At 49.5% G+C, this 142,836-nt stretch overlaps 5 protein-coding genes and 1 long non-coding RNA gene across 9 annotated transcripts in view; 2 read left to right on the top strand and 4 right to left on the bottom strand.

The window, feature by feature from the left end:
- The window catches only part of atp2a3 (ATPase sarcoplasmic/endoplasmic reticulum Ca2+ transporting 3), a 31,381-nt gene extending 28,865 nt beyond the window's left edge, over window positions 1-2,516 (bottom strand). Inside the window, 4 exon segments of the mRNA XM_042338433.1 lie at window positions 319-457; window positions 1,377-1,478; window positions 1,835-1,917; window positions 2,501-2,516. Of these exon segments, the coding sequence (XP_042194367.1) occupies window positions 319-457; window positions 1,377-1,415 (178 nt within the window). The 5' untranslated portion in view covers window positions 1,416-1,478; window positions 1,835-1,917; window positions 2,501-2,516.
- A 15,931-nt stretch (window positions 2,517-18,447) lies between these two features.
- Window positions 18,448-100,585, bottom strand: zzef1 (zinc finger, ZZ-type with EF hand domain 1). The gene is made up of 57 exons (XM_042338431.1): window positions 100,423-100,585; window positions 88,220-88,364; window positions 87,235-87,429; window positions 86,954-87,137; window positions 86,389-86,588; window positions 85,308-85,518; window positions 83,978-84,094; window positions 83,184-83,362; window positions 82,651-82,752; window positions 81,871-81,962; window positions 81,616-81,764; window positions 81,409-81,520; window positions 80,676-80,882; window positions 78,697-78,797; window positions 78,445-78,611; window positions 77,825-77,958; window positions 77,269-77,339; window positions 76,439-76,553; window positions 75,354-75,398; window positions 68,243-68,402; window positions 67,018-67,139; window positions 65,040-65,162; window positions 64,467-64,636; window positions 62,120-62,201; window positions 61,054-61,255; window positions 59,528-59,685; window positions 59,066-59,309; window positions 58,383-58,462; window positions 57,895-57,979; window positions 56,905-57,415; window positions 55,966-56,130; window positions 53,682-53,801; window positions 53,118-53,279; window positions 52,419-52,551; window positions 51,749-51,887; window positions 50,332-50,497; window positions 49,607-49,869; window positions 45,727-45,899; window positions 43,601-44,072; window positions 42,985-43,151; window positions 42,204-42,481; window positions 41,210-41,384; window positions 40,355-40,487; window positions 39,204-39,409; window positions 38,550-38,669; window positions 36,954-37,145; window positions 36,329-36,429; window positions 35,026-35,161; window positions 33,968-33,997; window positions 31,859-32,218; window positions 30,706-30,849; window positions 30,030-30,198; window positions 29,475-29,573; window positions 28,341-28,506; window positions 26,073-26,223; window positions 21,699-21,770; window positions 18,448-19,923 (listed from the first exon to the last, which is right to left on the bottom strand). Exons 1-57 carry the CDS (start codon window positions 100,507-100,509, stop codon window positions 19,837-19,839), a joined length of 9,129 nt encoding a protein of 3,042 aa, XP_042194365.1. The 5' UTR covers window positions 100,510-100,585; the 3' UTR covers window positions 18,448-19,836.
- Window positions 71,683-72,608, top strand: LOC103190367. The gene is made up of 2 exons (XR_489149.2): window positions 71,683-72,069; window positions 72,398-72,608. It is a non-coding gene; the product is annotated as an uncharacterized LOC103190367 (long non-coding RNA).
- Window positions 100,586-102,196: 1,611 nt separating the features above from the next.
- Window positions 102,197-105,472, top strand: LOC103190366 (neuferricin). The gene is made up of 4 exons (XM_007911113.2): window positions 102,197-102,800; window positions 103,892-104,032; window positions 104,334-104,520; window positions 104,960-105,472. The coding sequence occupies exons 1-4, from the start codon at window positions 102,539-102,541 to the stop codon at window positions 105,177-105,179; spliced, it is 810 nt and encodes a 269-aa protein (XP_007909304.2). The 5' UTR covers window positions 102,197-102,538; the 3' UTR covers window positions 105,180-105,472.
- A 3,339-nt stretch (window positions 105,473-108,811) lies between these two features.
- Window positions 108,812-132,520, bottom strand: ankfy1 (ankyrin repeat and FYVE domain containing 1). The gene is made up of 25 exons (XM_042338432.1): window positions 132,446-132,520; window positions 125,903-126,095; window positions 124,635-124,753; window positions 123,847-123,982; window positions 123,541-123,664; window positions 122,743-122,892; window positions 122,071-122,236; window positions 121,202-121,406; window positions 120,343-120,411; window positions 119,975-120,171; window positions 119,763-119,860; window positions 119,255-119,477; window positions 117,806-117,904; window positions 116,652-116,805; window positions 116,089-116,257; window positions 115,261-115,379; window positions 114,577-114,733; window positions 113,782-113,982; window positions 113,179-113,355; window positions 112,349-112,496; window positions 111,731-111,821; window positions 110,695-110,819; window positions 110,027-110,173; window positions 109,291-109,381; window positions 108,812-108,969 (listed from the first exon to the last, which is right to left on the bottom strand). Exons 1-25 carry the CDS (start codon window positions 132,453-132,455, stop codon window positions 108,837-108,839), a joined length of 3,501 nt encoding a protein of 1,166 aa, XP_042194366.1. The 5' UTR covers window positions 132,456-132,520; the 3' UTR covers window positions 108,812-108,836.
- Window positions 132,521-136,992: 4,472 nt separating this feature from the next.
- ube2g1a (ubiquitin-conjugating enzyme E2G 1a (UBC7 homolog, yeast)) overlaps window positions 136,993-142,836 on the bottom strand; it is a 9,918-nt gene continuing 4,074 nt past the window's right edge. The window contains exons 3-7 of one of the 4 annotated variants that reach the window (XR_006085316.1): window positions 142,760-142,836; window positions 141,458-141,636; window positions 140,321-140,439; window positions 139,602-139,704; window positions 136,993-137,967 (exon numbers count right to left, since the gene is read on the bottom strand). The exon at window positions 142,760-142,836 is cut by the window's right edge and continues 21 nt beyond it. Coding sequence is in view for 3 of the 4 variants with exons in the window: in XM_042338437.1 (XP_042194371.1) it covers window positions 140,353-140,439; window positions 141,458-141,636; window positions 142,760-142,836 (343 nt within the window). In the remaining variant the exon portion in view is untranslated. The other 3 variants (XM_042338437.1, XM_042338439.1, XM_042338438.1) reach the window with 3 other exon arrangements.

The following is a 142,836-nucleotide window of genomic DNA, read 5'->3' on the forward strand; positions in this document are numbered from 1 at the left end:
TATTCTTATTATTGTTTTACACAGCGATCCACAGCACACGCAGGACACAGTCCCTGTGCACGCCCACAGCGCAAACGCACACGCATACACCCAGCACAGCCTCCCCCCACACAGCGCACAGCACAGCCCCCGCACCGCCCAACACACACAGCACAGCCCTCCCACCCCCCCACACAGCACAGCCCCCACTCCCACACACACACACAGTACAGCCCCCGCACCGCCCAACACACACATATACGCACACACAGCACAGCCCCCACCGCCCCCTGCCCCCCCCCCCACACACAGCACAGGCGCAGACGCTGTGTCACGTACCCGCGATCTCCACGATGTCTCCGGGTACGATGTTGCGGGCTTTGATCCTCTGCACAGCCTTCCTGTCCAGACGATACACTTTGCCCATTTCCGGCTCATATTCCTTTAGAGCCTCGATCGCGTTCTCTGCGTTTCTCTCCTACAACAACCAATGTGGGCAATGAGGCACGGGGTGGGGGGGCAGGGGCTGGGGGCTAGGGCTGGGGAGCTGGGGGTGAGGTGGGGGGAGGGGGGCGGGAGAGCTCAGGACACAAGTTTACTCTGAGCATCAACAGGGAAGTCTCTGACCCCCTCACGCTGACATTGGTGGCTTGCATCATCATCATCATCATCAGTGACCGGGCTTTCAGCCTCTCTGCCCCCACACTCTGGAACTCCATCCCACGGTCCCTTGGCCTCGCTTCCTCCCTCGCATCCTTCAAGGCCGGTCTCAAGACCCTTCTCTTCAACCGTGCCTTTGGTCTCCCTCCCACCTCTCTACCTTCCCTCACCCTTACACCACCCCTCCCCCACGTGGGTTATGGCCGGATCCATTCACGTTGTCCAGACTGAGGTGGACAGATGTTTGTGAGGTCAGGGTGTCAAGGGATACCGGGCAAAGGTGGGTAATTGGGCTCGAGGTACAGATCACCATCTCACTGCGATCAGAAACCCTACTCCTCCCCTGGCCCCCCCCTCACCTGCCCCGGCCCCCCCTCACCTGCCCCGGCCCCCCCCTCACCTGCCCCCCCTCACCTGCCCCGGCCCCGCCCTCACCTGCCCCGGCCCCACCCTCACCTGCCCCGGCCCCCCCCTCACCTGCCCCGGCCCCCCCCTCACCTGTCCCGGCCCTCCCTCACCTGCCCCGGCCCCTCCCTCACCTGCCCCGGCCCCGCCCACACCTGCCCTGGCCCTGCCCTCACCTGCCCCGGCCCCGCCCTCACCTGCCCGGCCCGGCCTCACCTGCCCCAGCCCACCTTCACCTGCCCCGGCCCCACCCTCACTCACCTGCCCCGGCCGCACCCTCACTCACCTGCCCCGGCCCCACCCTCACCTGCCCCGGCCCCACCCTCACTCACCTGCCACACCCCCACCAGAGCGTTGAGGATCAGGATCATCAGAATCACCAGAGGCTCCACAAAGGACGTCAAAGTCTGTTCCTCCTCAAACCAGGCCAGGACCTGAGACAAGAGAGGCCGTCAGCGCCGGGGGAACAACCACCCCCACCTCCCCCGCCCCCCACACACGCTCAGCACTGGCTCAGGAGGCTGTGGGTTTGAGCCCCCACCTTGAGGATTATGAGCTCACAGTCCTGGCTGGTGCCCCACCATGGTGCTGGTTGGGTGGGGGTGGTGGCGGAGGGTGGGGGGAACCGCATTGTCAGAGATGACGTTGGGGAGGGATGTTTGTTGACCCGAGCTCCCCAGTGGGTTCCTGTCTCTGTCCCCCCTCCCCCCCCGGAGCTCTGCCCCCCCTTCCCCCACACCGCGCTGCCCCTGCGCTTTGCGCCCCCCCAACTACGCCAATGGGTACTTACGAACGAGACGCAGGCGGCGAGCACCAGGATGCGCACCAACAGCTCCTTGAACTGCTCCAACACCAGTTCCCAGAGAGACTTCCCTGTAACCACACACACAGGTCACAGCGGCACGTGGACCCCCCCCACACTGACAGGAGCCCCTCCCCCCACACTGACAGGAGCCCCTCCCCCCACACTGACAGGAGCCCCTCCCCCCACACTGACAGGAGCCCTCCCCCACACTGACAGGAGCCCCTCCCCCACACTGACGGGAGCCCTCCCCCACACTGACAGGAGCCCCTCCCCCACACTGACAGGAGCCCTCCCCCACACTGACAGGAGCCCCTCCCCCACACTGACAGGAGCCCCTCCCCCCACACTGACAGGAGCCCCTCCCCCCACACTGACAGGAGCCCCTCCCCCCACAGTGACAAGAGCCCCTCCCCCCACACTGACAGGAGCCCCTCCCCCCAGCGCCCCGCATGTGGGGTGGCGTCTCAGAGCGCTTGACAGGAGTGGCTGACAGCGGTGAGAGCTACTGTCGGACCCCGGGAGGGCGGTGGGGGGGGGGGGGGGGTAACCCCTGAGCCGGGGCTCTGTGTTGATATTTATCTCTTCATTATGTGATAATAAAAGTCCTGGATCGCTGGGAAACGATCAGAAATACAAACTGTCAGCACTCACCCTCCTCGGCGGGGAGCTCTGTTTGTGGCGGTTCACCGGAGAGAGAGAGAGAGAGAGAGAGAGTAATGAGCAAATCAATAAACATCGGTCACCCGAATCACAACCACTTCATCACCAGGCGATCGGGGACACAATATGAGCGTTGCAGACAGTCAAATCATTCAGTGCACACACACACGCACTCACACGTGCACGCACAACCACACGCGTGTACACCCGCACGCGCGCGCACACACACACACTTACATGCGCGTGCACACATGTACACGCACGCGCACACACACACGTGCATGCACACACACGTACGCAGACAGGACCCCCAGGGCACACACGCACACACATGTACGTGTCCATGCGCTGGGGGAAGGAGGGGCCGGGCTGAGGGTAGGAAGTAGGGCCGGGGTTGGGAGGGAGGGGACGGGCCAAGAGTGGGGGGGCTGGGCTGGGAGGGGGGGGCAGGCTGGGGGAGGGAGGGGCCAGGCTGGGGGAGGGAGGGGCCAGGCTGGGGAGGGGAGGACTGGACTGGGGAGGAGGGGCCAAGCTGGGGAGGGAGGGGCCAGGCTGGGGAGGGAGGGGCCAGGCTGGGGGAGGGAGGGGCCAGGCTGGGGGAGGAGGGGCCAGGCTGGGGAGGGAGGGGCTGGGATCACCATAACAACGACATCAACAACAACAACAACACCCGCCAGCACCTACAGTTATACAGCGCCTGTTACACACGGACAGGGTCTCGGAGTGTGGCACTGAGCGGTCGGGGGGTGGGGGGCGGGGGGGGTGGGGGTGGGGGGGTGGGGTGGGGGGGTGGGGTGGGGGGGGGGGGTAACAATAGGTGTGGGAAGCACACACTGAGAGATGGAGAGGGAGATGGGGGAGAGAGAGAGAGACAGAATGAGAGCGAGGAGGGCAATTCACAACACGTGTTGGAAAGACAAGTTGTTTCTGGGTACAGAGTGACGTTATTAGTTTCCATGTTTAGTTTCAATGCAACGTGAAAAATAAATTAGAAATAAGTAGGCTAGATTACTCCCCTCCCTCCCTCCCGAAATAACATCGTGTGTCACGCTCTCTCTCTCTCCCAGCTCTTGGTGACCCACTCTAACGACAAACGGGCACAGACAGGACAATGCAATCTCTCGGCAGCTCGGGGAGGGGTAGTTGGGGGGGCGCGGGGGGAGTTGGGGGGGCACGGGGCGAGAGGGGGACCACTTTAACTATGAAACGTGGCAGGACTGAAAGGTTTCAGTGTATGCAGCCCGGAGTAATCGAAGGCAACGCTCCTTAAACAAAAGGGGTTTCAGTCAACCGGTGACAATCCCGGGGAGCCATGAGCAGAGGGGCTCGAGGCTATCACCATTGCTCTCCTCCGCCCTGCCTGCTCCCTCTCTCTACCCTCCCTCCAACCCCTTTCCTGGGATTGCGGGACAGGTACAGGGAAGAGACGGATTAGACACCACGTGACGCAGAAATAGCAACAGACTCGGCACAGAGTGGGATTAGCTGGGACACGGCGAGGGAGAGAGAGACATTCCCTGTCTGTTTTGCCAGAGCGCTCCAGGATAATAATCAAATAAATAATAATCCTTGCGTTTGATATAGCGCCGCATCACGTCTTCGAGACGTCTCAAAGCGCTTCACAGAATAGACTGTAAAGTGAATTGACTATATTTGTGGGTGAAACGCGGCAGCCAATTGCACGCAGCAGCGTCCCCACAGACAGCCGTGGATTGAAGTGACCGATTTATCATTGTCTTTTTCTCTTGAGGGATTATTATCAGGCGTGTGTGTGGAGTAAGGAAACTTGCCCAAGGTTTTGTCCTGCCGGGAATCAAACCCAGGTCTCTCGCTTGCGAGGCGAGTGCTCTAACCGCTGAGCTACAGGACTCCTGGAGGGATGTTTAACATCCACACAAACAGCTGAAGGATGCACCAACCCCCCCTCCACCACCGGCCAGAGGTCTGAGCTCAAATCTCGACGTGATGTGTTGAGTTGTCTGCAAAAGGCAAGGATGACCTTGTCACCAACAAGGAGTTGACAATAAACAGTGACTGACTGCCTACACACCCACACGCGCACACACACACGCTCACACCCACCCGCTCACACCCACCCGCTCACACACACCCGCTCACACCCACCCGCTCACACCCACCCGCTCACACCCACCCACTCACACACACCCGCTCACACACACCCGCTCACACCCACCCGCTCACACACAAGGTACTGTCACAGTATAAACCCCGGGAATGGATATTCTGTCCTTTGGATGAGATGTTCAACTGAGGTCCCATCTGCCTGTTGAAGTTAATGATCTCCCGCGGCGCTATTTGAAAAGAAAAGGGAGTTTCTCTCTCTCTCCCGGTGTCCTGGCCGACAATGCCCCAAATAAAATTGGTCGCTCCCTCCACGGCTGTTTGTGGGACACTGCCAAGCACAATTGGCTGCCATGTTTCACCCACAAAGTCACTGTACTTTACAATATACTCTGTGAAGGGCTTTGAGACGTCTGAATGACATGATAAGGCGCTATATCAAATGTAATATAGCCTTCAGCCGCCCTCCTTCCTCTCTGCCCTCCCTTATCCCACCCTGCCCCTCTCCCCCCCCCCCCCCCCCCACGCTCTGGTCCTGATCTCTGACTGCTCAGCGCCTCGGGACATCCTCCAAAAATGCTCTACAGATGTAATTTTGTTGTTGCTGTAAGGATTATCATCATCATTATTATTCTGAGCTGCTCTGCGCTGTGCGGTGTCTGAGGTTAGAGTCCCGCTGGCCGCCGGGCTCCTGCTCTCCCGCCTCGACACCTGGGATCAAAAGTGAACATGATTGTGTGTCCCGAGGCAACAAGTGGCCACAGTGCAGTCACCACGTCTCAGTTCCGAGAGAGCAGCCACACGGAGCCCGAGGGCGTGGGGTGGGGGAGAGTAGCTTTCACAAAGGAGGGGAGCGGACTGGGAGGGGGGCGGACTGGGAGGGGGGGCGGACTGGGAGGGGGGCGGACTGGGAGGGGGCGGACTGGGAGGGGGCGGACTGGAGGGGGCGGACTGGGAGGGGGCGGACTGGGAGGGGGTCGGACTGGGAGGGGGGGCGGACGAGAGACACAACACACACACTGATCCATAAAATGTAGGCACTTAAATGAGCTCCCATTATCTGTGTGTGTGTGTGTGTCCCTGTGGTCTGAGACGCTACCCTGTGTGGAGGGCGCTATATATGTGCAAGTTGTTGTTGTGTCCCTGTGTGCGTCTCTATGTGTATCCCCTGTGTGTGTGTGTGTGTGTGGTGTGTGTGGGAGGGAGGTGAGTCATTAGAATCATTATAAAGAGGAAGTTCAGTTAGCTAGTGGCCTTGGCGTGTCTCCTGCACTTCACATGTATGTGAGTAAGTTGCGTACGCAGGGAGCTGGCTGTTGGGCACACAGTGAATCACCACTGAACCCGTGTACACGACGCACTCCCCCCTCCCCTTCTCGCCCCCCACACTCGCTTAGTGACCTTTCAAACTAAAAGTTTCACACCCCGGATTAGCACCAAAAAGACACTCAGTGCTTGTCACCCGAGACACTGGATTGTTTCCTTACTCCACACGCCTCTGTTTACCGAGGAACCTGCTTGTTAATGGATTGGCAGATCGCTTTCCGGGGGGTAATAATCCCTCCAAGGTAAAGGTAATTTGGTCATTCAATCCACGGCTGATTGTGGGACACTGCTGTGAGTAATTGGCTGCTGCGTTTTGCCCACAAAATACACAGTCGATTCATAAGAACAGAAGAGCAGCAAGAAGACGGAAAAAAGTTCCAAGGTCCATCTGGTTCCCCTTCCACCTTCCTGGCGGTTGGCTGCACAAGTTCACTTTGCAGTATATTCTGTGAAGCGCTTTGAGACGTCTCGAAGAAGTGATAATACAAAGCGCTGTGTCAAATACAAGCATTATTATCATCATCATCGCCTGCACATTAGATCAGGCTGAGGGCATGGCTGAGGACCGCCAGCTGAGGAGGGGGCCGTTCAGTGACATTCCTCAAAGTGAATGATAGGATGTGGGGGGGTAGTGAGCCTGTGTCCAATTACACCCTCACCATCAGAGTATAAAGAGACCTTCCCTTCCCCCCCCCCACCCCCACCCACCCCCGCGGACCCTCAATAAAAGCCTCGCCCTTGTCCAAACACGAGCTGCAGAAACTGGTCTCCAAATACACACCGGATCCTCGACCATTACAGACAACCCAGGGCATCACCACAAGTCAGTCAGTCATTCAGTGACAGAGCAAACTTTGAGCAACATCTTCGCGCACAGAGGCCGGAGAGAATGTGGAACTCTGCCGGAAGCTGTGGTTGAAGCAAATAGCACCAACGTGTTGAAGAGGAAACTTGATGTACAAAATGAGGGAAATAGAGGTGGGGGTTGGTGGGGGGTGGGGGTAGGGGGTGGGGGGTGGGGTTGGGGGGTGCTTGTGTGGAGTATAAACACCGACACCGACCAGTTGGGCCAGGTGGCTGTTTCCGTGCTGTTTTGCTCTGCGCAGCTCTATATAAATTGTAAGACAACAGTCTCAGGCTAAGACCGCCAGGAATTCCGGGTGTTGGACCTCTCGCGGCAGCACCATGTGACTGCGAGGGGGCGGCAGTGAAAAAGGGCGAAAGCAGTGGCCAGGATGGGGGAGGGGAGCCGTGGGCACATTAACATGAGGAAGTAAAGCCACTGAACACGGAACCTGATTACAGGGGAAGCCACACACATCAGCCATCACACACACAGCTCGTGAGATTACACACTGAGCCCAGAGCGAGCGAGAGAGAGAGAGAGGGAGGGAGGGAGGGAGAGAGAGAGAGAACTCCCAACACAGCGTAACCTCAAGTTCAACAACAACAACAACATTACACTTAGAGAGCGCCTTTCACGTTGGGAGGACGTCCCGAAGCGCGTTCATCCCGGCTTCTCTATAACAACAACAATCTTCACATTTGATACAACGCCTTATCACGTCTTCGAGAGCGTCTCAAAGCGCTTCACAGGATACACTGTAAAGAGAATCGACTGTATAATTTTGTGGGCGAAACGCGGCGGCCGATTGCGCACAGCAGCGTCTGTCCCACAAACGGCCGTGGGTTGAAGTGACCAATTTTTTTTTGTTAGGAATTTATTACCCCCGGGAAAGCGATCCGCCAATCATCCGACAACCGGGTTCCTACTAACTGCTGGGTGAACAGGGGCGCGTGGAGTAAGGAAACTTGCCCAACATTTCGCCCCGCCCACCCGGGAATCAAATCCAGGTCTCTTCGCTTGCGAGGCGAGTGCTCTACTTACAGGGCTCCTGTGAAACTCGTTTCACACCAACTGCTGACGTTCACTAAATGCGGCCGCTCCACTTTATCGTTATTATTATGACTTATTATTATTTACAATCAATCCTGTGAGGCACTTTGAGACGTCGTGAAAGGCGCTATCCCTGTGTAATCTTGTTGTTGTTGTTGTTGTTCTTGTCTTTCCAACATAAAATCTAATGTGAGGATTATTATTATTCTGTTAGTGACCGTGTACTTTGCGGGCGAAACGCGGCAGCCAATTTGTACCCAGCAATGTCCCCTCGATGGTGATTTTATGTGGGGGGGGCGGTGGGGGCAATTGTCAGCCAGGACACAAACTGCGATGCTTCTCCTTTATTGTGCAATGTCCAAATAACGGGGACAAGGGTTCACACAGAGAGAGAGAGAGAGAGAGAGAGAAAGTTCACGATGGGGATCAGTTTTTACAGGGAAATCCTGGGGAGGTAGAAGCACACAAGTTGCTCGTTAATGACTGCGCTGCTGTCAGTGTGACAGTCCTGGTAAGTCAGGTCAGACCTGTGTTACTGGCTCTCAATCCGACACTCAGGAGGCGCCACTCAGGAATGTCGCCGATTGTTAACATTTCTCCTACTGCCAATAAACCTCTCCCCTCAACCCCGATGCGCTGACCACACAATATCTGGGCAGGCACTTGGCAACACAATACACTTGACAACAAGTTCTCGCTTCCCCAGCACTGCGCTGGGGCGTCAGCTTGGACTGCGAGAACACACGGCCTCTAACTACGTCAGGGGGCTTTGAGCTCACAGCTCCGGGCTGGCGTTCCAGTGGGGGGGGGGAGAGGACACCACACATCGTCGGAGGCCTCTCGCTTTCTATATAGAGCATTGCAGCTTATGCGGATGAGAAGTTAACAGTCTGTCTGAGCCCTGTTCAGGTGGACACAAAAAATCCTCGAACAGAGAGGGGAGTTTCTCTCTCCAACCCTCCCCCAGATAAAACACTTTGTGGCTGTGTGCACATTGGTGGTCTCGTTCTCCCACAAAACACACACTCACTACACCATCCAGTGAAATCCCGGGAAGCGCTTTGAGTCGTCCTGACAACGTGGTGAGCCGCTGCATCAAATGTGAAGGATTATTAATGTGACTCAGTGTGAACCTTGTGTTCACCTGTTCCACACCTGAGCTCACACAGCGGCACTCACGTGGGGAGCCAGTCATTGGGTTGAAGCTACAATCACCAGGAACCTAGGTTCTTCCCACCCCCGCGTTTACAGCTGTATAATAATAATAATCCTTGCCTCATCACGTCGAGATGTCTCAAAGCTTCACAGGATATACTGTAAAGTGAATTGCCTGAATACTTTGTTTCGCCCACAAAATATGCAGTCAATTCACTTTACAGAATATTCTGTGAAGCGTTTTGAGACGTTATAAGGCGGTATAACAAATGCAAGGATTTTTATTATTTTTATATTTCTCTGGGGTTGATACACTGGTGCTACCCCAGGCAAGCGGGTTAATAATTAATAGTATTTATGTAATGTAAATATCATAAATAAAGTGGGCGACAGGGAAGTCAAGATATAACAGGAGAGGCTGGATTTACAGCTGTTAATCTGGTCACTGGAAACAGCTGGTGAGGGATGAGGGAGGGAGGGAGACAGAGGAAAGAAAAAACAGTGAGAGAGTGTGATGGAGAAATAGGAGAGAAAATGAGTGAGACATGAGTGAGAGAGTGCGCTGGAGAGAGATTGAGAGATAGAGAGAGAGAGGTGCAGAGGAGAAATTGATGGAGACATTTACAAGTTGTACACGCAAGTGCGAGATAAATGACCAATTCAATTGGGGGATTGTTGGCCAGGACACCACGCAACTGAACAGGACAGCTTCAACTCATCTCAAACACGGCTGATGATCTCTCTCTCTCTCTCTCTCCCTAATTAGCACATCACATGTGGCAATTTTCACCTAATTAATTGAGGGCAAGTGAATGTGTGTGTGTGGGGGTTGGGGGTGGGGGAGAGAGAGATGGGACTCTATTTTGAGGAAATATATTTTAGGCAGTAATTCCGAGCTTCAGGAAGTGCGTTTCCAATAGATATGGGATAAGCTGCTGTTTCCACTCTCCCGAAGAGAAATAAATGTAGTCACTCGATCCACTACCATTGGTGGGACACCGCTGTATGCAATTGGCTGCTGCTTTTCACTCACAAAATACACAGTCACTACACTTTCCAATATGTTCTGTGAAGCGCTTTGAGGTGTCGAGAAGACGTGATAAGGCGCGATATGACAGGCAAGGATTATTATTGTTATTGCTGTTGTAAAACGCTCAGGGACACTATAATAATAATAATAATAATAATCCTTGCATTTGATATAGCGCTTTTCACGTCAGGAGGACGTCCCAAAGCGCTTCACATAACACACTGTAAAGTGAATTGACTGTATATTTGTGGGCAAACGCGGCAGCCAATTGCGCACAGCAATGTCCCACAAACAGTCGTAGATTGAAAATGACCAATTTAATTATTGTTTTTGGTTTTTGGAGGGATTATTATTAGGCTCTGTGTGGAGTAAGGAAACTTGCCCAAGGTTTCGCCCTCTGCCTGGAATTGAACTCAGGTCTCTCGCTTGCAAAGCGAGTGCTCTAACCACTGAGCTACAGGACTCCACACATGGGGGGGAGGCTATATAAATGCAAGTTGTTGTTGTTGTTACATCAACACCCCCTCCTCCCCACTGCCAAACCCAGCGAGGCCGGCCGGCCGGCGATCAGCCACTCGCTCTCACTCTCTCTCACTTTCCACATCAGAAGCTGAGAGCTTGGCAGCTCGGTGGGGATTCCCTGCAGCTGTGCTGTGCCGTGTTGTGTTGTCTTGTGCAACGCCAGACTCTTTAATGTGTGACAAGAGGCTCTGAGCTCCGCGTGAAGGCAAACTGGAGCTTGGGCTGGAGGCTGTGCTGAGCGCTGGGAGGAAACCAGCATCAACACTGCAGGGCTATTAATAGCTACAGCGCAGCAAACCGGGGATTCCTATCTGGCTGAGATAAACAGTCTGACTTTAAATGCCTCTTAGAGACAGGGATGCCGAGGGGGAGAGAGTGTCACTGGGGGGGAATACCCTGGCTGTAGCTGTACGTTAGGGTTGGGGTTATCTATGGCTCAGTTGCCACACAAGAGAAAGTGCTCCGTAACTCTCTCAACTGAATCAGAAAGCAGGTCAGAGCGTTGGGGAACCAGCACCTGCTCACAAACGGTGAAATAAGAGGATTATTGAATTCTTATTTACCCTCCATCCTCTCCTCTCCCCCCCCCCCTCCCCACACAAGGGAAGGGTCAATAATAATAATAATAATTCTTGCATTTGATACAGCGCCTCATCAGGTCTTCAAGACGTCTCAAAGCGCTTCACAGGAAAACGCTGTAAAGTGTAGTGATGGTATGTTTTACAGGCGACAACAACTTGCATTTACACAACGCCCTTCGTGGGGTGGGGGTCTCTGCTGAACTGCATTCAAAAGGCAACTCCTATCTGCCCACACAGCTTCGTACAGACCTCTCCCTCCCTAATGGCTGTGGTTAGAGACCAGCGTAACATCAGGAACGTTTCAGGCGCAGCGAGCGGGGGAGGGAGAGGAGGGGAGGTGGGGGGAGAGGGTTTATTGGGGGTGGGGGTGGGTGAGGCTGAGGGAGAGGAGCAGTGAGGAGGTGCTTTGTCTCCCCGCTGCCTGTCAGTGCTGTGCAGTAACTTGCCCTCGGGCTGTTTGGCCGTGTTTTGGCCGCCTGTTTAAACAACACAGTGACACATTCAGGGTTCTGCCCTGCTGTGGAATGTGAGCTAACCTCGGCAACCAGCTGAACGCGAGCCTGTGAGCCCACCCCCGACAGCCCTCGGCAGCCCCCGGCAGCCCCCGGCAGCCCCCGGCAGCCCTCGGCAGCCCTCGGCAGCCCTCGGCAGCCCTCGGCAGCCCTCGGCAGCGTGCTCACTGGGGGCAGGGGCGCATCGCTGGCAACACGCTTCGCCCAGTAAACACACATTCAGAACCCAGGTTACAATACATCCTGTGAGGCGCTTTGAGACGTCCCGACAATGTGGTAAGCGCTGCATCAAATGCACGGATTAGCGTGCACAAGTTCAAACACACACACACACACACAGCAACACCTTATCCACGAGAAGCAACAAACAACTGGTTAAATTGGCTCAGGCCCACTCCTTCAAGCAGTGGAAAGCTTGGCCGACAGTAATATCAATGGCAAACTGCAGTGTTAGCCGGTTAGACTGCAGCAGTCACCCGAACGCACATTCTGGGCTTCCCCCCCAAGCCTCAGCTCTGGCGAGCCTGCGCCTAACACTCGCTGGAATCAGGTAAGCAATGTGCGTCCTCCAAGGGAGAGGCTGTGGAATCCATTCCAATACTCGGGAATTTTCACGTGTAGATGGGAAGCATGGAATTCTCAGTTTAGTTTGGATACTCTTAATCACGGTGATGGGTTTCCACAAGTGTCAGACACTCGGCTGACACCCCCCCACCCCCACCCCCTCAAAAAGATCCTTCAAAGCTCACATTAGTTACAGTATATTACTGCCCACATTCTAATACACAACCTTCACGCAACAACATCTCAGAGCGCTGCACAGTGACAAAATAAGAACGTGTGTGTAGGTGTGCGCGTGTGTGTGTGTATAGATGTCCTGCAGCTCAGTGGTTAGAGCACTCGCCTCGCAAGCGAGAGACCTGGGTTCGATTCCTAGCAGAGTGAAACCTTGAGCAAGTTTTCTTACTCCACATACACGCCTGAGAATAATGTGTGTGTAGGGGTGTGTGTGTAGGTGGGGTATAAACAACACAATAAATCCGTCAAAGTGAACGTCTGCAACTGAGATGAACATGTTGCTGGGTTGGGTTCAGGTTAATAGAGGGATTAGGAGGATTCCTCTGTATCTCACAGGATTCTAACTTTCCACTTTTCCATTACTTTGTTCAGTGGAAAAGCACTTTCCATTAGCCTCAGTGACGGTGTGTGGAAACTTCCTCCCTCCCCCACCTCTCCGTCCCTCCTCATCCCTCCTCCCCGCTCATTCCCTCCCTCCCTCCCTCCCTCCCTCCCTCCGTCTCTCCCAGCTCATTCACTCCCCATCCCCCCCGCTCTCCCCCTCCCTTCCTTCCCAGTCGCTCTCCCCCTCCCCATCCCTCCCCTCCGCTCACTCCCTTCCCGTCCGTCCCCCACCTCCCCCCAACCCGCTCACTCCCTCCCGTCCCTCCGCGCCTGAGAATTGAACCCGGGTCCTCTCGCAATGCTCTAAGCACAACACTAAGGGACTGCACCACTCCGAAGAGTTCCACGCGTCTCAGTTCCGCGCGGAAATCCCACGTGTATTGGAATGCGCTCACTCTCCAGGAGGGACACACCCAGATTACTTAAAAAACCATCAACAGGACAAAAATAAATTACTCCGTAAGCGGGAGCCGGAGATTTGGGCTCATCAAAGCCCACGCCTTTCAGACGATCGACAGACAAACTGAGCACCAGCCCAGCGCTCCGAGACACCAGCCTGTGTGAAAGGCGCTGAACCGAATGTGAGCTTTATTATTTACAAATGCAAGTTGTTGTTGTTGTTTCTCCAGGCAATCACTCACTCACTCTCTCTCGCCTCTCGCACCTCAGGCATTTCACAGGACCTATTCTGTCCCTGACCGGATAATTAATAACAATAATAATAATCCTTGCATTCGATGTAGCGCCTCATCACGTCTTCGAGACGTCTCAAAGCGCTTCACAGGATATACTGTAAAGTGAATTGACTGTGTGTTTTGTGGGCGAAATTGGCCGAGTTTGTCATATAAGTTAGAGATGTTAATTCGCGACGTTAACCTGGGCGTTGATTTCCCCGACAACTCCAGGTGGTGATGGTGGGGGTGGGGAACCCTTTTATATTCGAGCCTTGAAGCGAAGCAGAAAAGAATGTAAATAACCATTAGAGAACGCGAGAGCTCTCTTATCAGCTCAGTGATGCACCAACACCACCGACTGAGCCAAGAGACAAGAGTTCAGCCAACTGAAGCCACTGAAAGCTAGAGGGGAAACTTTCTCTGTATAACAGAGCTTCTCTATATCGTAGAATCATAGAATTATACAGCACAGGAGGCCATTCGGCCCATCGTGTCTGTGCCAGCTCTTTGCAAAGAGCTTCCAAATCAAACCCACTCCCCCACTCTCTCCCCACAGCCCTGCAAACTTGTCCTCCCCAAATAATTATCTCCTTCAGGACATGACAAGTGCAAGCGACTGCTAGGATGGTGGAAGGCGTGGGGACTGGATGGACCTTGGTCTTCTTTTGTCCAGCGTTTCCTATGTTCAACAAATTGCTCGCCTCTCAAAATATTCAAGAGGCTGCACCTGTTTACACAGCGAGGACTCCAGCCCCCGCAAGGCAGCGGACAGCCAAGGAGTGACAAAGGCATGAGAAAAGCAAACAGGTGTGCCCGACACGAGAGAGATGAGAGGCGGAGGTGTTGAGCGGCAGCTGGCACTGGCACTGGTCAACACCCCACAAAAAAACTCTTCCTTCTATTCAAACCAAGCCACGTGTCCAATTCTCAACAAGTCACCATTCACAATCTGCCCCCCCACACCGCACCCCCACCCTGGGGGCTGCTCACGTTACCCCAGTGGTTGGGGAGAGTTTCTACAAGCAACAACAACAGATGACATTTACACAGCGCCTTTCACATCGGGAGGACATCCCAAGGTGTTGGATAGTCAGGGATTTGGACATGAGCTGGTGGTTGGGATCAGGAGGGGTGGAGGGCAGGGAGGGTATGGGTAGGAGGCTGAACGAAGGTGCGGTTGAAGAGGAAGGTCTCGAGACAGGCCCTGAAGGAGGCAAGGGAGGGGATGAGGTGCAGGGACTGTGGGATGGAGATCCAGAGAGGAAAAAAAGAGAGGGGTGGAGGGGGGGCACTGGAGGAGAATTCCCACACCATGAATCTCTCATTAAAACCATTCAGGTTGGAATGGCAGGTACCAGCCCCCAATATTTCCCCATCTCCACTCCATCATAAAACCATCCACTGTATCAGTAGCACACATCCCGGCACCTGTACATCACCAGAAACATGCCCCGAACCCCCCACCACCCCACTCCCCTCCCTCAAGTCTGGCGGAATTACGTCACCTTTAGTAATAATAATCATCTTTGCATTTGATATACTGTAAGATCATATTTGTGATGTTTAATGGTTTTTAAGGCTTTTCATTAATCTCTAATTACGTTTAGAATGTAACCCCTCTCCCCATAATCCTTTAACAAGGTTTGTTTGATTTAATGACTAGTTTAGCAGGGGTTACAAGTAGCTTTGCTGGAGCTTTTCCTGTTGAAGTCAGCTTCTGATTACCACCTCAACGGCTACAGCCTCAACATCTGCCTATCTCAAGACTGATAAACCAGCCGGGTGTGGACAGCAGCCTGTGAAGGGTGGGGGCTGAGTCGTTAAACCCCACGCTCATCCCTGCAAAGCAACCTGTGAAGAGTGAGGCTGTCTCTGTGACAAGTGGAGGCGAAGTTAGAAACACACAAAAGATATAACTTTGAAATAGTTGGGAGTTAGTTGTGTGAGGGTCAGCACACTTCCCAGGGGAATCCATATCGATTCTACCGTATCTATGGTCTCAGTTATAAGAGTAGTGAGGTCTGTAAGGATGGCTTTCTCCAGTCGCAGTCTGGTGTTATTGCTGATAATACACATTCCGATTGTTACTCTGGATAAACCTGTACACTGATGTGATAATATATCAACGTTAATGCAGAGACTGTCGCTGCTTGTGTGTGAATAAAGACCTTTTCTTTGAATCTTTGTGTCAACTCCTACTCAGTAAACTGGGGCTCCGGCAAACCTTACAATAGCGCCCTATCACGTCTTCGAGACGTATCAAAGCGCTTCCCAGAATAAAGTGTAAAGTGTCTATTTTGTGGGCGAAACCCTTTACTTTTAATCGAAGCCATCGCTAAATCAATTCAGAGCATCAATTCAGAGTTTTGTACCGAGAGAGAGAGAGCGTTCTCAGAGGCTGTGCAATGGTTCAGACCGTTTGACAAAACACTGCAGGCTTCTCATCTGGCTTTGTGACTCACTCACCACTTTGAATATTAGGCATTAGTGGGAGATGTTGAGCTACGCTTTTCACTCCCATCCCCCCCACACCCCACCTCCTCACTGCCTGCAGTGTTTAGGATCTAAATGTACCATTAGTCCTCGTGAAGGTCGCTTTGAATCGGAGTTAGTTTTGTGCATCAATGTGAGACAGAAAGCCGAGGCTGCTGCCAACCTGGGAAGGCACCGCAATAGAAATTGTGTTTCTGGTCACCAACCCGTTAGCTCACAGAAATAGCGCAGACTCGCTGTCTTGACTGCTATTTGCTGACTCACCCAAGGCTCTTCGCCTGTCGTTTGTGCAGTCTCATTTCGTGCTATTCATATAATAATAATCCTTGCATTTGATAAAGAACGACCTTATCATGTCATTGAGACGTCTCAAAGCGCTTCACAGGATGTTTTGTAAAGTGGAGTGACTGACTGTACACGTTGTGGGCGAAACGCAGCAGCCAATTGCGCACAGTGGTGTCCCACAAACAGTCGTGGATTGAGTGACCGAATTATTATATATTATTAATTATTAATTCTGGGGGATTGGGAAGCCCTGTGCCCTGGCACAAAACACACAGTCACTACACCATACAGTTGCCATATGGAAGCGGGTTTTGGAGTTAACATTTAGCAAAGACTCAGGCCAGCCGGCCTGCTCCCCCCACCCCAAGCCCCCAATCTTCCCTACCCTATTGCCACTGGCTACAGGCTTCTAAGGCCTTTTAGAAACAAAAGTAAAATCGAGTGTGACAGATGAAAAGAGTTTCATTTTTTAATATCACCTTTATACACCGCCTCCCACCCCCGGCGCCCACTTCACTCCCCACCAAAAAAATCACCCAAAACACAAAAGTTTCAGTTCCTGGAAGCACTTATAGAACTACAGAAGTTTTCAGGAACTGTAAAGGGTTTCACAAAAAAGGCTTTCGTAGAAATGAAAAGGATTCCGGGTTATTAATCGATATCCCGGCTGTGAGACACATAGTATTCATCCGGCATTCTTTCAGGTACTGCGTCATGGTGTATCCTGGGAAGCGCTTTGACTTGCCTCAATGACACGATAAGGTCCTGTACTAAATGCAAGGATTATTGTTATTACTATTAAATTGCCCAAAAATATAACCCACATATAAGCAACACCCCCCGGCACACACACACACACACAACCCTCTCTCACACACACACACCCTCTCACACACACACACACACACAACCCTCTCTCACACACACACCCTCACACACACACACACACAACCCTCTCTCACACACACACCCTCACACACACACCCACACACCCTCTCACACACACACCAACACATACTCTCTCACCCCCACCACACACTGATTCACACACACACCCTCACAACAACAACAACAAGATTCCATTTATAGAGCGCCTTTCACGTCAGGAGGACGTCTCAAGCCCTTACACACCCACTTGCTCACTCACACAAAAACCTTGGATGTCTACGTTTGGTGTCGGTGTTCGGTACTCAGTAACTAAACGAATAATTTGCGTTTTGCACCAGATGTGACTCCAAAAAAAACCACAACTTTTCTTTAAGCTCCGTCGGTGCTCCCTCACCCGCGAGTCACTAACAGCTCGGCACGGTGACTCACTCCCTGATCCTGACTCACACTCTGGCATAACCGAGGACTCACCACTGACAAAGCCAATTATTGGATGACGCTGTTCATTGCCTGCTCAGCCTCACCAGGAGAGACCGACCGGGGGCCTTACACCCACCACAAGAACTGGGGGGGAGGGCTCGGGGTGAAGACCCCAAAGTACACCGGTTGCAGGGAGCGAGCGGGAGAGCGGATCAGGGTCAAGATGCGGAAAAACACCAGTGGTGGTGGGGTGTGGTGGGGTGGGCGGAGAGGAGAGGGCTCCAGGAAAAACAACCCCATTTGTGTGCTGGATTATTCTACGTTTCAAGCCCAGGTGGAGAAAGGATGATGTATACAGAGATTTTTTTTTGTGAGGCGGGGAGCGGGGGAGGGAAGGTAGTGGGGGAAAATGACACGCAAGGGAGGGGAGGGGAAGGGGGGTGGCCAATTGCACACAGCAGCGACCCACAAACAGTCCTGGCATTGATTGATCATTTGGAAGGATTGTTACCAAGGAAACAGATCTAATAACTGGGTTCCTGCTTACTGCTGGATAAACCGAGGCGTGAGGAGTAAGGAAACTTGCCTAAGGTTTCACCCCGACCCGCCCGGGAATCATCAGCTTACCGGACAGGCCTTCAAACATTCTGCCCTCGCTCTCTGGACCCCCGTACCCCATATCCCTCTGATTTGCTCCCTCCCCTCTCTCGAGGCACGTCTCAAAATGTAACTCTTTGACTGCGCTTTTGATCACATCATCATTTCGAATAAGCGCCACAGGGAAGTGTAGCGTCCAAGGGATCGGGGTGGGGGGTGAAAGGGGGAGTGGGAGTGTGGGGTTTAACGTCTCATCGAAAGATGGGAAAAACAGAATAATGATAAGTAAAACCCTTTGCTTTTTGGGGATTTTTTTCTCCCTTTTGTAATTTATTTTTGAACATTACCAAGTGGGCATATTATTTAAAAGAATTGAGCAAATATTACAATCTGAGTAAATAGTTTAAACTTGTCCATTATTTTGAACTGCATAATTGATACCCGCATCACATAATATTAACAGCATTGTACATTCAAAATTCTATGCAGCATTGGAAATGGGTACAGCTGAGGCGGGGGGCAGAGAAAAAGAGAGTGCACCGGGTGGGGGTGAGGGTGAGAGAGAGAGAGAGGGTGGGCTGAAGATATTGACGTGAGCAAAAACAAAATGAAATAATATCAAGGTTTTTTTTTGCTTAAGAGACCGTACAAAAATTATTCAGAAATGGCACTATCGTTAAGCGGGGTGGAAAAAAAAGTTTTAAATGAATAAAAAATGAGAGAAGAGAGAGAGAGAAGGAAAAAGCTCTTAGTTAAACAAAAATTACATCTATCCTTCTAAGGACAGGAAGACATAAGGTGGCGTTTCAGATTGATGTCAGGCATGGAGTTAGACAGGGCTTATCCCAGCACCGGGGGGTTGGGGGGGGGGTGAAGGAGGGGAGAAAGAGGTGGCAATATTTAAGATGAAAACAGAATGTAAGAGGATCGAGGTGGGTTTGATTCGAGTGTTGTGTGTTACCTCCCGCAGATGACGAACAGGCAGCCACTTGTTACCTGATGAAGACAGCTACACTTTCAAGAATTCTTCTCATCAGCTCTATATATATATATATATTTTATATATATTAAAAAAGAATCAAGTCTACCAAAAAAGAGATCACTTCAATAAGGTATAACCTTCCAGTGGGACAGTGAGATCCAGCTTACACACGAGCCATTGGTGGGCGAGGAGTGAAATCATCGCGGGTTGGTTGGTGCTGCCCATCAGTTGTCAAGTCAAAGTGAACTTGCATTGGATACAGCATCATCCACCCATTCTGTGCCCAATCCCAGTCTGGGTCAGGGTGGGCTTGGCTGACACGTACTGCGGTGGGTGGGGGAGGGGGGAGCTCACCCCAAACGTTCCCGATCTAAGGACAGGGTCACAGGGACCAGCGTTAATGGTGAGTGTTTGGGCCTGAAGTGTAATAAATCCAGGGCTTTCTAACCAAGGTGGGGAGAGAGTAGACAAAGGGGAAGTTTCAGTGTGCGTGAGAGTGGAGAGAGAGAGAGAGAGAGAGTATACAGAAAGTGGCATCACACTTCAGAAAGTTCAGGTTTGACTAAGTCTGATCAGTTGGCTGGTACCCTCCTCCCATCCCCCCACCTCCGCGATCGCCGACTGGGCTCGTCCCGAGTACCCGTAACTCTCGGTGGATGGTCCGAAGAGGCGGCTGGTTCACTTCGCCCGTCCCCCCGGCTCTAAGATACAGATGCTCCTCCCAGGAACTTGGTGGCTTTATTCTGGTGGTTAATTGCGAGGCTGATGGCAGCGATATTCTTGAGTCCCTGAAACACAAGCCTCCCCAGGTCAGAATCCCTTCAGACACAGCTACGAGCTGACTTGCACAGTGCCTTTCACACACAATGACGTCTCAGAGCGCTTCACAAGGATGACATGGTGGAGCGAGGTGGACAGAGGTGGGGGTGGGTGAGTGGGGGCCAAAGCTATGGGAGTCTTGTAGGAGGGTTTCAATCATAATTGCATCTGAGTCAGCGTCTTTTGTGGCACGAGGACATCTCAAAAGTTTCCCAGGATTTACTGCAAAGTGTAGTGACTGTACGTTTTGAAAGCAGGAAGCGAGGGCAGGGTGTCCCAGTGAACAGGGTTTGTTCTAATCAAACCCCAAAACTGGATGCCGGATCCATTCACATCTTCAAGGCTGAGGTGGAGAGATGTTTAGTAGGTCAGGGTATTAAGGAATGCGGGCAAGGGCGGGCAATTGGATTTGAGGTTACAGATCAGCCATGATCTTATAGAATGGCGGAACAGGCTCGAGGAGCTGAATGGCCTCCTCCTGTTCCTATGTAACAAAAAACAAGGAGGCAGCTGGTAACGGGTCACATTCACTCAACACTAAATAGGTCATCGTTCACAAGGAGGGGGGAGGGGGGTGTTTAAACAAGGCAACATTATCAATACAGCAAAAGCTAAAATGTGACTATTAATGGTTAACCTGTGAACAATGCCGGCATTGTGAACAATGCTCTTCACAATGGTGGAATAAAGAAAAGGAATTTGACCCAACTGGTCTTAAGTTAGAAGTCGTTGGGAACACTCAGCAGGTCAGGCAGCATCTATGGAGAGATGACCTATGGTCATCGACCTGAAATGTTAACTCACTTTCCTTTCTCCAGAGATGCTGCCTGACCTGCTGAGTGTTCCTTGCGACTTCTGTTTTTATTTCAGATTTCCAGCATCTGCAGGATTTTGCCTTTTTGGTCTTAAGTTAATCTCAAGACAGATCCGATTGTCTGCAGTATTGACCCCGGTTGGTTTAAAGGGCCAGTTACACAAAGCGGTATCCTGTGGGTACCACAACAAGCATAGAGAATGAAACAACTTGCACCTATATGTTGTAACTCACTCCAACGGTTCCCTCAGCAAAACCGACAGCCCTCAGGCAGAGGGGAGGGAATGTCAGAAATACTCCAGCGTTTACATAGATTACGATCCTGATGGAAACATGCAAAGCAACCACTGCCCAACATCTGTGTCCCAGATTAGAACATGTAAAATCCAATGGAAGCCAGGGTCAAAGTGATTACTGTGAAGTGTAGTGACTAAGTGAACGCAGTAGCCGATTGCGATTGCTCACAGCAACTGCCCACAAACAGCCATGACGTGAGCGTCAAATCTTATCGGGAGGATTGCGGCCAGGACACAGAGAGAGAGGAGCCCCCTTCTCTACTTGAGATCAATTTCTTTAAAGTTTGCCTGAGCGGTGCACTGAGGAGCTTGGTTTAAAGACTGCGAGCTCAAAGTCTCCAACGCGGGACTTGAGCCCATAATTTTATGAGCCGGAAGGTGAGAGGGCTAGTGAACGAGCCCAGTTCATATTCCGTTAGAAATCTCACGCTGGGGCCAATCCCGAGTACTTCACTCGTGGTTTGATAGGAGTACACTGAAGGAATAATGGATGGACTGAAGTGTTAGGGTTGGGACAGTGACTCTCAGTTCAGTGTTGACTGCAGTAACACAGCCCTACGAGTCTCTTTCCAGTTCACTGAAGCACGAGCGGGTGCATCCAGCTGTGTGAGTCTGTGCGCTCGAGAGTTCTCACCTGCAGAGCACAGCGCTGGATGTGATCTTCTGTGGTTAAGGCCAAAAAGTAGTCTTGCAGCACTCCGAGTTCCTGCAACCAATCAGAAAGTTACACCGTTACTTTGTCGCTCAACACCATCTACGTTTGAGAACGGCCCCTTTTCACGTTTCAAAGCTCTGTGTGGGATTTGTTTTAAAGTGTTTTTGTGCGGTGGGGAACGCAGCAGCAACAACAACAACAACTTGCAGATTTATAGAACGCCCGCCAGGCAGGACAGGGTCTCGCAGCGCACATGATGTAGACAGAGAAAAGGGAATTTCACTCCCGCCTCAAGTCAACCCTGAGTGTCACCACAGCAGTTGAAATAGTGCCATTGACACCGGAAACTGCTTCTGAGTAAAACAGTGAGTTTATGCAAATTTCCCCGATGCAGCCACACCCCACACACACACACACACACAAAGATAGCTGATCCACCCTTTACCCTCCCCCACTGCACCCCACACTGCACTATCTCCGCTCTGGCCTCAGCTATTGATATAACCCACAAGCTGCGAGGCTATGAAGTGCAGAGGAAACCTGGGGGTCAGAAGGGACCTGAATGCAGGAGGAAGTCAGCCCAGCACTGCTTATCTCAGCGTCATGCTCCCCAGATTTACCACAAATGGGGTGGGGAAGACATTTGTCAATCGACTGATGCTGACCCGGGGATCATCGCAAACAAATAATAATCATCTTGCATTTGATATGCATTCAAGCGCTCCGAGAAGCCATCCGGCATGACGGGTGCTATTTAAATATACGTTGTTGTTGGTGATATAGTGTCTTATTGTGTCGTTGCTAAAGCGCTTTACAGAATATTACCATGAAGGGTATTTTGTGGATGTTTATTCTAACACCAACGCACAATGTCAATGTCAACGTGTCATAAAGCCCAATAGAGGAAGTGAGTTACTGAGCTGCAGATTTGGGCTGGGCTGGAGGGGGGCTGGGCTGGCAGTGGGCTGCCCTTGGCAATAGGCTGCCCTGGCAGTGGGTTGGGCTGGCAGTGGACTGGTGATGGGTTGGGCTGGCAGTGGGCTGGTCTGGCAGTGGACTGGTGATGGGTTGGGCTGGCAGTGGGCTGGGCTGACTGTGGGCTGGGCTGGCAATAGGCTGCCCTGGCAGTGGGTTGGGCTGGCAGTGGGCTGGTCTGGCAGTGGGCTGGTCTGGCAGTGGACTGGTGATGGGTTGGGCTGGCAGTGGGCTGGGCTGGCAGTGGGCTGGGCTGGCAGTGGGTTGGGCTGGCAGTGGGTTGGGCTGGCAGTGGGCTGGTGATGGGTTGGGCTGGCAGTAGGCTTGCTCCTTATACTGTGCAGCTCCTGGAACCTGAGGATATAACTAGTTACTGCACTGACACTGTGCTGAAAGCTTGTGTAACTGCTTTGTGGTAGATTGTGGGGCGGGTTAAGGAAAGCTCTTCTCTCAGGTGCTGTGGTTAGTGCACACTTCCTGTGCATCACTTTGAACAAGAGCTGCTATGTCTGAAACAGGCGGGGGGCAGGCGGACAGCGGGAAAGAAAGCCTCTCTGGGCTAATAAAAGCTCCCCCCACACTACTGTCTACTCTAATCCCATTCTTCCCCCGTTAGCTCCCTGTACTTCGTTATATTGTTTCCTTCAAATCCTATCTATAGACCTTCCTCTCTGACCGTGCCTTCGGCTTCCTTCCCACCCTGACCCCCACCGCTCTCTACCCCTCCTGACCCCAACTCCTAGCTTGGATCCCAAAACCCCTGACCGTCCAGCCCCCTCGGACATCTATCCGATGTGAAGGACACTCGCTATACAAGTATAATTTGTTGTTGTTGTGGCAATTTTATCCAATTTCATTCCGTGTTGTAACTAATAGGATTTCAGCACAACTCACATTTACCAGGGAAGCTGTCACTTGGGAAAGTTAAGCCACAGGTTGTCTTCCCAAGGCTCAGGGTTTCAGGTGCTGGTTAACAGGAAGGAACTCAAAGAATAAGATGAAGTCACAAGCTAGTGGGATGTTGACAGAGGCTGTGTTACATCACAGAGTGATACAGTGGGTTAGTGAGCTGGAGAGAGAGGGGAGAGAGAGTGTGGGGGAAAGAGAGAGAGAGGGCAGGGGGAGGAAGGAGAGAGAGAGAGGGAAAGGAAAGAAAGAACTCACTGCAGTAGAAAGCCGGGTTTCCACATTATCGGAGAAGGGAACCATTGTGGATATGGAACTAGTGTGGGTATCAGGTCTCTGCGATTGCATGTGAGCATCTCTCTCACTCTGTACATGTGAGAGTGGCGTGTCTTTCAGGTTTGAAAAGCTCTAGCTCATCTGACTGTCCTCCCTGAGCCAGGCACATTATTCCAGGGCACTGTCAATTACAGCACAGCCCAGCCTGGCTCATCGGCAGTGAGGGTACACTGGGGTCCCCCACAAGCCTTGGCTCACGCCAACCTGCGCCTAATACATTCCGGAAATAGGTCAGCAGGAAGCGTCCCTCCAGGGAGAGAGAGAGAGAGAGAGAGCGCATATTCCATTCCAACAATCTATCCCTGGGATTTCCATGTGTAGGTGGGATGCATGGAAATCTCAGCTTGGTTTGGAGACTCTTAAGCAACGGTGACGGGTTTCCGCATGTGTCAGACACCCGGGCTGGCCAAAAAAACACCTCTCTGGGACTGCCAAGCCTCCTCCCTGGAATAACAGATTGATTAAGATTCCCTCTTCCCTTCCCCCCCACTCTCTTTCGTCCAGCAAAACGTTGTTAATTCCAACACACGATTTCTGGCAAATCTCTGCAGAATTAATATTTTGAAAAAGATGACAACTTGATCTTAAGTTTACACTGAAATATTTCCAAGCTGGTATCTCACTGATCACTGCGCTAAGTCTGGAGCACACTACAGTGCGCCAGGGAGAGGCTGTGTTATTTAACAAGACATCAAAGCGAACAGCTCAGGGTGAAAAATGGAGGCGAAAAGTTTCAATGGTTTGAACCTTTTTTTTTTGCTGCGTAGCAGTCATTCTATAGAACATCAAAGGATGTCAAATCTCGTCGGCTTTCCTAAAACAAACCAGGGTACTTGCAACAACCCAGCTCAAGAAATCAGGAGATTGATTCTCAGGCAAACTTTTACTAAGTGCAGCATGATAACAGGTTCTCTTCCCCTCCCCCCACACCCCCCCCCAACCCCAATATTTGCATGAACGTGGGGAGAAATTCGGCCCAGTTCTACAGCACTTTAGATTCTCTCTGCGTTGCCGAGTGTCCAGAATTTGGCGAATCATTGAACTTAGTCTCAGCTTTGAAGATGTTTTTCCTCCCGCAGCATTGACAGAAAAAAGATTGAAGGACTTGTCAAACTTCTGTGTGCTCTGTCTGCGGAGGCTAAGAAAAGAGCAAATCGGGAGCTGGTGGAATTTTCCCCCAGTAAATTGCAACTTGCGTTCAGACTCAGTTGACAAGTGTGCCCCAAAATGATAATAATAATCCTTATAATAATAATCCTTGCATTTGATATAGCGCCTTATCACGTCTTCGAGACGTCTCAAAGCGCATCACAGAATATACCGTCAAGTGAATTGACTGTATATTTTGTGGGCGAAACGCGGCAGCCAATTGCGCACAGCAACGTCCCACAAACAGTCGTGGATTGAAGTGACCAAATTATTATTATTATTATTATTTTTTCGTCCATGCACACAATTGGATTGCATTTGCTGTTAATTAATTAGTTAGTTAATTGATTAATTTGTTGGGGGGAGGTGACTGTAGGCACGGTCAAAGAGGAAGGTTTTTCAGGCCTATATATAGGATGGGAGGATGTCCCAAAGTGCTTCTCAGGATATAGTGTAAAGTGCAGCAACTGGGTTTTTTTGTGGGCGAAACGTGGCAGCCGATTTGAGCACAACAGCATCTCACAAGTCAAATGACCAATTTTATCTGGGGGAATGTTGCCCAGGATACCGACTGGGAGAAACTCCCTTCTTGTTTTGTTTAGCGCCGGGGGAGATCTTTAACGTCCACCTGAACTGGCGACCAGGACGGCACCTCGATTTAACTTCTCATCTGAACACAATGGTGAAGTTACAGGAGGAAGAGTGGGGAATCCCATCCTGAGGCTGCTGTGCTATAATTTACACAACTGTTAAAACTACTGACTGGGAGTTTGGAATGAACATTGTGTAGTTTACGAGGATTGGGCAAGATTTTCCTGCTTTGCTCAGCCAACAAAAAGCACTCGTCATTCCTGACTAGCATTATTAATGAATGGTTCCGGTTAGGATTGCCGAATGCCTTTTGTAAGGTGAGTGTGTTGCTCAGACTGGTTAACGTCCATGAGTAGTGTGGTTACGGCTGTAACGAGTGCACAGTGGGTGCCTTACCACCGCCCGGTTTTCTGCGGTGAAGAAGAGCTCAGTCAGGGCGCGGTGCAGGGGGGGGAGGATGCAGACGCCAGCCTGTTCTTGTCGCCCGTGGCTCTCCATCTTGGTGAACAGCTGCCACAGCGGCTTGAGGAGAGTCAGGTCACAGCCTCTGAGGAACAAGCGAGATCACATCAATCAGCACAACTCTCTTTGGAAGAGTCACAGTTTTCACTGTGTCAATAACAGCCGTGTGTGCTTGCACAACATCCAAGGGCTTGACAGGGAGTTAGCTAACGCTGCGTGTAGTAACTGTGCTCAATTCGGGCCTAGCAAAGTCCCAACAAACAGCCAGCCATCCGCAAGGCAAAAAAAACCCAACCAATTCATCTGTTGGCCAGGACACAGGATTAAACTGGTCATTCACCTCGTGGGCTGTGTGTGTGGGCACAAACTGACTGCCAAGTCCGCCTGGGCAAACAAGTCACTGCAATTGACTTGACAGCAATTCCTTGCAAAGAGCTTGTGAGTCAGGTTTAAGGGGCTGTTAAGCTCCTGGACCGTCTTTCTCACAGTGGGTAGTAGTTTCAATATTTACTGTTCGTTTTTCCAGCATCAAAGCTTTCAACTTTTATACAATGGACTGATTGGGGAAATCGTGGAAAAATACCAGGGGCTGTTTATTTGCGACTTTCGAAGGCACAAAGACACAATGCGGGAGAACACAGGTGGTTCTACTGTACAAACGATATAAATATCATGTATAAACATTTAAATACATGCACACAGCACTGTTTTTGTTTTCACAGTAAACCGGCAAAAACATTTAAATTGGTAATCTGCATCGTAGATGAAACAGATATGCAAATTAATCACTAGAATTTGCAGAGTCAGCGAGGAGGATACATCTGTTGGTGCCATCATCAGGCTGGGGGTGGGGGGGGGGGTGGGGGGGCGAGAGAGAAGTGAGTGACTGTGGGATCAGGGGAGGCAGCCAAAGAGAGCTGTTCAACACTGCCAATGGCCAAATCAGGTTCAGTTCAGGTAAATGTAAGCGAGATGGAAACAGGAGGTAAATGCACTCTCTGTGGCTGGGGAGAAACCTGAGGCTTTGGGTTGACTCGTCGCTCACCACATCCAAACAGCGTGAGCCACGATGTGTATATCTTTACATACTCAGCTCTCAATCAACCTTTCAACCCAGGAGACGGGTCGCTCGGGGTGCCCTACAGCACAGACTAGTGGCAGGAGGGAGTACGGATAACAGGAACAAACTTTCATTTTTCTTAATGCCTAAATACAACAACAAATGACATTTACCAAGTGTCTTTCATGGTGTTAGGACGTCCCAACGTGCTGGACAGTCAGGTATTTGGACCCGAGCTGGGGGTTGGAATAAGGAGGGGTGGAATGCAGGGAAGGGGTAGAAGGGTGACCAAAGGCACGGTCGAAGAGGAGGGTCTTGAGACAGGCTTTGAAGGAGGCAAGGGAGAGTGGGGGGAGGTGAAGTGACTGTGGGATGGAGTTCGAAAGGGTGGGGGCAGAGAGGTGGAAGGCCCGCCTGCCGATGGTGGGGACAGGTAAGGTTGGAGCCCGCTGAGCAGAGGGAGATACACCTAAACCACTGCGCTTCACAGGCAAAATCTGGTCAAGTATAGTGGCTGTTTCTGGTAAGCAAACGCAGCAGAGCAGTGTCCCACATGCCGCACACAAGAACGTGTGAAGGGCATTCTTCTAATTGGCCGCAGCTCTTAAATCAAGATGAATGGTCCGTACGGCTCTCAAAGTGCTGTTTATCAGCTCAGTGCCATTGTCTGCTGAGCTGTGCTGCTGCAGTATAAAGACTGTGAGCCAGGACTGAGTGTTCTGCTCTTAATTAAATAGTCATGAAAAAGGAAAGAGGAACTTGGCGTTTACCAGGCAGCATGGGTGGAGGTTAAGAGACACATTATACTAGCGATGAGTGGTTCTGATGGGTTTTGGTCTCACCCCAAACAGCGCAGCCCAAATTAACATCAACACTGAACAAATACCTCCAGCCCACAGGTCACTGTCCACACACACTTGCACCCACACACAGACGTACACACCCCCCCCACCCCATCCAAACACACACACACACACATGTCTACACATGATTGCTGCATTTTAAATAGTGGGGTCTAATTTGCATCATTTCTTAATGGCATTCTTAAATAAACTTGTGAGGTCTGTAGCTGTGTGAGGGAGAGGGTCCCCGGTGAGGGTCCCCGGGTGAGGGAGAGGGTCCCCGGGTGAGGGAGGCTGTACCTGTGGGAGCTGCTCTGCAATATCCTCAGGAGCAGGTGAACAGCTTTGAGTCGCTGATGGCCCAGCTGTTGGCAGGCCACGCCCACCTGCCACTCCCAGACCTCAGCGATGGGGAGGTGCTGGAGAACTCGATCTTCCTGCAACATCTGGCGGAGGATCTCGAAGCCTGAGGCAGGGAGTGAGCAAGTGAGTGAGGGAGGGGAGGGAGCGGAGAGAGGGAGTTAGGGAGGGAGTTAGGGGGGGAGAGAGGGAGGGTCCGATGTCAGAACAGCACCTGACACGAGCGAGGTGGCAACCAGCCGCACAACAATTCAATAGCACAGCGCGTGGTGCAGACGTGAGAGCGGGAGCCTCACCGCACCCCCCCCCCACTCTCTCTGTCTCTCTTTAAATCCCACCTTAAAAACCCAACCTCTTGGCCGCACCTACAGTCACCCCACCCACCCCCCACCTCTCTTGGAGCCTAACCCTGTCCCGCCAAGCAGCTCCGAGACCCTCTCTGAGGCGAGGGAGGCTGTTTTGAATGAAAATGACTGCAATATGAGAGATGATGCTGAGTGATCTCGCACAGTGGGTACAGCAGTCAGTAATGCAGTCTCAGCAACCGCTCCGTTAGTTGGAATGACGGCTGTGTAACAGACAGACACACTGTAATTAATATATGAGGGTAATAATAATCCTTCCATTTGATACAGCGCCTTGTCACCTCGTGACAAAGTGGAGTGACTGCGTTTTGTGGGTGAAACGCGGCATCCAACTGCGCACAGGGGTGTCCCGCACACAGTTGTGGATTGGAATCGTAGAAGTATACAACACAGAAGGAGGGCATTCGGACCATGTGCCGGAGTGTCCAGTGCGTCGGGAGAATTTGAGTGTCCAAATTGTTTTTGGAGGGATTATTACGCCCGGAAAGCGATCTGCCAATCGACTAAGAACCGGGTTCCAACATACTCCTGGGTAAACAGAGGCTTGTGTGTGGGGTAAGAAAACTTGCCTAAGGTTTTGCCCTGCCCGGGAATCAAACTCAGGTCCTCTCGCTTGTGAGGCGAGCGCGCTAACCACTGCACTATAGGACTCTACGTAATGACTGAGCTAAACCGTGCGGCTGCCTGTCTGTGCGGCGCGCGCTCTCACCAGTCAGGAACCTGCCGCGATGGCCACCAGTCACTGTAAACCTGTAGCCCCAGTCGTTGGTGTCCATGTCAGATGTGAACCTGTAGTACAGGGTATCACCTGCAGCCAACACAGAGTGGGAGGAACTGTGAGAGAGCTCACAAACCAAAATTAATACTGCGCACAACCACTGGCCCTCATTGCCAGACACAATATCAATGGCAGGTTCTGTGTGTTTAGCTGGTTAGACTCCAGCAGTTACCCCAACGCACGCTCTGGGCTCCTCCTAAGCCGTTGCTCTTGCCAACCAGCGCCTAATACTTTTCCAGAATTAGGTAAGCAGGGTACGTCCCTCCAGGGGGGGAGAGAGAGAGAGAGAGCGCATTCCATTCCAACAATCTGTCTCTGGGATTTCTATGTGTAGATGGGATGCAGGGAATTCTCAGCTTGGTTTGGATACTCTTAAGCAACGGTAATAAGTTTCCGTATGTGTCAGACAATTGTCCGACTCCCCTACTTCAAAACACCACCCTTCCCCCCACCTCCGCCCACCCGCAGAGCGCTGGGAATTCCCACCTGGAACGTCGAAGTCGATCCACTTGTGGGAGGAGCCGCTGAAGGTGTGACGATCCTGCTTAAAGTCACCGCTGCTGGACATGAGGAGCTCGTCACAGCCGTCCTCAGACACACAGTGAGGATCAAACTTCACCGACAGGTAGATAGCCCCCGGGATGTGAACTTTGTCCTGTGTTTAAGGATACAGAATTAACAGAGAAGCTCATGATGCAGAATCCCGCAGAGAGAGGATCGCACTTTGTAAGGATCTTGATATTGATCCATTGGAGGGAGTCCCTGGAGACAGCGGAGCGTTGATTGGTATGGGTGAGGATATGGGCGCTGTACACCCCGGAATGGACCAGAGCAATGACAGGAGCCGTCTCGCTGAACGACAGCAGCAAACCAGTGAGATCCTAATCAAAGCTGCAGATCGGGCCACTTCCCTAACTCCTGGCTAACTTCTCAACTCACCAACGTGGTCCTGGCAGCTTCACTCCAAATCTAAACAGCCTTTCGCTGTATAAAATGAGTCATAAACAGAGCGGAGAGTGAGTGGGGCTTGGTTGCAACGAGATGTCTTCTCCAGAGATTCACTTTGCCTGAAGCAGCTTTTCAGCTAAGAAACTGTGTTCCAGCGGCGGGCTGGGGGTGGGGGTGTGTGTGGGTGGGGGAGGGTGGCTCCTGGCATACCCACCTCGATGGTGCTGTTGTTCTCGTACGGATGCTTGGATTCCCGCACCTGCACATCCATCCCCGGCTCCTCCATGAACTGGCAGGCAGTCACTGCCAGGGAGCCCAGCATGTTCCCACTGCAGCCCAGCAGCACCTTCTGCAGAATCTGCTGGGACACGGGTCAGAGGTCACAGGCATATTCCACAGTTAAAAGATTTTTTTTTAAATCCTCAATTTGGGGGCAAAACACACGGTCACTCCACTTTACAGTGTATTCTGTGAAGCACTTTGAGACGTCTCAAGGACGTGATAAGGCGCTATATCAAATACAAGTGTTATTAATAATTTAATGGCGCTTATCACATCGCAACATCTCAAAGTGCTTCACGAGTATTTTGCTTTCAAGTGTAGTGACCGTTCTGTTGGCAAATACCCCTTCGACCGCGGTTTTGGTCATCTTCTCCCACTCTTCAGCCCCACCCCTGGTTCGAGTGCTCAGCCAGCTACGAAGCACTTTGAGACGTCCTCCTGATGTGAAAGGCTCTGCAAATTGTACTGTACAGCAAGATCCCCTCCCCCTACCACCCGCACACCCTCCCCTCCACAGTGCCACCCACACGCATCGCCACACTGCCAAACACACACACACACACAAAGCCGTGAGGTGAATGAGCAATTGGTTTGGAGGAGATTGGGAATGAACACCTGGATCAGGGCCAGAATAGCTGATTGAGGCTTGGACTCTGGGACTGATGCTGTAAATGGGAAGACAAGGGTGGGTAACAACAACAGATGACATTTACACGGCGCCTTTCATGTCGGGAGGACGTCACAAGGTGCAGGACAGTCAGGGATTTGGACCTGAGCTGGGGGTTGGGATCAGGAGGGTTGGAGGGCAGGGAGGGTGGGGTGGAGGAGGGTGATCAAAGGTGGGGTCGAAGAGGAGGGTCTTGAGATGTGGGATGGAGTTCCAAAGGGCGGGTGGGGGGGGGGGAAGAATTGTTTCTCACTGCCTTGTGATCTCTGATATCGGGAGTATTAAACTCCAGGCTGCAGAGCTGCTGCTCTCAGATCCTAGACCGCTCCACTCACAATCAGTGGCGCCATAAAACCCCAAACACATTATTTTGTGTCTATTCAACAGCTTGGCTTGGCTCTCGCGCTCTGTCACCCACCTTCTCCCACAGTGGCTTCTCCTCCAGCTGCATGAGCAGGTCCAGGATGTAGGCCACGTGCGATGGGCAGCTCAGCCCCAGAGCCTCCTCGGTGATGGGCACCTGTGGTGGCCAGTCAGCCAGCAGGGAGGCCAGCACGTGCCGGGCGTACAGCACCGCGATGGCCTCGTTCACCTTGTACAGGTAATCCCTCACCGCCTTCTTACTGCGTGCGTCCAGCTCCTTGTGCAGCAGCACCGAGCTCTTGGTGCGTCGCTGTTTGGCGAAGCTGAGTTGGAGGTCGCTCTCCGTGTTGGTGATCAGCTTCTGGGTGACGGGGTTAGGCTCCTCCATGGCTTTCTCGCAGCGCACAGGCTTGGACTGCTGGGACAAACAGAGCAATTTTCACCCAAAGAGAAGTCTAGATTTTCTTTCAAATGAACCATTAACCTGGCAAGTTACAGTCCGAGAGCGAGAGTGAACAGTGAGCCAACAGGCTGTGCGCACACTGGAAGCCACGAGGGGCTAAGATGTCACAGAAGGTTTGGGGAGACTCAGGCACACACCATCCTCAAAACCAACATAAAACAAACGCAGCAAATGAAACATTCATGAGGGGCAACTCCCCCACTCCCCACCACCAGGCCCCTCCCCTCACTTCACTCCCAGACTCAGCAGAAGCCCTCTTCTCTGAGTGACTGAGGGAAGAAGCTGAGGTAGCCACGCTGATCCGAGGGGAAACGCCGAGCGCGGACGAACCTTCCCAAGTCACAGGATATAATAATAATAGTAATAATCCTTGCATTTGATATAGCGCTTGATCGCGTCGTTGAGATGTCTGTAAGATCTTCACAGAATATATCACAAAGTGTAGTGACTGTGTACTTTGTGGGCGACACGTGGCAGCCAGTTGCGCACAGTGGTGTCCCCACATACAGTCGTGGATTGAGAGACAAATTATTATTATTTTTTTAAAAAAATGGATTATTACCCCCGGAAAAACAATCAGCCAATCAACTAACGAGCGGGTTCCTATTTACTGCGAGGTAAACAAAGGCGTGTGGAGTAAGGAAACTTTCCCTCCCTTTCCTCAGCTCTCCCCCCACTGACATGCTGGCAACTCGCCTTCCGCGCCTCATCCCAGACGCAGTCACACGGTGCACTGTTTAGCCGCGTTTACACAGCGTGGAAAATGGAAGAAATAAAAAAAAGCATGTGGGGTTTTTTTTTGCAGGGGGGAAGAGATTGCAATACGTGTTTTGGCTTGGTTGCATAAAAAAAGACACAAGAAATCAGTTACATCCAATCCACTTATATGCAAGTCTGCTGTGAGCAAGAGAACAGGCACCTGATAACTGGATGCTTTGAGAGAAAAGGGCTCAGTGATGAGTTATCAGGAGTGATGAGTTAGGCCGCATACATAAATCAATACAGCCAGGATATTAACAGCCTGACGACTTAAGTGATAGTGGGTCGAGTTATCAGTTTTCTTTTGTGGAAAAACCCCTGCATTTGTTCCGGCGACTTTCATATCGGGAGGACTTCACGGGGATTTACTGTAAAGTGTAGTGGCTGTGTGTTTTGTAGACGAATATCGGGGGGGGGGAATAGTCCCCATTGGGATTCTTTGGGTTAAACCTGATTTGCGGTCTCGGAATACTGAGGACTGGCAAAAATACAACATTTGCCCCAAAAAGCCGCCAAAAATCTGATAAAAGGTTTTCCCGACAGCCTTTTTGTTGGAATTTTGTCACAAGCCAGGATGTCTCCTTGCAGCATTATTTTTTTGTGGTGGTGGGGGCGCGGGGGGGGGGGGGGAGAGAGAGATGGGGGAGTGGGGAGCTGGGGGACGGGAGAGAGGGAAAACTGTAATGAACAAGTTCCGACCTATTGTCCACAGACAGAGTCGCATATACACAGTTGGAGAAATAAGAAAGAGGAAATAATAAAAAAAAGCGTGTGGTGGGGCGGGGGTTCTCTCCACTTAATACGTAGATATAAAGTATATAAAAACTGCACACAAGCAAATCCTGTGCAAATCGGTGTCAGGTGAGCGATTCGAGTTCAACGCATGCGTCTGAACGTGAGGCAAGTCTTGGCTGGTTGGTTCATATGATACTGGCGACTTACCAGTGAGCAGCGTTTCCCCATGATCTTGTGCTGTGGAAAGGGTGATGCTGGTGAGTGCAAGTTACAAGGGCTGCGCTGTCATCTTAATTTTAATCACACGACTAACGCACGGAAGGGGTCATCAATCCAATTCTACCCCCTCCCCGCCCGCCCGCCCTGTGCTATCCCTGTAACACGATAGCAGGCGTCGCACCACAGTGAGCAAACGCACAGCGCGTCCGTCTCCTCTCAGCGAAGTGGGATTGCGTTGCTTCACGACGAACACGTGCAGGAGTATTTGGGACGTGAAAGACGGCAAAGCCAGTAAACCAGGGGCTGGATTACAGCACGGTTACAGCCTACGTATGCCTGTGCTGTGCTCACTCCCAACACGACAGCGTTATGTCTGCTCTTATCCCGTTCCCTGCTCTTGCCCCCAGTTCTGTATTTACTGGAGTTGGGTCTCTCCCATGGAGCCCTCGTTCCTGACAGAATATCACAGTGTACAAGGCTTAGAAACGACACCACAGAAAGCCCACTCAGTCCACTTAGCCTGTGTTGGTGCTCACTCCTCTACTGGACCTCTATACTTTAATCCTATTCCCCTGCTCTGTATCTCATCGTTTCAGTTCTGGTGCTCACTCCCACCCCTCCCCACTCCCCCCTCGAAGCTCTTTACTCTAATCCCATTGCTATTTTGATATTTTCCCTCCATTCCATTGCTATCTATCGTTCCTCTTCGAATTCCAGGACACTAGGCGTACTGAAGCAGTGAAGAGACAGTGTGGTGGGGTACTCTGGAAGGATGAAATCTATGAAGAGTTTTCCCACATAGATAGCAGTAAATTCTCCCAGAGATTTGGAAACACTTGTATCACTATAGTAATCCCAGATACATCCCCCGTCATCTCCTTTGGTTGGGCTGGATAGACCCACAGTTCACCCCTGGCTGAAATGGTCATTACGAGGAGAACAAGGCTGGTTCCCAGGCCTTACTGTGGAGCCCTGTGTCAAATACCAAATGAGAGTATTCAGAAGAAGCACGGAAACGCTCAGAGAAGGGAAGGAAATGGACGCACCACACAGGGCAGGATCATCATGTCGGTGTCCACAGCTTTGGTGTTGTGCTCCTCAGCAGGGGGAGCTTTACTGGGCTGCCACTTCATAGACATGGACTGGATGGTCTCGTCTGTAGTAATCATGTGGCCGTCGAACCTGATGGGAAGAGAGACAACAGGGACAGATCAAGACGGACGTAATCAATCTTCACAACCCAGCACTCAGAGATACCACTCGCTAAGCTGGTTTCGCTTTGAAATACTTTCTCTTTAATAATAATAACCCTTGCATTTGATATAGTGCCTTATCACGTCGTTGAGACGTCTCAAAGCGCTTCAAAGAATATACTGTAAAGTGTAGTATTTTGTGGGCGAAACATGGAAGCCAATTGTGCACAGCAGTGTTCCACAAATGTGGAGTGACCGACCACATTTTTTTGGAAGGGATTATTACCCCCCGGAAAGCTATCCGCCATTCAAGTAACAACTGGGTTCCTACTTACTGCAAGGAAATCTGCCTAACATTTTGCCCTGCCCGTGAATTGAACACGGGTCCACTCGCTTCTCTTTATATGCAGTGCCCAATATGCAGCGAGCTGCCTGTGTGATACCGAGCACTGCAATGGCAGAATCATTCCCTTGACCAACTCCAGCTTGAAACCAGAGGCAAACTATAATAATAATAATCCTTGCATTTGATACAGCGCCTTATCACGCCTTTGAGACGTCTCAAAGCACTTCACGGAATACACTGTAAAGTGTAGTGGCTGTGTATTTTGTGGGCGAAACGCAGCAACCAATTGCGCACAGCAGTCATGGATTGAGTGACCAAATTATCTTTTTTTTCTAAAAAGGGATTATTATCCCTGGAAAAGTGATCCGATTAACAACCGTGTTCCTACTTACTGTTGGGTAAACAGAGGCGCATGGCTCTATTCGTAGCATCTCGCCCATCGCTGCTGTGAAATCTAGCGGAAGTCCAATCCCAGGGCTGCCATGACCACTGTTCCCCAGGGATTCCTTGAGGTTGATTTCTCTAAACGCTGAGCTTCCCTTTACCAGGCATTAACTGCTGCCTCTGTGTATTGTTGTGACACAGAACCAGCCAAACACCAGAGCTGAATCTTGACCTCATTAAAGTTTGTGTTTCAATGAAAGCCAAACTGGGTTGAGTTTTAATCTTCTCTCTGGAGCGAGAGTGCTACAGGGTTTCTAAATGGGAGCCGCCCTGCATTAACACAGGGCTTTCAGGCTGAATGCAGAGCAGGGACAAAAGCGAGCAAACTTGCCTTGGTGTGGCCTGAAAACGTTCCCTAATGTTTACCTTTTCTGTACTTCGAGGAAAAAGGAGTCAGTTTTTCGCATCTGAAGCTCGAACATGGCTCGCAGGATGTGCAAAGGTGCGTTCAGTGCATCGTGAGTGATCTGAAACACAATGATGTGTGAATAGAGATGTGCTCAGTCTCCTCTTCCTCTCCTTTATGCTGCCCTTTTTACAGCATCTTTAGTAGGTGCTTGAGAAATAATAACAATAATAATCCTTGCATTTGACATAGCAATTTATCAGGATGTCGAGACGTCTCAAAGCGCTTCACAGGATATACTGTAAAGTGGAGTGACTGTGTATTCTGTGGGCGAAACGCAGCAGTGAGTTGCGCACAGCAGTGAGTTGTGCACAGAGGTGTCCCACAAACAGCAGAAACTGAGCAGAGAAACAGATTGAGAAAATAACAGGAGCTAATGACAAGTCCAAGAATCACAAACGCTACCTGAAAACCGAGTCCATAACAAGACTCTAAATTAATCTGATAAATACTTGAAAAAACAGCAGTGAAAAATGGGAATTAAGATTAGAAAGCTCCAGTGGGGGAGTGAGCACTAACTGAGATGATGGGTGGCTGAACGGTCTCCTAATGCACTCGGGAAGTGGTCCTGAGTCTATGAATTACCTGGAAGCAAATCTTCGTGGCTTCGTCGAGTCCCTCTAATGGGTCGGGCTTGGTTTCGTCCACTTCAAACACAGAGTTGCTCCGTTTAGACTCTGGATCCGGAGTGTGCGCCTTCTCCTCGGTCTCGGAATCCTTCACCTCAGCGACAGAGCTGATCTCTTTCTTGGAGGAGTACAGCATGATTGAGAGGGTCTGTGTTTGTGTGGGTGTGGTGTGTGTGTGTGGGGGGGGGGTTTGTTGGAAAAAAAGGGAAATGAGGGTGAATTTCAGGCCTTAAACCAACACAATCTAATATCCCGCCCACAAATACACATTCAATCCACTTTACAGTATGTTCTGTGAAGCACTTTGAGACTATGCGATAAGGCGCTGTATCAAATGCACAAATTATTATTATTATCCCCTGTCTCTCGAGCACTGGACTAGGGACCAGGAGACTCAACAGCCAATGAATTTGAGGTTGATAAACTGAGCAACAAATCTAACAGAACAGACTCAAAGGAAAGCCAGGTAGGTTCACATTGTCCTCATGAGGCGCTAACATATCCTCATCCACACGACACCCAGCCCTGTCCTGGAGCCCCACACTGCTTGTTAAAGACTTGTTGTTCAATTCAATCAACCCTTTATTAGATTTTACCAATTCGCGCTACTCTCTTCGCCAATTATAATAATCCTTGCATTTATATAGCGCCTTATCACGTCTTCTAGATATTTCAAAGCACTTCACAGAATATACTGTAAAATGAATATATATTTTATGGGCGAAACGCAGCAGCCAATTGTGTACAGCAGTGTCCCACAAACAGTCATGGATTGAGTGACTAAATTATTATTATCTTTTTTTAGGTATTATTATCCCCGGAAAAGCAATCCATCCATCGACTAGCAACTGGGTTCCTACTTACTGCTGAGTAAAGAGAGGCTTGTGGAGTAAGGAAACTTGCCAGCTTAGCTGTGGGTTTACACTATGTGTTGCTGTCAGACAGTGTCACAGTGTAAGACAGGATCAGGGTGAGACTCAGTAATAATAATAATCCTTGCATTTGATATAGCGCTTTTCACGTCTTCTAGATTTCTCAAAGCGCTTCACAGAATATGCTGTAAAGTTAATTGACTGTAATATTTGTGACAGCCAGGAAAACTATAGACCCTTCAACAATTCAGAGTAACGCAACAATACGTGCTAACAAGACAGGATATTGAAGTAATGGTGCATGGGAAATCATTTAAAATCCATAGTTTATAACGACTTGTGTAATAATAATAGTCCTTACATTTGGTACAGCGCCTTTCACGTCAGGCGGACATACTAATGGATGTCCTGTAAAGTGTGTGTTGTGTGGGAAACTTGCAGTGAATTTAAAATAATAATAATCCTTGCATTTGATATAGCACCTTATCACGTCTTCAAGACGTCTCAAAGCGCTTCACAGCATATACTGTAAAGTGTATTTTGTGGGCGAAACTGTACGTACAAATGAAATGAAGGGTAAATGACAAGTAATCGACCAAGTACATGAAAGCTCGTTCCCCGCCCTTACAGGGAAGTGAACAGCGACCAGCAAATACCGTGCCTTTCTCACACGTTCTCACCTCCAGATCCCGGAGAAGCCACAGCTTGCTGAAGCCCGTCCCTTTCGTGCATTTCTTCACCAGCAGTTTGATTAGACCGGACTGGAGGATGGAGGGGTGGATCTCTCCAATGCCATGCTTCTGTAACAAGAGGAGCGCAAAGATGGACATGAATGAGTTGGGGGGCAATGTCGTACACAGCACTGGCAACCTCAGCAGCAGAAATAACTCATCTCCTCTCCCCCCATGCACACACGCAGCCCCCCACACACAAACACACAGCTCCGACTTGACCAGCCTCAAAACAATTTAAAAAAAGCAAGCCGTGCAACAAACAATTGCACACAGAAGCAACAATAACTTGCATTTACACAGCGCTCCCCCTTCAGGGCATCTGCTTGGTGCGTTTAACAGTGGTGGAGCTTGACATCGAGCCGGGGGGAGGTGTCTGTAAACATGACCGAAACCACAGAACGTAACAGCACAGAAAGCCACTCGGCCCATCATCTCTGCTGGTTCTTTGACCGAAGCGGCTGTAACTCTTTGTTACACCTGTCTCCCTCCCGAACGCACGCTAGCAGCACAAGAAGTACACGGAACAAAAATCATCCCAAAACCCTGAGCTGCAGGGAGCAAACAGAACATCACAACGTGTCTCTACCAGATTTCCGTTACCTTCGTTACCTTCATGGTTTTGTAGAGACCCTTCAGAGCCAATGACTGGACCCATGTCGCCTCCACGGCGTCTGGGCAGCTCCCGTCTAGACTGGTCTGCAGGAGGTGGCTGTAGATTAACATAAAGTGCTGTAGGTACTGGGTCAGCTGGGCTTGCGGGGTCTTGTGGTCAGGCTCACAAACCTGCGTCAGCTGGTAATCTCTCACTGCAAAGCACAATGCAAAGCAGAGACTGAGACATATGGTCTGGGCAGAGTAACATCGTAATAGATCCACTGAACATTAGGCAAAATGCTGCAGATGCTGGAAATCTGAAATAAAAAAAGAAGTGTCTGGGAACACTCAGCAGGTCAGGCAGCATCTATGGAGAGAGGACATGAGTTTATGTTTCAGGTCAATTGACCTGAAATGTTAACTCACTTTCCTCTCTCGCTAGATACCGCTTGACTTGCTGAGTGCTCCCAGACACTTTTACTAACAGATCCATTGGCTATTTTGGCATCTGTCCATTAGTGGCTCAGTCGGGGGCATCTGAATCTGATCAAAATGCTGCGATTCACAGGCGTCACAAGGGTCTGTTGGTCCGTCTGCAAATGGTCATTATCCCCCGGGGGGCCGGGGGGAGAGTTGGGAAATAAAATGGCCACCTCTAATCAGGACACCAGTAGAACTTCCTGCTCTTCACAAACAGGATCACTGAATGGAAGCTTTGACAACTATCATAAGCTTTATCCGAAGGATAGGGGCAACTCTGTAAAATCCCACCCCCCCCAGCCATACTGAAGCCTCTGGCAGCCTGGAGTGTGAGCCCAAGTGCTGGCGTGCGGGGCTCAAACTCACAACCTCCTGTGGCAGAGGCCAGCCCACGGCACAGGGCTTCAGTAATTCACAGACAGGGACACAACAACAAACAACAGCAACTTGCATTCATATAGCACCCTTCTCGCGAGGTGGCGTGCTGGAACGTTTAAGTGTGTTAGTGTATTGGTAGAAAAAAAATGAAATCAGACGCAGTGGGGGCGTGTTGCTAGTTTCTGCGCAGTAACATTCTCTGATTATATCATCAGGTCACAAAACTACAAGTGTTTATTGCTTAACACGAACAACAAACAGTGCCTTTCAGCTTGGGAGGGCGTCCCACAGACACCCACCTGTTTTGCGCTTTCGAGTCTTTATATCGATCACTACGGCTTGATTCTTTTCTGTAAAATGCTTCAAGACAATGACATCGTGCAGCTCATTCGCATTGTCTATGTAAACAGTACGGGTCCCCCGGCACAGCACCTGCGGGGAAACAGCACAGCCCTCCGAGGGTTAATACCAGCAACAAAACACACACACACACACACACACAAACCGTACACAGCAGCAAAACTCCACACAAAACCCCGTCTGACACACAGATTGTTTCCGCTGCTCGGTGACTTGGATGCGATGGGGCACGGATTTATGTTCAGCAAGCAAAAGCGTGCAAAAAATCTTTTATTAGTGAATTAGATGTTTGAAAAAGGGGAAAGTTAAGAGTACTGGGGGTGGAGGGGGGGGTGTATTACACTGGGCAGCTCTTGTAGAAGTAAACTTCAGCTCAGACATAGTGGGAACGTGTTGCTAGTTTCTGCACTGTAACATTCTTGGATTATATCATCAGATTATATCAGCTACAAGTGTTTATTGCTTAACACTGACTAATTCAGAGAGCTCCAGTGGGTGAGCGAGCACCTACACAGACACAATAGGGAGGTGAAAGAGCTGGGGAAATTAGTTTAGGGGATTAGTCTAGCGAGCCCCAGTGGGGAGAGGAACCGCCAGCACAGACACGATTGGGGGAAAACCGGGGGAATGAGATTTAGAGTAGAGCCTCAGAGGGGGAGCCCCAGTGGAGGGGAAGCAGGCACCAGCACCGCCACGATGGGGAGATCCCCTACATTTATTACAGAGCAGCTCAGAATGCAACAGACAAAACAAAACACATGCAGACAGTTTGCACTCTCTCTCTGTGATCTGACCTCAGGAAATCCCACCAGCACGAGCAGGGTGAAGATGTTGGTGCGTTTCAGGCGGAAAGGCAGCTCTCTGATACAGTGCTCTGTGAAGGCTGTGGTCACTCCCTGCCACTGGGGGCTGCAGTTCAGGTCCCGCAGGATGTCAGCCACCGAGCACGCCCAGTCTAGGCTTATCCTGCTTCAAACAGGAGAGGAACAAAATCCAACACAAGTCAGGGGTCAGGCAGTCAGTCTGCGAGCAAACCTTACAAGCACAAGCCATTACACGCCTTCAAAATTCAGAACAGATTTCACTGGGTAAAGAGAGACTGCAGTAAACTCCTGATTACTGGTTGCTCCAAGGCAAAAGGGCTCAGTGATGAGTTATCAGGAGCGGAGAGATAGGCGTCTGTATAAAAACATACATAAATGATGTCCGGGATATTGACGGCACAATGACTTAACTGGTAGTGACAAGTTAAGCCAGGGTCGAGTTATCAGGCGTTTACCGTACTTTCACTGAGAGACAAATATGGCATCAATATATCCTGTGAAGCCCTTTGATGTCTCAATGCGCTATATCAAATGCAAAGATTAGGATTATTATTATCAACAGAGACAAAAAAAAGGTTTGAAGATTGTTTTAATTCAGGAAACTGTAAGACATTTGGAATGTAGAGAAGATAACAACAACAACGCCTTAACATAGCCGAGGGTAGCATCCTGGAGATAACCCCACTGGGGGAGCGAGCACCAGGTACAATAGGGAGGTACAACAGGTACTACGGATCGGTCCGTGTCTGCAAACTCTGAATGGTTCTCAACACAGCGTTGCCGTGGAGCAGGAAAGAATTCACTGCAATTATGATTGTCCCAGGGACGGTCCTCCACATTACAGACGGCACGAGCCTAAGTAACAGGCGATAATGCCCATGAACTTGCAGTTCCCCCCGGGGCTTGGGGGGGGGGGGGGGGGAAACAAGCTTAGCCTAGAGACAGAAGCAACGTAACATCTCACCTGTCCAAACACACTGCGCCCAGGCTGAATAGAACCTGTGTTGTCATCCAGCCCGGCAGTTTGCGGCCACCTTCGGCCGTGCCGAGCAGCGCCCAGGAGGCGAAGAGGACGTCCTTGACCGCGCGGTCGGCCTCGTGGGGGGGGATCCTTAGCAGCAGCTGCCCCAAGAGCCCCAGTGTCAGGTGGTATGTCTCGTTCAGGTGGCCGGCGTTCTGCATCACCACCCGGAACAGCAGTCCCAGCACCTGCCTCAGGTTCAGCAGCGGCGACGCTGAGTCCTGCAGTAACCAGAGCAGCATTAGGCGCTGCACAAATACCACACCCATACATCAGCCGCCGCCCGCCTGCCCGCTCACAAGCCAGGGCTCAGGCGCCAGGGCTCAGGCGCCAGGGCTCAGGCGCCAGAGGGAGATGTTAAGTTGTGCTTATTGCGACAATGTGAACAATTTTACTCGAGCAGTGAGACGCGCGCACACACACACACACAGGCACAAACGTTTGTGTGTGTGGAGAGGGGGTAGAAACACAAACACACATGCACAAACATGGTGGGAGAGAGTCACACCACTGCCCCGTGAAGTGAAGATGTCATGAATGAGGAAGAAGCTAATAGTGGGGTGGAGGAGGGCTGAAGGTGCTTGTAGAGTATAAACCACCGGCATGGACCAGCTGGGCTGAATGGGCTGTTCACATGTGATCGTGTTGTATGTAATTTTATGCCTCATTCAACAGAGAAAAGTGATAGAAACACGTTGGATTGAAATGAGACCAGGTTTCTTACCAGCTTGGCAGTGGGCAGCATGGCCGCCAGTAAGCCCAGAATCCTCTCCTGAGAGCACTCTGCAAATACCTGGTCCTGTCCGGGCGCTGTGCCCTCTTCCGGGCCTGGCTCCTTCTGTGAGGCTTTTGACCGGGAAACATCCGAGGCTCCCAGTGTGGAGTCTAGGCCTGAAGACAGAGAACAGTTGTCAGCACAAAGCTCGTGCAGGTTTGATCACCACTGGAGCAAACATACAGAGAGAGAGACAGACGGACATATAGGAGCTAAGAGAGCATGGCTGTCCCGATGTGAATAACCCTACGCTGCTCGATCTCCTCACGCTTCTTGATGGATTTCTTACCAGCCGGAATTATAGACGGCTGGAATTTATAAATAGGAAATACTGCAAAATCGCCCCCCAACATGTTGGTTCCTATTCCGGTTAAGAGGATACAGAATAGGGACATACTATCCAGTGAGACCTGCCTCTTCAACCCACAACTATAGTCACCTTCCACACCACCTGCTCTACATCCGGCCCCGCCACCAAGCAGCGCACCGAAACCCCCATCCTGTGTGCCGGACACTGTGTAAAGGCGAGATGCTGTTGACATACGGAATACAACAGGAGGGCTACCTGGCTGGAGTGCGTCCTCTGTGGACGGAGAAGTTTGCTGTTCGGTCAGGCTCTGGGCGGACGTCGGCACCCCTGGAGATTCGGTCGGGGCAGACTCGGATCGGGGGTCTGGGGAGCGAGGCGCGGTGTCAGACACGGAGCTGGGGGCTTCACTCCGCGAGGAGGAAGGAATGTGCTGAGGCTGCGTGGCCCTGGGGTGCCTGGCGCAGACCCCCGAGGCCGAGATTTGTTTGGAGGAAGCGGAGCCGGAACGTTCCGGCGAGTCCCTGCGAGCCCCCGGCACAGGAGAGTAAATGGCCGAGGATGACGGCGCTCCCTGATTCGAGACATCCGAGTCAGAGATCCCGGCGCCTTTACACGTCTCAGAATCGGTGGCCTCGCCTCCTGCTGCGGACACGTCCAGCACCTGGACACTCTCCCACTCGATGCTCTCGATACTCGCCAGCGTGGCCTCACTCGCACTCGGCTTGATCTGCAGGCACAACAAGAAGTTATATTTACACAGCGCCATTCACGTCGGAAGGACATCCCAAGGCGCTGAACAGTGATTTGGACCCGAGCTGGGTGTTGGAATCAGGAGGGGTGGAGGGCAGGTGTAATAATAATAATCCTTGCATTTGATATAGCGCTTTTCACGTCGGGAGGACGTCCCAAAGAATATACTGTAAAGTGAATTGTGGGCGAACGCGGAAGCCAATTGCTCACAGCAGTGTCCCACAAACAGTCATGGATTGAAAGTGACCAATTTATTATTGTTTTTAATTTTTGGAGGGATTATTATTAGGCTCTGTGTGGAGTAAGGAAACTTGCCCAAGGTTTCACCCTGCCTGGAATTGAACTCAGGTCTCTCGCTTCCAAAGCACTGAGCTACAGGACTCCACGAGGAAGGAAGTTGACCAAAGGCACGGTCGAAGAGGAGGGTCTTGAGACGGCCCTTGAAGGAGCCAAGGGAAGGGGCGAGGCAGAGGGTCTGTGGGATGGAGTTCCATGGGGTGTGGGCAGAGAGGCTGAAGGGTGTGGAGCAGCCCAGAGCCCGCTGAGCACAGGGAGCAGCCGGTCAGTATGGAAGTCGTGAAAACAAAACCAGGGATCAACTGGAGGCTCAGCAATCGACCAACAATCTCTGTTCGAATTCAAGGACACAGGGAGTTGCGATTACAGGTCCCGCAAAGCTGACGTCTCACCCACAAAACAGCACCACAAAACCCCAGCCACACTATGATCAGGGTCCAGATCTTTCTATATACAAGGAAGACAAGAGCACTCTGGCAGAAAATTCAGTTTAATTTGATAGCCGGCTTTCCACAGGCTACTGAAAAAGAAATTGAGCTTCCAAATTGAAGAATTTTTCACAGTTGCGCGCCGTCTAAGACTAGGTGGAATTTTGTGGCTCTGGGCTAAAAAAGTTGTGAATTTTGTGAATGTCAGCTTCTCTCTCCTACCTCCTCAATCCTTTCCCTCCTGTCCTGAGCAGCTCTAACTGGAGAGAGGACTGAGCTGAACATCATGATGCAATCAGCGACATTACAAAATAAAGCACACATTTCAGAGTTCCGACCGCACTCCCCGCTCACTCTGCTTACATATCTAAACAGGATGCCCAAGTCTTGCTCTTTAAGTACCTTAAAGGATAGTGAATGGGGTCTAGTTAGACAATACCTCATCCCCTTTACATCCCAATTCCATAAAATCTAAGAGACAGCGTTTACAGTAATAATAATAATCCTTGCATTTGATATAGTGCTTTACCACGTCATTAAGATGTCTCAAAGCGCTTTGCCAATTATATTGTAAAGTGAATTGACTGTGTATTTCGTGGGTGAAACTCGGTACCAATTGCACATAGCAGTGTCCCACAAACAGTCGTGGATTGACTGACCAAATTATTACTTTTTTTAAAAAAAGGGAATATTACCCCCCAGAAAGCTATCTGCTAATCAACTAACAACTGGGTTCCTACTTACTGCTAGGTAAACAGAGGTGCGTGTGGAGTAAGGAAACTTGCCCAAGTTTTGACACTGCCCGGGAATCAAACCCAGGTCCACTCTCGTGCGAGGCGAGCTCTCTGGCCACTGAGCTACAGGACTCTAATGGTTCCTACAGTAACAATGGTTCATGATATTTACATTGGAGGATCCCACATGGGTGCAGCTGGATTCGGCCGGCAACTGGTTGCTGGTGCTGGGGTCAGGAGCTGTGTTGGTGGAGAGTGTGGTCTCGGTGGAGGTGCCGGCCACGTTCACCTCCCCGTCAAGGGGCACGTTGGACAGCAAGGAAAGCACCGCAGAGTTCTTCAGACCTGGGACAAAAACCAAAGGGAAGAAGGTCAGTGGGACCAGCAGCTGGGTTCAGTTCAGGAGCTCAAGCCATTACAGGCCTTCAACATTCACAACAGATTTCACTGGGTTAACAGAGACTGCAGTAAACTGATAGCTGGTCGCTCCAACAGAAATGGCACAGTGATGAGTTATCAGGAGCGGAGTTAGGTATGTGTATAAATACATAAATAAATGACGTCCGGGATATTGACAGCACAATGATTGAACAACAACTTGCATTTATATTGCGTTCTTTACACAGGGCAGCATCCTGGAGCACTACTTAAGTGGTAGTGACAAGTTAAGCCAGGGTCGAGTTATCAGGAGGCTACTGTATTTCCACTGATAGAGACAACACGGCATCAAGAGAAGCCGTAAGAGGGGGAAGCAGTGGACGGTGTCTGGGTCCAGCCTGCAGGACAGGGAGCTGACACCCCAGCCCTGCCCTCCAGTGAGGCCCAAGCACAGGTGCTCGGTGCCAGGTAAGACGTTAAACTGAACTCAGTTTAACCCTAACTCGACTGCCTGTTCAGGTGGGTCTCTCAATTAGATAATAATAATAATAATCCTTGTATTTGATCTACTGTTAGGTCTTCCACCAAGTTGTAGGAAGGAGACAGATGAACAAATCTGCAGCAGATTTCAGAAAGATGCAAAACCAATAGAGTAGTGATAATGGGGGACTTCAATTATCCTAACAGAATGGCAAAATAACAGTGTAAAGGGCAAGGAGGGGGAAGGATTCCTGAAATGTGTGCAGGAGAACTTTCTGGATCAGTACGTTTCGAACCCAATGAGGAAGGAAGCAGAGCTGGATTTACGATACAAAGTGGGGCAAGTGGAGCAGGTTTCAGTGGGAGAGCATCTGGACAACAGTGATCACAACATCATGAAGCTTAGGGTACTTGTGGAGCAATCAAAGGTGAAGATACTCAACTGGAAGAGGGATAATTTCAGTGAGTTAAAAAGGAACCTAGCCAAGGTGGACTGGAAAGATTGGCAAGTAAAACAGCTAACGAGCGATGGGAAGCCTTCCAGGAGGAGATAGCTCGGGGACAGATCAATCACATTCCCACAAGGGGAAAGGTCGGGCATCCAAACCTCCCTGGATGAATAAGGAAATGGGATTAAAATAAAACAGAAAAAGGAGGCTTATGATAAATGTCAGGTCCAAAATACAGAAGATAATCAAATAGAATATAGAAAGTACAGAGGAGAAGTGAAAAAGGAAATAAGAGGTGCAAAGACATTGTATGAGAAAAGATTAGCGGGTAACATAAAAGGGAACCCAACGGTATTTTATAAGCATATAAAGAATAAAAGGTTAGTCAAAGGTAGGGTGGGTCCAATTAGGGAGCAAAGAGGAAATCTTGTGGAGGCAGGGGGCATGGCTGACGTACTGAATGAGTACCTTACATCTGTCTTCACAAACGAAGAGGATGCAGCCAATGCCACAGTAATGGAGCAGAGGGTAGAGAAATTGCATAAGATAAGAATAAACCAAGAGGAGGTACTAAAAAGGTTGACGGTGCTCAAGGTAGGAAAGTCACCCGGTCCGGACAGGGTGCATGCTAGGTTACTGAGGGAAGTAAGGGTGGAAATAGTGGAGGCTCTGGCCACAATCTATCAATCCTCCTTGCACACCGGGGTAGTGAGAGGCCTGGAGGACTGCAAATGGTATTCCCCTGTACAAAAAAGGGCAGAAGGATAAACAACAACAACAAAAAATTACATTTTTTATAGCGCCTTTCACATCGGGAGGTCGTCCCAAGGTGCTGGACAGAGAGTTATGGACCCGAGCTGAGGACCCGGGAACTATAGGCCAGTCAGCCTAACAGCAGTAGTGGGGAACTTCTAGAGACTATAATCCGGGACAAAATAAATTTTCACTTAGAAAAATATGGGTTAATAAAGGACAGTCAACACGGATTTGTTAAAGGCAAATCATGTCTAACAAACCTGATAGTGTTTTTATGAAGTAACGGAGAAGGTGGGTGAAGGTTGTGCAGTTGATGTCGTTTATCTGGATTTTCAAAAGGCGTCTATAAAGTGCCACATAAGAGATTTACAAGCAAAATAGAACCCCACGGTATAAAAGGAACAGTGGCAGCGGATACACAACTGTCTGGGAGACAGGAAGCAGAGAGTGGTGGTGAACGGTTATTTTTCTGACTGGAGGGAAGTGTGCAGTGGTGTCCCCCAGGGGTCGGTATTGGGGCCACTGCTGTTTTTGATCTATATAAATGACCTGGACTTGGGTATAGGAAGTACAGTTTCCAAGTTTGCAGATGATACTGAGCTAAGAAAAGTAGTAAACAGTGAGGAGGATAGTAGCAGACTGCAAGAGGACATAGATAGACTGGTAAAATGGGCCGACACGTGGCAGATAAAGTTTAATGTGGAGAAATGCGAAGTGATGCATTTTGTGAGGAAGAATGAGGAGAGGCAATATAAGCTGATGGTACAATCTTAAAGGGGGTGAAGGAACAGAGAGACCTGGGGGTCATATAAGTAAAGCTTTGAAGATGGCAGGACAGGTAGATAAAGCTGTTAAAAAAGCATATGGGATACAAGGCTTTATAAATAGGGGCATAGAATACGAAAGTCAGGAAGTTATGATGAACCTTTATATAAAACACTGGTTAGGCCTCAGCGAGAGACTGTGTTCAGTTCTGGGCCCCACACTTTAGGAAGGATGTCATGGCATTGGAGAGGGTGCAAAGGAGATTGACCAGAATGGTACCAGGAATGAGGGACTTCAGTTATCAGGAGAGGTAGAGAAGCGAGGATTATTCTCCTTGGAGCAGAGAAGGTTAAGAGGAGACTTCATAGAAGTTTTCAAAATTATGAGGGGATTCAATAGGGTGAACAAGAAGAAGCTATTTCCACTGTGGTGGGTCGGTAACCCGAGGACACCGATTTAAAATATTTGTTAAAAGAAACCGAGGGGAGGGGAGGAGAATTTTTTTTTCCACAGCGAGTTGTTCAGATCTGGAATGCATTGCCTGAAGGGGCGGTGGAAGCCAATTTGATAACAGCTTTTAAGAGAGAAGTAGATAATTATTTGGGGAGGACAGGTTTGCAGGGCTATGGGGAGAGCGGGGGGGAGTGGGATTGCATTGGATAGCTCTTTTCAAAGAGCCGCCACAGACACGATGGGCCGAATGGCCTCCTTCTGTGCTGTATAATTCTATGATTCTATGATGTAGCGTCTTATCACGTCTTCAAGACGTCTCAAAGCGCTTCACAAGTAAAGTAAAGTGAATTGACTATGTTTTGTGAGCTAAACGCGGCAGCCAATTGCACACAGCAGTGTCCCACAAACAGTCGTGGATTGAGTGACCAAATTATTATTATTATTTTTAATTTGAGAAGGGATTATTAACCCTGGAAAAGCGATCTGCCAATTGACTAGCAACCGGGTTTCTACTTACTGCTCGGTAAACAGAGGCTTGTGGATTAAGGAAACTTGCCCAACATTTCACCCTGCCTAGCAACTGAACCGAGGTCCTCTCACTTGTGAGGCGAGTGCTCTAACCACTACACTACAGACCTTCTAATTTCCAGGGAATACAAACCTATCTTATGCAAACCTGTCCTCGGAATTTAACCCATTAAGCCCCAGTGTCGTTCTAGTGATTTCGCAAACACAGAAAAGGGCCCCCACCATTCCTGCCCCACAACTTACTTTTCCCTCGATGTGCTTTGAGGAGATACTCTGTGATGAGTTGGGTGCAGTTAGCCTCCAGCACCTCAGTGTGAGAGAGGACTTTGGGATTGAGCTCCTCCTCATCTGATTCCCGCTCTGTCACCAGGTGTGCAGTATAGAGAGCCAGTGCGCTGAAGAGCAGCCAAGTGTAGTTGTGGATGTACGGCTGAATCAGCCGGTGCCGGTCACTAATGCGTATGGTCACCATGGGAAACACAGTGATGCTGTGCCCGGGCAAATGGCTACGGAAATATAACATAGAGAGAGTCACCGACACCAGTCTCGCTCGGAGACGGAGCAGAGAAATAAATAGTAATCCTTGCCCTTGCGTGTACTTTGGGGGCGAAATGTAGAAGCCAATTGGGCACAGCAGTGTCCCACAAACAGTTGTGGATTGAGTGACCAAATGAAAAATACATATATACATTTTGAAGCTATTAATCCCGGAAAGCGATCCGCCAATCGACTAACAACCGGGTTCCTACTTACTGCCAGCTAAACAGAGGCGTGTGGAGTAAGGAAACTTGCCTAAGGTTTCGCCTGCCTGGGAATTGAACCCAGGCCCTCTCGCTTGCGAGTCAAGTGCTGTAACCACTGAGTTACAGGACTCCAAGCATTAACAGCTCATAGAAGCCTGTGCTCGTGGGTCAGACTGCCGTGCAGGAGGCAGGGCAGCGCTGAGGGGCGCCCACACCCCCTGTTACCTGTCGGGGTATTTCTTGGCCGAGTAGCAGCCGTAGCACAGATCAAAGTCATCGCACACGTTGCAGTTGATCCTGCGGCCGATGATGAGCCCCTGGCAGTGATCGCAGGCGTACTCCATGTTCACCATCCTGTGGCAATCCTCGTGGTGCTCCGGCATCACCCCACCTGAACAACAACAAGAGAGAACTCACCAACACTGTCAACACCAGGTACATCACCACCATCACCACAACCACACCAAGTACATCACCAGGGTCGAGCTGCCTAACAGCCTCAGCAACACAGCAAGGCCACGCACCAACAGTGGGTCATTGCCCCACTTTGCCAATGTTACATTGTACCACAACAACGACGACCAAACTGCATTCATACAGCGCCTTTCATGTCGGCAGGACGTCCCAAGGAGTTGGACGAGCTGTGGGTTGGGATCAGAGAGGTGTGAAGGAAAAAAAGCAGACAGCTTAGCTCTGTTTTGCTGCTGCAATGTCAAAGCAATGTGTGAGGTTGGACTAACGCCAGCTGTGTACTGTACTGTACAGTGCAGCCTCAGCTCCACATCAGCAGCTACGGTTTGACAAACGAGTTTGAAACAAGAATGACTCAGAGCTCATAATCGATGAAATCCATTAATTGCTCGGCTCTGCCTCAGGAGCTGAGTAATTCCCTCTTGGAGAAGCTCCCTTCTCTTCTCTACCTCATCGCTCAGGGCCTTCAAATCTCAGGAATTCCGCAAAGTACTCTCATTACCACGGAAGCTACCAACAATGGTTTTATTTACTGCACAAATAACCGAGACCCAGGGGAATCCAAACCAAAACCTCTGTTGTTTGCTGGATCTCAATCCTTGGCTGAGGATCAAGCAGCATCTCTCACACACACACACGCACATCTGGGTCTCTGGTGTGTCCGCACTCTGAGGCCGAGAGAACATTTCTACACCTTCCCCCAAACCCTTGTTTCCAGGACTCTCCAGGATTGGGAGAGGGAGAGGGAAGAGGAGGGGGGAAAGGCGAGGAAGTAAATGGGTATGAAAAGATTGCTCTTTAAAAGAGGCAGCACAGACACAATGGGCTGAATGGCTTTTTTCAGTGTTGTAAATGTTTATAGTTCTCCGGTTCTCCATCCAATGGCGGAAGCCAGTTACCTGAGAGAGATTTGTAGGCTGGGTGATTTCATAGGAGTGGAGTGGAAGTGGGGGAGGAGAGAAGAGGAGAGACAGAGAATTGCAGCTGGTTTGTGAAGAACGATAGCTTATCGGCAACGCAGCAAGGAAGGCCGCATTCGCAGGTCTGCGAGTTGTTTAGCGAGTGCACGCTGTGTGAGGGGCACTTTAAGTTGGAATCAAAGTTGAATTCCTAACCCAAAATTGTTCCAGACGCCTGTTGCTCTCCCTCCAACTCAGGCTCAGGTTCTTACCAAGGAAGCAGGTTTTACACAGGTCCATGTCTGGACACTGCAAACACCGGTAGCGATGCCAGGGTGCGATCTTGTGACAACCGTCGCAGGAGATCTCCACGTTCAGCAGGTCACAGTACCTCGCCACAAACATGTGCATCTGTCACACAGCAGAGAAAAGGTACGTTAACAACAGGTCAAACCTTAAACAACTCTCAACATCTCCTTCAGACACACGGAATGCAATCAGTAACCTACCCAGCAGGAGGCGCACCCACGCACACACACACGCACACACAAAAATACTCATACAACGTACATGCAGTACACACTATATATACTGTATAACTCACACACAAAAATGCATACAATGTACATACCATATACTATACAATACACACTATACACTGTATAACACACACACACACATGCACGCGCGTACACACACTAAGCAGATCCTTGTCAGACCAATTTTCTAAAACGTATCCACAATTGACAGGTTTGTGAATTTTCCCTGCTCCTATAAGAATGTGAGGGAACAGCACATTGTCTTTCAACATTCACTCTTCATATCAAATACAAAGCAACAAAGTTAAGACGCACACACACAGACACACACTCACAAAGTTCTCTTGCTCCTCTCACACTCGTATAATTAAATGCACAGTGTTCCTATGAAGACTTCTCTTACCCGCCTCTTCTCCTCGGGGGTTGAGTTGGACACCTTTTCGTACCAGAGACGAGGCTGGATTCCATCCTGACACTCCTCCATCCACTCCTTATTGCACTCATAGTCCGCAATCTCGTCCTCCTCACTCCACTGGCTGGACATGTGCAGAACAAGGCCATTAGAGGGAGAGGTGGAGACAAGCAAGTAATCAGGTCCCAAAGGAAGCCGCGGGCGAGAAAGGGTTATTACTAGGTCCTAGAAAACTGGGCGCTGATGTGAAATGCGTGCTGACCTTGAGAACAGGAGAGTTCTGATAGATGCCTAGCATTGTCACACACCCACACACAAGTTATAAATACTCTTATGAGCAAAACTCACTTAGAAGACGGAAGTTGAAACATCTCTTCCAGCAAACTGCTGCCCATTAGAGTAGACAAACTTGGTGGTCGTAGAATCATAGAATATTACACACAGAAAGAGGCCATTCGGCCCATCGTGCCTGTGCCGGTTCTATGGAAGAACTACCCAATCAGTCCCATTCCCCCGCTCTTTCCCAAAACCCATGCAAATTTTTCCTTTGGCACTATGCATTGGTTGGGATAATTTCACACATAATTTTACTCTGCGATGACGCTTATACACACAGGCACACCACCTCGAAGTGCAGTGGGAAAATGTCCGGAGCTGAGATTTTTATGAAGACACTACGTTCTTACTCACTCGATAGCGCTGTCGTGTACACTGATGTTCTCCTGGGACATCGCCAGCAAGAGATCCGGCAGCTTGACATCGACGAAGAAGGACATGTCCTGGGGCTCCCAGCCCATATCCAACAGGTGCAAAAGGCAGGTCTGTACACAGGAGAGCGCAGGGAGCAGAGACCTGCGATGAGGAGAAGGACAAAGGTCAGCCCACTATCCACGATGGTAAAGCTTATAATAGCAACAATAATAATCCTGGCATTTGATAAGAAATATCAAAGTGCTCCACAGGATATACTGTAAAGTGGATTTTGTGGGCGAAACGCACAGCAGTGGCCCACAAACAGTCATGGATTGAGTAACCAATTTCTTTTTGGAGGGAGGGATTATTACCCCGGAAAGCAATCCGTCAATCGATTAACAACTGGGTTCCTACTCACTGCTAGGTAAACAAGAGCTGTAGTAAGGAAACGGTTTTGTCCTGCCTAGGAATCAAACCCGGGTCCTCTCGCTTGCGAGGCAAGCGTGCTAACCACTTAGCTATGGGATTCCACAAATGGTTCTTTGGAGGGGGTGCACGTACCCATCTCTCTCAGGGTTGAACTGACGGACAGCTTTGACTAGGAGCAGCACGAGGCTGTAGTAAGCCTGTCGGAGATCATTCCACAGCTCCTTACCGCAGCCTTCCAGCTGCTTATGATAACTACAGGAACAAAAGACACCAGCGGTTAATCACTGCACCATGAAGCCAAGAACAGTAAAGCAGCACAATAATACCCAAGCCCCGGGGACACTGAACTCCAGCCAATACAACAGATCGCCTCACTCAGACACACACTCAGCGCAGCATCAATCTGATTTGTTTTGTGGACCTATTTGTTAGGTCAGGGTATTAAGGGATACGGGGGCAAGGGCGGGTAATTGGACTTGAGGTAGAAATCAGCCATGATCTTATAGAATGGCGGAACAGGCTTGAGGGGCTGAATAGCCTCCTCCTGTTTCCATGTTTCAATGGTGCGGGGGGGTGGTGGCTGGCGTTGGAGAGAGAGATGGTTAACCCCAGGCAGGGGACAGGTTTCCTCACTGCAACCAAATCATCAGAGCTCTGACACTCAACTATGGGGTCACGTGAACAGTTGACATGATGCACCTCACAGAATGGGCCAGAGGCAGACCCTCTCTCTCCCCCCAGGACACAGTCATCACTGGTGATGATGGACACACACACACGCCACATACACAGTCGCCACATACACAGACATACGCACATACACCGCACAAGCAGAACACATACACATAAACTCTCAAAAGCAAACGCAGCCCCGAAGGCCTCTTGCGCGTCTCTTTACTTCGCAGAGAAACCTGCACCGTAGCTCATGTGAACCAACTACTGCATCCTGCTGAAAGCAGGAAAAGGGAAAGCAAAAGGGGAGAAAGAGATAGACCAGCCACTGGCTGAGAAATGAATGCTTCATTTGTGGACCGCTTACTTCACTGAGATGTTGGGGGAGGGGGGGGGGGGGGGGGTGAAGGGAGAGAGTTACTTATAATAAACTCTTGTGCAAGAACTCCACAACCATCCACTGCCAACCATCATCCAACTTCTGGGGGGGGTGTTCATGAGACTAAAGGTAACTCTGAATGCAAACAATGCTTTTTTGTTTCACTGTGTGTGTGTGTGCGTGTGTATGTAGGGGTGTGTGTGGGGTATGTGTGTGAATGTGTGGTGTGTGTGCTTGGGGGTGACTGTGCATGTGGGCTATGTGGTGAGTGTGTGGGTGGGTGCACGCAAGTACATATGTCTGCATGTGTGGTGTGCGTGCATGTACATGTGTGTGTGTGTGTGGGTGTTCATATTTAAAATAAATCCTAGAAATAGAAAGTAAGCTTAAAGAAAACCCTCAGCAGGAGAGGAGTCCTCCAACACTTGATGTAAAGTCCACAAACAATGTTCCTCTTTATACACACACCCCACTCACACACACACAGATATAGCACAACACACACACCCCCACGCCATACACACACACAACCACCACACGCACCCCACACACATACCACCACACACACCACCCCAACACCAACCACCCACACACATACAAAATTCGCCAAAAGATATCATCTCTGCCCTCTTCTTTTAAAAGGTTGTGTTTCTCTTGCCTGACGTGCACTTGAGTACAAAAAGGAAGCTCTGTGCGAGAGAGATGGTGCCAGCTTCCTCAAGAAACCTTATTTTGGAAAGGTTTTTTGTTAATGTTGACACGGTTGGTTTGATTTGTGTTGTATTCCGGGCATTCCTCAGTGACAGCAGCTACAATCAACGGCAGACAGCCAAGCTGGAAAAAAGCTGTTCACTGGGAACCAAACAGTCCCTGTTGCAGGGCGGTCTGATGGGGGAGGTTGCCAGGTGTGTGTGGCCCATAAAGAGGGATTGTTTCCCTTATAAATCTCTCGGCCAGAAGCCACAAGGCTCCTGAACTTTGTTCAGCCAAACACAATGATGCTCTGTCCACAGCGCAACGGTTTGTGGGCAGTAGTTGCCATGTGGAGTGACACGTCTGCAGAGTCTCCGGAACCCAAACCCGAGGCAGGGAAGCTTTCTTGCAGAAATCTACCAGCCGCACAGTGAGGGCACTTTACACTTCTACACCACCACACGCCAACACACACATGCACACACGCCAACACACACGCCAGCGCCAACATACACGGCAACACACACGCGCGCGCACGCCAACACACACCACCACACACGCGCGCGCCAACACACATGCCAATACACACACGCGCTCCAAAACACACACGCGTGCCACACACATCGACCGCTGCGCCCCATCCCCCCGCACAACCCAACCCTCCCCAAATACCTGATCAGTTCTTTCTGACAGGCCAACACTTCCTGCAAAAAGAGAACGCAGGAGAACTGGAAGAGATGGGGCTGCCCCAGGGAGTGCAGACACTCGCTCACCACCTTCAGCACCTCACTGATGGCCTTGGCCTGGGCTTTCCGCATTGACAGAACCTGCACAACACTAACAGCAGAGGAGAGAAGCACAGGTAACCACAGAGGTCTATCTTCCACGCACGAGATGTGAAGCTTCATGTAGCACAATCAATAGATTTCCCCCATCACAAACCAAGACAATCTCTTCACTATGTATCTCCGCGTAATAGTTTTCAGCTCGACTATGCAAACGCCCTGATGTCGGCCCCACCCAACTCCTCCCTCCACAGGCTGCAGATTATCCAGAGCTCTGCAGCCCATGTCCTCTCCCGCATCAGGGTCCATGACTCTATCACCCCCATCCTCGCCTGACTCCACTGGCTTCCCATCACACAGAGGATACAGTTCAAGATCCTGGTCCCCACCTTCAAAGCCCTCCATGGCCTCACTTCTCCCTAGCTCTGTGACCCCCTAACACCCTATCATCGTATAATCCCTCTGCTCAGCAGACTCCAGCCTGCTTCACATCTCCCACCTTGCCGTCCCCACCATTGCCTGCGGGCCTTCAGCGTCACTGCCCCCATCCCACAGTCCCACCGCCTTGTCCCCTTCCTTACCTTCTTCAAGACCTGTCTCAAGACCATCCTCTTCGACTATGCCTTCGGTCACCCCCCTTACCCTACCCTGCCTGCCTTCCACCCCTCCTGATCCCAACCACCTGGATCCCTGACTGTCCAGCGCCTTGGGACGTCCTCCTGACGTGAAAGGCATTGTGTAAATGCCGTGTGTCGTTGGTGTTGTTTAATGTTGGTCTAACATACGAAGACCATTTCACTTTGAATGGTCACTTTGGACAAATTACCTGTCGGACGAAATACTGGAATCCTTCATGAAGCCCAAGATCTTCTTCAGCGTTGGATACTTGTCCTGGATTGGGACCATCTTGAACTCTTCCATCGACTTGAGGGACAGTAAGCGGAGGCGTTTGCCTTTTGCAAATGCAGGCTTAGACTTGGAGTTGAAAGGGGAGGGGAGGTCAGTGTGAGGGGAGACTGGGTTTTCGCTGGGCGTCGTGCTCGTCGAGGAACCCTGGCTCTCAGAGCGTGGACGAACAGAAGAGTCCTCCTTCGGGGAGGAGGGGGCCACCTGCTGAGACTTTGACGCTGTTGGCAATGGTTCTGTTGATTTCTGAGAGGCCTTGGGCGGGGGTGCAGCTTGGCTGGCTGGTGCGTCAGTAAACAGTTTACAGTCTTCTTGTGCCTCCTTCAAATGGCCAACATCTGTCCTCCTAGCGTCCATTGGGGGTTCAGTGAGCTTTGTCCCCAGGGGCGCAAATTTAAGTAGCAAAAGGCTCTTCCCAATCCAGTTCTTAGCTTTAACCAAAAAGATGAAAGATTTAAACCTACAAAAGGTTACAGTGATAACCAGAGACAGCAGCAATACTTTACACATGAGCATGAGTGGTTTGGTTCAAGAAGACCCTTCGATCTCATCCTTCCTGAGTATCTACTCTGCCGTCCCTCCCACAACAGTATCGATCAAGCCTTTTATTAAACCTGGCTTTAGTAATAATAATAATACTTGCATTTGATAAAGCGCTTTATGTCTTAGACATCTCAAAGCGCTTTACAGAATATACGGTAAAGTGAATTGACTGTGTATTTTGTGGGCGAAACAAGGCAGTAGCCATGGATTAAGCGCCCAAATTATTATTATTATTTTGGAGGGATTATTACCCCCGGAAAGCGATCTGCCATTTGACTTTTTAATCAGATTCCTACTTATACTTAGGTAAACAGAGGAAACCCGATCCCAAACTTAACCCTAGTGATTGAGAAGCTTATTTACTCACCTATGTTTTCTGGGTTAACCTTATTCTGCTCTTCTGAATCTTCTTTGTCACCCACCATGATTAGATACTTCTGTTTAACCTCCATCTGCAGGTGGGGGGGGAGGGGGGAAGAGGAAGTGAAAAACATTGCGTGAGATGGTACTGCCTTTTGCTGGTGCAGGGCAAGGGGTGACTGACTGGCAGCTAACACTGAGTACTTTGCCCAGGAAACGTTCCTTGCCTGCGAGGGAGAACGTTTACAAAGTTCCCAAGCATTATTTACTATAACGAGCAACAACAACTTGTATTTATATGGCGCCCCTCACGCAGGGTAGCACCCCAGAGCGCTTGACAGTGGCGGAGCACGACGCTGAGCCGGGAGGAGATGACCGTAGGCATGGTCAAATAGGAAGGTCTTCAGGTGCGACTTGAAGATGGGGAAGGAAGGGGCAAGGCAGAGGGAGAGAGGAAAAGAGTTCCAGAGTTTCGGGGCTTATCAGGAAACTCACGATCCAAGTCTGCATCCCCTCGGCTAGTGAGTAGACCTCAACCATCTCTTCACTCACACCTGAGGAACCACCACTTGCAACTAGAGAGAGAGGGAGGGAGCAAACACACAGGTTAATCACCTCTATCCAAGACGGCATTGGCCAACACAACCAAAACTAACTAGTTGGCATTGCTCCTGGCAGAACAAGACTTTTACAGTTAAATTCAGGGCTTGCAAGTTCAAAGGAATCCCTGAAAACTCCACATGATCTTAGCCTTAAGATCGTAATAAAAATAATAATCCTTGCATTTGATATAGCACCTTATTACATTGTTGAGACGCCTCGAAGCACTTTGCCAATTATATTGTAAAGTGTAGTGACTGTATTTTGTGGGCGAAACGCAGCAGCCAATTGCAGTCCCACAAACAGTCGTGGATTAAGTGAAGTGACCACATTTTTTTCAAAAAAAACTTATAGCTTTCCAATTTAAGATCATGCATAATTCCAAATGTCTCCAGGGAGGAGAGGAGGGGCTGCGAGAAAACGGGCAAAAGAGGAAAAAAAAACAAAAGCTTTAAAACACGAATCTTAGGGAATACGTTCATGGTAAAAAAAAAATTCAATCATTTAGTATAAATGACATTTTAATCCTCTCTCTTTCTCTGTGTCTTTACCATTTTAAGAAACAATTTGGGGTTTACCGTAAGCATGGAGTGCAGTGTACAGGTCGGGAGTGTGGTACAACATGGCAGCAAACACGCCGTTCACAGCTCGGTCAACTGTGGACCCGAGGCCAAATCCACTGACTGCCTCCGACTTTGGTGACTGTTTCTTGCACAGATTTATAAGCCTCTGAACTGGCTCAAACTGCGAACTGCCAGCATCCTCTTGCGAAGGGTCCCAAAGAGCCATCTGGACCAAGAAACTCCGGATGTCATCGTTGCTCTTAAAACACACAGCGGACGGACAAAAGGCAGGATTAATCCTTGACCACACAGGCACCGGTTTACACCACAGTTTATAAGGGATTATTACCCCTGGAAAGCGATGCACCAATTGACTAACAACCGGGTTCCCCGGAATCAAACACTTGTGAGGTCCTCTCGCCAGCGAGATGGACGTGCTAACCACTACGCTACGGGACTTTTCTGTATAAAGATTACCATGTGCGTATGGTGTGCCGCCGGCCTGAGGTGCAGCGTCTCTGCAGGGGTTTCGCTTGCTGGCGGGCACACTCCGTGCCTCAAGATGGGTCTCCAGAGCCGGGACTCAACCACAGCAGCAATCTTCTCCGCCAGCAGCTCTGGCACCGTGAGCAGCTCTTCACAGAGAAAGATTGGGGGGACAATAAAGCATCATCAATGTCAATGCCATCATCAGCAAATAATAACAATAGTCCTTGCATTTGATACCAGCACCCTATCGCGTCATTGGGACGTCTCAAAGCGCTTCACAGAATATACTGACAAGCGGAGTGACTGTATATTTTATGGGACAAACGCGGCAGCCAATTGCGCACAGCAGTGATCCACAAACAGTCATGGATTGAGTGAGCAAACCTCTTCCCTTCTGTTTTTTCTTTGGAGGGATTATTACCCACAAAAGCGAACCGACCATCTATTAACTGGGTTCCTACTTCTTGCTAGGGAAACAGAGGTGTCTTGAGTAAGGAAATTTTAAGGAAGTTTCGCTCCGCCCAGGAATTGAACCCAGGTCCTTTCAAACAAAGGGAAAGCATGCAACTTCTAAGAGGCAGTGAATCAATTGCAAAGGATGCAGAGGTTTTCTACATCAAAGCCTGAAGTGTATCAATAATTAAGTTTGTATTCAAACAAAAGCTAATTAGATCCAAAGAGTATAGACTATTTGGTCCATCAAGACTGTCATATCACTTTATTTCATCGTGACTTTATTATCTCATTTCCCCATCTTTTCTCCAGATCCTTTACATTCTTGCCTTGTAATCAGGGCAGTTGTGTCCCACATTCTTACAACTCTCTCTGTGTGAAGAAGCCTTTCTAATCTCACTTATAAGAAGCTTAGCGCTAAGTTTAAGACAATGTCCCTTGTTTTGAATCCCTCCAGCAGAGGAAACAGTCTTCCACTGTCCAGTTTGTCAATTCCCTTAATAATAATAATTCTTGCATTTGATATAGTGCCTTATCACGTCGTTGAGACGTCTCAAAGCGGTTCACAGAATATACTGTAAAATGGGTTGACTGTGTATTTTGTGGGTGAAACGAGGCAGGCAATTGCACCCAGCAGTGTCATGCATTGAGTGACATTTTTTTTCCCCGACGTAGTCCAAGCTGACACTCCCAATGACAATCCAACGGAGGAGTTCCAACAATGTTAAGTAACTTTCTTGTTACTTTAAACGCCTCGACCAGATCACTCAACCTCTGCAGCTCAAACTAACTATCACCCAAAGGCTTAAAGGCATTTTTTTGAGAATGCTGTTCAGCTTTGAATCCTTTCTGCTTCTCCGCTCTAGACTGGAGGAGTACTTTGGTCATTAAAGCTAGATATTGCTATCAGAGTGGAGCATTGCACAATGTGTAACAAAAGGCAGTGCACAACTGACTGGAGATCGAGGTCAAAGCTTTTTAGTGAATGTTTTGTCATGTTTTGGAGCAGCTTCTCTCCCCAAGATTTTCGACTTCAGCTGCGGCAGAGAGAGGACTCTTACCACAGGTGGATTTTAGAGCCATGGTCTGAGAAGCCAGACGCCCCATCAGCCGGGACACAAGCAGCTGCAGGTCAGCGACCCAAGGTACTCGCACATCCGGCAGCCCATAGGATTTGACGACGAACTTGTATCCCCACTCGTTGTTGCAGTTGTCCGAGTGGAAGAGGAACTGCAGTCGTGGGCCTGACTTGAATGTTACTTCCTGCAACAGATCGGGATTATGATAATAATAATCCTTGCATTTGATATTGTACTTTTCATGTCTTCTAGACATCTCAAAGCGCTTCACAGACCATCTTGTAAAGTAAATTGACTGTATATTTGTGGACGAAATGTGGCAGTCAATTGCGCACACAAACAGTCGTGGATTGAATGACCAAATTATTATTGTTTTCTTTTCTTGAGGGATTATTATCCCCAGAAAAGGGATCCGCCAATCAACTAACAACCGGGTTCCTACTTGCTGCTAGGTAAACAGTGGCGCGTGGAATAAGGAAACTTGCCCAACATTTTGCTTTGGCGGAAATAGAACCCAAGTCTCTTGCTTATGAGGCGAGTGCTCTAACCACTCAGCTACACGGGACTCAAAAAAAAAAAGAACATTTTTCAGCTATTGCAGTTTTCCCCTCAGGGCCGTGGAGCTGCCCCAGTTAGCCACTACCAGAACAGACGGAAGCAACAAGAGATCTGAAATTCCCACTAGCACGTGAGAGAGAGAGAGAAAGAGGAGTCATTCAAAAATAGAATGCTCGTTGCCGTGGGCTTCAGAGGTACTGTACATAATAATGGTAATCTTTATACTCCATACAGGGCCTATTACATCGGAGGACATCTCAAAGTGCATCACAGCATCTACTGTAAAGTGTGGTGACTGTGTGTTTTGTAGGTGAACGCGGCAGCCAAGTCCCGCAAACAGCCATGAACCGAGTAAGCGATTTTATCTGCGGGATTGTTGGCCAAGACACCAGGAGAGAGAGCGAGAAACTCCCTTCTCTTTCCGAATAGCGCTGCTGGATCTTTAACGTCTACCTGGTTATACATAAACAAAGCCTGACAATTCTCTCACCGTGGGCCATTTCTCTGTCCCGACCTTTCCATCGTAACGCACTTTCACTCCTCTGGAGTCTGTAAATTCCAGGTAATCGTATCTGTGAGGAAAAGCATTCTGATGTGAGATTCCGAGCAGTCACAGATAGTTATAGCATTTCACACTCACAAGGAGCCATGCGCTGACCGGCCACAGAGGATCATAGAACCCCAATGGCACCAAATCGCTCTATTTAACAGTCAACACACCTCAGACACACAGCACAGTGGGCGCTTCACACACTGATGCTGCAAATGTGATCTCAGCAAAACGGGCCTCATCACTGCGACCTCCTGCCTGCTACGATGGTCATTTCTAGTTATCAAATAGCTTGTTATAATGATAATCCTTACATTTGATATAGTACCTTACAACAACAACAAAATTACATTTTAAAGCGCCTTTCACATCGGGAGGACGTCCCAAGGCGCTGGACAAACAGAGTTATGGACCTGAGCTGGTGGTCGGGGTGGGGGAGGGTAGAGGGCGGGGGGAGAAAGCAAGGAGATTGAAAGCACGGTTGATGAGAAGGGTCTTGAGATGGGTCTTGAAGGTGGCAAGGGAGGGGGAGAGACAGAGGTACTGCGGGATGGAGTTCCAGAGGTGGGGAGAGAGTGGCAGAAGGCCCGACCGCCAATAGTGGGACGAGATAGGCGGGAGACGTGAAGCAGGCCGGAGCCCACTGAGCAGAGAGAGCGAACAGGGTTAGGAAGTCGGAGAGGTTGGGGAGCAGCAAGACCATGGAGGGCTTTGAAGATGAGGACTAGGATCTTGAACTGTATCCTCTGTGTGAATGGAAGCCAGTGGAGTCGGGCGAGGATGGGGCTGATAGGGTCGCGGAGCCTATTGTGGGAGAAGATATGGGTTGCATAGTTCTGGGTGATCTGCAGCCTGTGGAGGGAGGAGTTGGGAAGGCCGACAAGCAATGAGTTTGCATAGTCGAGTCTCGATGTAATGAAGGCATGTATGAGGGTTTCAGCGGCCTGCTGTCGGAGTGTCGGAGCCGGGCAATGTTGCGGAGGTGGGGGAAGGCAGAGCGGGTCATGTCGCAGACGTGGGGTAGAAAGGATAGTTGCAGTTCAAATATGACCCCAAGGTTCTGGACTGGCTTAGCAAGGTGGAGTGTGCAACCATGGATGGTGATGCTGTCAGCGCCTGAGGTGAGGAGGCGCTGACAGGAGCCAATCAGGAGAGCCTCGATCTTGTTGATGTTCAACTGAAGAAGGTTCGCTCTCATCCAGGACTTGATGTCTGACAGACATTCTGTCAGCACAACAGTGGTCCTGGAGTGAAGGGTGGAGGCAGAGAGGTAGAGTTGGGTGTCATCCGCACACATGTGGAAGTTGACCCCATGTCTGTGGATGATGTCATCAAGAGGGAACATATAGATGTTGAAGAGGAGGGACCAAGGACAGAGCCCTGAGGAACACCGCACGAGACTGAAGAGAAGCCGTTTGAGGAGATGAAGTGCAGGTTGTGTGAGAGGTACAATCTGAGCCAATCAAGGACAGCGCCGTGGAGATTGAGGTGAGAGGAGAGGCGGTGGATGATGATAGAGACAGTGTCAAAGGTCACAGAGAGGACGAGGAGGCAGAGGGAGCCCTGGTCACAGATGGACAGAATGTCATTTGTCACTTTAACCAGGGCTGTTTCTGTCCTGTGGGCGGCACGGAAACCCGATTGGAGGTGTTCGAGAAGGGAGTGGCGGGAGAGGAAGGAGCAAAGTTGAGAAGCAACAACTTGTTCCAGATCCTTGGAGAGGAAAGGGAGGTTGGAGATGGGGCAGTAGTTAGGGAGTAGAGAAGGGTCCAGGGAGCGTTTTTTAAGGATAGAAGTGATGACAGCGGTTTTTAATAGGGTGGGAACAGCACCAGAGGATAGGGAGAGGTTTACGGTGTCAGTGAGTAAAGGGGCAAGGAGGTGGAGCTGGGAGGTAAGCAGAGGGGGTAGGGATGGGTTCGAGGGAGCAGGTGGTAGGTTTCATACGGGTTATAGTGGTGATGAGAGAGGAGGGGGAGGCAGGTTCAAAGACGTCTTTGAGGCGTCTCAAAGCACTTCACAGAAAGTGTAGTGACTGTGTAGTTTGTGGGCAGTTATGAACCCTGACAGGTTACTGTGAAGTGTTGGTACCTAATTCCAGGTGAACGAGCTTTTAGCTAATCTGTGCCAGCAACGTGGTGCACACAGCAAGCAGGTGAATGACAGAATAGCTTTTAAGTGATGGGGATTTATTGGAGGGAATCTTGGGGCGTGTGGAGGCAGCGACAATGAGAAACAACCAACTCTGGGAGTTTGGAAGAGAATTTTGGTATGAAATCACAATCACCTTTTCTCCGTTTCGCATTTCTCGTCAAACTCCAGCTGGAAGAACGTTGCCCCCGGGCAGACAAAGACCGTCGTCTCGTGGCTGTTGTTCTCATAGTTGTGTGCCGACTCCATGGTCCACATCCGGAGGAAGACCGGCTCCTCAGACTTTTCCAGGTTCTCTCCGTCCATCTGCACATCGAAGTCAACACGTCACCACGAGTTTCACACTCACTGCACTAACTGCTGGGATCTGCCAGGCCAGACATGCTGGGCTAATGAGTAACGCCTTTAATATTGATCACACGGATGTTCTGTGGGAATGTGGGAGCCGGCCATCGACCTCCAGATCGCAGTTTAACCGCTGGTTAGCGGGCGATAACTTTTTAAACTAAGTAAAATCTCAGAGCCGCCAGCATCAATCAGCTAACCGAATACTATGATCCATTCGACCAATAAACCCGGCTTCACCATTTGGCAAATGGGGTCAGGGACAGTCAGTGTGATCAATACCTAACGTGCTGTTAAAATGACTCGCACTGACACACCCGCGAGAATCATCAAACGCATTCCTGAGACATGCTACTTGCAGTACCTTGATAAAGCTATCGCCGGTCTCGCTGCACAGGCTCTTCAATGTTTTAGCCAGTGGAGCAAAGGTTTGTAAGAGGGTGCAATGTGGGATGTTCAGGTTTGAAAGTTCCAAAAGGAAGATCACCTAAAACAAAATAATTTCAAAGAAGACTTGAATACTGAACCACAAAGATCTCAATAATAAAAAATATAATCCTTGCAAATGATAGAGAGCCTTATCAGGTCTTCGAGACGTTTCAAAACGCTTTACAGAATACACTGTGAAGTGAATTGATTATGTATTTTGTGGGCGAAACGCAGCAACTAATTGACTACAGTAGTGTCCCACAAATAGTCGTGGATTGAGTGACCAATTTATTGTTATTTTTTTTGAGGGATTATTACCCCCAGAAAAGCGATACGCTGATCGACTAACAACTGGGTTCCTACTGACTGCTAGGGAAACAAGAGGCGTGTGGGGTAAGGAAACTTGTCTAACGTTTCGCCCTGACTGGGAATTGAACCCAGGTCCTCTCGTTTGCGGGGCAAGTGCTCTAACCACTGAGCTACAGGAATCCACATGTATCTCCATTGAGAAGATTTCACATTGCACATTAGAAAACACAGAATCTAAGAGACCCTGAAATTGACACAAGACATGATGGAGTATACCCAAGTCTATTTAAGATGAAGATGGAAGCGGAGGGGAGGAAAGAGTGGTTAAAACTGTGTTTCAGATCAGAGCAAATGTCCCAGTTTCAGAGAGAAGAATTTTTCAAGAGCATTTAATGAGAGCAAGGCAGATCTTCTCAAAGCGAACTTGGATTTGGCCCCAACCAACAAATTAATTAGAATGCTTTGATGAGGAGTTGGGTAATGCGATTGCGTTATATCTGGATTCCAAGGTAGCTGATAAGAGATCTCACAGGAGACTTACGGCTAAATTGGGATAAAGGAAGGTACGGATAAAACAATGATAATTTCATGAAATAATAAAAATGGAAGTGTAAGGTAATTGGAAACCTGGGGGTGAATCCCCTCAGGTTCAGGCCTGGGACTTAAGCTTCTCACACTATTAATATCTCCATCAAGATTTCTTTATAAAAAAACTAAATAAAGGTTTTAAGTTTAACGAGGATCCTAAGGTGGGTGAGACAGAAAAATTCAGATGAATGAATCGTGAGAGATTGACAGACTTAAAAAAGCAGATGAATTAGCACAGTTTCATTCGGGGATAATCAAGTCCAGGCACATTGGTGAGAGTCGAGGTGAATAGTTTCCCAAACACACGTATTTATAGAGCACGGCGGCTGTTGGGAAGATGAGTCATGTTGTGGTAATATTTGTACAAGCTTTCAGAATGGTTGTAACTTGTACAAGTGCATCACAGCAATTAATGTCATGTGTTAGTCACTAACACAAGATCTTACAAACAGCCACAAAGTCAATGACTAATTTGTTTGCGGGGTTGTTGACCAGGACAACAGACAAAATTCCCTTCTATCCTTTGGGATCCTTAATATCCCAATCCCAAGGTCTTTCCAGCCCTGTCAAAACAGGCTGACCTCGCTTGTTTGATGAAAGATGGCACACAGATTTAAAATAATTAAGAATTTTTTTTAAGTGTTTTTTTTTTAGAGTTGTTAAGGTCTGGAATGCACTGCCTGAAAATGTGGTAGAAACAGATTCAATAACATCTTTCAAGGAAAAACGGATAGGTACTTGAAAAGACAACATTTCCAGGGGTATGGGAATAGAGCGGGGGAGTGGGACTGATTGGGTAGCTCTTCCAAAGAGCCATCACGGGCATGATGGGCTGAATGGCCTCCTTCTGTGCTGTAATATTCTATGATTCTATGAAAGATGGCACCTCTGACAATGCAGTGCTCCCCCTGTATTGCACTGGGTCACGCACGGAGGTTTGTGTTTTGTGGGTGAACGAGCCAAACGCAAGGGTGTTTTTTTTTTGTAGGACGAACTGGGTTCCGCAGATCACGTACCAGTTGTCTTGTTGCCATGGCGAGGAAAGAGTCATTCAGGCTCGCCATGATGTTGCTCCCGCTGCATTTCATCATCAGGAAATCCAGGACACTGGACGCACTGCGGATATGACGTTTGACATCTGTTGAGCAACATTGTGGTCATTAAACTTCAGTGAATCAATCTCAACAGCCACACAGAGGTCACAAACAGTAAAATAACAGGGTCCTCTTTGGAAAGCAACCGTCCAGGATAACGCAAATAGTCATCTCCACCACTAACAGACTATGACAGCCAATGCTGAAATGTGTTAACATTCACATCCATGACAAGTTTAAACATTACAGGCGGGCTGTGATGTGATGTGCCCCACTTTCTGTACAGCTCAAAATCAAAACCATTTATCACAGGTTTAAAGAACAATGGGCTTTTACAGCGCAGAAGGTAGACATTTGGTTCATCGTGTCTGTGATATCTAATCTCTGACTCAATTATTGAATGATGGGTATCAAGCTGACCTGTTTATTACTGGCTACCAACAAAGAGCAGTCAATCCGTGCTCAGCCAGTGAATTAGGCATATTTACTTGAACAGGGAGCAAACTATTTAAATGAGGCTTTGAGAATTTAATCCAAGACGTGCTTCAAAATCAGTTTCATCACTCAGACTTTTCTCAATCTCTTACTTACTGGATTTTGTTTCATCTTAAAAAACAAAATCTGGAAATGTTTGCTATTTAGAACGTTAGAAGTTAGAAAATGGCCGTTAGGAAATGTAGTCATCAGGGACCCACTTGACTTGAACACAAATGTGGTTTGACTGAATCTCGGTATAAAGCAAGCTGGCTATCAGAGTAGAAACGTGTTCCTTGCAGTCTCTGGAGTCAGATGGAACAATTGGAAGGAATAGTCAATATTTTGGAAATAAGGAACAATAAGTGAGTGGAAATTGATTGCTCAAAGTTCATCCATCGACTCAACAGCGAGCTCATTAAATCTACGCTAAATTGGAAGCTAAAGAACAAACAGCTTGTGTCAACCATGTGGCACAGAGTAATCTCAGGACAAGGATTTCCATTGTGTATATCTAATACCAGTTTGTTACCTCATTGTGAATCTCTCCCTTTTTCCCATACTAATTTCGATCCAAACACAGTTAACGGGTACAGAATATTTGTTACTCAATTGTGGCTTTTGCTCTTGGGTTAAGTGGGGAGTAAATCAGGAATAGAATGTAGTTACGTACAGTTCAGGAGGATTTCCCGGGCCAGACGGTGACACGAAACGTCATTCCCTTTGAGCTGCAGATAGCACCAGGAGAGGAGGTGTCCCTGCAAAGCCCACAGTAGATTGACGAGAACAGCTTCATTCTTCCCGAACGAACTGTCCACCACCATCAGCTCGCACTGTGGAAAGCACAGGGGCGAAACATGTGTCAGCGGCAACAGCAGAGAGGGCGACAAGCAAAGGTATCAGATATTGCCGTCACTCAAGAACTGACTTACAAACGTTGGCAGTTCATTAGGAATTGCTAAAAACCTTCTGACTACCAATTTCAACCCATATCATTTTGCCTGGGATCTCGAGGCTTGAGAGAACAATCACTGACATACAAATGCTCTCAGTAATTTTCACAACACAAAGTCACCTTTACAGGGTGGATGGGGAGGCAGGTTTGAATGAAGGCCCTTTCAATCTCATCCGCCCAGAATGACCATGTCCCTGCTTTCCCCTTTGAGAAGTCTCTGTTCAAAGTTGAGGAGCCCCAGTTGATCTTGCTGTTCCACAGAGTAAATCCCCCAGAAGAACAGGACAGAACAGCTGCCTATTACTTGAGCAGATTATATCAAAACCCTACAATCTCTGGATAGCATTCAGGCCTACTCAGTTGATTATCAAGGCTGGCAAACCAAGGCAAAGTAATGATCAATTGCAAGTCTTCGTCAAACTTGGGGAATTCTCTCTGCTAAAGCCTGCCCAGCCCTCGAGTCCCAGCCTGTAACACGTCAAATTGCTACCTGCAACGAGAGAGCAGTTCTCTCCTCCTTGTCCCTCCTTCCCCATCTTCAGGTCGCATCTAAAGACCTTCCTCTTCAACCATGTCTACAGTTACCTCCCCCTACCCCCGGCTCGGAATTGTGCTCCACCACTGTCAAGCGCTCTGGGACGCTACCCTGCATGAGGGGCACTGCGTAAATGCAAGTTGTTGTTGTTGAAGTCAATGAATGAAACAACTTCTGTCTAAAGTGAAATTCTCTGGACACAGTAAGGTATAGGCACAGAACGGCACAGGGTAAATTCACTTTATAATAATAATAATCCTTGCATTTGATATAGCGCTTTTCACGTCGGGAGGACATCCCAAAGCGCTTCACAGAACACACCGTAAAGTGAATTGACTGTATATTTGTGGGCGAACGCGGCAGCCAATTGCGCACAGCGATGTCCCTCAAACAGTCGTAGATTGAAAATGACCAATTTTATTATTGTTTTTGGTTTTGGAGGGATTATTATTAGGCTCTGTGTGGAGTAAGGAAACTTGCCCAAGGCTTCGCCCTGACCTGCCGGGGATTGAACTCAGGCCTCTCACTTGCAAAGCGGGTGCTCTAACCACTGAGCTACAGGACTCCACTTTCTAGGTGTTTTGTGTGTGTGTGTGAGTAGATGACACAAAGTTTCTGCATGTACAGTATGATAGTTATTATTGTGACCTGAAGGTAAAACTAAACCAAACTGAGAAAAAGAAACATTGTGGGCGTCCTAGTTTAATTTCAGTTTCAGAACTTACTCTGAAACCAGATAACAAACTTTCGCTTCACATATTGAACCAACCAAAGCCTGTTTCGGGTTGGAATGGCACACCTTCACTTTAGTATCTCACCAGACTAGTTTGTCAGAATGTTTAGCCAAATTAATTTCAGAGAAAAGGCGTCAACTTACGAGAAACCATCTTATGCATGAGTCACTTCAGATCCACTTATTTAAGTAGCTGAGAGAACCTGCGCTGAACAGCAACGGGCAAGGTTACACAACACAAAGTGGGACGATGCCTAGCTCCACTGAACTGCACGGCTGGAAATATCTCCTCAATGAATGCAGTCAAAATGATTTGAAGAAGCTTTGTCTAAGTTTTGACAAAGTCACTGACTGGTCATGTAAAGAGAAAGGCGCACTTGTAAGGAAGGTTGTAGAGAACACCGTCTCCTCAAGGCAACTCTTGCACTACAGATGCATAAGGAAGGTGAGGTTGCTGTGCTACCTGGAGGGAAAAGGTAAGAGGGTTGGTCAAGCGAAAACAAAAAAGTACCTTGCTGATCGCATAGAAAAACTGTGGAAAACAGAAGATCGCATTCAGATACCTCGAATTGATAACAACGAGCAAGATGAATGCAGGAAAATACTGCGAGCTCTTCCTCGAGACTTGATGCAGAAATTATGCAAGAAATTGGACATTGCAAGAGAACCGGACGCGACCAAGAAAGACGCTACACTATCGCGGATTCCAAATGTCATGTGGCTTCTAACAAAGAGATGTGTGACCACAGAAGTTTTAACAAAGTATCTGAGCAAGGCAAATAGGACGTCTCAAATGCTGCCGAGGAGAAAGGAGGAACTAATTAAAAAAGTAATCGCTAATATCAGAGCGGTCCAGAGTGGCCGCGGACGGCATCCAGCCCAGCAGATCCCCCCACCATTCCGGATTGCATCTGTCCCACAACCATTTCAAATGTTCCCTCCCTCCGTGCCGAATGTCCCCCAAGGGGGAGAGAGGCGTGGAGGTGAGAGAGATGGGGGGAGAGAGAGGTGGGGGAGAGAGAGAGGGAGGGAAGAGAGGGAGTGGGGGAGAGAGGGGAGGGGCAGGAGTCCAAATGGGCCTGCAGATGATTTTATTCATCCCACATCCAGAGGGGAGGCTGGTGCGAGGGGGGAGGGTAGAGCGAGGGGGGAGGGTAGAGCGAGGGGGGAGGGTAGTGCGAGGGGGAGGGTAGTGCGAGGGGGGAGGGTAGTGCGAGGGGGAGGGTAGAGCGAGGGGGGAGGGTAGAACGAGGGGGGAGGGTAGAGCGAAGGGGGAGGGTAGAGCGAGGGGGGAGGGTAGAGCGAGGGGGGAGGGTAGAGCGAGGGGGGAGGGTAGAGCGAGGGGGGAGGCTAGAGCGAGGGGGGAGGCTAGAGCGAGGGGGGAGGGTAGTGCGAGGGGGAGGGTAGTGCGAGGGGGGAGGGTAGAGCGAGGGGGAGGGTAGAGCGAGGGGGGAGGGTAGAGCGAGGGGGAAGGTAGAGCGAGGGGGGAGGGTAGAGCGAGGGGGAGGGTAGAGCGAGGGGGGAGGGTAGAGCGAGGGGGGGGTAGTGCGAGGGGGGAGGGTAGAGCGAGGGGGAGGGTAGAGCGAGGGGGGAGGGTAGTGCGAGGCGGGAGGGTAGAGCGAGGGGGGAGGGTAGTGCGAGGCGGGAGGGTAGAGCAAGGGGGAGGGTAGAGCGAGGGGGGAGGGTAGAGCGAGGGGGGAGGGTAGAGCGAGGGGGAGGGTAGTGCGAGGGGGGAGGGTAGTGCGAGGGGGGAGGGTAGTGCGAGGGGGGAGGGTAGTGCGAGGGGGGAGGGTAGAGCGAGGGGGAGGGTAGTGCGAGGGGGAGGGTAGAGCGAGGGGGGAGGGTAGAGCGAGGGGGGAGGGTAGAGCAAGGGGGGGTGGGGAAAGTGGAGGGAGAGGGAGGTTAGAGGAAGAGAGAGAGAGCAAAAGAAACACGTTTGTCTTCCTGGCGGACTGCATTATTTCCAATTTCTGTGCGGCTTCCTCCCAACCGCCGGCTGCTGCCCCAGGAGGGAGTTCACCAGAGAGGGAGTGGAAGTATGGTTCTCGTGCCGCACAGCCCACTGGCCGTTAGCTGTCCCACACTGGATGCGGCGGCCCGTGGACCTTTCTGTAATAGGGAATCCAGCCCACAGCAGCCAAAAGGTTGGACCCCCCCCTGGCTTATATCAACAAGCAACGTCCACAACAAGCCCAGGTCTGTTCATCCCTCCAACCAAGAGGCACAACAAGTCCAGCTCAGGTCTGGACACAGGCGGAGTTGAAAAGTGAGCCAAGGGTAAGCTTTAACGTAAACTGGCCAGGGCGGGGCGCGGGGATGGGGAGAGAGAAAGAGGGGAATTGAGGTCCGTAAAATGTAGTGAGTGACTGTGTGTTAGTAGGCCAATCCACCAGCCAATTCATCCCACAAACAACCATGTGCCACAAACATTCAGGAAGCGAGCAACCAACTTTATTTGGGGGATTTTTGGTCACTGGGGGGAGAGAGAGAGAGAGAGAGAGAAACTCCCTTCACTTTTCCAGAAGTGCCACAGGATCCTTAACATTCTCAGGGTGTTATATCTCACAACTGAATTACTCAACAACTTTATTTTTTCCTCTGGCAGATTGTAAAACAAAGAAAAACAGGAATAACAACGACTGATGTGTAGCCTCCTTCATGCAGTCAGCGCCTTGGAATGCTGAACAAAGGTAAAGCAAGTGGTGAACGAGCACACTGAGTGAAGAGCACAAGCGAACGAAGATTCAGAGCTGAGCACGGGCAGATGCGAGGCAGTGCCACTCTGCTCCTGTACTTCCCCTGACATTCACCCATCAGAGTAACAAGAATCGAGGAGGACTGACTGACTTGACTGAGATGTGTTTGAAATGCTGTGTCAGGCAGCTTACACCGACCGCGCAGCACCTTAAAGACTATGAATAACCAGCAAATAGGATCAGTGATGTGAATCCCGTACTTTCGTCACTCTGTGCGTTCCTCGGGTTCATGTCTTCCGGGGCTAACAATCCATTTTTAGCAATCTGACAAGCTCCCGAATGAATGAAAAATGCTACATTAATTCTCAAGAGATTGGAAAAAAAAACCCTCTTAACTTATTCTTTCCAGTCACCAAATTGAGCATCGCTCAACGCCATCACCACACTTCCACCGGGCGTGATAAACACATTTGCTCGTTTCCTGCCATGGGATAAACTGAGAGCTGTTCACTTTGCACTGTTACTGGAGCTGAGCTGAATATGGGGCTGCGGAACAATTAGTTTAAATGGTAACTGGATACCATTTGTAGATAAAGCTAGGAGATCGGTACCGTTTCCTTTACTTATCGCTCGTGGATTTATCAGCAATCTGTGTAACTTGTTTGTTGATTATTTCTAATAAAACATAAAAATGAATTCTCTTTGGGCAATTTTTGTTGATGATAAACTCATTCCCGAAAACAACCACCACCACAACTTGCACTTATATAGTACCCTCCACGCCAGGGTAGCATCCCAGAGCACTTAACAGTGGCGGAGCCTGACTCCGAGTCGGGGGGAGTGGAGAGGTGGCCATAAGCACAATCGAAGAGGAAAGTTTTCAGGCGGGACCGTCAAAGTGGAGAGAGGGGGGGCAAGGTGGAGGGATTGAGAGAGAGTGTTCCAGAGTTTTGGGCTGCAGTGGCTGAAAGTACGACCTCCGATGGTGGGGCGGAGGGTGCGAGGGACGAGCAGGAGGCTGGTGCCAGTCAAGCGGAGAACTCTGCAGCCCGTATCCTCTCCCGTCCTAGGCTCTGCAACCCTATCACCCCCATCCTCGCCCAACTCCACTGGCTTCCCATCACACAGAGGATACAGTTCAAGATCCTGGTCCTTACCACCAAAGCCCTACGACCGTTTGCTCCCTCCGCTCAGCGGACTCCAGACTGCTTCATGTCCCCCACCTTGCTCGCCCCACTAATGGTGGGCGGGCTTTCCGCCACTCTGCACCCACCTTCTGGAACTCCACCCCGCACTCCCTCCATCTCGCCCCCTCCCTCGCCATCTTCAAGACCCACCTCAAGATCCTCCTCTTCGACTGTGTTTTCGATCTCCCTGCTTCCCCCCACCTGCCCTGTACCCTACCCCACCTCATGTCAATAACTCTTGTCTGTCTAGCGGCTTGGGACGTCCTCCCGACGTGAAAGGCGCTTTACAAATGTAATTTTGTTGGGTTTCAAGAAGGAAGTTGACAGATATACGAAAATTAGTCCTGTTTTGGAGTCCTGTAGCTCAGTGGTTAGAGCACTCGCTTTGCAAGTGAGAGACCTGAGTTCAATTCCAAGCAGAGGGCGAAACCTTGGCAAGTTTCCTTACTCCACACAGAGCCTAATAATAATCCCTCCAAAACCAAAAACAATAATAAATTGGTCATTTTCAATCCACGACTGTTTGTGGGACATTGCTGTGCGCAATTGGCTGCCGCGTTCACCCACAAATATACAGTCAATTCACTTTACAGTGTGTTCTGTGAAGCGCTTTAGGACGTCCTCCCGACGTGAAAAGCGCTATATCAAATGCAAGGATTATTATTATTATTATTAAAATTAGAGGCTTGGAAAGGAGATGCAGATGGGAAAGGATTTATATAGCGGCCCTCACACAGAGCGCCTGGGGGAGGAAGGTGGGGTGGGGGAGGGGAATTGAATGGGATAGTTTGCTCCAAGAACCGGGACAGACTCAATGGGGCCGAATGGCCTCCTCCTGCTCTGTACGTCTTTTCTATGATTCAGTATCTTATTAGTTTGTTGCCAGATGGTGTTACCATGGGGTGAAAGGATGAAACTAACGGACAATATAAATCTGGCAAGATATCGTGGAAAAATCTCTGTGAGGATTGTTCGATCCAAAGCCCATAAAAAAGGAGACTCGGGAACCATGTAGAAATCGGACTGCGACAAAATTTTTTAAACAAATATATAGCTGAACCATCTTCGTCAGCCTTTGGTCCCCTCCCCCCGGCTCGGCTTCATACTCCGCCCCTGTCAAGCGCTCTGGGACCCTACTCTGCGCGAGGGACGCTGTGTGTTATTGTTGTAGCTCCCTTAATTCAAAGCACCGTGAAAGGTCAATTAACCAGACAGCAGCCGAGAGACAAACATCCCGGTGTGGGCACCTGCCTTCCCGCCTGTCCCGCAGCATCCCATCGGGATCAGGAGCTCCAGAGCGGGAATGTTGGCGGCCTGCGAGTGGGTTGCTGACACGTGCCCTCTCCTCTCAAAGCACAGTGAACGATTTTCGCACCGGATCAAACGCTTTCTCCTGTACTTTCTCTGTTCAGCGACTTGGGACGTCCTCCGACGTGAAAGGCGCTGTACAAATGTAATTTGCTGCTGCTGTTGTTCACACAGGTCCCCACACGTCACCGTGCTGCCCTGTACCACATGCCCTTGTGCTTGCCACACACTGCCTAGCATGAGGGCATGAGGAAGTGGCAACGAGCACGTGACTGGGATTCAAATCAGGCTGTTCAACCCCCCCCCACCGCTCCCATGTTAATTTGAATCTATTTAAATCAGGTTATTTTGGAAGATGAGATTTAAATACCTGCAGATGTTCCTGTGCAATATGAAGAGTTTGAATTAGGAAAACCTGTAAATTCAGGAAACAAAAAATGAAGAGCTGTAACCGGATGGCCTGGCTTGGGGAGCCGGAGCTATTCCGGGGGGAGATTAGCAGACTTGCTTATGAAGGACAGAGGGGGACTGGTACACGGAAAGTTTCACTGGCGTAAAGCAGGTCGAGCCTTCAGTCACTACACTCTCTACACTAACCTCTGGACTTCCCTCCCACAATCCCCTCCTCCTCAACCCCTCTTTAACTCGCACATTAAGACCTATCTCCCTCCGCACTGATCGCTCGGTATCTAACCCCATCACTGTGCCTTGCTCCCGAGACCCCGGCCTGCGTGTGGGGCGCCATATAAATGCAAGTTGCAGATGTTACTGTACTTTAAAACCCCAGAGTTTGAACACTTGTGACCTGACACTTGCTGTCCATCAACACAATGATGGTCACAGCTAATACAGCGCTCTGAACAAGCACAGCCAAGAGCACGTGACTTGCCCAAGTCGATCTCCTCAGCCAGGGGAGCACACACACTCCTCCCTTTACTTGTCCTCAACCAGACAGGCACTCAGCATCGCTAACCTCATGGTAAACACCGGCTAAAACATCACTGATAAATGATCTCACCGTACAGCCCACACGGCCCACACCCAGCAAACCCGATTTAACAATAACAATAATCCTTGCAGTTGATATAGCGCTTTATCACGCCATTGAGACGTCTCAAAGGTCTTCACAGAATATACCATAAAGTGTAGCGACTGTGTATTTTGTGGGTGAAACGCGGCAGCGTCCCCACAAACAGTTGTGGATTCTGTGACCAAATATATATATTTTTTGGAGGAATTATTACCCCTGGAAAACAATCCGCCAATCAACTAACAACCGGATTCCTACTTACTGCTGGGCAAACAGAGGCGTGCGTGTGGAGTCGGGAAACTTGCCTAAGGTTTTGCCCTGCCCGGGAATCGAACTCGGGTCCTCTCGCTTGCGAGGCAAGTGCTCTAACCACTATGCTACAGGACACCCTATTTCTCCCTCTTTGGCTTGCCGCCTGCTCTTACCTCCCGAGTGGCCACTAAGAGCAGTGTGTCCATGACCATCATCACGGGGCTGATGTCGAAGTGGGCGGCCACGCCCTCCTGTGGCAGCTGAAGCAGGCCGCTGGGGTCCCGATTGCTGCACAAGAGGAGAAGGCGAGTTATTGCGCTGTGACCACTTGCTACCTCTCTCTCTCTCTCTCTCTGCACAGCAACGAGGAAATAGAGAATGATAATCCTCACTTTTGATACGGTGCCTTTCACGTCAGGAGGATGTCTCTCAGCGCTTCACGGTATTTATAATAAATAATAATCCTCGCATTTGACATAGCGCCTTATCACGTCTCAAAGCACTTCACAGAATATAATGGTAAATTGGGCAAAACGAGGCAGCCAAATTACGCACGCTCTAACCAACAAGCTATGGAACTCGACGCTGATTTGACTTGTAAGCGCACAGCAACGTCCCTGCCACAGCCATGAGGTGAGCACCCAATTTTAATGGAGGAGTGGATGGGGTGAAGTGGAACCATAGCCTAGGAAATCAGAGAAATTCCCTTACTCTTCAAATAGCGCTACGGGATTTTTAACGTCCGCCTGAACAGGGCACAGACTAGGTTTAATGGCTCGTCCGAAAGGACAGCACCTCCGACAATACAGCCCAGCCCCAACCTGCTCTGTCCTGCAGCACCAGCTGAGATGGGACGAGCTGGCAGTGAGGTGTCGCTAATTCCCCGGGGAGTCGATCGGAGGCTCAATTAGTGAATCCCATTGCCAGTCTCCACCAGTTTGACCCCATTCCATTCACCCCCACCCCCCCCACCCGCATCTCCGGTGTCCCGCCAGTGACTGACCTGAAGTAGTGGCACAGGGACTGGAAGGTGATGATGGTAGACTGAGGCTGAGAAGGCTCCGTGATCGTTTTCTGCCACAGCAAGAATACAAAGATCTGAATCAGACGCGGCGAGCTCTGGCCCTCCCACATACGCCATGCCGGGGGTGGGGGTGGGGGGGAGGAGAGCGTGACGTGGGGGGGAAATACATGGGTGGGGGGAGGGACACCACCCACCGGCTGACACAATTTCCACTTTAGTGAAAGGCACACTTGACCCGTATTGCAACCCTTCAATATTTTTAGGTATTCCAAGATGTTACCCCACAAAGTACACTAAACATATCCACCCACACACCAACACCCACCCATCTACACCCCCCCGCCCCCCCCCATCCACACACAGACGTTGTTGCTGTTGTTTTGTTGGCTGCAGTACAGATGTCTCAATCTGTCGCACAGCTCTACATAGTTTGTAGCATCAATATTGTCACTCCAATGGCACAAATGATCTGAAAATCTGCTGAGCAACACACTTCCCTCCCCGCCACCCCTGATCACATACACTCCATCTTTACCATCATTTTAAACAGCTGGTTGCGTCGTGTCTGCACATCTGGGAAAAAGATGGCGGCTCCACTCAGGACAGTGTTGATGGCTTCCTTCTTCAGCATCGCCCCAGGGACCGTGTCATACTCCTCCACATCCACCACTGCACGGGAGGCACTGGTTAGTATCGCGGCAGAAGCCAAGGCCACATTACACCACATTAGTTCAGAGAGACTGGGCATTATCCTACCAGCTCACAAGACAAGAGCACCACATTCGCACCTCCTCTCTAAACCCATTCCCTGCTCTCTCACCATTGTGTCAGTGCTGGGGCTCGCTCCCCCACTGGAGCTCTCTACTCTAACCCCATTCCCTGCTCTCTCTCTCTCTCTCCCCATCGTGTCTGTGCTGGGACTCGCTCCCCCACTGGAGCTCTGTACTCTAACCCCATTCCCTGCTCTCTCTCTCTCCCCATCGTGTCTGTGCTGGGACTCGCTCCCCCAGTGGAGCTCTCTACTCTAACCCCATTGCCTCTTCTCTGTTTCCCCATCGTGTCTATGCTGATGCTCGCTCTCCCACTGGAGCTCCCTACTCTAACCCCATTCCCTGCTCTCTCTCTCTCTCTCCCTGACCCCAAGCCGCTCATTACCGTTACAGAGGTAGGTGTACAGGTCCTGTGTGGATTGGGTGTCAATGGGCTGCTGCTTCGTCCCCGCTGTTTTGCCAGGTGGTTGAGAGCCAGAGAGTAAGGCCAGGCAGTTCTGCAGCAGCTGCAGCAAGATGGTCTGTGCCATGAGGCTCTGTGACTCGTGGCTGCTGGGGAGGGGAAAGATCCGGTTACCATTTGCCGGGGTAAGGAGCCGGGAGAGAAATCAAGAGCGCACGCACGGACGGCTCTTACTTTTCTCTGAACTTTTTGTAGAAGTCCCAGAAGAGCTTGAGACTCAGGTCTGAGAAGTCCAGATATGGTCTCTGCTTCGACTTGCGCTCTTTCAATTCTGCCTGCAGGTCAAGAGAGAGCACAGAGCTAGTCAGTCCCACCGAGAAACATCGGCACCGCTGACTATCATTGATAACGCAGCGGTAGGGCGGCGGTTCTGGTTTATGTTTATGAAAAAAAAGTCTTGACAGTCTGCGCTTCCAGGTTGCCGCTGACGCCAAATCCTGCGACATCACTTCCTGTGCGCTGCATACACGCTGGAAGCCAGTTAGTCGCTGCCGGAAGCGGGTATGTACTGCACATTAGGTACTCGCGGTGGAGCAGCACCTTAGAATCATAGAATCATACAATGTTACGGCACAGAAGGAGGCCATTCGGCCCATCGAGTCTGTGCGGCTCTTTGACAGAACGTCACTTTCACTGACCCCAATCACCAGCTTTCTCCCCATAACCCCACAAATCCGTCTTCCCCAGATACCTATCCAGTTCTCTCTTAAAAGCTGTTATTGAATCGGACTTCACTGCCCTTTCAGCAGATCATTCCAAATTCGAACAACTCGCTGAGTGAAAACATTTCTTCTAACCTCCCCTCTGCTTCTTTTGGTAAATATCTTAAGACTGTGACCACGGGTCACAGACACACCTACCAGTGGAAACAGCTTTTCCTTATCTCACCTGTCGAAACCTTTCATGATCTTGAAGACCTCTTTCAGGTCCCCGCGTAACCTTCGCTGCTCTAATGGGAAAAGTCCTAACTTCTCCACTGTCCTCATAGCTAAGGTTCCCCATTACTGGTATCATTCTCGTGAATCTCATAACCTTATAACCGAGTTGACCTGTACATCTAATATAACGTTTCTCCCAGTGTTCTGGCCGCCAACACTCCCCCTCACTCCCCCCCCCCCCATAAACCCGTCAGTTCGCCTCATGGCCGTTTGCGGGACATCGCGGTGTGCGAATTGGCTTCTGCATTTGTCAATAAAATATGCAGTCACCACAGTACAGTATATGCTGTGAAGCGCTTTAAGATGTGCTGAAGTTCTGTCTCAAAGGCAAACCTCTTCACTGGCCAATGCAAACAGCTGCAGCCTCCCCTTGTGGCGGAAAATAGGTACTTCCGTATTCCCTATTTCTCCTGCCAGTCCCATCCCATCCCGGGACAAACCCAAACTTTTTCTCAGCCGGAACACATCAGTGTCCCTGGCCTAGAAAGAGATTTCTGCTCTCCTCTTGCCATGCGATAAGAGGGAGGTGTTTTTTTTTTTGCCTCCTGGATATCAACAATAACTTGCATTTACATAGCGCCCTTCACGTGGGGTAGTGTTCTGGAGCGCGTCAGATATCCTGAGCCAATAATAAATAACTAGTCCAAATGCACCCCCCCCCCCCAAATAATTCCTACTGATTGGCTTCTCATCCCGTTGCCTGCAGGGCGTTGCTGCTGTATATAAGCCATCTTGTTTGCCAGCGTGACAACGTTCACTTCATTTATAATTAATCTCACTCATAAAAAGCAGGTCGAGACAACAACAAATGACATTTACACAGCGCCTTTCATGTTGGGAGGACGTCCCAAAGCGCTAGACAGTTAGGGATTTGGACCCGAGCTGGGGGTTGGGAGGGGTGGAGGGCAGGGAGGGTGGGGGTAGGTGTGTGACCGAAGGAGCAGGCCAAGAGGAGGGTCTTGAGACAGGCCTTGAAGGAGGAAAGGGAGGGGGCGAGGCGGAGGAGCTGTGGGATGGAGTTCCAAAGGGTGGGAGCAGAGAGGCCAAATGCTCGACCGTCGACAGTGGGAAGAGCCGGGCAGGGGACTTGGAGCAGGCCACAGCCCGCTGAGCGGAGGGAGCGGACGGGCCGATATGGAGTCGTTTGCGACAGGTGAAAGCCGCTGCTGTGTAAACGGGTTCTTGTTGTTGCATCTCACTCCACTGCACACGTACCACGTCCTGCGCCAGCTGCTGGATGAAGTAGAGGGTCTTCAAGAGGAGAGTTTGCCCAGAGACCAGGCCACTGGCCGGTGCCTCGCATAGAGACACAAACTCTTGATTAGCGGGTCTGAGGTAACCACGGACGGTCAGGTGCTTGATGCCAATGCGTGTGTTGCTCTCGTCCTCTTGCCTCGGGCAGAGGAACTTCACCATCAGGAACTGCAGAGACACATCAACGATAGTGTCACATTGCTCACAGCGGAAGCCCACGGCTCCTTCAGACTGCTCCGCACACTTACACACAGGGTCCCCAGCACCATGGTTACCCACCGTACACTCTTATATTGCACACAAGTTATCAACCGTAAAAGATCATCCGCTCCCCTGCTCCATCCTCATCGCATTTGTGCTGGTGCTCGCTCCCCCCACTGGAGCTCTCTACTCGAACTCCATTCCCTGTTCTCCCTCTCTCTTCCCATCGTGTCTGTGCTGGTGTTCGCTCCACCCACTGGAGCTCTCTACTCTAGCCCCATTTCTCGTCATTGTGAAGTGCTTTGAGACGTCTAAGCATGATACATTACTGTATGAAATGTGAGGATTATTACAATTATTATTATATTATTGGAAAGGTGAGTGAAATTGCTGCACTGGGCCTTTTTAATCTAATAATCTTGGGTGAAATGCCTGGTACACAGGGCCACCTGCTGGAACTAATTGGAAAACCCAGTGCGTCACAAACTCTCACCTTGCTAATCCGGCAGGTCTGTAACTTCAACTCAATTTCATTCCAGTCTTCCTCCAGCTCAAACCAACCAATAGGCTCGTCTTCGGAGGGCTCCACGCTGTGGCCGCTGTTCCTGTCACGCAGAGAAACACGGTACCGTTAGATGCCTGGTCTAATAGTAAGAGTGTTCCCCCGTCACCCCAGGACAAATTGTGGCTTCCAGCTCACCTTTCCTTCACAAACTGCCGGAATTCCTGCAGCTTCCACTTGTTGTACTTCTCAAACCTTTGCAAATGTTTCTCCGCATCAAACGTCTCCTCCTTGTCGTTGTAAGCGAAGACGAGACCGCACTTGGCTCCTTTGGCGCCATTGTGTACCTGGGGGGACGGGGAAGGGGGGGTGGGGGAGGTAAAGAGAATCGGCATGAAGGATGTTCAGGGCTATTGCCTTTGAGACGTGACAGTGCACAGCACAAGAGCTCACCTTGACCCTGATCTGTGTCACCTGGATGGCCAACTTGCTTCTCGACGACAGAATGAAGCTGACCCGTGTTTGGCCCGACTCGGACAGAAACCCTGCAACATGGCCAATGAAAATACATCAGCCCGCAGCACCACCCCTCACTCAGTTGAATAGTTAACGTAAAAGAAAAAGACACCATCACATGGCGGCTGCTGTATAAAATAACACAAGACCCTCTGCTTGGCTGCACAACGGTGTGGGGATAAGATAATGGACTGGAACCCAATGAGTTGGACTTCCTTGCTCATCCATGCGAATCGGGAGGGTTAGACACACAATCAACATGCACGTGTATCATTTCCTTTTTGCCCAGCCAGGTGTCTGACACAAGCGGAAACCTGTCATCGTGCTTAAAAGTCTCCAAACCAAACTGAGAATTTCCTGCCTCCCACCTACATGTGGAAATCCCAGGGATAGATTGTTGTAAAGGAATGCGCAATCTCTCTCTCTCTGGAGGGACGTACCCTGCTTACCTAATTCCAGAAAGTATGAGGCCCAGGTTGGAAAGAGCCAAGGCTTAGGGGTCCCCAGAGTGTGCGTTGGGATAACTGCTGGAGTCTAACCAGCTAAAACCGCAGAGCTCATCATCGATAGCGCTGTCCGGCAAGCTTTCCCGCTGCTTGTCCAGCTTGGACCACCCAACCCACAAAGGAGCAGAAGGCCGAGCAAGGTTATCTGAAATCCTGCAGAATTGCGCTGAGTTCCCACTGTTACAGCGGACAATAGTTCAATGCCACTTACCATCTCCAAGCAACGACTCGTACAACACAGCTGAGGGTCCGTATCCCTTCTCCTTTCCCTCCTTCGCGTCGCACGCTTCCACAGTCAGCTGCAGGGTTTTTCCTACAGACCCCGGGGGTGGGGGGGATATCAAAACAAGAAACTGAAAGTTAGTCTAATAGAAAGCTTCGAGACGCAGCCCTGTACTGAATCCAGCGCCAACCTCACTCCTGCCACAAGGCAATCCTAGTCACTTTGTAACCCTTGTGCTTCACACCACCTCATCACATCGGAATGTCTCACCTGACGACCATCAAGCGTAGTGACTGTTTGCCATCGTCATATTGTGCCCAACAAGATGCCACTCACCCCCACAAGGTGAACGAACAACTCACCCGGAGGCCTGATGATCCACACAGTGACATCGTTGGAACCTTTGACGTTTGCATGAAAACTGACAAACTCGGGTGGGTTCAGAACCGAATATAAAACTCCAGCCAACGCCCCCTAACCAGACTCTCGGTGCCCCCGTGCCACCCGGTGTGGCTGCTCACCGTATCTGTGGAGCTGGTTAAGCCTCACGGTCGCCATGGGAGCCAGGAGCGAGGACGCGTCGTACAGTGTGTCCAAGCGGTCGCTGATGGACAGCAGCGAGGTCATCACCTTGGCAATGCTGCCTCTGGCCAAAGCGAAGGCCAGCAGCGTCAGGTCTGCCTGGGGGCCGGCACAGCAGCTGGAGAGTGAGTGGGGGGGACGAAGGAAGGAAGGAGGGGTAAAGAGTGAAGAGTGAAGGTCACCCCTTGGACATCAAAGCCAGCCACCCTGGCCGGCTGGTACCGAGCACAGTAAATCCCGGACACTTCAACACGCACGTCACTGCAGCAATCGCATCACGGGGTAGAGTTTTGGGGTTTAATCTTTTTGTTATCGAGTGTGGCGCTCAGAGCTGGAAATCTGATGATTGAAGAGGCAGGAATATGTGTGTGTATTGCAGAGCGTTCCCCTCCTCCCTCTCCCCACCGATATGGCCTCAATGGAAAAGAACAGAAGCCAGGACCACGGCAATGGACTTGGGAATCATGCCCTTTGGCGGTTGCTGACTGTTTCCTCTGACGGGGGAATCCAGAACAAGGGGCATATTCTTAAAATTAGAGCTAGGCCACTTAGGAGTGAAATTAGGAGGCAGTCTTTCACCCAAATAATTGGACTTGAGGTACAGATTATAGAGTAGCAGAACAGGCTCCAGGGGCTGAATCGCCTTCTCCTGTTTCTGTGTTTCTATTAAAAAGCTCCCCCTCTCACCCCGTCCACCATTGTATTTCAGCGTAAACGGCACCGGCAGGCTCACCTCGCGATCCGGACCAGAAAGACGTCGACTTTCTCCAGGACGTTGGCCGACATGAAGCTCGGCAGGTCCGTGGAGCTGGGCGTGAGAGACAGGGGAGGCATATGGTTCAGTGCTTTCCTGTAATAGAAGGAAACAGGGAGTTGGGGGGAAGCTATTCTTCAGAATGAAATGTTATTAGTTCCCCCCTGCCTCCCAGCTCCGATTGTCATACAGCTCCACTGGAGGCAGTAACAGCCTAGCGAGGATTATATTGTGTGAGTTAGTTATGAGGATTGGAAGGCCTGCTCACTCCCTCCATGACGGCTCACTGGGAAAAGGCAACCACAGTATTCTCCAAAATCAGGCACTAGCCTTTCGGTGATGTTTGAACTGAAATGAGACAGCAGCGGGGTCAGAAAGGCAGATCTTTCGAGAGGCAGACTCTGGGGTAACTATACATTCCCCATGGAATAATATAACCCTTGCATTTGATCCAGCGCCTTTTGCACTGAGAGCACGTCTCAAAGTGCTTTCCAGGATTTCACTGTAAAGTGTAGCGATTATGTGTAGGTGAACACTGCAGCCAATTTGCGCACAGCCACATATTAATAATAATGCTTGCATTTGATATAACGCCTTATCACGTTTGAGACATCTCAAAGCGCTTTATAAAATATACTGTAAAGTCAATTGACTGTATATTTTTGGGGCGAAACACAGCAGCCAATTGCGCACAGCAGTGTCCCACAAACAGTCATGGATTCAGTGATCAAATCATTATTATTATTTTTGAAGGGTTTATTATCCCCGGTCAATTGACTAACAACCAGGTTCCAACTTATTGCTAGGTAAACAGAGGCATGTGGAGTAAGGAAACTTGCCTAAGGTTTTGCCCTGTGGCCACAAACTGCCGTGAACGACTGACCGATTTTATCAGAGGATTTAATGTTGGCTGGGACATCGGGGAGAAAGTCCCTTCTCTTTTTCAAATAGCATCACGGGATTTGGTCACCCAATCCATGACTGCTTGCGGGACACTGCTGTGTGCAAATAGCTGGCGCACTTCACCCAAAAAACACAAGTCATACCACTTTACAGTATATTCTGTGAAGCGCTTTGAGACGTCTCAACGACATGACAAGGCGCTATATCAAATGCGATTATTATTATCATTATCTGTTTAACATCCACCTGAATAGGCACGGACAGCGACCTCAGCTTAAACGTCTCATCCGCAGAACGGGCGCGAGAGAAGTACTAAAAACAGCTGATGACTAAATGGCTTGAAGAACCCCAGTGGCCCAGGCCACACACCCCGCGCTCTAGGCTCGAGGCTGAGAGTGTTACTGACTGTGTGAACTGCAGGACGTCCTGGGCCAGGTCGGGGTTGGTGTCGATGGAGACGGTGACCAGTGTGGTCAGCAGCGACAGGTACCAGATGGCGGAGGCGTCCGACACGGACACCCCCGGCTTCTTCACTACCTGGTGACCCATCGTCTTCAGCCCGTGGATCCTGGTGTCACAGCCGTCCCCGTGGCAACGCTTAATGTTGATCTGTACAACTGGAAACAAAGAGGTCAGTGGGGGAGAGAATGTCAGTGTCCAGTCTGTCCCCCTCCCACCGCACACCCACCACACAGTTTGGTCCTTTCCTTTGGTTTGATGCATCACCCATGTTGCTGCTTCACCCTGTCTGTACTGTAGAAGTGATGGCTAACCTGTTTGATCAGCCGACAAAATACATTTTCTCAGTTGAACATTTCTTGGTTTTTGCCACTTCCGACCCGCGGGCCAATGGATACCCCACTCCCCCACCCCAGCGCCGTGGAACAATCCTGACCCGAGACACCTCGCTCATTGGTTCGCATGTGCGGGTACCATATTTATTATTTATGACTTCAGCGGCTCGGCCAGACAGAGACTAACCTCGTGGCTAAATGCAGGCGTGCAACGCACCACGTGCAAACCACACGCATTTCATGCATAGAACTACATCAAATCTACAGCACAAAAAAAAACACAGGTCGTTCAGCCCATCTAACCTGGGCCAGTGTTACTCCACATGAACCCCTTCCTAGCCTCTGCCGCCTCCGTCCCCCCGTCCCCCCCCCCCACCTCCTCACTTTTCTTGTTATAGACTCTTCAACAATTGGAAACAGTCTATAATAACACGTTTACAGAGAGAGATGGAGAGAGGGAGAGAGAGATGGAGAATTATCCGTCAATCATGTAACTAAGAGCCAACGGGACGAATTGGTTGTGGATTTGATCTGAAATGATTCCTGTTGGTTTACACACGGCACAGAACACACCAAGGCCCTTACCCCAATCACAGACAACAACGACAACTTTCAATTACACAGCGCCCCTCAGGCAGGACAGCGTCTCAAAGCGCCCAGCGTCACAGAGAGTCCGATCTAAATTGTAATTACATGGGTGGCTGGCATTGGCGTTCTCCAGCAGGGTCACGTAACCGGTCATGTTGCTGGGAATCCTGACATCGCGGACCTCCTGGAGATTACTGGGATTCCTCCCCAGGGACACGGTCACCTGCTGGGGCATGTAGCTCTGGTCACTGGCCGCCACCGCTACAGACAAGTGTTTCAGCACCACGTCAGGCTTCAACCGTAGTCTGCAGAGGAGAGGGATCAAATCTCAGCAACGCCCCGTCCGACAAACAGGACGTTTGCTCTTTTCCCCGGGCCCCCGTCCCCCCATGCTGCCTGGCCACCTGCCATGGACCCCTTCCCCCATCAACCCCCTCCACCATCCCCTTCCCCAATCAACTCCCACCCAAACCTTCCCCCACCAACCCCTTCCCCCTTCAATCCCCCTCCCCGCAGCAACTCCCCCATCAACCTATCCCCCACCAACACCCTTCCCCCATCAACCCCTCCCCCACCAAACCTCCTCCCTCATCAAACCCCCTCCCTCGTCAAACCCCCTCCCTCATCAACCACCCCCAACCCCTCCCCAAGACGTCCAACAAGCCCACACCTGATCCAGTGTGAACACGAGCTCCCGTCTGACTGCCAGTAGGAACTGGTCTCTCCGTTGGTCATCTTGTCGATGTCAGTGGAGTTGGAGGAGGCTTCGATGCTGGTGTAGCATTTAGTTATGAGCTTCAGCTTGTCCAGGTCTCGATTGCCACTCAGCTCGGTGGCACTCTGATTAGTTTGCTCTGGAGAAAAACGGGGGAAAATAATAATAATTCTTACATTTGATATAGCGCCTTACTACACCGTCAAGCCATCTCAAAGCGGGGGGGGTGGTCTCACCATTCTTCTTCTCCAGCAGTTGCTTCAGGCTGTCCTTCAGGACAGAGGACCTCATGGCACAAATGTTATTGTAGCTGTCCATCAACGGGAAGGGAATGGCGCTGCTCGGGATGCGGTTACGGTGGAGAAAGCGGAGGATTTTGGCAGCGTGGACGCCCACTCGGTCCTTATTTTTGGAGAAGATGTCCACGAAACCTAGAGAGCAGCAACGAGAGGACCAGGATTACACCCGACAGCTTGTACAGCAGCTCGTCTCCAACCCTGCACTGAGAACCGCTGAACATGATAATCCAACTTAATTTAGCACAGGAGAACGCCCATCAGAGACGGAGGATGGAAATGGAGGCTGTTTGCAGGTGGTTTTTCCTTGCAATGGGATCACTCAGATCTGGAGAGGGGGTTGGGGCGGAGAAGGTCCCTTTGGTCCCATTTGATCTTCTCCCTGAATCCCCACAAAACTGCCCCCTTCTCCATTACAGCATTGAGCAGGAATCACAGTGCCACCCTTCCTGATAACCCACCCCCTTCCGTGTAAATACTCTCCACTGTAGTTCCAAAATGTGCCTCCACAACCTGTTTGACAGCAATGTTCTGGCTTCACTTCCTTGATTCCTATTTGACTTGATTGAACCGAACACAATGATTGCAGGGAACAATAGGGAACAACTACAACTTGCATTTGCCAGTGCCCTTCACACGAGGTAGCGTCTCGAAGAGCTAGAGAGTGGCGGAGTCTGACGCTGAGCCAGCTGGAGGTGACCGTAAGCACAGTCGAAGAGGAAGGTCTTCAGGCGATCGATACAAGGGAGGGAGGGCAAGACGGAGGGACTGAGGGAGAGAGTTCCAAAGCTTTGGGATGTAGAGGCTTAAGACGCGATGGTGGAAAGGAGGGGATGACGGACGAGCAGGAGTTGAGGGTCAGCTGAGCAGGTGGGGGAGTGGGGAGAAGGTAGGAATGACAGGGAGCGACAAGAAGTGTCTGTACCTGGAGTCAGAGAGCATCCTTGTAGCTGGCGGATCACGTGGCTCAGCTCCCCCTGGAGGTTGGCACCACCTGAAGTCTTGAGGGACTCCAGCATGTTCTCAGCAGCAACTATCCCATCGCCCTCGGCATCAAACTGAGCAAAGGCCTGGCAACACAAAGCACCAGCCACGACAGCCCCTCAGTGCCCGTCGAACTCTCTCAACCCCTCCACCTCTCACTGCCCATCCAACTCCCTTAATCCCTCCACCCCTCAATGCCCATCCAACTCCCTCAACACCTCCACCCCTCACTGCCCATCCAACTCCCTCAACCCCTCACTGCCCACCCAACTCCCTCAACCCCTCCACCCCTCAATGCCCATCCAGCTCCCTCAACCCCTCACTGCCCATCCAACTCCCTCAACCCCTCACTGCCCACCCAACTCCCTCAACCCCTCCACCCCTCACTGCCCATCCAACTCCCTCAACCCCTCACTGCCCATCCAACTCCCTCAACCCCCGCCTCCTCACTGCCCACCCAACTCCATCAACCCCTCCACCCCTCACTGCCCATCCAACTCCCTCAAACCCCCCCTCACTGCCTGTCCAACTCCCTCAACCCTCCTCACTGCCTGTCCAACTCCCTCAACCCCCCCGCCTTGACTGCCCGTCCAACTCCCTCAAGCCCCCCGCCTTGACTGCCCGTCCAACTCCCTCAAGCCCCCCGCCTTGACTGCCCGTCCAACTCCCTCAATCTCCACCTCACTGCCCATTCAACTCCCTCAATCCCCACCTTCATTGTCCGTCCAACTCCCTCAATCCCCACCTCACTGCCCGTCCAACTCCCTCAACACCCCCTCACTGCCCGTCCAACACCCTCAAACCCCCCCACTCTTTCTTTTATAAAGTGAAGGATTTGAATGCAGAGAGAGTTGAAGCAAGAGAAAGAGATCTTCACCAACAAAACACGCAATCACTATACTTTCTGTTCGACCCTGAGCTGTCCTTTCTTCCTCATACCCGCGCCACAACTGGCGCCGCCCTCCATCACCCTCGAAACATCGCCAGACTACGGCACTACCTCACCCCTCACGCGGCTGAAACTCTGGTCCTCGCCTTTATCACCTCAAGGCTGGACTATGGGAACTCTCTCCTCACCGGCCTTCCCGGCCCTCCCTCCACACTGCAGGTCATTCAGAACTCTGCAGCTCGTGTACTGTCCCGCACCAGACACCGCGACCACATCACTCCCACCCTCGCCCTCACCCTCACCCTCGCTCGCCTCCACTGGCTCCCCATCCCCCAGAGGATTGAATTCAAGATCCTCATCTTCACCTACATGGCCATTCACGGCCTCGCTCCCTCCTACCTCTCCGACCTACTATCCCCCTACCTACCTGCCCGTACCCTCCGTTCCCCTGGTTCCGGTTTGCTCCACATCCCCCGCCCCAACCGCCCTACCATCGGTGGCCGGACCTTCAGCCTCTCAGCCCCGAGGCTCTGGAACTCCATCCCCAGTGCCTTCGCCGCTTCCTCCCTTTCCTCCTTCAAGGCCGGTCTCAAGACCTTACTCTTTGGCTGTGCCTTCAGCTCCTCTCTCAACTCTCTACACCCTCCTCGCCCCCTCCCTTCCCTCCCCTCACCCTGACCATTTCCCCCCTCCTCGCTCCCTCCCTTCCCTCCCCTCACCCTGACCATTTGGCCCCTCCTCGCTCCCTCCCTTCCCTCCCCTCACCCTGACCATTTCCCCCCTCCTCGCTCCCTCCCTTCCCTCCCCTCACCCTGACCATTTTCCCCCTCCTCGCCCCCTCCCTTCCCTCCCCTCACCCTGACCATTTCCCCCTCCTCTCTCCCTCCCTTCCCTCCCCTCACCCTGACCATTTCCCCCCTGCTCGGGTCCTGACCCAACTGTGCAGCGCCTTGGGACAGTTCCTCCCGACGTGAAAGGCGCTCTATAAATGAAATCTTGTTGTTGTTGTTTACAGTAAACTCTGTGAAACGACGTGTATTATTTTTATTTATTGAATGAATCTGAGGTTGTAAGCCACGGATCAGAAACACTGAGAAAAGGTGTCCGTTTCCAGCACAGTCACGTATGTTCCTGCCTTTACTCTGCCACAAACAGGCTCACGTTACACATTACCTCACCACTCCATCTAGGATCATAAAGTACAAGCAAGATACCTCTCACGACACAACCCGGATTTATAGCATTGATTATACACAGTATAACATTAAAACGTCTTAAAGTGCTTCAAAAGCAGCAATTTTTCACATAGCCACAATTTCACCTGCTTCAAGAATATTGCCGTGCGCAATTGGCTGCTGCCCACAAAATATAGTCAATTCATTTCACAGTGTATTCTCAATGATGTGATAAGGCTCTATATCAAATGTAAGTATTAGTTTATCATTATAATAGCACAAGGTCCAAAACACAGCCATGATGTGAAGCCAGGAGAGTTGTTGGCCAGAGCTCCGGGAGGAACTCCCTTCTCTGTCAACAACAAACTGGTCAGGGAGCAGGAGTAGGGTTGGGAAACCAAGTATGCGAGGAATGCTAGATTAATCATCTGCTCTACACAAACTATTCATTTCACTGATGGCATCAGATGCTCGGGACGCCAGTGGGCTGGGAGCTTCAGTGCTCACACAGCGACTGTGACAACAGCTAAAGGTAACCCCAAGGAAGCTCAACCATTGACGTTGTGTGTGGGATTCCACAGATTATTGTGCTGTGTGTGTACACCAGGAAACACCCCAGAACCAGAGCTGTCTAGCCACCAGTTACATATTTTGCACGGAAAATATAATAGCCACTCAGGTCAGTTGTGCGGATAATAATAATAATAATCCTTGGATTTGGTACAGCGCCTTATCACGTCATTGAGACGTCTCAAAGCGCTTCACACGATAGATTGTGAAGTAGATTGCTTGTGTATTTTTGTGGGCGAATAATTGTTTTAGTTCAGATATTTGCACAAGGAGTGAGAAGCACTCCACCCCCGGAAATTTTACACAGCTGCCAAACTGCATGTTTGCAGCACACACCCACGCGCGCACCGACACGCTAAAAAACTGAGCGAAGCGGGGTGGTGGGGTGAGGAGGGGAGCACAGTCACTCCACCGGCTGCTACTGGCACACGGTCAAAACTTGAAAACCTCAAATCAGCACCTCCCAGCCACACGGCAGTGTTAGGTGTACAGTGTTTGCATAAGGTGCCATATCAAATACAAGGATTATATTATTATATGTCGCGGGGTGTGGGAGCATTAAATCAATAAAACCAGAGGCCGGGTCAAATTTCACACACAAAGGAATACAGCGAAAATCACTCTCAGTTGTGGTGACCTGAAGGCAAAATACTGCAACAGGTCAGGCAGCATCTATGGAGAGAGCATCTCTCTCAGAATGCTGCCTGACCTGCTGTGTACTCCCAGCGACTTCTGCTTTTATTTCTGGTGCGGTGCCCTCCAGCCTCCAGCGACACACGCCATACCCAACCCAGCCCGCCTCATCTCAAAGCAACTGCTTCAAACTCGCAAAGGAATTCAGACTGTGACGTGTCAGAAGGAATTCAGTATTACCACCGGAACAATTCTCTGTCTCGTTTACCAGAATTTTTTCTTTTAAGAGGTGCTTTTTAAAAAATATAATCTGCCAGCAATGATAATAGATAATCAGAAAAATCCTCACAGTTGGTATGTGGGCTTTCACATCAGGAGGACGTCTCAGAGGGCTGCACAGGATATGCTGTGAAGCGTAGTGACTGTGCGTTTTGGAGGTGAAACACATCAGTTTGGTAAGAGGACAGGTGATCTGCATCCCTTTGCTGTGTGTCACAGACGACAGCAAGAGTTCACTAATATCATGACTGCCCCCTCTCTTCCTCCCCAGCCCCCACACTGCGAAACGTTACTGACAAGAGGTCGATCTGATCAACGGCTGAACCAGGAAAAATGGAAGCACCGCCACAAACTGAAAATAAAAGTACCAACTTGAATCCGATTTACACTTCTCCCCTATCCCTCGGTACCCGGCAGCAAACACCACTGCACACCCACCCACCCACCCACCCACCCACCGGCACACACACAAAGGCCTGAATGATGGTTGGTGCAGATGCTGCAATTTATTTTGTGTCACAAAAATCACATTGTCATCTCTCTGCCGTCTCTCTCACTGTTTTCAGTTTGCTCAGTAGTTTCTAATGCAGATAAAAGCGAACAAATACAACAGATAAGACACTCACATGCACAGTGTGTCTGTGCCAGGCCATAACTAGAACCACACAGGTCTCCCAGAGAAAGATTTTTTTTACAATGGCTTCTCATGCTATGACCAATCTATGCGAGAAAGAATCTACAAAGCCTTTGCACTGCAAAGCAGCTTAAAGCACGGCAATTATTGCCGAGGGCAACACACACTTTGCGCTCGCAATGTCTCACACACAGCCCTGAAGTGAACAACTCATTAACAACCGAGAGGAGATACAGGTGTAACACCACCAGCTCTAACACGATCAAAGCTCATGCACACACCCACCCCGGTGACAAGGAGATGGGGGATCCGGTGGAATCACAGCCTAAATTCAGCAAATGGCGTTCTCCAGGAGAGGAGAGCTAACAGAACAGAGTGTGGGGCGTGGGGGGAGTGCTGTCAAAAAAATAATAATAATTTGGTCATTCAATCCACGACTGTTTGTGGGACACTGCTGTGCGCAATTGGCTGCCGCGTTTCACACGTAAAGTATAGTCAATTCACTTTGCAGTATATTCTGTGAAGCACTTTGAAACGTCTAGTAGACATGATAAGGTGCTATATCTCTGGAACACTTTCCCTCAATCCCTCCACCTTGCCCCCTCTCTCCCCTTTTTCAAGTTCCGCCTGAAAACCTTCCTCTTCGACTGTGCTTACGGCCACCCCCCCCCACCCACCCCTCGGCTTGGAGTCGGGCTCTGCCACTGTTAAGCTCCCTGAGATACTACCCTGCGTGGAGGGCACTATACAAGTGCAAGTTGTTGTTATATCAAATACAAGGATTATTAGTATTATTGTCTCGCAATATTCACATGGTGACATGTTTAACACCATTGATGTCGGTGCCTTAAAAGCAGCTGGTGTAGTGTCCAGCGACTGACGCCCCAGCCTCCTGGAGCCGATTTGTGCTGCTTCTTAAATGGATAAATGATAGCAACACTGAGCCAGCCGGGCCATTGCCAGATCTCCACCACCCTCCCCGAGCACACAGGGAAACTGGTCAGAGAAAATCCACCAGCTGCCCGACTCCGGTCTCCCCGTGAAACAAAACGCCAACTTAAGTAAGACTTGGAATCCAATGCTTGTTGCCGCGTGGTGCAACGACCAGCCTCTCATATTTATTTCTCCACAGTTAGTTAGAACAACAGCACTCAACAGCACTGTTAGAAACAAACTATAACACTGTTAGAAACTGTTAGAAACGAGAAAAATAGGATTTTAAATCCCTTCGCTGTGTGTCACAGACGATGGCAAGAGTTCACTAATATCATAACTGCCCCCTCTCTTCCTGCCCAGCCCCCACACTGCGAAACATTACTTGATTAAAACAGGGGAAGTGACTGAGGACGTCAGTACTAATCTCTGTGATCAGCGGAGTTTTTTGGGGCTGTTCAAAGCTCAGATCTATTGCACTTTGGTCTGTGTGCCCCAATGGGTAGAGCAAAGTGGAGCATACTCCGAATTTCTGTCCAACAACAAGATTACATTTGTATAGCACCTTTCACGTCGGGAGGAATACATTGCGTCCCAAGGCGCTGGACAGTGTACAGCATTTCAAACCCAAGCTGGGGTCAGGGAGGGAGAAGGGAGGGGAAGGGGGGCGACCGATGACATGGTCGAAGAGGAGGGTTTTGAGGCAGAACTTGAAGGAGGCTAAGGAGGGGGTGAGGCGGAGGGATTGGGGATGGAATTCCAGAGGTTGGGGGCAGAGTGGCTGAAGGCTCTCCCACCAATGGTGGGGCGGGTGGGTTTGGGGACATAGAGTAGGCCGGAGCCAGCTGAACGGAGGGAGTGGGCAGGTTGGTAGGGGGTTAGGAGGTCACAGAGGTAGGGTGAGGCTATGGAGGGCTTTGTAGGTGAGGACCAGGATCTTGAACTGGATCCTCTGAAGGATAGGGAGCCAATGGAGTCGGGCGAGAATAGGGTCGCGGAGGTTGGTGCGGGAGAGGACATGGGCTGCAGAGTTCTGGATTATCTGCAGCTGTGGAGGGAGGAGTTGGGAAGGCCGACAAGCAGGACTTTTGCATAGTTGAGCCTTTAGGTGATGAGGGCATGAACAAGAGTTTTAGCGGCCTGAGGGGTGAGGTAGTGGCGGATTCGGGCGATGTTATGGAGGTGAGGGAAGACTTGGATGTGGGGAAGAAGACAGTTGAGGGTCGAACAGTTGAGGTTACCGGCTCGGTGAGTTGAAGTGTGTAACTATGGAGGTTGATGCCGCCAGAGCCTGAGGTGCTGAGGCGCCGGCGTGAGCCAATCGGGAGGGCCTTAGTCATGTTCACATTCAACTATAGGAAATTTGCCCTCATCCAGGACTTGATGTCTGACAGGCAGTCTGTCAGGGCAGAGGTGGTCTTGGAGTTCAGGGTGGAAGCAGAAAGATAGAGTTGGGTGCCATCTGCGTACATATGGAAGTTGACCCCATGTCTGCGGATGATGTCACCAAGGGGGAGCATGTAGGTATTAAAGAAGAGAGGGCCAAGGACAAAGCCCTGGGGGACGCCAGGCATGACAGTGCGGGGGCTGAGTAGAAACCGTTAGAGGCAACAAAGTGGAGATGGTGAGAGAGATAGGAATCGATCCAGGCAAGGGCAGGTCCGCGAAGATTAAGTAAGGAGGAGAGGCGGTGTATGAGAATGGAGTGGTCGACAGTGTCGAAGGCGGCAGAGAGGTCGAGGAGGACAAGGAGGCAGAGGAGGCCCTGATCACAGATGTTCAGAATGTCATTAGTGACTTTGACCAGGGCTGTTTCCGTGCTATAGGCACGGAACTTCAGAGTCGTGCGTATAATAATCCTTACATTTGATATAGCGCCTTATCATGTCTTTGAGATAATAATAATCCTTGCATTTGATATAGCACGTTTCACGTCGGGAGGACATCCGAAAGCGCTTCACAGAACACACTGTAAAGTGAATTGACTGTATATTTGAACGCGACAGCCAATTGCGCACAGCAATGTCCCACAAACAGTCGTAGATTGAAAATGACCAATTTATTATTGTTTTGTTTTGGAGGGATTATTATTAGGCTCTGTGTGGAGTAAGGAAACTTGCCCAAGGTTTCGCCCTCTGCCTGGAATTGAACTCAGGTCTCTCACTTGCAAAGCGAGTGCTCTAACCACTGAGCCACAGGACTCTACATGTCGCAATCCACATTGCGCACAGCAGTGTCCCACAAACAAACCCTAACGAACTGTCCGCAACATCGCCCGGCTCCACCGCAGTCTCATACCGCAGGCCGTCAAGATCCTTATACACAGCATCCAGGCTCGACTTCGCAAACTCCCTGCTTGTCGGGCTCCCCAGCTCCTCCCTCCATAGATTGCAGATCATCCAGAACTCTGCAACCTGTATCCTCTCCTGTTCCAGGCTCCGTGACCCTATCACCCCCATCCTCGCCCGACTCCACTGGCTTCCCATCACACAGAGGATACAGTTCAAGATCCTGGTCCTCACCTTCAAAGCCCTCCATGGCCTCACTCCCCCCTCCCTCCGTGAGCTCCTACAATAACAACTTCACTTATATGGCGTCCTCCACGCAGGGTAGCGTCTCAGAGCGCTTGAACCCTCTACCAACCTGTCTGCTCCCTCCACTCAACGGGCTCCAGCCTGCTTCAAGATCCCCCACCTCGCCCACCCCACCATTGGCGGGCGGGCCTTCAGCCACTCTGCCCCCACCCTCTGGAACTCCATCCTGCAGTCCCTCTGCCTCACCCGCTCCTTTGCCTATATAAATGCAAGTTGTTCTTGTTGTTACTCACGAAAACTAAACCAACAATCAACGAACAACCGGCTTCCTATTTCCTGCTAGGTAAACAGAGGTGTGTGGAGTGAGGAAACTTGCCTACGGTTTCACCCTGCCCAGGAATCCAATCCAGGTTCTCATGCTTGCGAGGCAAGTGCTCTAACCACTGAGCTACAGAACATTGCCTACGAAAAAACAGCCAACAGTATGACACAGCACACCGCTAGCCTGAAAGCCACCAGCTCCAGCCAGAGCCAGAAGCCCCCTCCAGCCCTGTTCTCCCCCCACTCTAGCCCCAGCCCTCCCCCAGCCCAGCATTGAGTGTCAGCCTTAAACACACAACCTTCTGATCCAGAAGCGAGAGTTAGCCAAGTTGACACGTCAGTCCACAAACATATACAACTACCCGTGAAAAAATAAATAGCTCCAGTTAGAAGACAGGCACTTGACGTCTGAGCGCCAGCGCAGACAACTTAGAGAAAGAGCAGGGAATGGGGTTAGAGTAGAGAGCTCCAGTGGGGGAGCGAGCCCCAGCATAGACATGAAGGGCTGAGTGACATCCATACTGGGTTTTTCTTCCTTGCTGTCTGAAAGAGTGATTATAAAACAAATCAAGTTATTTCTTCCTTAATGTAATATAAATAATTCAATCAAGGCGTCTCTTGAGTGTTTCCTTCTCCTTGCAGACGGATTACATTTGGCGAATAATTCAGAGCCCTCGAGAGCTGTGTCTGGTACGGATAGAATTTTCAGCTTCACATTCACGCAACGCCAACCTCCACTTAATGCTTACACATAACGTTCCAACACCCTCAGTTTGCATTTGATATAGTGCCTTATGACGTCTTCTAGACGTCTCAAAGTGCTTCACAAAACATTCCACAAAGTGTAGTAGTGATTGTGTGTTTTGTGGGCAAAAGGCAGCAGCCAATTGCGCACGGCAGTGTCCCGCAATAGACCGAGCCATAGCCAGTCGTAAATTATTTTATAATGTCTCAGAGTGCTTCAGAAAGTAGAGGCAAGGGGACATTTCAGAGGAGGGGAATTGAGAGCTTGTCTGAATTCCTCCCCCTATAATCTTGTCTGTGTTCAGACGCGGCCCGGAGTGCGAACACAGGCAAGATAAGTGGAGGCAGCAAAGGGAAGAGGTGGTGGTGGCCAGTTAGACTTCCGGGAATCGCAAGAAAACTGCACACAAGGAATTGAAAAAAAACGTTCAATATCACCTTCTAAATAATCCTTGCATTTGATATAGCGCTTTTCACGTCGGGAGGACGTCCCAAAGCGCTTCACAGAACACACTGTAAAGTGAATTGACTGTATATTTGTGGGCGAACGCGACAACCAATTGCGCACAGCAATGTCCCACAAACAGTCGTAGATTGAAAATGACCAATTTATTTTTGTTTTGTTTTGGAGGGATTATTATTAGGCTCTGTGTGGAGTAAGGAAACTTGCCCAAGGTTTCGCCCTGACCTGCCTGGGGTTGAACTCAGGTCTCTCGCTTGCAAAGCGAGTGCTCTAACCACTGAGCTACAGGACTCCACCTTCTCTGTTGAAAGGGCACAGAGAACACAAGAAGTTTCAGCAATGAATCAGAACGTTTGGTCCGTCAATCCTGCACCGCCCATTCCCTCCACACGACCCAATCTGACTCCTCACTCTCCTCTTCAATGATCTAAATTTGTGACCAATCTACAACAACAACAACATTCTAGAGAGCCATTTCAACCAGGCAATGCTGGCGATTTGGTCAATGCGCTGAATCGCATGATGGTTGTTGAAGTCTGTGTGGACAAAAGGAAGGAAGTTGCCGAATATAGACTGAAACTTCAGACAAGTGTGACAGAGTCGGGGTGTGCAGTGCACTTGTACCATTGAAGTAGAAATGGTACAAACAATAGGTGCATACATTTGAATACAGAGCCTTTCAAGTCAAGAGAACGTCTCAGTGTTTCACAAGATTTACAACAACAACTTGCATTTACACAGCGCCCCTCACACAGGGCAGCGTCCAGGGCGGTTGACAGTGGCAGAGCACGATGCCAAGCCAGAGGGAGGGGACCAAGGCACAGTCGGAGAGGAAGGTCTTCAGGCGCGACCTGAAGATGGGGCAGGAAGGGGCAAGGCTGAGGGATAGAGGGAGCAATTTCAGAGTTTCAGGCGTAGTGGCTCAAAGAGTGGCCACCGATCAATTGTACGGTGTCATGACTGCGTATTTCGTAGACAAACAAACCAACAGCCCGCAAAACAGCCATGAAGTGGCGAGGCGGGGCGGGGGGAGGAGAAATAGATGGTACAGTAGTGCCATGGGATCTTTAAAGTTCACTTCAACATATGGGGGTCTCTGTTTAAAGTCACACACGAAAGATGGCACCAACGACACTGCAGTGTTCCCTCTCCACCACCCCCCACCCTAAACCGCTGCACTGGGGCATCAGCATTCAAAGTCCACAGCGTATTTGGGGGATATTTACAAGGTGTTTGGGGGGGTATATTTTGAGGATGTTTTGGGGCTATTTACAGCTTGCTATGAGGGCTGTTTTAGGGTATTTAGAGGTGTTTATAGGGGTATTTTGGGGGTTATTTACAGGGTATTTACGAGGTATTGGGGGATATTCATGGGGTATTTTGGGGTGTATTTACAGCTTGTTATGGGGGTATTTTGGGGTGTATTTACAGTTTGTTATGGGGGTATTTTGGGGTGTATTTACAGCTTGTTATGGGGGTATTTTGGGGTGTATTTACAGTTTGTTATGGAGGTATCTTGGGGTGTATTTACAGCTTGTTATGGGGGTATTTTGGGGTGTATTTACAGTTTGTTATGGAGGTATCTTGGCGTGTATTTACAGCTTGTTATGGGGGGTATTTTGGGGTGTAATTACAGCTGGTTATGGGGGGTATTTTGGGGGGTATTTACAGCTTGTAATGGGGGTATTTTTGGGTGTAATTACAGCTTGTTATGGGAGTATTTGGGGGTGTATTTACAGTTTGTTATGGGAGTATTTTGGGGTGTATTTACAGCTTGTTATGGGGGTATTTTGGGGTGTATTTACAGTTTGTTATGGGGGGTATTTTGGGGTGTAATTACAGCTTGTTATGGGGGTATTTTGGGGTGTATTTACAGCTTGTTATGGGGGGTATTTGGGGGTGTATTTACAGCTTGTTATAGGGGTATTTGGGGTGTATTTACAGCTTGTTATGGTGGTTATTTTTGGGGGTATTTACAGCTTGTTATGGGGGTATTTGGGGGTGTATTTACAGCTTGTTATAGGGGGTATTTGGGGGGTATTTACAGCTTGTTATGGGGGTATTTGGGGGGTATTTACAGTTTGTTATGGGGGTATTTGGGGGGTATTTACAGCTTGTTATGGGGGTATTTGGGGGTGTATTTACAGTTTGTTATGGGGTATATTTGGGGGGTATTTACAGCCTGTTATGGGGGTATTGGGGGGTATTTACAGTTTGTTATGGGGTGTATTTGGGGGGTATTTACAGCCTGTTATGGGGGTATTTGGGGGGTATTTACAGTTTGTTATGGGGGTATTTGGGGGGTATTTACAGTTTGTTATGGGAGTATTTGGGGGGTATTTACAGTTTGTTATGGGGTGTATTTGGGGGTATTTACAGCCTGTTATGGGGGTATTTGGGGGGTATTTACAGTTTGTTATGGGGTGTATTTGGGGGTATTTACAGCCTGTTATGGGGGTATTTGGGGGGTATTTACAGTTTGTTATGGGGGTATTTGGGGGGTATTTACAGTTTGTTATGGGGGTATTTGGGGGGTATTTACAGCTTATGATGGGGGGTATTTGGGGGGTATTTACAGCTTATGATGGGGGTATTTGGGGGGTATTTACAGCTTGTGATGGGGGGTATTTACAGTTTGTTATGGGTGTATTTGGGGGGTATTTACAGTTTGTTATGGGGTGTATTTGGGGGTATTTACAGCTTATGATGGGGGGTATTTGGGGGGTATTTACAGCTTATGATGGGGGGTATTTGGGGGGTATTTACAGCTTATGATGGGGGGTATTTGGGGGGTATTTACAGTTTGTTATGGGGTGTATTTGGGGGGTATTTACAGCTTATGATGGGGGGTATTTGGGGGTATTTACAGCTTATGATGGGGGTATTTGGGGGGTATTTACAGCTTGTGATGGGGGGTATTTGGGGGGTATTTACAGCTTGTGATGGGGGTATTTATGGGCCTCACTCACCTCCTCGCACTCCTCTTTGATGGCGAAGCGGGTGGCGAGTAGGTCACAGAACTGGGCCATGCGGATGCTCTCCTCGCCGCGGGCCATGCGCTCCTCCAGCCAACGGATCAGATGGCTGTGGTGAAGCTGCACCACGTTCTCCGCCACCTCGTCCCGCACCCGAGCCGCCGCCTCCCGCAGTCGGTGTTGCTGTAGCAGCGCCTCGGGGCCCGGGCCGCAGTTCAGACTCAAGGCCGGGGCTGAGGCCTCGCTGTCCGGCCCGGCGCCGCCGCCGCTGCCCGAGGCCGGGAACCCGGCCGCGGGTTTGCCGGCTCCCCGCTCGGCCTCTTCCTCCTCTTCGTCCTCTTCCTCGGCGCAGTCGGGCTGCTCGGCCCCAGCGCTGTCCGCGTTACCCATCCCTCCGCCTCCTCCCCGGCGTCAGCGTCTCCCGCTCGCTCTGCCCGGCGGCCTGAGCTCCGGGGCCGCTTTCTGCCTCACTGCCGTAAACCGCCCCCCCACCGCCGTAAACCGTCTTCCGCCTGCCTCACTGCCGTAAACCGTCTTTCGCCTGCCTCACTGCCGTAAAGCGACTTCCGCCTGCCTCACTGCCGTAAAGCGACTTCCGCCTGCCTCACTGCCGTAAAGCGACTTCCGCTGCCTCACCGCCGTAAACCGTCTTCCGCCTGCCTCACTGCCGTAAAACGCTGCAAAGGTCAGTTTAAAGGGCTGATCAGAGGGTCAGGAATGGCATTTTCTGGTCTGGACACTCTCTGCTGTTCCCGATGGTCAGAGTCCCGCTCCAGACTGACTGCTGCCCCCACCCCCCACCCCCCACCCCCAGAAATCAGGATCCAGATACATTTTTGAAAATGGTTACCTTTGTTTTATTCATCGATATTAATGTTAAATAATGTGTATTGGCCACAAATTACGCAGTCACTACATTTTGCAGTGTATCCTGTGAAGCGCTTTGAGACGTCTCGACAATGTAATAAGCCGCCGTGTCAAATGCAAGTGTTGTTATAATTATTATTTACTGCCAATTGTAATCCTTGTGTTTGATACGGCCCCTTATCAAGTCGTCAGGACGTCTCAAAGCGCTTCACAGGATGCACTGTAAAGTGTAGTAACTGTGTACTTTGTGGGGGAGACGCAGCCAACAGTTTGCGCACGGCCACGTCCCACAAACAGCCATGGAGTGAGTCACCAAATTTATAATTGCTGTATAAGCAAACACACTTTTATAAATAACATTATTTTTGGCAGCCCTGTCTCACCCCACAGCCGCCAAAACCCTCATACATACATCCAGGCTCGACTGCAAACTCCCTGCTGTCGGCCTCCCCAACTCCTCCCTCCATAGACTGCAAGTCATCCAGAACTCTGGCCTCTCCCGCACCGGGCTCCGTGACACTGTCACCCCCATCCTCGCCCGACTCCACTGCCCTTCCATCCCACAGAGGATACAGTTCAAGATCCTGGTCCTCACCTCCAAAGCCCTTCATGGCCTCACTCTCCGCAACCTCTGCGACCTCCTAACCCCCTACCACCCTGCCCGCTCCCTCCGCAAGGCTCGGGTCCGAAACTCTGACTGTCCAGCGCTCCCGACCTGAAAGGCACTTTACAAATGTATTTTTTGTTGATTGTTGCTGTCAGCTCAGAGGCTGTGACTTTAAGACTTGGGGGAAACTGGTAACCAGGAAACTGAGAGAATGCACTGAGAGACGGGCGGACGGGAGCCGTGGCTCTGGCTGCAGTTCTGGCTGCAGCTGTGGCTCTGGATGTAACTGTGGCTCTCTCTCCCCTTCCCAATGCTGTAGCTGTGGCTGTAGTTCTGATGTAGCTTTGGTGTGATTCTGGCTGTAGCTGTAACTCTCCCCCCCCCCCCCACCCCCTCTCTCTTCCCCGATGCTGTAGTTCTGGCTCTGGCTATAGTCCTGGTAGCTCTGGCCCTGGTGTAGTTCTGGCTGTAGTCCTGGTGTAGCTCTGGCTATAGTCCTGGTGTAGTTCTGGCTCTGGTTGTAGTCCTGGTGTAGTTCTGGCTGTAGTCCTGGTGTAGTTCTGGCTGTAGTCCTGGTGTAGCTCTGGCCCTGGTGTAGTTCTGGCTGTGGCTGTAACTCTCCCTCTCTCTCTCCCGATGCCGTGGTGGCGGCTCGCTCTCTGCCTCCTGTGTGGCTTGGCAGCGCTGCTGATCGGTTCGGAGCTGCCGGGCTGGTGGCGGGTCAGGTCAGGGTCTCTGGTCGCTCCCCGGTGCCGGCTGTACAGTCGGTCTGAGCTGGGGCTGTACGGAGGGCAGCCGGGCAGCGCCGGCCTCTACCTGGCTCTGCTCGGGCAGGTGTTCGATGTGAGCAAAGGCAGCAAACACTACGGCCCCGGAGGCTCCTACAGCGGCTTTGCAGGTACCACAAGCAGCAACGATCAATAATAATGATCAATAATAACGATTAATTATTATTATTAATAATTACCCCCCCACACACACCTCACCAACCACAATAACAATTCACTTTACGGGGTATCCTGTGAAGCGCTTTGAAGCGTCTCGAAGACGTGATCAGGCTCGACATCAAATGCAAGGATTATTATTTTTATTACGACAACAAATTCCATTTACATGGCACCATTTCGGCTCAGGAGATGTCCCAAAGCGCTGTGTGGGTTGGGATCGAGATCCAGGGGCGGAATAAAAAGCCTGGCGATGCCCCTCCATCACTGCCCCTCACTGTAGCATCTGAGCACAGTATTGGTTTGCGCCTGTGTCCATGTGTGTGTCCGCGTGTGTGTATGTGATGGTCTATGTACTGCCCTGTCACATCAAGACATGTATTGGTTGCATGCGTGTATGTATATGGGTTTGCGTGCGTGTGTATAAGTGCAAGTTGTTGCTTTGAGTAAGATCATGAGCTTCGTTACAGTGAGCGCAACTAAGATTTTTCCTGACATTTGAGCGACTGTGTATTTTTGGGGCGAAACACAGCAGCCAATTGCGCACAGCAGTGTCCCACAAACAGTCGTAGATTGAGCGAACAAATTATTATTGTATTGGGGGGAGAGGGGATGATTAGCTCCGGAAAAGTGATCCGCCAATCGACTAACAGCCGGGTTCCTACTTACCGCTGGGTAAACAGACACGTGTGGAGTAATGAGGTTCCACGCTGCCCGGGAATTGAACCCGGGTCCTCTCGCTTGTGAGGCGAGTGCGCTAATCAACATGCTACAGGAATCCAACAAATCTTAAATTAACACCGTCAGTATGACAGGGAATCAACAACAACAACGTGTATAGCGCCTTTCACGTCGGGAGGACATCCCAAGGCGCTGGACAGAGTACAGCATTTCAGACCCGAGCTGGGGTTGGGGGTGGGGATGGGGAGGGGGGGTGGCCGATGGCATGGTCGAAGCGGGACTTGAAGGAGGCTGAGGATGGGGCGAGGAATCACAACGATGATTCGAGCTCCGGGAGTTGATCGGGTTCTGCTGTTGTTCACAGGAACTGACGCCTCTCGAGCGTTTGTGAGTGGGGACTTCAGTGAGGCCGGGCTGGTGGAGGACGTGGATGGATTGTCGCCTGCGGAGATCCTGGCTCTCCAGCAGTGGCTCGTCTTTTACCAGAGAGAATATGTTTTCAAGGGTCAGTGCAAGCGTTTAATCATCTGTAAATAAACCGTCTTCCTCTCTTAGTTTTGATCTTAAATTAATTCTCTGGAACTCCATCCCGCAGTCCCTTCGCCTCGCCCCCTCCCTCGCCTTTCGAACTCCCTGCTGCCCGCCCGCCACCCTCCCCGATCCCGACCCCCAGCTCAGGAACAAAACTGTCTGTCCAACTCCTTGGGACGTCCTCCTGACATGAAAAGCGCTTTACACATATAATTTTGTTGTTGTAATGTCTGTGATTAGCCGGTGTTGTGTGTCCCTCTCCTCTCCGCTCCCAGGCACTGTGGTGGGGAGCTATTACGACCAGGATGGGGAGCCCACACCCGCCCTGAGGGCCGTGGAGTTGGCGGTGGCTCAGGGCCTGAAGGACAAGGTGAAGGCGGAAAGAGAAGCCAGGAGATTCCCTCCCTGCAACTCCGAGTGGAGCGCGGCCACCGGCGGCAGAGTCTGGTGCTCAACACACAGGTCAGCAATGCTCGTGTCCATCGGCAGTTAACCCTTCAGGCTCTCTGTGCCCCTCTCCTGCACCTCACCCCTTCCCTCAACCCCCTCCATGGTCCCGCTCAAAGACTCAGGGGGTTTGTACCGAGCTGTGGGTTAGGATCAGGGAAGGGTGGACGACAGGGAGGGAAGATGACCCAAGGCACGGTTGAAAACTAATCTTATTTATTAACCTTAATCACAGTTATTGGCAGTGATTGTTTTGCTGGTGGGGGTGGGGGGGGGGAGGAGAGAGAGAGAAGGAAAGGCAAAGGAACGAGCTAAAGGCACTCGCTAGCCAACAACAACTTGCACGCAACGTAGCGTCCCAGAGCGCTTGTCCAATGATTCACCTACGAATCACAGTCCCAGATGCCATATCGAATGTGCGGATTGTTAATTGTGATGCTCTGTTGTTTCTCAGTGGCGGAGTGGAGAGGAGTTGGGTGGGGGTCCCACGCCAGCTGTACCAACCCGGCTCCACCACCCCTCGCTGTGTGTGTACACGGACCACCGGCCTCGCCTCAGAGCACCCAGGGGGAGGGGCAGCCACCAGCAACCGCGGAGACCTGGAGAACCCCACTCTGCGGGAGTACGAGGGGTGTGACAGCCAATCACCTGTGTGTGCCATCCCGGAGAGATAGTGCTGATGGCGGCTGAGAGACAACTCTGGTGTCAGATCAATTGTGGCTTTGGGACGAGGGAGGTGTGGAGATCGTTTCATTAAAATGACATTAAAAGGAGACGAGTCCACAGAATGGGACAGTGAATTAAGCCCAAAGGGTCCTGTCCTGATCTGCAATGTGTGAGAGAATTTATCAGCCTGATGTAGCCATCTTCCCGAGCCAAACGAGGTGAAGGCCATTAAATCAGGTGGATTGTCGGCCGGGACACCGGCAGAAACCGCCCCCGGCTCCCAAACAGTGTTGAGAAATCTTTTACCGTCCAAGTGTAGATTATTAATTAATAATCCTTGCATTTGATACAGCGCCTTATCACATCTTCGAGACGTCTCAAAGTGCTTCACAGAATATACTGTAAAGTTAATCGATTGTATATTTTGTGGGCAAAACGCGGCAGCCAATTGCGCACAGCAGCGTCCCCACACACAGTCGTGGATTGAAGTGATCAAATTATTATTTTTTTTTGGAAGAGATTTTTACCCCTGGAAAGCAATCCGCCAATTTACTAATAACCGGGTTCCTACTTACTCCTGGGTAAATGGAGGCGTGTGGAGTAAGGAAACTTACACTGTTAATGAAACAGGTTAATATCTCGATTTGTGAAAAACGCAGCAGAAAACACACTTTTGATAGAAAACAAAACACGTTGCACCGATAACACCACTGCGCATCGCAGGCGGGAGGGCGGGCAGCAAGAATCACATCAGACAGCGGTTAGCAAAGAGACTGTATTGATTATCAGGTCTACATTGTTTGTAGCAACATTTCGGGCAATTTGTGAACATCATAGTGCTACATCAACAGCTTCACTTTAACACCATGAACAGGAGTAAAAGACACCACTGCCGGAAGGATCACAGGGCTGTTTGTGCATCCGGTTCCCAATGTTAGTGCAAACAATTCGGCCGTTAGTAAAAAAAAAACAACAGATCCTTTCCTAATACTGAACAGCGCCTGGATTTACAGCAGCAGCTTTTTCATTGTAAAAGGTCTGTAACCAGCACCTCAGCCACTGAGCAGCTGACCTCGGAGCAAAGCCTCGGGCTCCTCTCCTCATCATCGAGAAACTCACTTCTAGTTTAACGTCCAAGAGAGAGAGAGAGAGAGAGAGATTCGGACAAAATAAAACAAACAATATTTTGCGGAATAGAAGTAAAATGAAAGGAGAAGCACTAGAGTGTATTGAGAAGACAGTCAAGACCTTGCAGTAAGGTGGTTGGAAGGGGGTGAGGGGGGTGGGAGAATGCTGTTGTGGGTTAAAGCTCACCTCAGTGAGGAAGGATTCAGGGCAAAATGATGTTGTTGCTTTGGACGGGGTTGTGAGGACAGAGTGTGTGAGACTCCAGGTCGCTCATTTCCCCAAGTTTCCTTCAACACTGCCATTCGAGTCTCCGCTACAGTGCACATGGTTTACACTGACCCATGTAACGGAGGAGAGGAGCCCACACACCTTCCCACAGTGAGCAAACCAACCCTTTCAATGCTCCACATTGCAACAAAGACATTATTTGTTCTTTTAGGGCACCACATTGCCAGGAAATCTCACACACCACACACACACACACTCGGTTGGTGGGGTGGGGGGGGGGGGTAATAATATCCTAGTGTTCTTGTAAGTATCCAGTACCCCATAAAACGATCCCTGTCTCACTGCCGAGACTCTGACCGTAATCCAGTCATTTCAAATCCAATGTATCCCTCAACTGGGAGACAATCCGGGGATGCGATTGAGCCGGTCAGCTCACAGGGGACGCTGCCCATTGACATGACTTGACCTCTAACCACTCAGCCCAGCACCAACCCGGGTTTAAACATCCTGACTGGTTTGAACGGGGGTGGCTCTACGGTAGAGACCCCGAGAGCAGCAGCACGCAGGCAGGTTAGACCGGGGGAGACAGACCGCACAATTCCGGTCCGACTCGAGACTCGAACAGAGAGATAAAGTTCACACAACTTTCCCAGAGCGGGTTTAGCTGAGCACCGATTGCGCAAGACAAACTGTAGTGGATTTTGGAATGAATTTTATACAATAATTGATGATACTTTTTAAAAATAAAAAAAAACTTATCACAACCGAGTATCACTCGGGTTGGAACCAGTTTTAGCCCCAAACTCACAAGGTGTAACAGCTCCCATTTGTGCTGACATTTGAGATGAGGATTTAAACTGTAATGGCAGGCAGCGCGTTAAAGGTTCCCTCCCCTTGTAAATCCCCCCCTTTGATTTGCAGGCAGTATTTGCTGCATCACACCATTATTCCAACATTGGGATCACCAGAAGATTCTGGGAATGGGCAGAAAAATGCCAAATTCCAGGAATTGGTCCACGCACCTTGGAGTCTAATATTTCCAAACCGGAATGTCGTGTTCAACTTAACGTGACATCAGAATGTGAGATGAATAGGTGGCCCCCAAATTAATCCATCAATACAGGAATCCAGGGCAGGCGAGCGAGCGAGCGAGCTCACAGCCAACACCATGACAGCCTCCGAGTCATCAATGTCAGAGTTTAAACCAGTCACCACCACAGACATACACACAAAGCTTCCAGCTAACCAGTGGGCAATTACTATCAAACCCAGCACCACCAAACCTAAACCAATGTTGCTCTGTTGTCTAACGTGCTACATTCTGATAGTCTAACCCCCCTCCCCCCCCCGCCCACCCGCACACACACACAATCTTTGTGCATCCAATACAGCATTGAAGACAAGACACCAATTGTATCACCTGGTCCCAAGTTATTTAAAAAAAATACAAACAGGAAACAATCAGGATTCCTTTAAGTGTTGTAGTTCTTTCCCAACCCGCAATCTTTAGGGAAAAACAAAGTAAGAATTTAGTGTTCAGAGTCTCCACCCCACCCCCTACATACATAAACCTTGCCATATACATTCATACGCTGTCTATGATTCAACCCGGTCGTGTGACAAGTGAAGATTACACTGGTCAGTGAAGTGATGAGGTCTGGTGACTCTCAACTCCGCAGATTTCCTATCTAACAAGACTCTGCCCATGTCCCCGCTCAACACTGATAAGCCAAGTGTGGACCAAAATCTGATGGCGTCAATCAAGAAGGGACACTTTGATAGCAAGGCGAGGGGGCGGGGGGAAGGGAGGGGGGAGTGGTGGTGGAAAGTAAATAGAGTGCGTTAATCTGGGGTTAAAGTGTAAAAATTCCTAGACATAATATGATAGAGAGGTGAAGCACGAGACGCAAGAGGGTCTTAACCTTGATACACTACTCCGGTTTAACCAGACAAGCCGACTGGTGGATTATAGTCAGCTCACACCCAGATCAGCTCGAAACAGCCAGAGCTCAATTCACATCGACTCTCAATGGCTGGATATCCATCGCCCACCCTTCGATCCATCCATCCATCCATCCATCCCGCTCGCCCGCCCGCTCTCCATCACGACCGAGTCTGCTAATACACCGACAATCAATGAGCATAATTTCAATGTGAGTAACAGGAGCTGGTCTGCCCGTTAGCCCTCTCCCTGGCGCAGGTGCTGTCAAAGCCGCTGGGCTTTGCTGCTGAAAGACGAGAAGCAAGACTGCGTCGCTCCGGGTGGTGGTGGGTGGGAGGGTGGGTGGTGGGTGGGGGGGGGGGCTGCACTAGGAAACCCCTCCCAGCGTCAGCACATCAAAGCAAATGTCGCACACGCGCACCGGCTTGTTCAGGTCAAACTTGATGATGGGGATTTCCTTGGTGGAGCATTTGTGACACAGGAGACGGCCACAGTGACGGCTGAGAGAGAGAGAGAGAGAGAGAATAAGTCAAAGGCTCAAAACATCTTAGATTTGAAGCCACGTCACCCTTTTACAAAGATCAAGTGGAGCCCGCAGGCCTCCTCCCTGCTTTAGAGATTATACATTGTATTTCAATACCCACAAAACACAGTCACTACATTTTCACCAACGCGAATCAAACGTAAGGAAAGTTAATGTCCTGCCCGGCTAACGTCATTCAACAGGTAGACGTTTAACCCTGCACCCAAACCACCCCAACAAGGCTCTGTGTTAGAGAGTGAGAGAGTGAGAGAGAGAGAGCAAGCGCCATGGCACTGACCAGTGGTGTTTCCGGGTAGTGACTCCAAACTTGGCCACACACTCAAAGCAATTGGACCCATCGCACCACGGCGGTTCCTTGGACAGCATGTCTGAAACCAGATTCACCTCAGCGTCACCGCAGCAACTCACCGTCCCACCCCACATCATCCCACACCGTTTCCCAGCCCCCCACCAACACACCGCTCCCCTCCCCCACGCCCCCCCCAGACCCCCGCCCCTGCGCAAAGCAAGCTTCTTCAGCACAGTCACACAACTCCTCCATAGACTCCCCGCAGGTCACCAACCATCTTAGTCTTGGTTAAAAAAAATGCAGCGTTGGTGTCCATATTGACCAGGAGCTGTGAGCCTGGGCTACACTGCACGTCAGCGAGGCAGTGATCAGTAACTGGCACAGTCTGACACTTTCCCCACAAAACCTCTCACCACCAGCAGCAGATACCGCACAAAGTCTAATCAATACAATACAGCCAACAGGAAACACACAGTAACATCTACTCTGAACAATTTCCCTAATTCCCTTTTGTTCCTGGAGATCATTTTAAACACAGTGATGGCTTCTGCTTCCTGAGGGCAGAGCGACCCACCCTCTAACCCACCCCCTCACCCTCCCCGGCTGGCACTGCGGATTTATTTATCACCCAATTCCAGCCCTCGGTGACGTTAAACCAAGCGCAGCAAACAGACAAAGCCCCGAATCACACGGCAATGCCTCTGAGAGTGAGGCGAGTGGGTACCTAGAAGCCGGAAGAGCAGCTGTTTGGTGGCCACCTGGTAGTTGAATATGTTGGTGCCCTGATTGTTGTTGACGCCCAGTCTGGCCCCGGCTCGTACAATAGCCCGGCACAGGTTTGCGTTTCCCTTCATGTAGGCGAGCAGCAGCACTGCGAGGAGACGCACACAATTACAAAGTTCAGTCATTGCATCTCACAACAAATCCTGTGAAGCAACAGTTGTGACAATGTTCAGCGCTGGGTGTTATGAATGAGAAACAAAACCCCAAAACGCAATGTAAACAGGGTTCCTTTGCCAACACCTGGTACCTCCTGTAGCTCAGTGGTTAGAGCACTCACTTCCCAAGCGAGAGGACCTGGGTTTGATTCCCGGGCAGGGCGAAACATTGGGCAAGTTTCTTTACTCCACACGCCTGTTTACCTCGCAGTAAGTAGGAACCCGATTGTTAGTCGATTGGCGGATCGCTTTTCCAGCTATAATTTCTTCAAAAAAAAACTTGGTCGCTCAATCCACAGCTGTTTGTGGGACGCTGCTGTGTGCAATTGGCTGCTGTGTTTCTCCCACAAAATACAGTCAGTTCACTTCACAGTATATCCTGTTAAGAGCTTTGAGACGTCTCGAAGACATGATAAGCCGCTGTATCAAATGTAAGGCTTATTATTATTATTACCCGTGTTGCCCTCGGAGTCAGGCTTGTCCAGTGGGTACTCGGGCATGCACTCCAGGAACAGCTCGAAGATGGTGGCTGCGTTCTCCTTGCCATAGTGGCCGAGGACGTGCATGGGCGACTGGCCCCTGAGGGAAAAATCACAGCGTCTCACACACAGTCAACAACAACCTGCATTTACACAGCGCCCCTCAAGCAGGGCAGTGTCCTTGATAGTGGCGGAGCACGACCCTGATCTGGGGGGAGGGGGAGGTGATCGTAGGCACGGTCGAATAGGAAGGTCTTCAGGCGCGACCTGGTGATGGTGAAGGGCAAGGCGGAGGGATAGAGGAAGAGTAATCCAGAGTTTTGGGGCGTAGGAGCTGAAAGAGTGGGGGAAATGGAGGGCACTGGGAACATGCAGAAGGCCAGAGCAAGTCGAGCGAAGGCAGCGGGTTGTGGGGTAAGCAGGTCGGAGAGATAGGGGGGTACCAGAGCACGAAGGGATTTGAAAACGAGTGCGAGGATCCGAGTCAGAACGCCTCAGCAACTTTCACAGGAAAGGGTTACCAAACATCAAGGCCCTGCTGTAGGAAAACGCAAACGATTTGTGCACAGCCTTGCCCCACGAACAACCACGAAGGGAATGGCTGGTTATCAGCACATCACTGGGCAGGACGCCAGGGGATAGAAGGACCTGCTCTCTTCTAATAAGTGCCATGGGATTGTTGGCACCCACACAGCTGTTTAGATGAACAGTTTGATTATATCATCCAAAAGGATGGTTGGCACCTTCAACAACACAGCGGGTTCCCCCTTTGCCCCCAGTATTGGAGCATCAGCCTGGACCGTGAGCTCAAAAACCCCCACCTCAACCTTCTGGGTGGAGGAGGGCCAGCGCGACACCAGCTAAGACTGTCAGAGAGAAGTAGCAGTGAGGCATGTTTGTGGAATCTCCTGCTGTGATCACAATTTACCAAGTTGTTGAGCCAGATGCCGTGCAGATTAGCGAGTTACAGAGCTAGAGTTAGAGGCTGGCCTGGGCTGAACCCGTCCCTACCTCAGGTTAAAGGCCTCAGCGTCGATGCTGGATTCGGTCAGGAGTACACGTACCACGTTGAGACGGCCGTGCATGACAGCCAGGTGTAGGGCTGGAGGAGAGAACGTTAACAAGGGTCAGGGGGCAAAGCCGCGAGCAGTTAGCAGCACAGCGAGGAGATCTTTACAGTTAGCCTCTGAACAGCCTCTTATGTTTAGCGCGTAGGTGCATCTCAAAGCTCTTCACAGGATAAACAGTCAAGTGGATTGTGTATTTTGTGGGTGAAACGCGGCAGCCAATTGCGCACAGCAGTGTCCCAAACAGTCGTGGATTGAGTGACCAATTTTTTTTTGTGTGGGGGTGGGATTATTACCCCCAGAAAGCGATCCGCCAGCCACCCAACAACCAGATTCCTATTTACTGCCAGGTAAACAGAGGCGTGTGTGTCTCTGCCCTGCCCGGGAATCGCACCCAGGTTCTCTCACTCCCAAGCCGAGCTACACTGCAGGACTCCAGAACTGTGGGCAGTCGCTCCAGTCGCGACACCTTCGCTTCGATAGGATTCAGCGCTTAGAACAGAAAGGTTTACCGGAGCCACGCTGGTCTCCGGGCGCCGAGCTGGACTGGGGGCCCACTTACCGTTGTTCCCGTTCTCGTCCACAGCGGCGTATTCCACGGCGTTCTCCAGGAGCACGGAGCAGATGGTCGGCAGGTCGTGCTGAGCCGCCAGGTGCAGCGCCGTCTGCCGATGCTTCGTCAGCTCATTCACCGCAGCCCCGGCGAGCAGCTGTGAGGAGGTAACACATAGAGCGAGGCTTAATATTAATACTAATACTTGATATTGATATAGCGCTCTATCACATCGTTGAGATGTCTCAAAGCGCTTCACAGGATATACTGTAATGTACAGAGGAATAACATTTGCAAACCTCCAGCCCTCTGGCACCACCCTGGTGTCCAAGGAGGATTGAAAAATTGTGGCCAGAGCCTCCGCTATTTCCTCCCTTACTTCCCTCAGTAACCTAGGATGCATCCCGTCCGGGTGACTTATCTACCTTGAGCGCTGACAATCTTTTTAGTATCTCCTTTCGGTTTATTTTTATCCTATCCAATTTCTCTACCCTCTCCTCCGATACTGGGGCATTGGCTGCATCCTCTTTCAGTACATCAGCCATGCCCTCTGCCTCCACAGGTTTCCTCTTTGGTTGCTAATTGGCCTCACCCTACCTTTGACTAACCTTTTATTCTTTATATGCTTACAAAATACTTTAGGGTTTCCTTTTATGTTACCCACTAACCTTTTTTCATACAATCTCTTATCTCCTCTTTTAGTTTTCCTCTGTACTTACTGCTGGGTAAACAAAACAAACCAAGCTTCTGTAACAAAATTGTATGTTACAAACTTCTCAAACGAAATAATTAGCGATAGTCAGTCAGAGCACAGAAGCAGTGCCATCCCCGGCTCTCACCAGGTTACGGACGATGATCTCTGAGCCGGCCTGCACGGCGAGGTGCAGGGGCGTGAGCTTGGAGATGTCCTGCACCCTCGAGTTGACATTGGCCTGAACGCTGATCAGGAACAGTACGCTCTCAATGTCCGAGTTCTGAACAGCAATGTGAAGGAAGTTCCTCCCCTTGTTATCAACCTGGTCGTGTGTGTGGGGTGGGGGGGGGGGGGGGGCGGGTGGAGAGAGGTGAAGAAAAATTAGATCTTAACAATGATAATTTTAATAATCTTAATAATGATAATTTGCATTTGGTTTAACGCCTTATCACGTTGTTGAGACGACTCAAAGCGTTTCTCAGGATATGCTGTAAAGTGAAGTGACTGTGTATTTTGTGGGCGAAACGTGGCAGGCGATTGCCCACAGCAGTGTCCCACAAGCAGTCGGGGATTGAGTGACCACTTTTTTTTTTTTAAAAAGTCATAAAAAACCCAAGACTCCCTCACCGCCACCGCCTGAGTGGGCTCCAGGCGGAACAGCACAGGAGCCTCGTCGGTAAGAACCCAGGCACCGCGCACACGCAGACCGCCCGTGCTGTACGTACACAGGGTCCCTCCGCGTCCTCACCTGCTCCGCTGCTCCCGACTCCCGCTTCAGGATGGATTCCGCGGCCTTGTTGTTCTTGTAGGTCATCGCGCAGGCAAAGGGGGTCATGCCCTGCCGGTCTCGCACACTCAGCCGGATTTCGGGATGGGAGATCAGGAGCTGGATGATGATGCTGTGCTGGTTGCTAATGGCAACATGGATTGGCGTTCTTCCCTCAGCATCCTTTTATTTTCCCCCCAACACACAAACAAGAACATTAGAGCAGCCAGTCGAAAAAAAGACCAGCTCCATCTAGTTCACCTTCCACCTTCCTGGCGGTCGCTTAAACATATGTCCCAAACTACCTCTGTACTAGTGAACTACCACACAAACCCCCCCCACCCCTCCCCACACACACACACGAAAATGTTTCCAGTCAAAACGCAACAGGCCTCCCGCAACTGTACAAGAGCTCCCACATAACAATAAAATCCTTGCATTTGTTATAGCTCCTTGTTGATAAGTCTCAACGCTCCTCACAGGATATACTGTAAAGAGAATTGACTGTGTATTGGGTGGGTGAAACGCGGCAGTCAATTTGCTCACAGCAGCGTCCCACAAACAGTCGTGACGTGAACGAACAATTTTATCTGGGGCAGTGGGGGGGGTGGCCATTGTTGACCTCGTTCGGGACAGAGGACAAGGAGCAAAGAGAGAGAGAGAGAGAGACACACACACACAAAAATCTGAAGTTATTTAAATTTAAAAGGAAACCATTTTGTCCTTTAAAAACCAATCCGTGAGCAGAAGCCGTCTGACTCTGTCAGTGACACTGACCTGAGAGTTGACGTTGGCAGCGAACTCCAGGAGACATTGCACCACCTCCTCCAGGCCCCAGCTGGCCGCCATGTGCAGCGGAGTCTGCCCGTCATGGGCCTCCTCCTCCCCCTCCCCGCTGGGGCCCGGCCTCCGAGGGCTGTTCACGTCGCAACCGCTGCAGATGGGGAAACGCAGCTCGGTGAGCGCCATTCCTTACCTGACACTCCTGTCCTTGCTTTCTCACTTTGCTTACCGACAGTAGCCCCGTCAGGTAAAGCCGAGCGAGTGAACAACAACCACTTGTACTTATACAGCGGCCCTCACGCGGGGCAGCGGCCAAGCCGGGGGGGATACGGTCGAAGAGGAAGGTCTTCAAGTGCGATCTGAAGACGGTGAAGGAGGAGCCGAGGAGGAGGGATTGAGGAAGAGTGTTCCAGAGTTTTGGGGCGGAGTGGCTGAAAGCACAGCCACTGATAATGGAACGGAGGGCACGAGGGACAAGTGAGCAGAGACAGCGGGTGGCGGGTTGGGGAGTAAGCAGGTCAAACAGGTAGGGAGGTACCAGGGTGTGAAGGGATTTGAAAACAAGTGTGAGGATCTTGAAATCCATGTGTCCGGTGTTAGGGAGCCAGTGGAAACTGGCGAGGACTGGTGCGATGGGGGTACGGAGTTCATGATGAGGGTAATGGTGGGGGAGCAGACCTGCGGATGAGGAAGCAGCCAGTGTTCTCGTTGTTCTCGTCGATGGCTCGGTGCAGCAGAGTCTGCAAACACCCCCCCGGCCCTGGTCCCCAACTGGTCGCATCACAGCCATGTCGCACCTGGAAACACAAATATATTTTGTCATTGTGGTTTCAAAGAGTCTGATAATATTTGTCAGGTCAGGGTATCAAGGGATATGGGGCAAGGGTGGATAATTGGAGTTGAGGTACAGGTCAGCCATGATCTTATAGAATGGCGGAACAGGCTCGAGGGGCTGAATAACCTACTTCTATTTCTATGTTATTACTTGACATACACACACACACACGAGAGAGAGTGTGAGAGGGTTGGGTGGGTGGGGGGGGGTGGAACTGGGGGCTTGTGGAGTAGTATAAACAGCGGCATGGACTAGTTGGGTCGAATGGCCCGTTTCTGTGCTATCACTCTACATAACTCTTCATTTCACAATTCCGGTTAAAAAAAAATAATCTCAGTTATGCAGGAGCTGAATCTACGTTCGCAGGCGAGGTTTGGTAACTCTGTCCCCGCTCTCCACTCCAACACAGTAACTTTCCTGTGCTTAAACAACAACTTGCATTTATACAGCATTTCAAAGTGCTTAACAATGGCAGAGCCTGACGCCGAGCTGGGGGGGGGGAAGGGTAGAGGTGACCATAAGCACAGTAGCAGAGGAAGGTTTGCAGAGGGGAAGGAGGGGGCAAGTCCAAGAGATTGAGGGAGAGAACTCCAAATCTTCGGGGCGCAGAATTACCCTGTGTTACACGGCCCATGTCACATGGCCCACTTGGCGGTCAGTGGTCAGCTCACCAAAGTGGAAGCGATGTCCTCGAGCCCACTCTCCAACGCTAGCCACAGGGGCACGCTCCCCTTCTCATCCGGCACAGCCATGTCAGCACCACGGGTACAGATAGCATCGACCACGAGCGGGAGCTGGTTCTTGATGGCCAGCTGGAGCCCCGTCTCCCCGTCACGGGTCCTATCAGGAATGAAGGAAAAGCAGGAACGTCAGGAGATGGAAAGTCGGCACAGGAGGTAATGGAAAGTAGATTAGAAGTGAGTGAGAGAGAAAGAGAGAGTGAGTGAGAGATAGAGAGAGAACCCATCAGCCTGCATTTATACCAAGGTCAGATTCATGAGGATCTCTACAGTTTAGAAATGACATTAATTAGAAATAAAGTTGGGGAGGCAAACAGCAGCATGGACACACACACGCAGGTAAGTGTAGATTAGTGTGTGTGCGTGCGGGGGTTGGAGAGAAAAGAAAGGAAAAATAAAAGACAGGACGTTACGAATCGCTCCCGAAAGCAAAGATTCTGGGCTCTGGTAAGAACATCAGGGTAGAGAGAGATGACCTGGGCCAGGGAACTCACCGCACATTGATATCAGCCTGGTGCTCAAGGAGGAAGAGAGCGCTCTTGCTGTCCTGTCTCTGAATGGCCATGTGCAGCAGGGTCTGGCCATCAGGCATACTGTCATTGATGGCAGCTCCCGAGCCCAGCAGCTGTGCTGCTATTTTGTGCATCCCTGCCAGAGCACACACAGTCATGAGGGGAGCTCAGCCAACAACCCGCAGTTCACACTAAACACACGTACACACACAGCAATGCCTGAACTACAGAAAATCACCCTCTTTGCTTCCACAGCATATTCTCCATTAAAAAGTGGATGAATAATAGTAATAATCCTTGCATTTGGTACAGTGCCTTATCACGTCTTCTAGATGTCTCAAAGCGCTTCACGGAATAGACTGTAAAGTGAATTGACTGTATATTTGTGGGCGAAATGCGGCAGCCAATTACGCACAGCAGCGTCCCACAAACAGTCATGGATTGAGTGACCAAATTGTTATTATTATTATTTTTGGAGGGATTATTATCCTCGGAAAAACAACTCAGTTCCTACTTATAAAATAATAATAATATTCCTTGCATTTGATATAGCGCTTTTCACATCGGGAGGACGTCCCAAAGCGCTTCACAGAACACACTGTAAAGTGAATTGACTGTATATTTGTGGGCGAACGCGGCAGCCAATTGCGCACAGCAATGTCCCACAAACAGTCGTAGATTGAAAATGACCAATTTTTATTATTGTCTTTAGTTTTGGAGGGATTATTATTAGGCTCTGTGTGGAGTAAGGAAACTTGCCCAAGGTTTCGCCCTCTGCCTGGAATTGAACTCAGGTCTCTCACTTGCAAAGCGAGTGCTCTAACCACTGAGCTACAGGACTCCACTTACTTACTTCTAGGTAAACAGAGGCGTGTGGAATAAGGAAACTTGCCCTACGTTTCGCCCTGCCGGGGAATCAAACCTAGGTCCTCTCCCTTGCGTGCTCCAACCACTAAGCTACAGGACTCCTGAACTAAGTGGAATACACATCAAACGGTGTAACTGCCATTTGATACTGTGTGCGAGCGTTCCCTAGTAAAACCGTCTCCAGCACATCAAGAAGATGGGTTTGAGGGAGTCGAGGATTATAATTCCAATTAATTTAAAATCCCCCCACACTCCCCGTGCTCGGTTACCTGTCCACAGCGCCAGTCCCAGTACTGTCTGGTCTCTGGAATCTTTCAGGCTGAAGTCAGGAATGATTTGCAGGTTATTCGTGGCGTGAAGTGCATTTGCTGAGTTGATGTAAACACAAAAAGAGTCAGTTTTCCCCTCCCTTCTTACTTTGACAGGTTAGAAACCACAGCACCCCCTTTATTAATAACAACAATAATATTCCTTTTGAATTTGACTGTGTGTTTTGTGGGTGAAACGCAGCAGTCAATTGCACACAGCAGTGTCCCACAAACAGTCGTTACAAATAATAATATAAATATATAATATTTATCAATATAAACCTTTATATTCGTATAGAGCGTTAGTCAGACCCTATCTGGAGACTGCATTCAGTTTTGGGCACCACACTTCAGGAAAGATGTATGGCCCTGGAGTAGGTGCAGCACAGGCTCACCAGACTCTTAAAGAGTTAAGTTACAAGAAAGGCTGTGTAAACTTGGATTGTATTCCCTTGAGTTTAGAAGGTTGAGGGGGGATTTGATTGAGGTATTTAAGATGATAAAGGGATTCGATAGGGTAGATACAGAGAAGCTATTTCCTGTGGTGGGGAATCCAAAACAAGGGGCATAGTTTTAAAATTAGAACCAGGCCATTTGAGAGTGAAATCAGGAAGCATTTTTCTACTCAAAGGGTGGTAGAAATCTGGAATTTTCTCCCCCAAAAGGCTGTGGATGCTGGCTCCATCCACACCTTCAAGAGTGAGGTTGATAGATTTTTGGTAGGTCAGGGTATTAAGGGATATGGGGAGAAAGCAGGAAATTGGAATTGAAAGGATTAGTTGAGATACAGATCAGCCGTGAGCTAATTAAATGGCGGAACAGGCTCCAAGGGCTGAATGGCTTATTCCTGTTCCTCTGGATAAAGCGTTAGGGTTAGAAGAGAAAGATAAAATAATAATTCTTGTATTTGACACAGCCTTTGGCCTAGCCAACAATCCTCCAGATAAATTGATAATGTTGTCACCATCATGGCTTTGTTGTTCTGCACAAATAGTCACCACACTTCATTACTTCATCACCTGCAAAATGCTTTTGAGATGCTTCAGTGCTAATAGCGCATTAGCATTGAAGTCAGGGATGCAATAAGTATGATTAATAATAATTGCATTTCATATAGCCCCTTATCACATCTTTGAGACGTCTCAAAGCTTCACAGAATATACCACAACGTGAATAGACCATATATTTTGTGGGTGAAATGCGGCAGCCAATTGCGCACAGCAGTGTACCACAAACAGTCGTGGATTGAGTGACCAAATTATTATTATTTGGAGAGATTATTACCCCTGGAAAGCGATCCGCCAATCGACAAACAAGTGGGTTCCTACTTACTGCTGGGTAAATAGCGCGGTGTGTGTTTTAGAATGGCCAGAATTCTAATTGCGACAGAGCGCAAGGGAAGCCACTGACCTTTCTGCTCCAGGATGACGGACACGACGTCTGGGTGGTTGTAGGCGATGGCCATGTGGAGAGGCGTTTGCATGTGCAGGCCCTCGGTGGAGGTCTGGGCGGGTCCGGGGCAGGTGGGGAGGGGCTGGCTGGTCTGGATGTTGGGGTTGGCTCCATGGAGGAGGAGTTCCACGGTGAGACTAGCCAGGCCGTGTCGGCACGCGGTGTGCAGCGGAGTCTCACCCTGGCAGGTGCCACAACAGCAACAGGTTCAGAGAGAGAGAGAAGAAACTCAGTCAAAAACACTCACTGGGATAAACGGCTCTCAGAAACCGTGCAATGAGATGAACAACGCCAGGAAAAACACCACCAACAACAAATTGCATTCACACAGCGCCTTTCACATCAGGAGGAAGTCCCAAGGCCCTGGATGGTCAAGGATTTGGACCCGAACTGGGGGTTGGGATCAGGAAGGGTGGAGGTGGGGGGAAAAATGTTTACCCCTTACGCACCCGTGCCCCCAACTCACCCACTCGTTGTTGTGGTTGACCTTCGCCCCGTGAGCCACGAGGAAGAGGGCGGCTGCCTCGTTCTCTGTCTCTGCTGCCCTTTGTATCAGGCAGTTGCCTGGCAACAGAAAAAGGTGAAAAACCCTCAAACCCGAGTTAAAGTGGGAAGCCGGAGGAGGAGAGAGGGTTGGGAGAAAGGTGGGAAGAGGCTTTCTCCCAAAGGATTTCTCACCCGTCGAGTCTGGAGCGTCGGGGTTACTGCCACGTTTGATAAGTTTGGCCGCAAAACTGTTCTCGTCGAACGAGGTTCCGTTCATAACTGGGACGTCGTCGAAAGGATTCACCGACTGGTCAGAGTCTACGGTGATGTCCTGGAGGGCCAGCCACAGTGCTGTGCTCCCCGCATGGTCCTTCAGCTCCAGGTCACACCTGCAACAAATAACATTTCTATGTCTCTCTCTCTCTCTCTCCTCTCTCTCACACACACACACACACACACGCGCGAGTGTACCCATGGCAAACAGCTCAACATGGATCTTAGCATGTAACTTGATCACAAACATACACTTGCGCTCCACTATATTTAATGCTCCCACTTACTGTTTGCATTGCAGTAACTGCTGGAAGACGTGCTCGTTTCCAGTTATTATGGAGGTGTGCAAAGGCGTCCTGTGATTAGAGAGAGAGAGAGAAAGAAAGAGTTAGCATTCTGGTTTACAGCTGTGTCATGGCATCTTGCAGTAATACAAATACTTCCTTGAGGGAGTTAGCGTCAGCAGTAAAATAGTCAGCCAGCTTCGAGGCAAGCTGTCTGTAAAGATCTGCAGTCTGTGTCCCCAGGTCCCAGTGGCCAGGGCTGTTGGCAGGTCCTCTCGAGTTCAGTCTACGACAGAGGCCAACACAGATTCTAAACCAAACCATGCACATGCAACATAATTGGGGGGGTGTGGGAGGGGGGAGGAGAATTGGAGCATTTTCTTCAGCCAATCGTGTGAAGATCGACTTCAAATCCTCACACTCGTGTTCAAATTCATTCACCCCCTGGCACCTCCCGAATTCTCTGACCGCCTCATTCCCTAATCCACCACCCAACGCCTCCGCTCAACTGGCACCGGCCTCCTGCTCGTCCCTTGCACCCTCGGCCCCACCACTGGAGGTCGCGGTTTCAGCCTCTGCGCTCCAACGTTCTGGAACACTCTCTCTCAATCCCTCCACCTTACCCCCTCTTTCAAGTCCCTCCTGAAAACTTTCCTCTTCGACCGTGCTTATGGCCACCTCCCCACTCCCCCCAACCCCCCGGCTCAGAGTCCACTATTGTTAAGCGCTCTGAGACGCTACCCTGCATGGAGGGCGCTATATAAGGGCAAGTTGTTGTTGTTGACGTTTTGTAGTAAAATGATAGCTACAACAAGACTTCTGCAAACCAGACGCACAAAACACCGCCGGGCGTAGCACTGACCGTCCTTTGCTGTCTTGCATGTTGGAGTTGGCTCCGGCCTGTAAGAGGCCCTGTGCGATATGCGCCATCCCCGCCATGGCCTCTGTGGAGTGCTGCTTGGGGCTGTACGCAGCCACCAGGTGCAGCGGCGTCTCGTGTTCCACGCTTGTGGCCGCGTTTACGCGAGCCCTGTGCCGGATCAGGAACTGGGCCGAAAACTGGTCTCCTGGGGCCGGGGGACAGAAAATTAGAACCACACACCCACCTACACAGTCCTTGCATTTCACACAGCATCTATAACGTGGCAAAATGTTTCAAAACAGTAAACAAAAGGCAAAATACTGCAGATGTTGTCAATCTGTAATAGAAACAGAAGTCGCTGGGAACATTTAGCAGGTCAGGCAGCATCTGTGAAGAGAAGAAAGTGACCTTTGGTCATCGACCTGAAGCTTTAACTCACTTTCCTCTCTCCGTAGATGCTGCCTGAACTGCTGAGTGTTCCCAGCCACTTCTGCTTGTTTCAAAAACAATTGTTTAGTATGGTGATGAACACAGCAAAGCTCCATAAATAGGCCCAATTTCAGCGACCAAATGCACCCTGGATTTTTGACTCAACTTTCCATCTCTGGCTAAACTTGAAAAATAATTTATTATAGTCGCTGCATTTTAAATAGCGTCTCCCTAGGACACTGGGAGAGACTCGCTTCTCTTTGAGAAGTGGCTACAAATCAAATGCATTCTTACAACATCTTGCACCTTAACCTATCAGTTTAAATACATTTCAAAAAGATTTTACAATGGATATCTAATATTGTATTAGATATATGATATAATTTCACGATGTATAATGTTCCTGGAGCGAGCAGCAGACGATCGCTGACCACCTTTACCTCTCTGGATGGCCTTGTGAAGCAAACTCCAGCCGACTTTATCCAACATGTCAACGTCTGCCTTGTTATTGACCAAAGTGTTGGCGATGCTCTCCAGCTTCCTAGAGAGGGCGAGATCCAAGGCCAGGTCCCCGTTACTATCAAGCTCGTTCAACTTGCCGGGTAACTGCGAGAAACAGCAGAGATTATTAGTGAAACAAAATGATTTGACACCAGCAGGNAAAAAAATGACCAAAACAGCTCTGACTGTGGCCGGTGCTGCAGATCATGGAACGGGAGATTGCCGGTTCATATCTCAGTCCTTGCGGAGATTCTCAGAGCAAGTTAAATTGGCCATGGCTTTCCTAGGGTTAGGGAGGGGAGGGTTGTGGTTTCCCGGGCAGGGCGAAACCTCAGTGGAGTAAGTTTCCTCTGTTTACTTAGCAGAAGTAGGAACCCGGTTGTTAGTCGTTTGGCCGATCGCTTTCCGGGGATAATAACCCCTCAACAAAAAAAAATGATCACTCAATCCACACCTGTTTGTGGGACGCTGCTGCGCACAACTGGTTGCCAGGTTTCGCCCACAAAATACACAGTCAATCCACTTTACAATATATTCTGTGAAGTGCGTTGAGATGTCTCAACATCGTGAAAGGGCACTCTATCAAATGCAAGGATTATTATTATTATTACCTGGGAATCCATTTCGATGAGGAAAAGAAACACCACATCTTCTCGCTCCACTTTGATGGCTTTATGCAGAGGGAACTGCGTCTTGGACTTGATCATTTTGTATAACAGAGGAGCACTCATGCTGCTGAAATCATCCTTCCGAAGATCGTCCTGGAAGAAACACACCAAATTCACTCTCAGCTTAAATCGTGCAGCGAGTTTAACATTTTATCGAAGATTACTCATTATTTTAGTGTTCACATGTAAACGCACAGCAGGTCATATATCCCAAAGCGCAGTGGGTTTTATAACGGACAGTAAATCCTGTGTCACATGCCTTACACTGCTGAAGGGGCATCTCACAACACAAGCACTGGCAGTGAACATCTTAAGATTGACCCAGAGCCTGCCTCGTAATCTATGTTTATATATAACACGAAACCCCTCACAGACAACAAAGGGGGGAAAGAATCCAATTGAGATAGACATCCTGAGATGCTCCTTACTGGCTCCAAACCAAGAGAAACAGCCTAGGTTTCCTGACCACCTCACAGAAGGGAATTGGGGGTGCAAAGATTACAAGCCAGAGCAAAAACCACATACACAACCTGGTGGTTGATCTGTGTTTGATTTCTCTTCCTGCCACAAACTATAGGCACGGATCGCCTGGGTTTGTAAAAGTAATCGCCAGCAAACTTAACGCGAGCTTCTTCCAAGCACAGACGACTGGTAACGAAGAGGTGATGGATTGGGTTTACGATTGTGGAACAAGACAAAGCTTGTGTTCTGTGCTCTCCGTAGCATCCCCGCTTTACTCACCCAGTGGCTGGCTATGATCTCAGCACAGTAGTTCATTAGAGTGGTGGCGTCCAGCTCCTCCGCAGTCTGGTAGAATCGAATGCAGTTCCGAACATTGACCAGCGACATGACTCCCTTTTCACACCTATTGGCAGGAAACGTGGAGGAACGAGATTGGTTGTACTCCAGTCAGTGCTACAGTGTTCAATACCCAAGACAAGTCTGAATTGCCAACACAGTGTAAAGCAGAACAAGAGACCGAGAGAGAGAGCGACCGAGACCAAGAGGGAAGAGAGACACTGACACTAATCACAGCATTCGGTTCACCTTTCCCGGAGGAGAATCAGCTGATATCGATTGGCTAGTTTCATAAGCTCCGTCAGAAACACGTCATCTTCCTTGAGCTCGAGCTGGTCTGTATAAACCCATCGCAGCATTGCCATGGCCACCTCTGGCTCAGCACCTGGCAAAGGGAGGGGGGAAAAACAACCTGAACTATGGCTGAAACTTGCAGAGCAGGCCCGAGAAAGCAGGAGATGGAGAAAGAAAGGCACTCAGTGAGCTACTGGCTCTGCAATCACAATCCATAAAACTCCACAGCAAACAGGTTCCCCTCCTCATAGCGCTCTCAAATCAATGGCGCACATCCCACGAATGGTGAATTTCCAGGCGAGAGACAAGGGAAAGCCCACTCTCTAGAGCTTTCCCCTGCCCTCTGCATCGCTCGCCAGCCAACAGATCAGCCAGTTGACCCATTGCAAGGCCCGAGACGTTATTCTCGAGCCGGAAGGAAGTGCACAAGAACAGCTCATCTAACTCAAAGGCCTAGCAAAGGCTGAACACAGGGGGCTGAAATTCCAGCTAGTTTTAGAAAGCGCTTCTTAAAAAAAACACGGTGGAAAATTGGCAGTCAGTTAAAGAGTTTAACAACAACTTGCATTTTTAAAAAGTTTACATAGTGCCCTTTATGTAGGGTAGTGTCTCGGAACACTTAACAGTGACGGAGCCTGACGCCAAGCCAGGAGAGGCAGGAGGAGTTTAAAAAGTGTGCGCGTGTTAGATTCTAAAGAAAAAATGTTCTAACCCAGAGCACACAGTGTGAATGGTGGACTAACCAGACAGGTCCAGCTGGTGGACAGAGGCCAGGTTCGCTAGGCTCCAGGTCTCGCTGCGAGCGGCCAAGACAAACTTGTGACCATTCAGCATTTGATCTCCGACCTTGACCTTCAGATCACTGCAAAGTAAATCACGTAAAGGTGTGAAAGCGTAGCGTTTCTCCTCACTCATCACACACTCGCAAGTTCGTCACTGTATACACTTGGACCAGTCAAACGTATGCTAATCTCAGACATCCTCAGCCTCGGGGCAGCATCAGCCAGGCTTTGCATCACCAGTCAAGTATATTGATTTCTGCTCCAGAGCATTGAACCTTCAAAAGGAATAGCTAACGACGACTCTTTTATCTCCCCGCACAGAGTCAGGCTGCATCCTTACGAACCAAGATGCAGGATAAAAACTATTTGGTTCGGGATGCTCCGTGGTCTTGAGTTACACAAGAGCCACAATTATAATTGCAGAAGATCAGGGCTGTGTGCATCCCTGCACACCTGGCCGCCAGCTTTACATTAACAAAGTAAAAAAAAAGCATCCCTCAGATCGGTTCAAAGGGACCTTTCTAGGCCTTGAAATACTACAGTGAAATCCGCAGTGTGTGTTTCCATCAGTACTTCCGACAACCAGTTACCTTCTTATTCACGGCTGTTCTTACTGCTGCTACCCAGTGGGAATAATTACAGCAGATCTGCCAACAAACCGAGGCTCACACAACAATGCCTGCTGCTTTATACAGGAGCAGCGGTGAGGGGAGAGAGCGGTAGAGAGGGTCCCATCTGGACTGGCTCAAGCTCATCCAACAACTGAATCATCCACTCACGGTTATAATTTCGAAACAGCTATTACAGACAGCGAATAGCGCATGGGCCTAATTGACTAGCAGTAAGTAAGAATCTGGTGGTTAGTCGATTGGCAGATCGCTTTCTGGTGGGTAATAATACATTTTTTTCAAAAAATGTGGTCACTCAACTGTTTATGGGACACTGCGTGCGCAATTGGCTGCCGCGTTTGGCCCATATAATACAGTCACTCCATTTTACAGGATATTCTGTGAAGTGTTTTGAGACATCTCAACGACGTGATAAGGCGCTGTATCAAATGCAAGGTTTATTAATATTATTATTATAATAACTAACAACGTAGTAGAAAGAGGTTCAACCCAGGCCGAGTGAAGATTTACTGCCCACAAGGTGGCTATGCACAAAACGCAAAACAGCGCTGCTCAGCAAGTCAGCGGGTCCACACTGCCCGGGCGGTGACAAGCCGTTACCTGTACTGCTCGTGCTGATAAAGCTCGGAGACGATGGACAGCAGCCGGCAAATGAAGGAGTCGCCACTGGTATCCTGGCTGGACACGGCCTCCAGCATGGCACATCTCTTCTCCGTGTCCGCCAACTTCTGCTGCATCTTCACGTACTCCTGCCGGAGCAGCGCCAGGTGCTTCTGCAGCTTGGTCACCTCCTCTGTGCGCGCGTGAGGGGGTGAGAGAGAACACAGCGACAACGTCAAAAACAAAAGATTAATGATCATGGGATTTTTTTTCAAATATTTATAAATGAATAAAATACATTTTTAAAATTTGGTCATTCAATCCACGGCTGTTTGTGGGACAGACGCTGCTGTGCACAATTGGCTGCTGCGTTTCGCCCACAAAATATACAGTCAATTCACTTTACAGTATATTCTTTGAAGCGTTTTAAGACATCCTAAAGACGTGATAAGGCACTATTTCAAATGCAAGAATTATTATTATTATTGTATTATTATTGTCCCGCACCAGGCTTCGGGATCACATCACTCCCACCCTCGCTCGCCTCCACTGGCTCCCCATCCCCCAGAGGATTGATTTCAAGATCCTCATCCTCACCTACAAGGCCATTCACGGCCTTGCTCCCTCCTACCTCTCCAACCTACTATCCCCCTACCTACCTGCCCGTACCCTCCGTTCCTCTGGCTCTGGTCTGCTCCACGTCCCCCGCCCCAACCGCCCTACCATCGGTGGTCGGGCCTTCAGCCTCTCAGCCCCAGGCTCTGGAACTCCATCCCCAGTGCCTTCGCCGCCTCCTCCTCTCCTCCTTCAAGGCCGGTCTCAAAACCTTTCTCTTTGACCGTGCCTTCAGCTCCCCTCTCGACTCTCTTCCTTCTCCTCGCTCCCTCCCTTCCCTCCCCTCACCCTGACCATTTCCCCCCTGCTCGGGTCATGACCCAACTGTGCAGCGCCTTGGGACGTCCTCCTGACGTGAAAGGCGCTTTATAAATGGAATCTTGTTGTTGTTGTTGTTATTATTTAAAAAAAACAAAGTTCATCTCGATTAATATATCCCAAATTTTAGCTGCTGTACTTGGGACAATTGTTAGCAATAAAATATATTCCAAAATATTAAGAACAGGGTGACACAGTCCAGCCTGAGACAGGGACTCGCATGACAACCAGGAATCACTTGTTGCAACGATAAGTTCGTCATTTTGGGGGTAGTTTTCTGACGTGAAAGATGCTATACAGATGTAACTTTGTATTGTATTTTACTTGGGAGATAGAAGAGCTCAACCCCAGTAACACTTCAAGGATAGGATCCTAGGGTATGGTCATTCTTTCCAAGGCTAATGTTACTTCCCCTGACAAGATGAGTGTTACAAACACGTAAACAGAGCTACAGCTCTCTCTCTAACAACAACAACAAAATTACATTTGTAAAGCACCTTTCACGTCGGGAGGACATCCCAAGGCCATGGACAGAGTTACGGATCTGAGCTGGGGATCGGGGTGGGGGAGGGTGGAGGGCAGTGTGGGAAGCAGGGAGATCAAAACTACCGTCGAAGAGGAGGGTCTTGAGACGGGTCTTGAAAGTGGCAAGGGAGGGAGCGAGGCGGAGGGACTGCGGGATGGAGTTCCAGAGGTGGGGGCAGAGTGGCGGAGCGAGCGAGGCGGGGAACGTGCGAGGTGGGGAACGTGAAGCAGGCCGGAGCCCGCTGAGCGGAGGGAGCGAGCAGAATGGAAGGGGGTTAGGAGGTTGCAGAGTTAGGGGGGAGTAAGACCATGGAGGGCTTTGAAGGTGAGGACCAGGATGTTGAACTGTGTGATGGGAAACCAGTGGAGTTGGGCGAGGATGAGGGTGATAGGGTCGTGGAGCCTGGTGCGGGAGAGGACACGGGCTGCAGAGTTCTGGATGATCTGCAGCCCATGGAGGTAGGAATTGGGGAGGCCGACAAGCAATGAGTTTGCATAGTCGAGCCTCAAAGTAATGAAGGTGTGTATGAGGGTCTCAGGGGCCTGCGGTGTGGGAGAGCGGTGGAGCCGGGCGACGTTGCGGAGGTGGGGGAAGGCAGAGCGGATCATGGCGCAGATGTGGGGTAGAAAGGATAGTTGAGAGTCAAACAAGATCCCAAGGTTCTGGACCGGCTTAGCAAGGTGGAGCGTGCAACCATGGATGGTGATGCTGTCAGCACCTGAGGTGGAAAGCAGGGAAACTGTGGTGGTTTGCCCCGCTATCTATGGTCACCTCCCACCCCGAAGATCTGCAGCACACCGCTGAAATATCATGAATGTAAAACTAAGATTAGTTTAATTTTTTTTCCCTCCCCACCAAAGAGATGCATTAAAAAGTTACTCAGGGAGGGAGGCGGGTGGGGGAGAGGGTTTGGAGGGAGAGGGGAGAGGGTGAGAAAGAAAGCACAGCAATACACAGACTGAGAAGACTGCCATCTTTCGGGAACTCCTGTTTTTTTAAGCAAAAAAAACCCACAGGTCACTGTGTCACAAGAGACTGTGCAAAACAGCATTTGTGTTGGTTCAGTAAATAATGTAATAGGCAAACAAATATGGCCAGAGGAAGGACCGCCCCTTCCCCCAGTGCAGTGGCTGCTGACAGATCAATTCTTCTGCATAATTCTCGCTAATTCAGAACTTCAGCCCTCACGCTCACTCCTTATTTTTTCCTTCCTCTGAAAAGTAAACTGTCATCGTGTTCCCCCTGCCCACCAAAACCCAGAGGTCACTTTCCAAGCCCAGTTCTCTGTCGTATTGCAAACAATATTTCCTTTCCAAACCTTCACTGCAGCAAGGTAACGATTAGAAAGTACCCCTACATTTGCTCACTCCTGTAATTGCCGTACACATGTTCACACCGTAGCTGCTAGTTCACAGGGACAAAAAGTTATCAAAAAGCCTAATGGGATGATGGCCTTTATCTCACGGCAGCTGGAATATAAAGGAGAGGAAATGATGCTTCAACTATATAGAGTCTGGTCAGACCCCCTCTGGAAACTGCGTTCAGTTTTGGGCACCACACCTCAAGAAAGATGAGGAAAGTTCTGGAGGGGGTGCAACACAGATTCACCAGAATGATAGTAGGGCTTAAAGGGTTAAATTATGAGGACAGATTGCATAAACGAGGTCGTTTATATGTTTGAGGTACAATCTAATTGAGATTTTTAAAATAATAAAGGGATTCGACAGGGTATCTACAGAGAAACTATTTCCTCTGGTAAGGGAATCCAAAACAAGGGGCATAATCTTAAATTTGGAGCTAAGCCATTTTAGAGTGAAATCAGGAGGCAGTTTTTCATACAAGGGGTAGTGGAAATCTTGAACTCTCTCCCTCAAAAGACTGTGGATTATGGCTGGATCCATTAAAATTTCAATTCTGAGGTGGATAGATATTTGTTAGGTCAGGGTATCAAGGGATATGGGGCAAGGGTGGGTAATTGGAGTTGCAGTACACATCAGCCGTGATCTTATAGAATGGCGGAACAGGCTCGAAGGGCTGATCGACCTATTCCTGCTTCTATGTTCCAGTTATCAATGACAATATAAAAAGGAAAGTGCAAGCAACTGGCTGATTTTCATAAAGCGCCTTCCTCGTCATCCGCAGCAAAAGCAGCCACAGTGCATTTGTGAGAGGGCATAGAATACCTCCTAGTCAGCCAGCCAGCTGCGAAAAGATCAACAATCAGCATGCACGAAAGACAAGAGTGATTATAACAACAACATTGTTCTGCAAAAAAACCTCAGCCATCAAGCTACGTTCACTTGTGATGGCCACCACCCCAGAGAAACGCACATGTCCCCCGAAATCCATCGTGGGCAACGAGCATCTTCAGTTCGGTGGATTCCATAAATGCAAAATGCAAGGATTATTATACCTTAAAAAAACCCAGCCTTCTTTATCAAGTTTACAAAAACAAACAGGTTGAGCAGTTCCGCTTCTCATGTCTATAGCTTCTAACTACAAAAAGAACCACCCCAAATGTTTGCATAATTTCACCCTCTGAAAGGCATGTCGACATTTTTCACTGTGAGGAAAAGTGATGGCGAAAGAAAAGGGAGGCGAAAGAAAAATAAAGAGTAATCACAGTACCATAATTTCAAAAGTGAAATTCTTAGAACNAAAAAAATTATAATTTAATGATTGAAAGAAATGCAGAATAAAACACAATATTTGGTAGACACTACAATTATAATTTTGTGTGCAATGGAGACTTAGGACATAAAGCTGATTACTTCAATAAACCCACAAGAATGGGGTTTACTACAAGTGGGTCTCTAATTAGTTTCATGTCTCTACATTTGCCAGGCAGAAATTGGGAAGCGCTAATTCTGGCAAAGTGGCAGTGGGATGTAACGGCTGGGAGACGAGCACCTTTAGAATTAATAATCCCCCAGGCTACAAAGGCAGCCTCTAACCTGCTGTGACACAGATTGATTGGTAAATCTCACTGCCCAACAGGGATGGCAGACAGAAGCCAAGCAATTCCCTGGGTACAAAGAGGAGGGGAAGCCAAGATGGATCACGCGATTCCTTTCAGCCTAATCGCCTAATCAGGTCCACGGAACAGAAAGATGAAACTGAGGCATGAAAACATATCTTTAAAAGTCCCTAAATTTGCTATGGCTGGATTCATATTTGGGAGGCCGTCTCGAAGCACTTCACACGTTTACTGTAACGTGTAGTGATTGTGATAGTCTCAGAAAGCCATACAGAATAGATAATGTTTAAAAGGGAAATGCATAAATATTTGGGGTGGGGGGAAATGAGAGTAATCTGACAATTGAGGAAAGGCTAGGAATTAGGACTTTTAAAATCCAAGATTTATATTTTAAAAAATCCTTGCACTTGATATACCACCTTATCGTGTCATTTAGACATCTCAAAGTGCTTCACAGGATATACTATAAAGTATAGCAACTGTGTATTTTGTGGGCAAACCATAGCTGTCAGCTGAACATAAGAACAGCAAGACGAAAGAAGGCCAAGGTCCATCCAGTTCACCTTCCAAGATCCTTGCAGTCGCACGCATGTATTATTTGTCATGTCCCAAACGGCTGTGGATGCTGGATCCATTTACATCGTCAAGACTGAGGTGGATAGATATTTGGATCCATTTACATCGTCAAGACTGAGGTGGATAGATATTTGGATCCATTTACATCGTCAAGACTGAGGCGGATAGATATTTGGATCCATTTACATCGTCAAGACTGAGGCGGATAGATATTTGGATCCATTTACATCGTCAAGACTGAGGTGGATAGATATTTGTTAGATCAGGGTATTAAAGGATACGGGAAAAGGTCGGTATAATTGGACTTTAGGTACAGATCAGTCATGATTTTATGGAACAGGCTTGAGTGGCCGAATGGCCTACTCCTGTTTCTAAACTCTATACTGTATCCCAAGATATTATTTCCTAAAAGAAATTGCACACAGCAGCATCCCACAAACGGCCACGGAGCGAGTGGCCAGTTTTATATGGAGGATTGTTGGCCAGGACACCGGGAGAGTGAGAAACAACCTTTTTTTAAAAAAAAATAAGAAATTAAGACAGCAATGGAACAAGTGTGATGGGCTGAATGGCCTCCTCTTCCCCCAGTTGCTGGGGAAGGAATGAGGAAAGACAGAAGACACAGAGAGAGAGACAGACAGACAGAAGTCCAGAACTAACTGCACCCTCTGACCTCCAGAATGAAACTGCACTTCACAAGTTACACAAATGCCGCTCTAATGTCGTGGCTGCAGAATGGAAGGCGATTCGGGGGCAAAGCAGAGAGAGAGAGAGGGAGGGAGTGAGGGGGTGAGAGAGAGAGGGAAGGGAGAGAGGGAGGGAAGGGAGAGAGGGAGTGAGGGGGTGAGAGAGAGAGGGAGGGAAGTTGGTGAGAGAGAGAGGGAAGGGAGAGAGGGAGGGAAGTTGGTGAGAGAGAGAGGGAAGGGAGAGAGGGAGTGAAGTTGGTGAGAGAGAGAGGGAAGGGAGAGAGGAAGGGAAGGGAGTGGGTGAGGGAGGAATGGGTGAGGGAGAGAGGGGGTGAGGGAGGTGGGAGGAATGGGTGAGGGAGGAGGGAGGGAGTGAGTGAAGGGGTGGGGGGGGGGTGAGAGGGGGGGGGGGCGAGGGGAGAGTGAGGGAGTGGGTGAGGGAGTAAGGGGGGGGGGAGGGGGGAGTGGGTGAGGGAGTGAGGGGGGGGTGAGGGGGGGTGAGTGAGTGGGTGGGGGGGGTGTGAGGGAGTGAGGGGGGGGTGAGGGAGTGAGGGAGTGGGTGAGGGGGTGTGAGGGAGTGAGGGAAGGGTGAGGGAGTGAGGGAGTGGGTGAGAGGGGGTGAGGGAGTGAGGGAGTAGGTGAGAGGGGGTGAGAGGGGGAGGAGACAGATCTGAGGTAAAGCCGGAGGTTGTGAGCAGCGGCTTCTCTCATGTACCCGGGGTTGGGGGGTCTGTGTCTCCCCCTCCCCTCCCCCCAGCCCCGGACCCTCCGCTTCTCGCCCCCCGGTCCCGGTGCCGGTGTCCGGCCTCGGCCTCGGCCCCACAGAGGCGCCGCCGCCCTCTTACCTTCCGCCATGTTGGCTGCTGACGATCGCGCGAACACTTCCCGCCTCTTAAAGCGACATCGACTCTTAAAGCGACACCGACTCCTGACCGCCCCCTCATTCAGGTCCACTCCTGATACACGCTCAGTCCAAGCGAAAATAGCTCAGTGACCCAATATCGAGGCTTTATACAGTCGCCTAATAACAATCCCTCCAAAACAAAACAATAATAAATTGGTCATTTTCAATCTACGGCTGTTTGTGGGACATTGCTGTGCGCAATCGGCCGCCGCGTTTCGCCCACAAATATACGGTCAATTCGCTTTACAGTCTATTCTGCGAAGCGCTTTGAGACGTCTACAAGACGTGAAAAGCGCTATATCAAATGAGAGGATTATTATTATTATTATTGTTGTTTTCAATCCAGGGGGGTTGAGGGAGGGGGAGTGAGGGGGGGGGGAGTGAGTGGGGGGAGAGAGTGAGGGAGGGGGAGAGTGAGGGGGGAGTGGGTGAGGGATGGGAGGGACTCTCTTTCAATCCCCTTTCAAAAAAAATAATCACTTGGTCACGGTATGAAATTGGCTGCCGCGTTTCACCCGTAAAATACAATTCACTTTACAGCATATTCTGTGAGACGCTCTGAGACGTCTCAATGATGTGATAAGGTGCTATATCAAATGCAAGGATTATTGTTGTTGTATTATTGTGAATGGGAAGCAGTTGGGTTATTGTCAGTAAGATGATATGTGATGATATAAGCCAGGGCCTCATTATCAGGAATTTGGGGGAGACATACGCATTCATAACATCCAGGCTTGACTACGCAAACTCCGTTTGTCGGCCTCCACAACTTTTTCTCCATAGGCTACAGATCATCCAGAACTCTGCAGCCCGTGTCCTCTCCCACACCAGGCTCTGCAAACCTATCACCCCCATCCTCGCCCGACTCCACTGGCTTCCCATCACACAGAGGATACAGCTCAAGATCCTGGTCCTCACCTTCAAAACCCTCTTCCTCTGCGACGTCCTAACCCCCTAACAATCTGCCCGCTCCCTCCGCTCAGTGAGCTTCAGCCTACTTCACGTCCCCCTCCTCGCCCACCCCACCATTGGTGGGTGGGCTTTCTGCCACTCTCCCCCACCCTCTGGAACTCCATCCTGTAGTCCTTCCACCTCCTTCAAGACTCGTCTCAAGATACTCCTCTTCGACCGTGCCTTCGGTCAGCCTCCTTCCCCTCACTGCTCTCCACCCTCCGATTCCAACCCCCAGCCCGGGTCTGAAACACTGACTGTCCAGTGCCTTGGGATGTCCTCCCGACGTGAAAGGCGCCATACAAACGTAATTTTGTTGTTGTTGTTGTTGTCTCTTCCTGCTAAAAAAAAATGTAGAAGATGCACTGCCAAATTTTGTGTTAGGAAAACATTTTCCCATTGAAAAGTAACATTGCTTCAGGGAAATTGAAAGCCAAAGATTGCCGTTTATTCCGTAGAGGGCTTGCATTTACAGATCCGTTGTCCACAATTGGGTGCTTTTGTGTGTCGGTGGTGTGCACCTCTGCCATAGCTAGAGATGTGAATGTGTGTACACCGTTAAATTGTTTTTAATAAGAGCAAAATAAATCCAATATAGTGGACCATTTAGCTCCTCAGGTCTGTGCCACAACTTTTTATTTTTCAAAAACTTCCCCCTTTTTTATTAACCCCACATTTGATCTTTCCTCCGTAGACCCTAATGATTTTGGATAGAAATGTCGATTTTAAATTATTAGATTGTTATTAGGTTAAATAATTTTTTTTTAAAAAAGTAGAGGAGCATAAGAAAAAAGATCAAGGTCCATCTAGTTCGCCTTCCATCTTACTGGCGGTCGCATGCACATATGTCCCAAATCAACTATGTACTGTATCCCATAATGTTATTTCGTTCAAATCCTAAGCTTGGCGCGAGAATTTTATTTTATTTTTTAAGCAAACGATTTTAAGTCACCTTCGGCCGCAGCTGATTGTTTGTAATTATTAGTAGTATTGTTATTATGTGGAGTCCTGTGGCTCAGTGGTTAGAGCACTCGCTTTGCAAGCAAGAGACCCAAGTTCAATTCCAGGCAGAGGGTGAAACCTTGGGCAAGTTTCCTTACTCCACACAGAGCCTAATAATAATCCTCCAAAACAATAATAAATTGGTCATTTTCAATCTACGACTGTTTGTGGGACATTGCTGTGCGCAATTGGCTGCCGCGTTCGCCCACAAATATACAGTCAATTCACTTTACAGTGTGTTCTGTGAAGCGCTTTGGGACGTCCTCCCGACGTGAAAAGCGCTATATCAAATGCAAGGATTATTATTATTATTATTATTTCCTAAAAGAAAACCATCTAATCCGTGTTTGAAAGAATCAACACTTCCTGCTTCAACCATCTCCAACAGTTTCACTCTTCACTCACTGAAATAGTGTTTGCAGAGATTCATTCTGAATTTCCCCCCTTCAATCGCGGGCCGTGTCCTCTGGTTTTACTATTCTGGACAAGTTGAAGCAGCCGGTCACAATCTATATTGTTTTGCCCCTTTAGAATCTTAAAGACAGCAATCGTGTTGTCTCTCAATCTTCTCTTTTCCAGCGTGAACATGCCCAATTTACTTAGTCTCTCCTCAGAACCCAGTCCTTCCATTCCCTCAATGATTTTGTATCTTCTTGATTTCTCCAATATCCTTTTTGTACTGCAGCAACTAGAACTGTACACAGTACTGTAAGTACAATCTCAACAATGATTTATAGTGGCAGGATTACCCCACTATTTCTGCTTGCTCTTGATATTTTGATACATCCCATCACAGAGCATTGTTGGGAGAGCTTCAATTTATTGTCAATCAGGACTCCCTGGTCCTTTTATTTTCCATACATATTGTTTTCCTTCCGTTCAAATAATAATCCCTTCCAAGATTTTTTTTGTCCCCATGTGAAGTACTTTACATTTCTCCACATTGAATTTCATCTGCCACCAATCTGCCCAATGAATGATTCATTTTTTGTAAAAAAAAAGCAACTCACTGAAGTGAAATCAAAGGCCTTGAAGTTTATTACAAACCCTACAGCATATTTCTGTGATAGAAAATCAGGCTCGACGCTGTACCTGTGCACTTGTCAAGTTTCACTGGTTTGTGAATGTAAGATTGTGACCACTTCCAGTGAATCAGAACAGCTCTGTTTGTTTCAATGGGTTTCAAAAAATGTGTCTCAGTTCTTTTTTGTGATCAGTGTTTGTTTGTTCAATACCAGTCGTGTTCACAGTGAAGCTCTGGCCAGCTTTACAGAGCTCTGAGCAACTGGATATCAATGTCCATGTGTAGCACAGAGGGAAGAGGGCGCTGTAAAGCGGAGGAGGTAACTGCAAGTTTAAATGCCTTCTTATGAATCATCACGATTATGAATCATACAGAACCACAATGCAAATTGACTTGCAATTAATGGATTAACTCAAGTCAGAGTGAAGTAACGTCACCCATCTCTGATGCTTTATGTCCTGTAGAATAATGGTTAAGAGCATTCACCTCAAGTTAAGGACCCGGTTCGATTCCCAGGCGGGGTGAAACCTTAGGCACGTTTCCTTACTCTACACGTATCAGTTTATCTACCAGTAAGTAGGAATCTGGGTAGCAGATCAGTTGATTGGCAGATCATTCTCCTAGGGTCATAATACCGTAAAAATTTGGTCACTCAATCCACAACTGTTTATGGGACACTGTTGGGACTAATTGGCTGCTGTTTTTCACCTACAAAATATTCAATGTACAGCATATTCTGTGAAGTGCTTTGAGACATCTCAGCAACATAAGGCACTATATTGAATGCGAGGATTATGATAAGTAACTTGAGTCAGGATGAAGGAACAACACCAATCTCTTGATGCTTTACGTCTATGGAGAGGAGGGGCATGTATGTGTGTGTGTGCGTATGTGAATCATTCAGGAGTTGCTTCTTCAATCAAACTTGTAACCAAAGAATATTTAGAGCTAGAAAAACCAGTGTTGTCTCCACCCATCTCAACTCCCACCTTCTCACCACAAATGGTCCAACCCTTACCCTGCAGAAATCTATCTTAGTGTCTCATTGATAGGGTTTGCTTGTCAACTCTTGTGCAGAATAGTCGTGTCTAATGACCCCTCTTACTCTTTCATTACAAATTGGTGAGTAGCAAGAGGAGAAATCTGATGAGAAGGAAATTGATCTGCCTTGGAGTGACAATATTCAGCTTCACTGGAAGAGCAGGCACTGACATTAGGATGGAATTGCCTCCTGGTATGTCAGTTGTGTGGTACATACTGTGACATAGCATAAAGACAGTTTGGTTGCAGATTTGAAACATCTCATTTCCTAGCATTAGCCATTAAGAATGCTCCCAGGAACACTGACATTTCATCCACATGTTTGCACCTAGGGTCTGCACCACCATTTGGGTTTGTGGCAGCAGGTCCCAATAGTTTTGTTTTCAGATGTTGTACGAATCAGTTAAAAATTGAGCCCACGACCGAGAAGGTTGCATGCACGCGCACATAATTCCAGACAAGAGCCAAAGTATTGGAAAACAATTATATTTTGGAAGAACTTTCACTACTGGTGACAGAACTCCAAAAATCAAATTACATGAAAATATACATCACCATTTGTCTTTGTACATCAGGCAGAAAGTCTGCAGTTAGCAGCTAGAAAGGAAAAAAAGCACACAACAGCATTTCTTTTTAATACCAAAAGAATCCTCAAACTGCCCACTTAGAAGGGTGAAAGCCTACACCTAAACACGCGTGAAATCTACTCCAGACACCACAAAAACAAGCTCGTAAAACATCTACTTCATCTGAGTCGGGCAGCGAAGACTAATGAGGTCACCATGGCTAAATTCAGATTCAGGTCTAAACTTCAACCCCGTTAAAATTATTGGAAAACTAAACGTATTTTGCATTCTAAATATTTGCACGTCTGCAATTTTGCGATTATTCAGGCCTAAAATTTTTTGCAGGCGTTGAGGGCATCAATGCAGTGGTTAGAATATCTGCCATAAATATTTTGCGACTGAGGCAATTTGGAAGTTGAAAAATGCAACCTTTACTTTTACAGTGTAAGACGCTTTTTTTTTTTACGAGACTTGGTTTTATAGTAAACCTGGGAAAAATGAATGCACAAAGCCCCCTTCCTAAAATCTTTCAGAATTTACACGATTCTCTTAACTACAAGCAAGCTATAATTTGGTACAATGCGTATTGTGGGTGTTTAAGTACGGTGTATAGAATATCTGGATAATGTTGTGCTATGTACAGGTTTTACAATTCTTCCTGAAGATCAAAGCAGTTCACAGGAATCCTGATGCAATGTCATTTAGTTTCCCCTCAAGTTGGCACGTTTGGCTTCACTCCACATCGAGGATGGCATAATTCATTCACAGCCCCAGGATGCCAATCCAGGATTGCCAGCTTCTTACCAGTTTGAAGAGAAATCCAACAATTGGTGAGTTGAGTGCAGAAAATCAACAGTGCCACGTTTCTCAATTGGAGACCTGCAACTCAAAACACCCCATTAGTTATTGTGCAATTCAATCTATTACATCATCTAGTTACTCCCCCATAAGTGCCAAAATGGGCTTACATTACCCCCACCCATTTGCTGTGAAGTACAATTTGTTGTTGGTGGGGGGGGGAGATGAAGCAATGCTTAGTATCTGAACACAGAAAGACAAAATTAGACCTTATAGTAGGAGAGGATCTCTACAACCCAACAGATACAATCAGAAGCTTGATGCATGTACTCTTTCTATTTAAAAAGTCAAAGCAGCAAATTCAACTTTTTATTCTCATTATTTGGGTGCGATTTGCACTTAGAGAATCATAACAATATTATTCTGGCTCCAAGAGAACCCAGAATCAAAGTTGTGGGGCGCTGTGCATCGAAATCCCAGAAAGCACACCAGTTTCTTCACCACCTTCATGTGAACAGAGACTCCAAGATTTCTGCAGTTTAGTGAGAAAATCCCATGGGTTTCAGAACATCCAAACCTACAGTTTCTCAGAACCACCAACAAAATTCCAGCACCAGAAACATTATAGCAGTGACTATACAACAGTAGATCAGCAGTAGGTTCTCTCAAGCCAAATGCAGAACTGCACCAAGATTCCCTCCCAATGCACTGAGCAAAATAACTACTAGTTTGCAAGAACACCTACTGAACTCTCAATTTGATCCGGGAGAGGTGCACAAAGTGCTTAGCTAATTGAATTCCCTCAGGCAATTACACTTTAACTTGATTAACCCAATTTGCATGGCTGTAGAGCTCACAAGGTTTCGGTACTATACAAACCTAAAGAATATACAGTAAGAATGATGTGGCCTGTGCCAGAGAAAGCATATTCTTTAAAGGGCTTATGTCTGTCTTACAACTAAAAGAAACGTATGTTTTGACAAGTCAGCTGTAGATAAAAGGTATTAATTCTGAGAATCTTCAGAAAGATTCATTCGCCTGCAATCATTTTACAATAAGCCTTCAAAACTGTCTTACAGTCTGTACTAGACATGGAAAATCCAGCTCTCCAGCCCAGCAGAATAAACTTTCCTGGAGGCAGTGCATTGTGCTGAAAGTCATCACTTGAAGGACATACAACTATATTTAGCTGTGCGTTTGGCCAAAAAACAAACTTGGGGAAGAATAGAATAAGCTCCATGCCACTACAAGCTCCAAAGGAAACATGTGCAGTCTCCCTGGGGCATTTGCTAAGAAGGCCATGACACTTCGTGTGAAATAAGAGCAATTACTTCTTCATCCTGCACCCTATGGAATAGCAGTACATACTGTGTGTTAGCAACTCAATATTCTCGCTCACTTTTATACAATACACACAGTATTTGGATCGATATAAATAGGACGACAATAGTCCAGACACGAATGCTACCTGGGTCCAGGAGCTACTTTGCACACATTAAGTTAGTTCAGATTTATAGGTTAATCATTACAACAGTTACTGATTAATGTTTCCCCGTGATTTAGGTTGTAAAAATGTGTACTCGAGAGAATACAAAACAGGGGAAATAAAATCAAGAGCATCCCTGGAGCAGTCAGTGCTGGTGAGGATACACCAAGACCAGTGGTGGCCAACACTCATAAAAAAACTGATCTCTACCGATCGAATACGGACTTACCTAGAATTGTGTGAATGTTCGGGGGCCGCTTCTTGACGGCCCCTTGGGCTACAGGTTGGCCACCATTGACCTAGACTTTGATCCATTACCTCTCTCTCACTTGCTAGATAACAAGCAAAAGTAGTGCACGGTTGTAATTTCATCTCTTGGTTCACAACAAGGCCACAGAGAGGGTACAGAGGAGATTCACTAGGATAATCGCAAGTATGAGAGACTAAAAGGAGAAGCTGGACTGTTAGCGCTAGAGTAGAGAAGGCTAAGAGGGATTTTCGTAAGGCACATACATAGGGAGAAACTAATTCCACTGATTGATGTTGATAACAAAGCGCAAGATCATTACATTCATCACTAAATAATAGAGGTAAAGAAAATTTGTACACAGCGGGTTATTAGAACATGGCATGACCTACCAAAAATACTGTCGTAGCAGAATCCATAATAGGTTTTAAAACAGAATTTGATGAATAATGGAAATACAAATTAAAAAATGACGGGTAAAAAAGGATCTTTTAAAGAGCCAGGCAGGTAAGAAGGGGCAGAAGGTCTCTTTTGTGTTGCAATATTCTACAATTCTATAAGAGCAAAAACCCAGGGCAGTTGAAGATGTCATTCACAATTAAATCACTCGTCATTTGACATCTTCTACTGACCAATGTGCTACAAGTTCACTAAGATCACAATATGGCAGAAGACTTGCACAAAGTTCAGCACTTACTTACCCTGAAGAGTGAAACTTCCAGAAGAACACGCGTCACTCAAAGGCAGTCTCTTGGCTTTTTCTTACACAGCGGGCAACTTTCCTTTTGAATTCACCGTTACGGTCTTCCCTCCATTCTTTCTGCAGGTTTCAAGAGGAGCAAAACCGTAAAGGCTCAGACTTCCCAAAGAACAAACAGCAACATCCCAGTGTATTAATAATAATCCTTGCATTTGATATAATGCTTTTCGCGTCTTCTGGATTGAGTGACTTTGAAGGATTATTATCCCTGGAAAAGCGATCTGCCAATTGACTAACAGCTAGGTTCCTACTTACTGCTAGGTAAACAGAGGTGTGTGGAGTAAGGAGACTTGGCCAGCATTTCGCCCTGCCGGGAACTGAACCCAGGTCTCTCGCTTGCGAGGCGAGTGCTCTAACTGCTGAGTTACAGGACTGCACGAGTAATAATTTAGTATTACAATAATAAAATCACATTTGTATAATGCCTTTCACGTCAGAAGGATGTCCCAAGGCGCTGGACAATCAATGTAAATTATTATATAGTAAAATGAATGCAAGCTGAATTTAGTCACCATGCCAAGATTCAAAAATATTTTCTACATTTTACAATTTAGCACCACTCACTTATATGAAAAATGAAACTAGGACCAGGGAAGGATCGATTTGTCAGCTAGCAGATTTCTAAAGAGCAAATGCATTTGAAACAGTGCTACAAAACTAAAGCAGTGCTGGGAGGAACAGTCATTAGATTTGAGGCCCTCTCTCCAGTTTAAAATAGCTTATATAATAATACTTGCATTTGACATAGCGCCTTATCACATTCTTGAGACTTCTCAAAGAGCTTCACAGAATATATTGTAAAGTGAATTGACTGTATATTTTGTGGCGAAAGATGGCAGCCAATTGCCACAGTAGTCTCACAAACAATCGTGGATTGATCAAATTATTATTGTTTTTTAAAAATTCTCCCAAGCACTGAACTGTCTAAATTATATACATAACCCACAACCTTCTGAACCAGAGGCGAGACCACCAGCATCCACCGTTCTCAGATTGATTCTTTAATGTAAAAGTTTGAGTGTTGAAAGTAGAGCACAATAGCATTTGCAGAGATTCACTTCCGATAAAACTCTCTTACCGCTGCATCTACATTGGCTGGTGAGTCTCCATTTGGATCTGCCAACATTGAAATGACACTAATAAGGATGGTCTCCACCGTGTGGATTGGGAGCCAGCGTTCCTCTGGCTTTTCATATCCATACTTATCCTCTCCAGGCTCATGAAGGATAGAGATGCACACATCACCATTTTTGTCAACTGCAACAAAAAAACACTACTTTAACCACCAAATAAATACAACTTGTAATTATAGAAGCACCTGTCGCACAGGATGGTATCTCAAAGCGGAATCTGAATGCTAATAATCCATTGTCAAAAAAGAACGGCTTGCAAAAACTAAGTCCCACAAAAAAGCCACTTTATCTTGAGGATTTTGTCCAGGCCAAGTCAACATAGAGCTGTCATGCCTTGCTTTTAGTGCTAGCACTCATCAAAGCAGTCATACTGCAGCATCATCTCCCAAACAATAATAATAATCCTTGCATTTGATATAGCACCTTATCACATCTTTGAGACATCTCAAAGCGCTTCACAGAATATACTGTAAAGGGAATTGACTGTATATTTTGTGGGCAAAACACGACAGCTAATTGCACACAGCAATGTCCCATAAACAGTCATGGCTGGAAGTGACCAATTTATTATTGATTGATTTATTTATATATAAAGAATTATTATCCCCGGAAATGTGATCCACCAACTAACAACCGGGTTCCTACTTACTGCTAGGTAAACAGAGGTGTGGAGTAAGGAAACTTGCCTAACATTTTGCCTTGCCAGGAATCAAACCTAGGTCTCTCGCTTGCGAGGCAAATGCTCTAACCACTAAACTACAGGACTACTCGTAACTATTTATTTGAGGAAGCACGTTGTCTACTATTTTGAAGACAACTATAACCAGGCGCTGGAACATTACACTCATTACTTTTCCACACAACAAATTGCGTTTCAAGATAGGCACTAACACATTTTCCCAAAGCATTGGCAATTACAACATAAGAATTTGCTCGGCAAAAGAAGACCGAGGTCCATCCAGTTCGCCTTTCACCATCCTTGGAGTCGCTTGACATGTCATGTCCCAAACTATATATTGTAATCAGATATTATTTTCCACAGAAATCTATCTTATTAGTCCTTGAAACAACACTTTCTGCTTCCACCATCTCCCTAGGGAGCCTGTTCCACACGTTTATTACTCGCTCACTGAAGTAGTGTTTCCACAGATTTGTTATAAATTGATCACCGGCCATATCCTCTGTTTCTACTGTTAATATAAATCACTCATCGATGCTGTGCCACCATTTCAATGCTGAGCTCTCACCGTTTGGATGCCAGATTTCTGTGATGAATTTCATCTTTGGCGGCCTCAGAGGATAGTCTTTGGGGAAGGTGAGATGA

This window comes from Callorhinchus milii, unplaced genomic scaffold (assembly GCF_018977255.1).
Source record: "Callorhinchus milii isolate IMCB2004 unplaced genomic scaffold, IMCB_Cmil_1.0 Scaffold10, whole genome shotgun sequence".
NCBI classification, from domain to species: domain Eukaryota; kingdom Metazoa; phylum Chordata; class Chondrichthyes; order Chimaeriformes; family Callorhinchidae; genus Callorhinchus; species Callorhinchus milii.

Coding starts and splice junctions, on each gene's coding strand:
- zzef1 (XM_042338431.1), bottom strand. CDS start 100,509: ATGGCCCGCGGCGAGGAGAGCATCCGCATGGCCCAGTTCTGTGACCTA. Junction 58,463..59,065: donor CACTGCACTCCATGCTTACG/GTAAACCCCAAA, acceptor CTCTCTCTCTAG/TTGCAAGTGGTGGTTCCTCA. Junction 50,498..51,748: donor GTGTAAAACCTGCTTCCTTG/GTAAGAACCTGA, acceptor GTTGTTGTTCAG/GTGGGGTGATGCCGGAGCAC.
- LOC103190366 (XM_007911113.2), top strand. CDS start 102,539: ATGCCGTGGTGGCGGCTCGCTCTCTGCCTCCTGTGTGGCTTGGCAGCG. Junction 102,801..103,891: donor CTCCTACAGCGGCTTTGCAG/GTACCACAAGCA, acceptor TGTTGTTCACAG/GAACTGACGCCTCTCGAGCG. Junction 104,521..104,959: donor GTCTGGTGCTCAACACACAG/GTCAGCAATGCT, acceptor GTTGTTTCTCAG/TGGCGGAGTGGAGAGGAGTT.
- ankfy1 (XM_042338432.1), bottom strand. Junction 119,478..119,762: donor TCAACCACAACAACGAGTGG/GTGAGTTGGGGG, acceptor GGCACCTGCCAG/GGTGAGACTCCGCTGCACAC. Junction 111,822..112,348: donor GGACGAGAACGGGAACAACG/GTAAGTGGGCCC, acceptor TCTCTCCTCCAG/CCCTACACCTGGCTGTCATG.